Source organism: Atractosteus spatula, chromosome 13 (genome assembly GCF_055471065.1).
Source record: "Atractosteus spatula isolate fAtrSpa1 chromosome 13, fAtrSpa1.hap1, whole genome shotgun sequence".
In the NCBI taxonomy this organism is placed as follows: Eukaryota; Metazoa; Chordata; class Actinopteri; order Semionotiformes; family Lepisosteidae; genus Atractosteus; species Atractosteus spatula.
Genome location: NC_142718.1, coordinates 22328161 through 22472339, shown reverse-complemented (window position 1 = coordinate 22472339; position 144179 = coordinate 22328161). Strand labels below are relative to the sequence as shown.

The 144179-nt window shown below is 36.5% G+C and overlaps 5 protein-coding genes across 8 annotated transcripts; 2 read left to right on the top strand and 3 right to left on the bottom strand.

Moving 5' to 3' along the window:
- Positions 1–74649: 74649 nt before the first annotated feature.
- Positions 74650–84684, top strand: zswim2 (zinc finger, SWIM-type containing 2). The gene is made up of 9 exons (XM_088930646.1): positions 74650–74799; positions 75829–75905; positions 76453–76493; positions 77314–77533; positions 78506–78757; positions 80591–80675; positions 83024–83094; positions 83395–83563; positions 83872–84684. The coding sequence occupies exons 1-9, from the start codon at positions 74650–74652 to the stop codon at positions 84682–84684; spliced, it is 1878 nt and encodes a 625-aa protein (XP_088786772.1).
- Positions 84656–88642, bottom strand: LOC148821907 (uncharacterized). 3 transcript variants are annotated; one of them, XM_088930647.1, is made up of 6 exons: positions 88566–88642; positions 87853–88156; positions 86796–86942; positions 86408–86584; positions 86188–86229; positions 84656–85845 (listed from the first exon to the last, which is right to left on the bottom strand). In XM_088930647.1, exons 2-6 carry the CDS (start codon positions 88139–88141, stop codon positions 85586–85588), a joined length of 915 nt encoding a protein of 304 aa, XP_088786773.1. In that variant the 5' UTR covers positions 88142–88156; positions 88566–88642; the 3' UTR covers positions 84656–85585. The 3 variants fall into 3 exon arrangements, with proteins under 3 accessions (XP_088786773.1, XP_088786776.1, XP_088786775.1); XM_088930650.1 differs by lacking the exon at positions 86796–86942; XM_088930649.1 differs by lacking the exon at positions 86796–86942 and having other exon boundaries at positions 87853–88626.
- Positions 88643–89689: 1047 nt separating this feature from the next.
- fam171b (family with sequence similarity 171 member B) lies at positions 89690–110249 on the bottom strand. The gene is made up of 8 exons (XM_088930645.1): positions 109868–110249; positions 98632–98865; positions 97540–97632; positions 97108–97266; positions 96420–96590; positions 94804–94920; positions 94534–94657; positions 89690–94200 (listed from the first exon to the last, which is right to left on the bottom strand). Exons 1-8 carry the CDS (start codon positions 110163–110165, stop codon positions 92898–92900), a joined length of 2499 nt encoding a protein of 832 aa, XP_088786771.1. The 5' UTR covers positions 110166–110249; the 3' UTR covers positions 89690–92897.
- A 2769-nt stretch (positions 110250–113018) lies between these two features.
- Positions 113019–131422, top strand: wdr75 (WD repeat domain 75). Its single transcript, XM_088930642.1, has 21 exons — positions 113019–113136; positions 113880–114009; positions 117437–117502; positions 117596–117695; positions 120085–120209; positions 120547–120617; positions 120931–121047; positions 123077–123165; positions 123293–123451; positions 123792–123851; positions 123945–124060; positions 124470–124645; positions 125759–125901; positions 126137–126317; positions 127872–127966; positions 128056–128151; positions 128496–128665; positions 129873–129932; positions 130289–130435; positions 130696–130787; positions 131029–131422. Exons 1-21 carry the CDS (start codon positions 113051–113053, stop codon positions 131246–131248), a joined length of 2499 nt encoding a protein of 832 aa, XP_088786768.1. The 5' UTR covers positions 113019–113050; the 3' UTR covers positions 131249–131422.
- A 907-nt stretch (positions 131423–132329) lies between these two features.
- slc40a1 (solute carrier family 40 member 1) lies at positions 132330–143894 on the bottom strand. 2 transcript variants are annotated; one of them, XM_088930644.1, is made up of 8 exons: positions 143595–143894; positions 143395–143462; positions 140801–140960; positions 140092–140207; positions 138038–138164; positions 137010–137255; positions 135814–136455; positions 132330–135174 (listed from the first exon to the last, which is right to left on the bottom strand). In XM_088930644.1, exons 1-8 carry the CDS (start codon positions 143626–143628, stop codon positions 134855–134857), a joined length of 1713 nt encoding a protein of 570 aa, XP_088786770.1. In that variant the 5' UTR covers positions 143629–143894; the 3' UTR covers positions 132330–134854. The 2 variants fall into 2 exon arrangements, with proteins under 2 accessions (XP_088786770.1, XP_088786769.1); XM_088930643.1 differs by having other exon boundaries at positions 135814–136458; positions 143595–143877.
- Between the last annotated feature and the right edge of the window lie 285 nt (positions 143895–144179).

Here is a 144179-nt window from a genome sequence, read left to right as displayed (position 1 = left end):
TTTTCTAATAATACTAACCATAACCCTAGCTAAGGGTTTGGGACGTTAGGGTTAGGGTTCAGATTTTCTTCAATGCAACCTAACACTCATTTAAGCAGAAAATATAACTCAGGGCATCAAAATATTGGTCTGAAAAGACTTAGCAGCCTTGACACACCACGCAAAATGTATCAACTGTGGTACAATTTCATTTTTTGACAAGAATTCTGGTATTGGAAATTTTGTGTCGAATCCTGCCCTCCATGACCATGGTATCAGCGTTTAAGAGGTTAACAATCAGGAAAACCCAATAAATGTTAGCTACACCTGTTAAAATGCCAGTGCATTCAATGCCAAAAGCAACAGATTGAGACATTTAACCACTTTCTTTCAGTCTTTTGCTTTTCGGGGATTTGGACAACATTCCCATTTAGGGCAATGCAGTACATAGAGCCATATATGCAAGAAAAAAAGTGAAGAGAACATTAAACTAACACTTTTCCTCAACTTCACTTCTGTCCTAAAACACAGCCATGCCATCAAACATCCTCTATGTTTTCTAATAACAATAACCCTAACCCTAGCTAAGGGTTTGGGACGTTAGGGTTAGGGTTCAGATTTTCTTCAATGCAACCTAACACTCATTTAAGCAGAAAATATAACTCAGGACATCAAAATATTGGTCTGAAAAAGACTAAGCAGCCTTGCCACACCAAGCAAAATGTATCAACTGTGGTACAATTTCATTTTTTCACAAGAATTCTGGTATTGGAAATTTTGTGTCGAATCCTGCCCTCCATGACCATGGTATCAGCGTTAAAGAGGTTAAGAGTCAGCAAAACCCAATAAATGTTAGCTACACCTGTTAAAATGCCAGTGCATTCAATGCCAAATGCAACAGATTCAGACATTTAACCACTTTCTTTCAGTCTTTTGCTTTTCGGGGATTTGGACAACATTCCCATTTAGGGCAATGCAGTACATAGAGCCATATATGCAAGAAAAAAAGTGCAGAGAACATTAAACTAACACTTTTCCTCAACTTCACTTCTATCCTAAAACACAGCCATGCCATCAAACATGCTCTATGTTTTCTAATAACACTAACCCTAACCCTAGCTAAGGGTTTGGGATGTTAGGGTTAGGGTTCAGATTTTCTTCAATGCAACCTAACACTCATTTAAGCAGAAAATATAACTCAGGACATCAAAATATTGGTCTGAAAAGACTAAGCAGCCTTGCCACACCAAGCAAAATGTATCAACTGTGGTACAATTTCATTTTTTGACAAGAAATCTGGTATTGGAAATTTTGTGTCGAATCCTGCACTCCATGACCATGGTATCAGCGTTTAAGAGGTTAAGAATCAGGAAAACCCAATAAATGTTAGCTACACCTGTTAAAATGCCAGTGCATTCAATGCCAAATGCAACAGATTCAGACATTTAACCACTTTCTTTCAGTCTTTTGCTTTTCGGGGATTTGGACAACATTCCCATTTAGGGCAATGCAGTACATAGAGCCATATATGCAAGAAGAAAAAAAGTGAAGAGAACATTAAACTACCACTTTTCCTCAACTTCACTTCTATCCTAAAACACAGCCATGCCATCAAACATCCTCTATGTTTTCTAATAATACTAACCCTAACCCTAGCTAAGGGTTTGGGACGTTAGGGTTAGGGTTCAGAACTTCTTCAATGCAACCTAACACTCATTTAAGCAGAAAATATAACTCAGGGCATCAAAATATTGGTCTGAAAAGACTTAGCAGCCTTGACACACCAAGCAAAATGTATCAACTGTGCTACAATTTCATTTTTTGACAAGAATTCTGGTATTGGAAATTTTGTGTCGAATCCTGCCCTCCATGACCATGGTATCAGCGTTAAAGAGGTTAAGAGTCAGCAAAACCCAATAAATGTTAGCTACACCTGTTAAAATGCCAGTGCATTCAATGCCAAATGCAACAGATTGAGACATTTAACCACTTTCTTTCAGACTTTTGCTTTTCGGGGATTTGGACAACATTCCCATTTAGGGCAATGCAGTACATAGAGCCATATATGCAAGAAAAAAAGTGAAGAGAACATTAAACTAACACTTTTCCTCAACTTCACTTCTGTCCTAAAACACAGCCATGCCATCAAACATCCTCTATGTTTTCTAATAACAATAACCCTAACCCTAGCTAAGGGTTTGGGATGTTAGGGTTAGGGTTCAGATTTTCTTCAATGCAACCTAACACTCATTTAGGCAGAAAATATAACTCAGGGCATCAAAATATTAGTCTGAAAAGACTAAGCAGCCTTGCCACACCAAGCAAAATGTATGAACTGTGGTACAATTTCATTTTTTGACAAGAAATCTGGTATTGGAAATTTTGTGTCGAATCCTGCACTCCATGACCATGGTATCAGCGTTTAAGAGGTTAAGAATCAGGAAAACCCTATAAATGTTAGCTACACCTGTTAAAATGCCAGTGCATTCAATCCCAAATGCAACAGTTTGAGACATTTAACCACTTTCTTTCAGTCTTTTGCTTTTCGGGGATTTGGACAACATTCCCATTTAGGGCAATGCAGTACATAGAGCCATATATGCAAGAAAAAAAAAGTGAAGAGAACATTAAACTAACACTTTTCCTCAACTTCACTTCTGTCCTAAAACACAGCCATGCCATCAAACATCCTCTATGTTTTCTAATAATACTAACCCTAACCCTAGCTAAGGGTTTGGGACGTTAGGGTTAGGGTTCAGATTTTCTTCAATGCAACCTAACACTCATTTAAGCAGAAAATATAACTCAGGGCATCAAAATATTGGTCTGAAAAGACTTAGCAGCCTTGACACACCACGCAAAATGTATCAACTGTGGTACAATTTCATTTTTTGACAAGAATTCTGGTATTGGAAATTTTGTGTCGAATCCTGCCCTCCATGACCATGGTATCAGCGTTTAAGAGGTTAAGAATCAGGAAAACCCAATAAATGTTAGCTACACCTGTTAAAATCCAAGTGCATTCAATGCCAAATGCAACAGATTGAGACATTTAACCACTTTCTTTCAGTCTTTTGCTTTTCGGGGATTTGGACAACATTCCCATTTAGGGCAATGCAGTACATAGAGCCATATATGCAAGAAGAAAAAAAGTGCAGAGAACATTAAACTAACACTTTTCCTCAACTTCACTTCTGTCCTAAAACACAGCCATGCCATCAAACATCCTCTATGTTTTCTAATAATACTAACCCTAACCCTAGCTAAGGGTTTGGGACGTTAGGGTTAGGGTTCAGAACTTCTTCAATGCAACCTAACACTCATTTAAGCAGAAAATATAACTCAGGGCATCAAAATATTGGTCTGAAAAGACTTAGCAGCCTTGACACACCAAGCAAAATGTATCAACTGTGGTACAATTTCATTTTTTGACAAGAATTCTGGTATTGGAAATTTTGTGTCGAATCCTGCCCTCCATGACCATGGTATCAGCGTTTAAGAGGTTAAGAATCAGGAAAACCCAATAAATGTTAGCTACACCTGTTAAAATGCCAGTGCATTCAATGCCAAATGCAACAGATTGAGACATTTAACCACTTTCTTTCAGTCTTTTGCTTTTCGGGGATTTGGACAACATTCCCATTTAGGGCAATGCAGTACATAGAGCCATATATGCAAGAAGAAAAAAAGTGCAGAGAACATTAAACTAACACTTTTCCTCAACTTCACTTCTGTCCTAAAACACAGCCATGCCATCAAACATCCTCTATGTTTTCTAATAATACTAACCCTAACCCTAGCTAAGGGTTTGGGACGTTAGGGTTAGGGTTCAGAACTTCTTCAATGCAACCTAACACTCATTTAAGCAGAAAATATAACTCAGGGCATCAAAATATTGGTCTGAAAAGACTTAGCAGCCTTGACACACCAAGCAAAATGTATCAACTGTGGTACAATTTCATTTTTTGACAAGAATTCTGGTATTGGAAATTTTGTGTCGAATCCTGCCCTCCATGACCATGGTATCAGCGTTTAAGAGGTTAAGAATCAGGAAAACCCAATAAATGTTAGCTACACCTTTTAAAATGCCAGTGCATTCAATGCCAAATGCAACAGATTCAGACATTTAACCACTTTCTTTCAGTCTTTTGCTTTTCGGGGATTTGGACAACATTCCCATTTAGGGCAATGCAGAACATAGAGCCATATATGCAAAAAAAAAATGCAGAGAACATTAAAATAACAATTTTCCTCAATTTCACTTCTGTCCTAAAACACAGCCATGCCATCAAACATCCTCTATGTTTTCTAATAATACTAACCCTAACCCTAGCTAAGGGTTTGGGACGTTAGGGTTAGGGTTCAGATTTTCTTCAATGCAACCTAACACTCATTTAAGCAGAAAATATAACTCAGGACATCAAAATATTGGTCTGAAAAGACTAAGCAGCCTTGACACACCACGCAAAATGTATCAACTGTGCTACAATTTCATTTTTTGACAAGAATTCTGGTATTGGAAATTTTGTGTCGAATCCTGCCCTCCATGACCATGGTATCAGCGTTTAAGAGGTTAAGAATCAGGAAAACCCAATAAATGTTAGCTACACCTGTTAAAATGCCAGTGCATTCAATGCCAAATGCAACAGATTCAGACATTTAACCACTTTCTTTCAGTCTTTTGCTTTTCGGGGATTTGGACAACATTCCCATTTAGGGCAATGCAGTACATAGAGCCATATATGCAAGAAAAAAAATGCAGAGAACATTAAAATAACAATTTTCCTCAATTTCACTTCTGTCCTAAAACACAGCCATGCCATCAAACATCCTCTATGTTTTCTAATAATACTAACCCTAACCCTAGTTAAGGGTTTGGGACGTTAGGGTTAGGGTTCAGATTTTCTTCAATGCAACCTAACACTCATTTAAGCAGAAAATATAACTCAGGACATCAAAATATTGGTCTGAAAAGACTAAGCAGCCTTGCCACACCAAGCAAAATGTATCAACTGTGCTACAATTTCATTTTTTGACAAGAATTCTGGTATTGGAAATTTTGTGTCGAATCCTGCCCTCCATGACCATGGTATCAGCGTTAAAGAGGTTAAGAGTCAGCAAAACCCAATAAATGTTAGCTACACCTGTTAAAATGCCAGTGCATTCAATGCCAAATGCAACAGATTCAGACATTTAACCACTTTCTTTCAGTCTTTTGCTTTTCGGGGATTTGGACAACATTCCCATTTAGGGCAATGCAGTACATAGAGCCATATATGCAAGAAAAAAAGTGAAGAGAACATTAAACTAACACTTTTCCTCAACTTCACTTCTGTCCTAAAACACAGCCATGCCATCAAACATCCTCTATGTTTTCTAATAACAATAACCCTAACCCTAGCTAAGGGTTTGGGATGTTAGGGTTAGGGTTCAGATTTTCTTCAATGCAACCTAACACTCATTTAGGCAGAAAATATAACTCAGGGCATCAAAATATTAGTCTGAAAAGACTAAGCAGCCTTGCCACACCAAGCAAAATGTATGAACTGTGGTACAATTTCATTTTTTGACAAGAAATCTGGTATTGGAAATTTTGTGTCGAATCCTGCACTCCATGACCATGGTATCAGCGTTTAAGAGGTTAAGAATCAGGAAAACCCTATAAATGTTAGCTACACCTGTTAAAATGCCAGTGCATTCAATCCCAAATGCAACAGTTTGAGACATTTAACCACTTTCTTTCAGTCTTTTGCTTTTCGGGGATTTGGACAACATTCCCATTTAGGGCAATGCAGTACATAGAGCCATATATGCAAGAAAAAAAAAGTGAAGAGAACATTAAACTAACACTTTTCCTCAACTTCACTTCTGTCCTAAAACACAGCCATGCCATCAAACATCCTCTATGTTTTCTAATAATACTAACCCTAACCCTAGCTAAGGGTTTGGGACGTTAGGGTTAGGGTTCAGATTTTCTTCAATGCAACCTAACACTCATTTAAGCAGAAAATATAACTCAGGGCATCAAAATATTGGTCTGAAAAGACTTAGCAGCCTTGACACACCACGCAAAATGTATCAACTGTGGTACAATTTCATTTTTTGACAAGAATTCTGGTATTGGAAGTTTTGTGTCGAATCCTGCCCTCCATGACCATGGTATCAGCGTTTAAGAGGTTAAGAATCAGGAAAACCCAATAAATGTTAGCTACACCTGTTAAAATCCAAGTGCATTCAATGCCAAATGCAACAGATTGAGACATTTAACCACTTTCTTTCAGTCTTTTGCTTTTCGGGGATTTGGACAACATTCCCATTTAGGGCAATGCAGTACATAGAGCCATATATGCAAGAAGAAAAAAAGTGCAGAGAACATTAAACTAACACTTTTCCTCAACTTCACTTCTGTCCTAAAACACAGCCATGCCATCAAACATCCTCTATGTTTTCTAATAATACTAACCCTAACCCTAGCTAAGGGTTTGGGACGTTAGGGTTAGGGTTCAGAACTTCTTCAATGCAACCTAACACTCATTTAAGCAGAAAATATAACTCAGGGCATCAAAATATTGGTCTGAAAAGACTTAGCAGCCTTGACACACCAAGCAAAATGTATCAACTGTGGTACAATTTCATTTTTTGACAAGAATTCTGGTATTGGAAATTTTGTGTCGAATCCTGCCCTCCATGACCATGGTATCAGCGTTTAAGAGGTTAAGAATCAGGAAAACCCAATAAATGTTAGCTACACCTGTTAAAATGCCAGTGCATTCAATGCCAAATGCAACAGATTGAGACATTTAACCACTTTCTTTCAGTCTTTTGCTTTTCGGGGATTTGGACAACATTCCCATTTAGGGCAATGCAGTACATAGAGCCATATATGCAAGAAGAAAAAAAGTGCAGAGAACATTAAACTAACACTTTTCCTCAACTTCACTTCTGTCCTAAAACACAGCCATGCCATCAAACATCCTCTATGTTTTCTAATAATACTAACCCTAACCCTAGCTAAGGGTTTGGGACGTTAGGGTTAGGGTTCAGAACTTCTTCAATGCAACCTAACACTCATTTAAGCAGAAAATATAACTCAGGGCATCAAAATATTGGTCTGAAAAGACTTAGCAGCCTTGACACACCAAGCAAAATGTATCAACTGTGGTACAATTTCATTTTTTGACAAGAATTCTGGTATTGGAAATTTTGTGTCGAATCCTGCCCTCCATGACCATGGTATCAGCGTTTAAGAGGTTAAGAATCAGGAAAACCCAATAAATGTTAGCTACACCTTTTAAAATGCCAGTGCATTCAATGCCAAATGCAACAGATTCAGACATTTAACCACTTTCTTTCAGTCTTTTGCTTTTCGGGGATTTGGACAACATTCCCATTTAGGGCAATGCAGAACATAGAGCCATATATGCAAAAAAAAAATGCAGAGAACATTAAAATAACAATTTTCCTCAATTTCACTTCTGTCCTAAAACACAGCCATGCCATCAAACATCCTCTATGTTTTCTAATAATACTAACCCTAACCCTAGCTAAGGGTTTGGGACGTTAGGGTTAGGGTTCAGATTTTCTTCAATGCAACCTAACACTCATTTAAGCAGAAAATATAACTCAGGACATCAAAATATTGGTCTGAAAAGACTAAGCAGCCTTGACACACCACGCAAAATGTATCAACTGTGCTACAATTTCATTTTTTGACAAGAATTCTGGTATTGGAAATTTTGTGTCGAATCCTGCCCTCCATGACCATGGTATCAGCGTTTAAGAGGTTAAGAATCAGGAAAACCCAATAAATGTTAGCTACACCTGTTAAAATGCCAGTGCATTCAATGCCAAATGCAACAGATTCAGACATTTAACCACTTTCTTTCAGTCTTTTGCTTTTCGGGGATTTGGACAACATTCCCATTTAGGGCAATGCAGTACATAGAGCCATATATGCAAGAAAAAAAATGCAGAGAACATTAAAATAACAATTTTCCTCAATTTCACTTCTGTCCTAAAACACAGCCATGCCATCAAACATCCTCTATGTTTTCTAATAATACTAACCCTAACCCTAGTTAAGGGTTTGGGACGTTAGGGTTAGGGTTCAGATTTTCTTCAATGCAACCTAACACTCATTTAAGCAGAAAATATAACTCAGGACATCAAAATATTGGTCTGAAAAGACTAAGCAGCCTTGCCACACCAAGCAAAATGTATCAACTGTGCTACAATTTCATTTTTTGACAAGAATTCTGGTATTGGAAATTTTGTGTCGAATCCTGCCCTCCATGACCATGGTATCAGCGTTAAAGAGGTTAAGAGTCAGCAAAACCCAATAAATGTTAGCTACACCTGTTAAAATGCCAGTGCATTCAATGCCAAATGCAACAGATTGAGACATTTAACCACTTTCTTTCAGTCTTTTGCTTTTCGGGGATTTGGACAACATTCCCATTTAGGGCAATGCAGTACATAGAGCCATATATGCAAGAAAAAAAAAGTGCAGAGAACATTAAACTAACACTTTTCCTCAACTTCACTTCTGTCCTAAAACACAGCCATGCCATCAAACATCCTCTATGTTTTCTAATAATACTAACCCTAACCCTAGCTAAGGGTTTGGGACGTTAGGGTTAGGGTTCAGATTTTCTTCAATGCAACCTAACACTCATTTAAGCAGAAAATATAACTCAGGGCATCAAAATATTGGTCTGAAAAGACTTAGCAGCCTTGACACACCACGCAAAATGTATCAACTGTGGTACAATTTCATTTTTTGACAAGAATTCTGGTATTGGAAATTTTGTGTCGAATCCTGCCCTCCATGACCATGGTATCAGCATTAAAGAGGTTAAGAGTCAGCAAAACCCAATAAATGTTAGCTACACCTGTTAAAATGCCAGTGCATTCAATGCCAAATGCAACAGATTCAGACATTTAACCACTTTCTTTCAGTCTTTTGCTTTTCGGGGATTTGGACAACATTCCCATTTAGGGCAATGCAGTACATAGAGCCATATATGCAAAAAAAAAATGCAGAGAACATTAAAATAACAATTTTCCTCAATTTCACTTCTGTCCTAAAACACAGCCATGCCATCAAACATCCTCTATGTTTTCTAATAATACTAACCCTAACCCTAGCTAAGGGTTTGGGACGTTAGGGTTAGGGTTCAGATTTTCTTCAATGCAACCTAACACTCATTTAAGCAGAAAATATAACTCAGGACATCAAAATATTGGTCTGAAAAGACTAAGCAGCCTTGACACACCACGCAAAATGTATCAACTGTGCTACAATTTCATTTTTTGACAAGAATTCTGGTATTGGAAATTTTGTGTCGAATCCTGCCCTCCATGACCATGGTATCAGCGTTTAAGAGGTTAAGAATCAGGAAAACCCAATAAATGTTAGCTACACCTGTTAAAATGCTAGTGCATTCAATGCCAAATGCAACAGATTCAGACATTTAACCACTTTCTTTCAGTCTTTTGCTTTTCGGGGATTTGGACAACATTCCCATTTAGGGCAATGCAGTACATAGAGCCATATATGCAAGAAAAAAAGTGAAGAGAACATTAAACTAACACTTTTCCTCAACTTCACTTCTGTCCTAAAACACAGCCATGCCATCAAACATCCTCTATGTTTTCTAATAACAATAACCCTAACCCTAGCTAAGGGTTTGGGACGTTAGGGTTAGGGTTCAGATTTTCTTCAATGCAACCTAACACTCATTTAAGCAGAAAATATAACTCAGGACATCAAAATATTGGTCTGAAAAAGACTAAGCAGCCTTGCCACACCAAGCAAAATGTATCAACTGTGGTACAATTTCATTTTTTCACAAGAATTCTGGTATTGGAAATTTTGTGTCGAATCCTGCCCTCCATGACCATGGTATCAGCGTTAAAGAGGTTAAGAGTCAGCAAAACCCAATAAATGTTAGCTACACCTGTTAAAATGCCAGTGCATTCAATGCCAAATGCAACAGATTCAGACATTTAACCACTTTCTTTCAGTCTTTTGCTTTTCGGGGATTTGGACAACATTCCCATTTAGGGCAATGCAGTACATAGAGCCATATATGCAAGAAAAAAAGTGCAGAGAACATTAAACTAACACTTTTCCTCAACTTCACTTCTATCCTAAAACACAGCCATGCCATCAAACATGCTCTATGTTTTCTAATAACACTAACCCTAACCCTAGCTAAGGGTTTGGGATGTTAGGGTTAGGGTTCAGATTTTCTTCAATGCAACCTAACACTCATTTAAGCAGAAAATATAACTCAGGACATCAAAATATTGGTCTGAAAAGACTAAGCAGCCTTGCCACACCAAGCAAAATGTATCAACTGTGGTACAATTTCATTTTTTGACAAGAAATCTGGTATTGGAAATTTTGTGTCGAATCCTGCACTCCATGACCATGGTATCAGCGTTTAAGAGGTTAAGAATCAGGAAAACCCAATAAATGTTAGCTACACCTGTTAAAATGCCAGTGCATTCAATGCCAAATGCAACAGATTCAGACATTTAACCACTTTCTTTCAGTCTTTTGCTTTTCGGGGATTTGGACAACATTCCCATTTAGGGCAATGCAGTACATAGAGCCATATATGCAAGAAGAAAAAAAGTGATGAGAACATTAAACTACCACTTTTCCTCAACTTCACTTCTATCCTAAAACACAGCCATGCCATCAAACATCCTCTATGTTTTCTAATAATACTAACCCTAACCCTAGCTAAGGGTTTGGGACGTTAGGGTTAGGGTTCAGAACTTCTTCAATGCAACCTAACACTCATTTAAGCAGAAAATATAACTCAGGGCATCAAAATATTGGTCTGAAAAGACTTAGCAGCCTTGACACACCAAGCAAAATGTATCAACTGTGCTACAATTTCATTTTTTGACAAGAATTCTGGTATTGGAAATTTTGTGTCGAATCCTGCCCTCCATGACCATGGTATCAGCGTTAAAGAGGTTAAGAGTCAGCAAAACCCAATAAATGTTAGCTACACCTGTTAAAATGCCAGTGCATTCAATGCCAAATGCAACAGATTGAGACATTTAACCACTTTCTTTCAGACTTTTGCTTTTCGGGGATTTGGACAACATTCCCATTTAGGGCAATGCAGTACATAGAGCCATATATGCAAGAAAAAAAGTGAAGAGAACATTAAACTAACACTTTTCCTCAACTTCACTTCTGTCCTAAAACACAGCCATGCCATCAAACATCCTCTATGTTTTCTAATAACAATAACCCTAACCCTAGCTAAGGGTTTGGGATGTTAGGGTTAGGGTTCAGATTTTCTTCAATGCAACCTAACACTCATTTAGGCAGAAAATATAACTCAGGGCATCAAAATATTAGTCTGAAAAGACTAAGCAGCCTTGCCACACCAAGCAAAATGTATGAACTGTGGTACAATTTCATTTTTTGACAAGAAATCTGGTATTGGAAATTTTGTGTCGAATCCTGCACTCCATGACCATGGTATCAGCGTTTAAGAGGTTAAGAATCAGGAAAACCCTATAAATGTTAGCTACACCTGTTAAAATGCCAGTGCATTCAATCCCAAATGCAACAGTTTGAGACATTTAACCACTTTCTTTCAGTCTTTTGCTTTTCGGGGATTTGGACAACATTCCCATTTAGGGCAATGCAGTACATAGAGCCATATATGCAAGAAAAAAAAAGTGAAGAGAACATTAAACTAACACTTTTCCTCAACTTCACTTCTGTCCTAAAACACAGCCATGCCATCAAACATCCTCTATGTTTTCTAATAATACTAACCCTAACCCTAGCTAAGGGTTTGGGACGTTAGGGTTAGGGTTCAGATTTTCTTCAATGCAACCTAACACTCATTTAAGCAGAAAATATAACTCAGGGCATCAAAATATTGGTCTGAAAAGACTTAGCAGCCTTGACACACCACGCAAAATGTATCAACTGTGGTACAATTTCATTTTTTGACAAGAATTCTGGTATTGGAAATTTTGTGTCGAATCCTGCCCTCCATGACCATGGTATCAGCGTTTAAGAGGTTAAGAATCAGGAAAACCCAATAAATGTTAGCTACACCTGTTAAAATCCAAGTGCATTCAATGCCAAATGCAACAGATTCAGACATTTAACCACTTTCTTTCAGTCTTTTGCTTTTCGGGGATTTGGACAACATTCCCATTTAGGGCAATGCAGTACATAGAGCCATATATGCAAGAAGAAAAAAAGTGCAGAGAACATTAAACTAACACTTTTCCTCAACTTCACTTCTGTCCTAAAACACAGCCATGCCATCAAACATCCTCTATGTTTTCTAATAATACTAACCCTAACCCTAGCTAAGGGTTTGGGACGTTAGGGTTAGGGTTCAGAACTTCTTCAATGCAACCTAACACTCATTTAAGCAGAAAATATAACTCAGGGCATCAAAATATTGGTCTGAAAAGACTTAGCAGCCTTGACACACCAAGCAAAATGTATCAACTGTGGTACAATTTCATTTTTTGACAAGAATTCTGGTATTGGAAATTTTGTGTCGAATCCTGCCCTCCATGACCATGGTATCAGCGTTTAAGAGGTTAAGAATCAGGAAAACCCAATAAATGTTAGCTACACCTTTTAAAATGCCAGTGCATTCAATGCCAAATGCAACAGATTCAGACATTTAACCACTTTCTTTCAGTCTTTTGCTTTTCGGGGATTTGGACAACATTCCCATTTAGGGCAATGCAGTACATAGAGCCATATATGCAAAAAAAAAATGCAGAGAACATTAAAATAACAATTTTCCTCAATTTCACTTCTGTCCTAAAACACAGCCATGCCATCAAACATCCTCTATGTTTTCTAATAATACTAACCCTAACCCTAGCTAAGGGTTTGGGACGTTAGGGTTAGGGTTCAGATTTTCTTCAATGCAACCTAACACTCATTTAAGCAGAAAATATAACTCAGGACATCAAAATATTGGTCTGAAAAGACTAAGCAGCCTTGACACACCACGCAAAATGTATCAACTGTGCTACAATTTCATTTTTTGACAAGAATTCTGGTATTGGAAATTTTGTGTCGAATCCTGCCCTCCATGACCATGGTATCAGCGTTTAAGAGGTTAAGAATCAGGAAAACCCAATAAATGTTAGCTACACCTGTTAAAATGCCAGTGCATTCAATGCCAAATGCAACAGATTCAGACATTTAACCACTTTCTTTCAGTCTTTTGCTTTTCGGGGATTTGGACAACATTCCCATTTAGGGCAATGCAGTACATAGAGCCATATATGCAAGAAAAAAAATGCAGAGAACATTAAAATAACAATTTTCCTCAATTTCACTTCTGTCCTAAAACACAGCCATGCCATCAAACATCCTCTATGTTTTCTAATAATACTAACCCTAACCCTAGTTAAGGGTTTGGGACGTTAGGGTTAGGGTTCAGATTTTCTTCAATGCAACCTAACACTCATTTAAGCAGAAAATATAACTCAGGACATCAAAATATTGGTCTGAAAAGACTAAGCAGCCTTGCCACACCAAGCAAAATGTATCAACTGTGCTACAATTTCATTTTTTGACAAGAATTCTGGTATTGGAAATTTTGTGTCGAATCCTGCCCTCCATGACCATGGTATCAGCGTTAAAGAGGTTAAGAGTCAGCAAAACCCAATAAATGTTAGCTACACCTGTTAAAATGCCAGTGCATTCAATGCCAAATGCAACAGATTCAGACATTTAACCACTTTCTTTCAGTCTTTTGCTTTTCGGGGATTTGGACAACATTCCCATTTAGGGCAATGCAGTACATAGAGCCATATATGCAAGAAAAAAAAAGTGCAGAGAACATTAAACTAACACTTTTCCTCAACTTCACTTCTGTCCTAAAACACAGCCATGCCATCAAACATCCTCTATGTTTTCTAATAATACTAACCCTAACCCTAGCTAAGGGTTTGGGACGTTAGGGTTAGGGTTCAGATTTTCTTCAATGCAACCTAACACTCATTTAAGCAGAAAATATAACTCAGGGCATCAAAATATTGGTCTGAAAAGACTTAGCAGCCTTGACACACCACGCAAAATGTATCAACTGTGGTACAATTTCATTTTTTGACAAGAATTCTGGTATTGGAAATTTTGTGTCGAATCCTGCCCTCCATGACCATGGTATCAGCATTAAAGAGGTTAAGAGTCAGCAAAACCCAATAAATGTTAGCTACACCTGTTAAAATGCTAGTGCATTCAATGCCAAATGCAACAGATTCAGACATTTAACCACTTTCTTTCAGTCTTTTGCTTTTCGGGGATTTGGACAACATTCCCATTTAGGGCAATGCAGTACATAGAGCCATATATGCAAAAAAAAAAATGCAGAGAACATTAAAATAACAATTTTCCTCAATTTCACTTCTGTCCTAAAACACAGCCATGCCATCAAACATCCTCTATGTTTTCTAATAATACTAACCCTAACCCTAGCTAAGGGTTTGGGACGTTAGGGTTAGGGTTCAGATTTTCTTCAATGCAACCTAACACTCATTTAAGCAGAAAATATAACTCAGGACATCAAAATATTGGTCTGAAAAGACTAAGCAGCCTTGCCACACCAAGCAAAATGTATGAACTGTGGTACAATTTCATTTTTTGACAAGAATTCTGGTATTGGAAATTTTGTGTCGAATCCTGCACTCCATGACCATGGTATCAGCGTTTAAGAGGTTAAGAATCAGGAAAACCCAATAAATGTTAGCTACACCTGTTAAAATGCCAGTGCATTCAATGCCAAATGCAACAGATTCAGACATTTAACCACTTTCTTTCAGTCTTTTGCTTTTCGGGGATTTGGACAACATTCCCATTTAGGGCAATGCAGTACATAGAGCCATATATGCAAGAAGAAAAAAAGTGCAGAGAACATTAAACTAACACTTTTCCTCAACTTCACTTCTGTCCTAAAACACAGCCATGCCATCAAACATCCTCTATGTTTTCTAATAATACTAACCCTAACCCTAGCTAAGGGTTTGGGACGTTAGGGTTAGGGTTCAGAACTTCTTCAATGCAACCTAACACTCATTTAAGCAGAAAATATAACTCAGGGCATCAAAATATTGGTCTGAAAAGACTTAGCAGCCTTGACACACCAAGCAAAATGTATCAACTGTGGTACAATTTCATTTTTTGACAAGAATTCTGGTATTGGAAATTTTGTGTCGAATCCTGCCCTCCATGACCATGGTATCAGCGTTTAAGAGGTTAAGAATCAGGAAAACCCAATAAATGTTAGCTACACCTGTTAAAATGCCAGTGCATTCAATGCCAAATGCAACAGATTGAGACATTTAACCACTTTCTTTCAGTCTTTTGCTTTTCGGGGATTTGGACAACATTCCCATTTAGGGCAATGCAGTACATAGAGCCATATATGGAAGAAGAAAAAAAGTGCAGAGAACATTAAACTAACACTTTTCCTCAACTTCACTTCTGTCCTAAAACACAGCCATGCCATCAAACATCCTCTATGTTTTCTAATAATACTAACCCTAACCCTAGCTAAGGGTTTGGGACGTTAGGGTTAGGGTTCAGAACTTCTTCAATGCAACCTAACACTCATTTAAGCAGAAAATATAACTCAGGGCATCAAAATATTGGTCTGAAAAGACTTAGCAGCCTTGACACACCAAGCAAAATGTATCAACTGTGGTACAATTTCATTTTTTGACAAGAATTCTGGTATTGGAAATTTTGTGTCGAATCCTGCCCTCCATGACCATGGTATCAGCGTTTAAGAGGTTAAGAATCAGGAAAACCCAATAAATGTTAGCTACACCTGTTAAAATGCCAGTGCATTCAATGCCAAATGCAACAGATTCAGACATTTAACCACTTTCTTTCAGTCTTTTGCTTTTCGGGGATTTGGACAACATTCCCATTTAGGGCAATGCAGTACATAGAGCCATATATGCAAAAAAAAAATGCAGAGAACATTAAAATAACAATTTTCCTCAATTTCACTTCTGTCCTAAAACACAGCCATGCCATCAAACATCCTCTATGTTTTCTAATAATACTAACCCTAACCCTAGCTAAGGGTTTGGGACGTTAGGGTTAGGGTTCAGATTTTCTTCAATGCAACCTAACACTCATTTAAGCAGAAAATATAACTCAGGACATCAAAATATTGGTCTGAAAAGACTAAGCAGCCTTGACACACCACGCAAAATGTATCAACTGTGGTACAATTTCATTTTTTGACAAGAATTCTGGTATTGGAAATTTTGTGTCGAATCCTGCCCTCCATGACCATGGTATCAGCGTTTAAGAGGTTAAGAATCAGGAAAACCCAATAAATGTTAGCTACACCTGTTAAAATGCCAGTGCATTCAATGCCAAATGCAACAGATTCAGACATTTAACCACTTTCTTTCAGTCTTTTGCTTTTCGGGGATTTGGACAACATTCCCATTTAGGGCAATGCAGTACATAGAGCCATATATGCAAAAAAAAAAATGCAGAGAACATTAAAATAACAATTTTCCTCAATTTCACTTCTGTCCTAAAACACAGCCATGCCATCAAACATCCTCTATGTTTTCTAATAATACTAACCCTAACCCTAGCTAAGGGTTTGGGACGTTAGGGTTAGGGTTCAGATTTTCTTCAATGCAACCTAACACTCATTTAAGCAGAAAATATAACTCAGGACATCAAAATATTGGTCTGAAAAGACTAAGCAGCCTTGACACACCAAGCAAAATGTATCAACTGTGCTACAATTTCATTTTTTGACAAGAATTCTGGTATTGGAAATTTTGTGTCGAATCCTGCCCTCCATGACCATGGTATCAGCGTTAAAGAGGTTAAGAGTCAGCAAAACCCAATAAATGTTAGCTACACCTGTTAAAATGCCAGTGCATTCAATGCCAAATGCAACAGATTGAGACATTTAACCACTTTCTTTCAGTCTTTTGCTTTTCGGGGATTTGGACAACATTCCCATTTAGGGCAATGCAGTACATAGAGCCATATATGCAAGAAAAAAAAAGTGCAGAGAACATTAAACTAACACTTTTCCTCAACTTCACTTCTGTCCTAAAACACAGCCATGCCATCAAACATCCTCTATGTTTTCTAATAATACTAACCCTAACCCTAGCTAAGGGTTTGGGACGTTAGGGTTAGGGTTCAGATTTTCTTCAATGCAACCTAACACTCATTTAAGCAGAAAATATAACTCAGGGCATCAAAATATTGGTCTGAAAAGACTTAGCAGCCTTGACACACCACGCAAAATGTATCAACTGTGGTACAATTTCATTTTTTGACAAGAATTCTGGTATTGGAAATTTTGTGTCGAATCCTGCCCTCCATGACCATGGTATCAGCATTAAAGAGGTTAAGAGTCAGCAAAACCCAATAAATGTTAGCTACACCTGTTAAAATGCCAGTGCATTCAATGCCAAATGCAACAGATTCAGACATTTAACCACTTTCTTTCAGTCTTTTGCTTTTCGGGGATTTGGACAACATTCCCATTTAGGGCAATGCAGTACATAGAGCCATATATGCAAGAAAAAAAAAGTGCAGAGAACATTAAACTAACACTTTTCCTCAACTTCACTTCTGTCCTAAAACACAGCCATGCCATCAAACATCCTCTATGTTTTCTAATAATACTAACCCTAACCCTAGCTAAGGGTTTGGGACGTTAGGGTTAGGGTTCAGATTTTCTTCAATGCAACCTAACACTCATTTAAGCAGAAAATATAACTCAGGGCATCAAAATATTGGTCTGAAAAGACTTAGCAGCCTTGACACACCACGCAAAATGTATCAACTGTGGTACAATTTCATTTTTTGACAAGAATTCTGGTATTGGAAATTTTGTGTCGAATCCTGCCCTCCATGACCATGGTATCAGCATTAAAGAGGTTAAGAGTCAGCAAAACCCAATAAATGTAAGCTACACCTGTTAAAATGCCAGTGCATTCAATGCCAAATGCAACAGATTCAGACATTTAACCACTTTCTTTCAGTCTTTTGCTTTTCGGGGATTTGGACAACATTCCCATTTAGGGCAATGCAGTACATAGAGCCATATATGCAAAAAAAAAATGCAGAGAACATTAAAATAACAATTTTCCTCAATTTCACTTCTGTCCTAAAACACAGCCATGCCATCAAACATCCTCTATGTTTTCTAATAATACTAACCCTAACCCTAGCTAAGGGTTTGGGACGTTAGGGTTAGGGTTCAGATTTTCTTCAATGCAACCTAACACTCATTTAAGCAGAAAATATAACTCAGGACATCAAAATATTGGTCTGAAAAGACTAAGCAGCCTTGACACACCACGCAAAATGTATCAACTGTGCTACAATTTCATTTTTTGACAAGAATTCTGGTATTGGAAATTTTGTGTCGAATCCTGCCCTCCATGACCATGTTATCAGCGTTTAAGAGGTTAAGAATCAGGAAAACCCAATAAATGTTAGCTACACCTGTTAAAATGCCAGTGCATTCAATGCCAAATGCAACAGATTCAGACATTTAACCACTTTCTTTCAGTCTTTTGCTTTTCGGGGATTTGGACAACATTCCCATTTAGGGCAATGCAGTACATAGAGCCATATATGCAAAAAAAAAATGCAGAGAACATTAAAATAACAATTTTCCTCAATTTCACTTCTGTCCTAAAACACAGCCATGCCATCAAACATCCTCTATGTTTTCTAATAATACTAACCCTAACCCTAGCTAAGGGTTTGGGACGTTAGGGTTAGGGTTCAGATTTTCTTCAATGCAACCTAACACTCATTTAAGCAGAAAATATAACTCAGGACATCAAAATATTGGTCTGAAAAGACTAAGCAGCCTTGCCACACCAAGCAAAATGTATGAACTGTGGTACAATTTCATTTTTTGACAAGAAATCTGGTATTGGAAATTTTGTGTCGAATCCTGCACTCCATGACCATGGTATCAGCGTTTAAGAGGTTAAGAATCAGGAAAACCCAATAAATGTTAGCTACACCTGTTAAAATGCCAGTGCATTCAATGCCAAATGCAACAGATTCAGACATTTAACCACTTTCTTTCAGTCTTTTGCTTTTCGGGGATTTGGACAACATTCCCATTTAGGGCAATGCAGTACATAGAGCCATATATGCAAAAAGAAAAAAAGTGAAGAGAACATTAAACTACCACTTTTCCTCAACTTCACTTCTATCCTAAAACACAGCCATGCCATCAAACATCCTCTATGTTTTCTAATAATACTAACCCTAACCCTAGCTAAGGGTTTGGGACGTTAGGGTTAGGGTTCAGAACTTCTTCAATGCAACCTAACACTCATTTAAGCAGAAAATATAACTCAGGGCATCAAAATATTGGTCTGAAAAGACTTAGCAGCCTTGACACACCAAGCAAAATGTATCAACTGTGGTACAATTTCATTTTTTGACAAGAATTCTGGTATTGGAAATTTTGTGTCGAATCCTGCCCTCCATGACCATGGTATCAGCGTTAAAGAGGTTAAGAGTCAGCAAAACCCAATAAATGTTAGCTACACCTGTTAAAATGCCAGTGCATTCAATGCCAAATGCAACAGATTGAGACATTTAACCACTTTCTTTCAGACTTTTGCTTTTCGGGGATTTGGACAACATTCCCATTTAGGGCAATGCAGTACATAGAGCCATATATGCAAGAAAAAAAGTGAAGAGAACATTAAACTAACACTTTTCCTCAACTTCACTTCTGTCCTAAAACACAGCCATGCCATCAAACATCCTCTATGTTTTCTAATAACAATAACCCTAACCCTAGCTAAGGGTTTGGGATGTTAGGGTTAGGGTTCAGATTTTCTTCAATGCAACCTAACACTCATTTAGGCAGAAAATATAACTCAGGGCATCAAAATATTAGTCTGAAAAGACTAAGCAGCCTTGCCACACCAAGCAAAATGTATGAACTGTGGTACAATTTCATTTTTTGACAAGAAATCTGGTATTGGAAATTTTGTGTCGAATCCTGCACTCCATGACCATGGTATCAGCGTTTAAGAGGTTAAGAATCAGGAAAACCCTATAAATGTTAGCTACACCTGTTAAAATGCCAGTGCATTCAATACCAAATGCAACAGATTCAGACATTTAACCACTTTCTTTCAGTCTTTTGCTTTTCGGGGATTTGGACAACATTCCCATTTAGGGCAATGCAGTACATAGAGCCATATATGCAAAAAAAAAATGCAGAGAACATTAAAATAACAATTTTCCTCAATTTCACTTCTGTCCTAAAACACAGCCATGCCATCAAACATCCTCTATGTTTTCTAATAATACTAACCCTAACCCTAGCTAAGGGTTTGGGACGTTAGGGTTAGGGTTCAGATTTTCTTCAATGCAACCTAACACTCATTTAAGCAGAAAATATAACTCAGGACATCAAAATATTGGTCTGAAAAGACTAAGCAGCCTTGACACACCACGCAAAATGTATCAACTGTGCTACAATTTCATTTTTTGACAAGAATTCTGGTATTGGAAATTTTGTGTCGAATCCTGCCCTCCATGACCATGGTATCAGCGTTTAAGAGGTTAAGAATCAGGAAAACCCAATAAATGTTAGCTACACCTGTTAAAATGCCAGCGCATTCAATGCCAAATGCAACAGATTGAGACATTTAACCACTTTCTTTCAGTCTTTTGCTTTTCGGGGATTTGGACAACATTCCCATTTAGGGCAATGCAGTACATAGAGCCATATATGCAAGAAAAAAAAGTGCAGAGAACATTAAACTAACACTTTTCCTCAACTTCACTTCTGTCCTAAAAGACAGCCATGCCATCAAACATCCTCTATGTTTTCTAATAATACTAACCCTAACCCTAGCTAAGGGTTTGGGACGTTAGGGTTAGGGTTCAGATTTTCTTCAATGCAACCTAACACTCATTTAAGCAGAAAATATAACTCAGGGCATCAAAATATTGGTCTGAAAAGACTTAGCAGCCTTGACACACCACGCAAAATGTATCAACTGTGGTACAATTTCATTTTTTGACAAGAATTCTGGTATTGGAAATTTTGTGTCGAATCCTGCCCTCCATGACCATGGTATCAGCGTTTAAGAGGTTAAGAATCAGGAAAACCCAATAAATGTTAGCTACACCTGTTAAAATGCCAGTGCATTCAATGCCAAATGCAACAGATTCAGACATTTAACCACTTTCTTTCAGTCTTTTGCTTTTCGGGGATTTGGACAACATTCCCATTTAGGGCAATGCAGTACATAGAGCCATATATGCAAGAAAAAAAAAAGTGCAGAGAACATTAAAATAACACTTTTCCTCAATTTCACTTCTGTCCTAAAACAGAGCCATGCCATCAAACATCCTCTATGTTTTCTAATAATACTAACCCTAACCCTAGCTAAGGGTTTGGGACGTTAGGGTTAGGGTTCAGATTTTCTTCAATGCAACCTAACACTCATTTAAGCAGAAAATATAACTCAGGACATCAAAATATTGGTCTGAAAAGACTAAGCAGCCTTGGCACACAAAGCAAAATGTATCAACTGTGGTACAATTTCATTTTTTGACAAGAATTCTGGTATTGGAAATTTTGTGTCGAATCCTGCCCTCCATGACCATGGTATCAGCGTTTAAGAGGTTAAGAATCAGGAAAACCCAATAAATGTTAGCTACACCTGTTAAAATGCCAGCGCATTCAATGCCAAATGCAACAGATTGAGACATTTAACCACTTTCTTTCAGTCTTTTGCTTTTCGGGGATTTGGACAACATTCCCATTTAGGGCAATGCAGTACATAGAGCCATATATGCAAGAAAAAAAAGTGCAGAGAACATTAAACTAACACTTTTCCTCAACTTCACTTCTGTCCTAAAACACAGCCATGCCATCAAACATCCTCTATGTTTTCTAATAATACTAACCCTAACCCTAGCTAAGGGTTTGGGACGTTAGGGTTAGGGTTCAGATTTTCTTCAATGCAACCTAACACTCATTTAAGCAGAAAATATAACTCAGGGCATCAAAATATTGGTCTGAAAAGACTTAGCAGCCTTGACACACCACGCAAAATGTATCAACTGTGGTACAATTTCATTTTTTGACAAGAATTCTGGTATTGGAAATTTTGTGTCGAATCCTGCCCTCCATGACCATGGTATCAGCGTTTAAGAGGTTAAGAATCAGGAAAACCCAATAAATGTTAGCTACACCTGTTAAAATGCCAGTGCATTCAATGCCAAATGCAACAGATTCAGAAATTTAACCACTTTCTTTCAGTCTTTTGCTTTTCGGGGATTTGGACAACATTCCCATTTAGGGCAATGCAGTACATAGAGCCATATATGCAAGAAAAAAAAAAGTGCAGAGAACATTAAACTAACACTTTTCCTCAATTTCACATCTGTCCTAAAACACAGCCATGCCATCAAACATCCTCTATGTTTTCTAATAATACTAACCCTAACCCTAGCTAAGGGTTTGGGACGTTAGGGTTCCGATTTTCTTCAATGCAACCTAACACTCATTTAAGCAGAAAATATAACTCAGAGCATCAAAATATTAGTCTGAAAAGACTTAGCAGCCTTGCCACACCACGCAAAATGTATCAAGTGTGGTACAATTACATTTTTTGACAAGAATTCTGGTATTGGAAATTTTGTGTCGAATCCTGCCCTCCATGACCATAGTATCAGCGTTCAAGAGGTTAAGAGTCAGGAAAACCCAATATATGTTAGCTACACCTGTTAAAATGCCAATGTATTCAATGCCAAATGCAACAGGTTGAGACATTTAACCACTTTCTTTCAATCTTTTGCTTTTCGGGGATTTGGACAACATTCCCATTTAGGGCAATGCAGTACATAGAGCCATATATGCAAGAAAAAAAAGGGCAGAGAACATTAAACTAACACTTTTCCTCAATTTCACTTCTGTCCTAAAACACAGCCATGCCATCAAACATCCTCTATTTTTTCTAATAATACTAACCCTAACCCTAGCTAAGGGTTTGGGACGTTAGGGTTAGGGTTCAGATTTTCTTCAATGCAACCTAACACTCATTTAAGCAGAAAATATAACTCAGGGCATCAAAATATTATTCTAAAAAGACTTAGCAACCTTGCCACGCCACGCAAAATGTATCAACTGTGGTACAATTTCATTTTTTGACAAGAACTCTGGTATTGGAAATTTTGTGTCGAATCCTGCCCTCCATGACCATGGAATCAGCGTTAAAGAGGTAAAGAGTCAGGAAAACCCAATAAATGTTAGCTACACCTGTTAAAATGCCAATGCATTAAATGCCAAATGCAACAGATTGAGACATTTAACCACTTTCTTTCAATCTTTTGCTTTTCGGGGATTTGGACAACATTCCCATTTAGGGCAATGCAGTACATAGAGCCATATATGCAAGAAAGAAAAAGTGCAGAGAACATTAAACTAACACTTTTCCTCAATTTCACTTCTGTCCTAAAACACAGCCATGCCATCAAACATCCTCTATGTTTTCTAATAACACTAACCCTAACCCTAGCTAAGGGTTTGGGACGTTAGGGTTAGGGTTCCGATTTTCTTCAATGCTACCTAACACTCATTTAAGCAGAAAATATAACTCAGGGCATCAAAATATTAGTCTGAAAAGACTTAGCAGCCTTGCCACACCACGCAAAATGTATCAACTGTGGTACAATTTCATTTTTTGACAAGAATTCTGGTATTGGAAATTTTGTGTCGAATCCTGCCCTCCATGACCATGGTATCAGCGTTAAAGAGGTTAAGAATCAGGAAAACCCAATAAATGTTAGCTACACCTGGTAAAATGCCAGTGCATTCAATGCCAAATGCAACAGATTCAGACATTTAAACACTTTCTTTCAGTCTTTTGCTTTTCGGGGATTTGGACAACATTCCCATTTAGGGCAATGCAGTACAAAGAGCCATATATGCAAGAAAAAATAAGTGCAGAGAACATTAAACTAACACTTATCCTCAATTTCACTCCTGTCCTAAAACACAGCCATGCCATCAAACATTCTCTATGTTTTCTAATAACACTAACCCTAACCCTATCTAAGGGTTTGGGACGTTAGGGTTAGGGTTCCGATTTTCTTCAATGCTACCTAACACTCATTTAAGCAGAAAATATAACTCAGGGCATCAAAATATTAGTCTGAAAAGACTTAGCAGTCTTGCCACACCACGCAAAATGTATCAACTGAGGTACAATTTCATTTTTTGACAAGAATTCTGGTATTGGAAATTTTGTGTCGAATCCTGCCCTCCATGACCATGGAATCAGCGTTAAAGAGGTTAAGAATCAGGAAAACCCAATAAATGTTAGCTACACCTGTTAAAATACCAATGTATTCAATGCCAAATGCAACAGGTTGAGACATTTAACCACTTTCTTTCAATCTTTTGCTTTTCGGGGATTTGGACAACATTCCCATTTTGGGCAATGCAGTACACAGAGCCATATATGCAAGAAAAAAAAAGTGCAGAGAACATTAAACTAACACTTTTCCTCAATTTCACTTCTGTCCTAAACCACAGCCATGCCATCAAACATCCTCTATGTTTTCTAATAATACTAACCCTAACCCTAGCTAAGGGTTTGGGACGTTAGGGTTAGGGTTCAGATTTTCTTCAATGCTACCTAACACTCATTTAAGCAGAAAATATAACTCAGGGCATCAAAATATTGGTCTGAAAAGACTAAGCAGCCTTGCCACACAAAGCAAAATGTATCAAGTGTGGTACAATTTCATTTTTTGACAAGAATTCTGGTATTGGAAATATTGTGTCGAATCCTGCCCTCCATGACCATGGTATCAGCGTTAAAGAGGTTAAGAGTCAGGAAAACCCAATAAATGTTAGCTACACCTGTTAAAATGCCAGTGCATTCAATGCCAAATGCAACAGATTCAGACATTTAAACACTTTCTTTCAGTCTTTTGCTTTTCGGGGATTTGGACAACATTCCCATTTAGGGCAATGCAGTACATAGAGCCATATATGCAAGAAAAAAAAAGTGCAGAGAACATTAAACTAACACTTATCCTCAATTTCACTCCTGTCCTAAAACACAGCCATGCCATCAAACATTCTCTATGTTTTCTAATAACACTAACCCTAACCCTAGCTAAGGGTTTGGGACGTTAGGGTTAGGGTTCAGATTTTCTTCAATGCAACCTAACACTCATTTAAGCAGAAAATATAACTCAGGGCATCAAAATATTAGTCTAAAAAGACTTAGCAACCTTGCCACGCCACGCAAAATGTATCAAGTGTGGTACAATTTCATTTTTTGACAAGAACTCTGGTATTGGAAATTTTGTGTCGAATCCTGCCCTCCATGACCATAGTATCAGCGTTAAAGAGGTTAAGAGTCAGGAAAACCCAATAAATGTTAGCTACACCTGTTAAAATGCCAATGTATTAAATGCCAAATGCAACAGGTTGAGACATTTAACCACTTTCTTTCAATCTTTTGCTTTTCGGGGATTTGGACAACATTCCCATTTTGGGCAATGCAGTACACAGAGCCATATATGCAAGAAAAAAAAAGTGCAGAGAACATTAAACTAACACTTTTCCTAAATTTCACTTCTGTCCTAAAACACAGCCATGCCATCAAACATCCTCTATGTTTTCTAATAATACTAACCCTAACCCTAGCTAAGGGTTTGGGACGTTAGGGTTAGGGTTCAGATTTTCTTCAATGCAACCTAACACTCATTTAAGCAGAAAATATAACTCAGGGCATCAAAATATTAGTCTAAAAAGACTTAGCAACCTTGCCACGCCACGCAAAATGTATCATCAACTGTGGTACAATTTCATTTTTTGACAAGAATTCTGGTATTGGAAATTTTGTGTCGAATCCTGCCCTCCATGACCATGGTATCAGCGTTAAAGAGGTTAAGAATCAGGAAAACCCAATAAATGTTAGCTACACCTGTTAAAATGCCAATGCATTCAATGCCAAATGCAACAGATTGAGACATTTAACCACTTTCTTTCAATCTTTTGCTTTTCGGGGATTTGGACAACATTCCCATTTAGGGCAATGCAGTACAAAGAGCCATATATGCAAGAAAAAAAAAGTGCAGAGAACATTAAACTAACACTTTTCCTCAATTTCACTTCTGTCCTAAAACACAGCCATGCCATCAAACATCCTCTATTTTTTCTAATAATACTAACCCTAACCCTAGCTAAGGGTTTGGGACGTTAGGGTTAGGGTTCAGATTTTATTCAATGCTACCTAACACTCATTTAAGCAGAAAATATAACTCTGGACATCAAAATATTGGTCTGAAAAGACTAAGCAGCCTTGCCACACAAAGCAAAATGTATCAAGTGTGGTACAATTTCATTTTTTGACAAGAATTCTGGTATTGGAAATTTTGTGTTGAATCCTGCCCTCCATGACCATGGAATCAGCGTTAAAGAGGTTAAGAGTCAGGAAAACCCAATAAATGTTAGCTACACCTGTTAAAATGTCAATGTATTCAATGCCAAATGCAACAGGTTGAGACATTTAACCACTTTCTTTCAATCTTTTGCTTTTCGGGGATTTGGACAACATTCCCATTTAGGGCAATGCAGTACATAGAGCCATATATGCAAGAAAAACAAGTGCAGAGAACATTAAACTAACACTTTTCCTCAATTTCACTTCTGTCCTAAAACACACCCATGCCATCAAACATCCTCTATGTTTTCTAATAATACTAACCCTAACCCTAGCTAAGGGTTTGGGACGTTAGGGTTAGGGTTCCGATTTTCTTCAATGCAACCTAACACTCATTAAAGCAGAAAATATAACTCAGGGCATCAAAATATTAGTCTGAAAAGACTTAGCAGCCATGCCACACCACGCAAAATGTATCAAGTGTGGTACAATTTCATTTTTTGACAAGAATTCTGGTATTGGAAATTTTGTGTCGAATTCTTCCTCCATGACCATGGTATCAGCGTTAAAGAGGTTAAGAGTCAGGAAAACCAAATAAATGTTAGCAACACCTCTTAAAATGCCAGTGCATTCAATGCCAAATGCAACAGATTGAGACATTTAACCACTTTCTTTCAGTCTTTTGCTTTTCAGGGATTTGGACAACATTCCCATTTAGGGCAATGCATTACATAGAGCCATATATGCAAGAAAAAAAAAGTGCAGAGAACATTAAACTAACACTTTTCCTCAATTTCACATCTGTCCTAAAACACAGCCATGCCATCAAACATCCTCTATGTTTTCTAATAATACTAACCCTAACCCTAGCTAAGGGTTTGGGACGTTAGGGTTCCGATTTTCTTCAATGCAACCTAACACTCATTTAAGCAGAAAATATAAATCAGGGCATCAAAATATTAGTCTGAAAAGACTTAGCAGCCTTGCCACACCACGCAAAATGTATCAAGTGTGGTACAATTTCATTTTTTGACAAGAATTCTGGTATTGGAAATTTTGTGTCGAATCCTGCCCTCCATGACCATAGTATCAGCGTTCAAGAGGTTAAGAGTCAGGAAAACCCAATATATGTTAGCTACACCTGTTAAAATGCCAATGTATTCAATGCCAAATGCAACAGGTTGAGACATTTAACCACTTTCTTTCAATCTTTTGCTTTTCGGGGATTTGGACAACATTCCCATTTAGGGCAATGCAGTACATAGAGCCATATATGCAAGAAAAAAAAGGGCAGAGAACATTAAACTAACACTTTTCCTCAATTTCACTTCTGTCCTAAAACACACCAATGCCATCAAACATCCTCTATGTTTTCTAATAATACTAACCCTAACCCTAGCTAAGGGTTTGGGACTTTAGGGTTAGGGTTCTGATTTTCTTCAATGCAACCTAACACTCATTTAAGCAGAAAATATAACTCAGGGCATCAATATATTAGTCTGAAAACACTTAGCAGCCTTGCCACACCACGCAAACTGTATCAACTGTGGTACAATTTCATTTTTTTAAAAGAATTCTGGTATTGGAAATTTTGTGTCGAATTCTGCCCTCCATGACCATGGTATCAGCGTTAAAGAGGTTAAGAGTCAGGAAAACCCAATAAAGGTTAGCTACACCTGTTAAAATGCCAATGCATTAAATGCCAAATGCAACAGATTGAGACATTTAACCACTTTCTTTCAATCTTTTGCTTTTCGGGGATTTGGACAGCATTCCCATTTAGGGCAATGCAGTACATAGAGCCATATACACAAGAAAGAAAAAGTGCAGAGAACATTAAACTAACACTTTTCCTCAATTTCACTTATGTCCTAAAAGACAGCCATGCCATCAAACATCCTCTATGTTTTCTAATAATACTAACCCTAACCCTAGCTAAAGGTGTGGGACGTTAGGGTTAGGGTTCAGATTTTCTTCAATGCAACCTAACACTCATTTAAGCAGAAAATATAACTCAGGGCATCAAAATATTAGTCTGAAAAGACTTAGCAGCCCTGCCACGTCACGCAAAATGTATGTACTGTGGTACAATTTCATTTTTTGACAAGAATTCTGGTTTTTGAAATTTTGTGTCGAATCCTGCCCTCCATGACCATGGTATCAGCGTTAAAGAGGTTAAGAATCTGGAAAACCCAATAAATGTTAGCTACACATGTTAAAATGCCAGTGTATTCAATGCCAACTGCAACAGATTGAGACATTTAACCACTTTCTTTCAGTCTTTTGCTTTTCGGGGATTTGGACAGCATTCCCATTTAGGGCAATGCAGTACATGGAGCCATATATGCAAGAAAAAAAAGTGCAGAGAACATTAAACTAACACTTTTCCTCAATATCACTTCTGTCCTAAAAGACAGCCATGCCATCAAACATCCTCTATGTTTTCTAATAATTCTAACCCTAACCCTAGCTAAGGGTTTGGGACGTTAGGGTTACGGTTCAGATTTTCTTCAATGCTACCTAACACTCATTTAAGCAGAAAATATAACTGAGGACATCAAAATATTGGTCTAAAAAGACTTAGCAGCCTTGCAACACCAAGCAAGATATATCAACTGTGGTACAATTTCATTTTTTGACAAGAATTCTGGTATTGGAAATTTTGTGTCGAATCGTGCCCTCCATGACAATGGTATCAGCGTTAAAGAGGTTAAGAGTCAGGAAAACCCAATAAATGTTAGCTACACCTGTTAAAATGCCAATGTATTCAATGCCAAATGCAACAGGTTGAGACATTTAACCACTTTCTTTCAGTCTTTTGCTTTTCGGGGATTTGGACAACATTCCCATTTAGGGCAATGCAGTACATAGAGCCATATATGCAAAAAAAAAAAAAGTGCAGAGAACATTAAACTAACACTTTTCCTCAATTTCACTTCTGTCCTAAAACACAGCCATGCCATCAAACATCCTCTATGTTTTCTAATAATACTAACCCTAACCCTAGCTAAGGGTTTGGGACGTTAGGGTTAGGGTTCAGATTTTCTTCAATGCAACCTAACACTCATTTAAGCAGAAAATATAACTCAGGGCATCAAAATATTAGTCTAAAAAGACTTAGCAACCTTGCCACGCCACGCAAAATGTATCAACTGTGGTACAATTTCATTTTTTGACAAGAACTCTGGTATTGGAAATTTTGTGTCGAATCCTGCCCTCCATGACCATGGAATCAGCGTTAAAGAGGTTAAGAGTCAGGAAAACCCAATAAATGTTAGCTACACCTGTTAAAATGCCAATGTATTCAATGCCAAATGCAACAGGTTGAGACATTTAACCACTTTCTTTCAATCTTTTGCTTTTCGGGGATTTGGACAACATTCCCATTTTGGGCAATGCAGTACACAGAGCCATATATGCAAGAAAAAAAAAGTGCAGAGAACATTAAACTAACACTTTTCCTCAATTTCACTTCTGTCCTAAAACACAGCCATGCCATCAAACATCCTCTATGTTTTCTAATAATACTAACCCTAACCCTAGCTAAGGGTTTGGGACGTTAGGGTTAGGGTTCAGATTTTCTTCAATGCAACCTAACACTCATTTAAGCAGAAAATATAACTTTGGACATCAAAATATTGGTCTGAAAAGACTAAGCAGCCTTGCCACGCCACGCAAAATGTATCAAGTGTGGTACAATTTCATTTTTTGACAAGAATTCTGGTATTGGAAATTTTGTGTCGAATCCTGCCCTCCATGACCATAGTATCAGCGTTCAAGAGGTTAAGAGTCAGGAAAACCCAATATATGTTAGCTACACCTGTTAAAATGTCAATGTATTCAATGCCAAATGCAACAGGTTGAGACATTTAACCACTTTCTTTCAATCTTTTGCTTTTCGGGGATTTGGACAACATTCCCATTTAGGGCAATGCAGTACATAGAGCCATATATGCAAGAAAAACAAGTGCAGAGAACATTAAACTAACACTTTTCCTCAATTTCACTTCTGTCCTAAAACACACCCATGCCATCAAACATCCTCTATGTTTTCTAATAATACTAACCCTAACCCTAGCTAAGGGTTTGGGACGTTAGGGTTAGGGTTCCGATTTTCTTCAATGCAACCTAACACTCATTTAAGCAGAAAATATAACTCAGGGCATCAAAATATTACTCTGAAAAGACTTAGCAGCCTGGCCACACCACGCAAAATGTATCAAGTGTGGTACAATTTCATTTTTTGACAAGAATTCTGGTATTGGAAATTTTGTGTCGAATTCTTCCCTCCATGACCATGGTATCAGCGTTAAAGAGGTTAAGAGTCAGGAAAACCAAATAAATGTTAGCTACACCTCTTAAAATGCCAGTGCATTCAATGCCAAATGCAACAGATTGAGACATTTAACCACTTTCTTTCAGTCTTTTGCTTTTCAGGGATTTGGACAACATTCCCATTTAGGGCAATGCATTACATAGAGCCATATATGCAAGAAAAAAAAAGTGCAGAGAACATTAAACTAACACTTTTCCTCAATTTCACATCTGTCCTAAAACACAGCCATGCCATCAAACATCCTCTATGTTTTCTAATAATACTAACCCTAACCCTAGCTAAGGGTTTGGGACGTTAGGGTTCCGATTTTCTTCAATGCAACCTAACACTCATTTAAGCAGAAAATATAACTCAGGGCATCAAAATATTAGTCTGAAAAGACTTAGCAGCCTTGCCACACCACGCAAAATGTATCATCAACTGTGGTACAATTTCATTTTTTGACAAGAATTCTGGTATTGGAAATTTTGTGTCGAATCCTGCCCTCCATGACCATGGTATCAGGGTTAAAGAGGTTAAGAATCAGGAAAACCCAATAAATGTTAGCTACACCTGTTAAAATGCCAATGCATTCAATGCCAAATGCAACAGATTGAGACATTTAACCACTTTCTTTCAATCTTTTGCTTTTCGGGGATTTGGACAACATTCCCATTTAGGACAATGCAGTACAAAGAGCCATATATGCAAGAAAAAAAAAGTGCAGAGAACATTAAACTAACACTTTTCCTCAATTTCACTTCTGTCCTAAAACACAGCCATGCCATCAAACATCCTCTATTTTTTCTAATAATACTAACCCTAACCCTAGCTAAGGGTTTGGGACGTTAGGGTTAGGGTTCAGATTTTCTTCAATGCTACCTAACACTCATTTAAGCAGAAAATATAACTCTGGACATCAAAATATTGGTCTGAAAAGACTAAGCAGCCTTGCCACACAAAGCAAAATGTATCAAGTGTGGTACAATTTCATTTTTTGACAAGAATTCTGGTATTGGAAATTTTGTGTCGAATCCTGCCCTCCATGACCATGGAATCAGCGTTAAAGAGGTTAAGAGTCAGGAAAACCCAATAAATGTTAGCTACACCTGTTAAAATGCCAGTGCATTCAATGCCAACTGCAACAGATTGAGACATTTAACCACTTTCTTTCAATCTTTTGCTTTTCGGGGATTTGGACAACATTCCCATTTAGGGCAATGCAGTACATAGAGCCATATATGCAAGAAAAAAAAGGGCAGAGAACATTAAACTAACACTTTTCCTCAATTTCACTTCTGTCCTAAAACACACCCATGCCATCAAACATCCTCTATGTTTTCTAATAATACTAACCCTAACCCTAGCTAAGGGTCTGGGACTTTAGGGTTAGGGTTCCGATTTTCTTCAATGCAACCTAACACTCATTTCAGCAGAAAATATAACTCAGGGCATCAAAATATTAGTCTGAAAAGACTTAGCAGCCTTGCCACACCACGCAAAATGTATCAACTGTGGTACAATTTCATTTTTTTACAAGAATTCTGGTACTGGAAATTTTGTGTCGAATTCTGCCCTCCATGACCATGGTATCAGCGTTAAAGAGGTTAAGAGTCAGGAAAACCAAATAAATGTTAGCTGCACCTGTTAAAATGCCAATGCATTAAATGCCAAATTCAACAGATTGAGACATTTAACCACTTTCTTTCAATCTTTTGCTTTTCGGGGATTTGGACAACATTCCCATTTAGGGCAATGCATTACATAGAGCCATATATGCAAGAAAAAAAAAGTGCAGAGAACATTAAACTAACACTTTTCCTCAATTTCACATCTGTCCTAAAACACAGCCATGTCATCAAACATCCTCTATGTTTTCTAATAATACTAACCCTAACCCTAGCTAAGGGTTTGGGACGTTAGGGTTAGGGTTCCGATTTTCTTCAATGCTACCTAACACTCATTTAAGCAGAAAATATAACTCAGGGCATCAAAATATTAGTCTTAAAAGACTTAGCAGCCTTGCCACACCACGCAAAATGTATCAACTGTGGTACAATTTCATTTTTTGACAAGAATTCTGGTATTGGAAATTTTGTGTCGAATCCTGCCCTCCATGACCATGGTATCAGCGTTAAAGAGGTTAAGAATCAGGAAAACCCAATAAAGGTTAGCTACACCTGTTAAAATGCCAATGCATTAAATGCCAAATGCAACAGATTGAGACATTTAACCACTTTCTTTCAAACTTTTGCTTTTCGGGGATTTGGACAGCATTCCCATTTAGGGCAATGCAGTACATAGAGCCATATACACAAGAAAGAAAAAGTGCAGAGAACATTAAACTAACACTTTTCCTCAATTTCACTTCTGTCCTAAAAGACAGCCATGCCATCAAACATCCTCTATGTTTTCTAATAATACTAACCCTAACCCTAGCTAAGGGTTTGGGACGTTAGGGTTAGGGTTCAGATTTTCTTCAATGCAGCCTAACACTCATTTAAGCAGTTAATATTACTCAGGACATCAAAATATTGGTCTAAAAAGACTTAGCAGCCTTGCAACACCAAGCAAGATATATCACCTGTGGTGCAATTTCATTTTTTGACAAGAATTCTGGTATTGGAAATTTTGTGTCGAATCGTGCCCTCCATGACAATGGTATCAGCGTTAAAGAGGTTAAGAGTCAGGAAAACCCAATAAATGTTAGGTACACATGTCAAAATGCCAGTGCATTCAATGCCAACTGCAACACGTTGAGACATTTAACCACTTTCTTTCAGTCTTTTGCTTTACGGGGATTTGGACAACATTCCCATTTAGGGCAATGCTGCACATAGAGCCATATATGCAAGAAAAAAAAAGTGCGGAGAACATTAAACTAACACTTTTCCTCAATTTCACTTCTGTCCAAAAACACAGCCATGCCATCAAAGATCCTCTATGTTTTCTAATAATACTAACCCTAACCCTAGCTAAGGGTTTGGGACGTTAGGGTTAGGTTTCAGATTTTCTTCAATGCAACCTAACACTCATTTAAGCAGAAAATATAACTAAGGATATCAAAATATTGGTCTGAAAAGACTGAGCAGCCTTGCCACACCAAGCAAAATGTATCAACCGTGGTACAATTTCATTTTTTGACAAGAATTCTTGTATTGGAAATTTTGTGTCAAATCCTGCCCTCCATGACCATGGTATCAGCGTTAAAGAGGTTAAGAGTCAGGAAAACCCAATAAATGCTAGCTACACCTGTTAAAATGCCAGTGCATTCAATGCCAACTGCAACAGATTGAGACATTTAACCACTTTTTCAGTCTTTTGCTTTTCGGGGATTTGGACAGCATTCCCATTTAGGGCAATGCAGTACATAGAGCCATATATGCAAGAAAAAAAAAGTGCAGAGAACATTAAACTAATACTTTTCCTCAACTTCACTTCTATCTAAAAACACAGCCATGCCATCAAACATCCTCTATGATTTCTAATAATACTAACCCTAACCCTAGCTAAGGGTTTGGGACGTTAGGGTTAGGGTTCAGATTTTCTTCAATGCAACCTAACACTCATTTAAGCAGAAAATATAACTCAGGGCATCAAAATTTTAGTCTGAAAAGACTTAGCAGCCTTGCCACACCACGCAAAATGTACCAACTGTGGTACAATTTTATTTTTTGACAAGAATTCTGGTATTGGAAATTTTGTGTCGAATCATGCCCTCCATGACCATGGTATCAGCGTTAAAGAGGTTAAGAGTCAGGAAAACCCAATAAATGTTAGGTACACATGTCAAAATGCCAGTGCATTCAATGCCAACTGCAACAGATTGAGAAATTTAACCACTTTCTTTCAGTCTTTTGCTTTTCGGGGATTTGGACAGCATTCCCATTTAGGGCAATGCAGTACATACAGCCATATATGCAAGAAAAAAAAGTGCAGAGAACATTAAACTAACACTTTTCCTCAATTTCACTTCTGTCCTAAAAGACAGCCATGCCATCAAACATCCTCTATGTTTTCTAATAATACTAACCCTAACCCTAGCTAAGGGTTTGGGACGTTAGGGTTAGGGTTCAGATTTTCTTCAATGCTACCTAACACTCATTTAAGCAGAAAATATAACTGAGGACATCAAAATATTAGTCTGAAAAGACTTAGCAGCCTTACAACACCAAGCAAGATATATCAACTGTGGTACAATTTCATTTTTTGACAAGAAGTCTGGTATTGGAAATTTTGTGTCAAATCCTGCCCTCCATGACCATGGTATCAGCGTTAAAGAGGTTAAGAGTCAGGAAAACCCAATAAATGTTAGTTACACCTGTTAAAATGCCAGTGCATTCAATGCCAACTGCAACAGATTGAGACATTTAACCACTTTCTTTCAGTCTTTTGCTTTTCGGGGATTTGGACAGCATTCCCATTTAGGGCAATGCAGTACATAGAGCCATATATGCAAGAAAAAAAAAGTGCAGAGAACATTAAACTAATACTTTTCCTCAACTTCACTTCTATCTAAAAACACAGCCATGCCATCAAACATCCTCTATGTTTTCTAATAATACTAACCCTAAACCTAGCTAAGGGTTTGGGACGTTAGGGTTACGGTTCAGATTTTCTTCAATGCTACCTAACACTCATTTAAGCAGAAAATATAGCTCAGGACATCAAAATATTAGTCTGAAAAGACATAGCAGCCTTGCCACAGCACGCAAAATGTATCAACTGTGGTACAATTTTATTTTTTGACAAGAATTCTGGTATTGGAAATTTTGTGTCGAATCATGCCCTCCATGACCATGGTATCCCATGCTATCAGCGTTAAAGAGGTTAAGAGTCAGGAAAACCCAATAAATGTTAGGTACACATGTCAAAATGCCAGTGCATTCAATGCCAAATGCAACAGATTGAGACATTTAACCACTTTCTTTCAATCTTTTGCTTTTCGGGGATTTGGACAACATTCCCATTTAGGGCAATGCTGCACATAGAGCCATATATGCAAGAAAAAAAAAGTGCGGAGAACATTAAACTAACACTTTTCCTCAATTTCACTTCTGTCCAAAAACACAGCCATGCCATCAAACATCCTCTATGTTTTCTAATAATACTAACCCTAACCCTAGCTAAGGGTTTGGGACATTAGGGTTAGGGTTCAGATTTTCTTCAATGCAACCTAACACTCATTTAAGCAGAAAATATAACTCAGGACATCAAAATATTGTTCTGAAAAGACTGAGCAGCCTTGCCACACCAAGCAAAATGTATCAATTGTGGTACAATTTCATTTTTTGACAAGAATTCTGGTATTGGAAATTTTGTGTCGAATCCTGCCCTCCATGACCATGGTATCAGCGTTAAAGAGGTTAAGAATCAGGAAAACCCAATAAATGTTAGCTACACCTGTTAAAATGCCAGTGCATTCAATGCCAAATGCAACAGATTGAGACATTTAACCACTTTCTTTCAATCTTTTGCTTTTCGGGGATTTGGACAACATTCCCATTTAGGGCAATGCAGTACATAGAGCCATATATGCAAGAAAAAAAAAGTGCAGAGAACATTAAACTAACACTTTTCCTCAATTTCACTTCTGTCCAAAAACACAGCCATGCCATCAAACATCCTCTATGTTTTCTAATAATACTAACCCTAACCCTAGCTAAGGGTTTGGGACGTTAGGGTTAGGGTTCAGATTTTCTTTAATGCAACCTAACACTCATTTAAGCAGAAAATATAACTCAGAACATCAAATAATTGGTCTGAAAAGACTTAGCAGCCTTGCCACACCAAGCAAAATATATGAAATGTGGTACAAATTCATTTTTTGACAAGAATTCTGGTATTGGAAATTTTGTGTCGAATCCTGCCCTCCATGACCATGGTATCAGCGTTAAAGAGGTTAAGAGTCAGGAAAACCCAATAAATGTTAGCTGCACCTGTTAAAATGCCAATGCATTGAATGCCAAATGCAACAGGTTGAGACATTTAACCACTTTCTTTCAATCTTTTGCTTTTCGGGGATTTGGACAACATTCCCATTTAGGGCAATGCAGTACATAGAGCCATATATGCAAGAAAAAAAAAGTGCAGAGAACATTAAACTAACACTTTTCCTCAATTTCACTTATGTCCTAAAACACAACCATGCCATCAAACATCATCTATGTTTTCTAATAATACTAACCCTAACCCTAGCTAAGGGTTTGGGACGTTAGGGTTAGGGTTCAGATTTTCTTCAATGCAACCTAACACTCATTTAAGCAGAAAATATACAGATGCAGCCATTCAAAGTGCGCGGCACAGACACCGCGGTACAGATACCGCAGGTATGATGACACGGGATACCGCGGTGCGTGATTGGTTGACCGACAGGGGCACTCGTGGTCCGTTGGTCTGTCGTAGAAAGACTTACTGTAAACGTCTTTACTGTGCCCGTTGTAGATATTGAATTTTACCACTGAAGGGAAATCTTAGTAGCTGAGCATAAAAAGAATAGGAGCATACTGTAACGCGTGTGAAGGCCATAAACGATATTAATTTTGGAACGTAAACATACAGTATATAGCTGGTATTGGTACTTTAAAGAAAAAAATACACACCGGTATTCCATTTCTCCCTAAACATTGTAAGCTTCGAAGTCTTTAACTAACGTGATACCGGAGTCAACAAGCATACTTTTAGAATTTGATTAAAAGGGAATATAATATGGAATCGCGTATCTAAAGAATTTAATAACGGTATGATTATATCCGTGTACTGCGGCAGGGCTGTGTAGGGCTGTTTCGCCTGCCTGATCATGTGAGCTCTCTTGTAGCCTACTGGTCTAGGTGCGTGACTACCAACTGGCAGGTTGTGTGTTCGAATCCAGCTGGTGCTGAACTTTTATTTTAACAAACATTTCTTCGAAAAAATAGGTAAGCGATATTATGGATATTATGTGTGTGTGCGCAACAGTAAATTTTTATAGAGAAATGGAGGCTGGACAGTATGCGTTACAATATAAACATTTATATTGATTTAAATCGTGTTCTGATTTAAATCGCAAACGCGTGTTTAATTATGTGTTTTTAATCATAATCAGGCTAATGCATTTCTACATTTTCTGTATGAACCAGCTTAGAGGTTCATACAGAAAGACAGCTTGTGTTTAAATTGAGTGTAAGGTAATTTATGCTTCTAAAGTCATGGTCAGTATTATTGTACTGTGCTGTACTGTGTCACATTATTTTATAGCGTTTTTATTGCGTTATTAAATCCGGTGGCGCTGTGTTAGTTTCCTGACTCACATTATTTAAGCTACCACACTGATCATTCATCTCTAAATAAACTTTATTTTATATAGCGTTTTAAGCGATTAGGTAATTAGATTGCTCATAAACCTAATCGCTTTTTCTACATAAACACAGCGTGATTGCTCTCTGAAAATGCTTTTCCTTTATTTTTAAAGTAGGCTCAGATTTCAACTATAGATCGTATTATTATAAACTTTCTTGGAAAAATGTATTTTATGTAAACCATGTTTGCTATTAATTCATTTAGGGCTAAAATACGTTCATTGTCTTCCAATCGAGTCGAGTTGACATTGGAAGCCTGCCACACCCGGACTGTTAAACCAACGCATTAGCACGTCAAAGCCCATTGAGCCAGTATTGGCTTTAGTATCCCCCCCTTCTCCCCTCAATTCAATTCAATTCAAGGTGTTTTATTTGCATGACAGATGGGTACAAGCAGTGTTGGGTATGTATATTGTAACGCTTACGGCAGACAGGCACTGTGTAAGAGCCGGCGCACCAGAGCAGCGCACCGAGGGAGTGTCTGCATTTCTAACTTAGTTTTTAAAATTAGTCAAGCAATATGAAGCATCTCCTTTTACTTAGTGCCTGAGCATAAAAAGAATAGGAGCATACTGCAACGCGTGTGAAGGCCATAAACGATATTAATTTTGGAACATAAACATACAGTATATGGCTGGTCTTGGTACTTTAAAGAAAAAAATACACACCAGTATTCCATTTCTCCCTAAACATTTTAAGCATCGAAGTCTTTAACTAACACGATACCGGAGTCAACAAGCATACTTTTAGAATTTGATTAAAAGGGAATATAATATGGAATCGCGTATCTCAAGAAATTAATAACGATATAATTATATTCATGTTGCAAAAGAACTGCAACGGACATAAAAACTCCCTTGCTTTTAACAGAGCGTTCCATAATTTCTAACTACGAAAATGCCAGGTGAAAGGATTTGTAAACATATTTTGTTAAAGCAAGTCAGTTTTTTCCACAACACATAAAAGACATTTTTCCAAGAAAGTTTAGCCTTTGTCACTAATGAAACCACTAAATAAAGACATAAATATAGAAATCTTAAGATTTGTTCTATTTAATGTTGGTAGCAGGATGAACTGTCAGAGTGTATATTTTGTCGCAGAGTTGCTGCAAGATGTTAACAGTGAAAAAGGTATTTAGAAATGAGTTATTTCAAGATGAAAATTTTCAGAATAATTGCAAATCTAGCAGGATAGAGAAAGCACAGAAAACTGGCAGTTAGATTGATCAGATTAGTATGAAAAGTCATTTAGCAAAGGGAATTAGAAGAGTGACAAACTAGTATACTTTAGATCTTTTTTTCTGAACCAGGGACAATCTGATCATGTTTCCCTATAACAATAATAAAAAACTTTATTTGATATATCACCATTAAAGGTGGCATCTCAAAGCAATACAGTAGATGTAAAAACAGATAAAAGGACCACAGATTACAAAGTAAATGCATATAAGAAAGACAAGCAGTTAGAGGTGCTACCAAAATTAGAAAATGAAGCAGATACAGACACTCAGTCTTCTGAAAAGAAAGGTTCTGAGGTTAGATTTAAGCTGGCCTTGGTGTGTGTGTGTTTGTGTCTGTCTGTCCTGTGATGGACTGGCGCTATGTCCAGGGTGTATTCTGCCTTGTGTCCGTCGCTTACTGGGATAGGCTCCAAATCCTCTGTACTGGATAAAGAGATTAGAAATGGATGGAAGTAAAGGCACTGTGTGGATGGAACTATACACAGTGTTAGAAACCCACTATGAAATGGCAGCATCTGGCTTAAGGAAACAGCCTTTCCACCTCTCTTGCACATCAGTATCCATACCTAGTTATTTAAACAAATTGCCTCTAATTATAAACATCTTAATATGCTGGCTCTGTGGATCCGCATCAGCTATGTTTGCCCATTCCTTCAATTCATGTGCATCCAACACACAGTTCAACGCTAGCAACTACACAAAATCTAAAATATGAGCTCTACTTGCCACTTACAGTACCAACAGTACCAGCTAACTTTAGTAGTGACATTTTCATGGATCTTTTTAACAATAAAATTTACAACATCAGACTTCAGACACAATTAAACAGGCCTCAAAAAAGTCTGGTACAAACATTTTCAGCATGGAATAAACCGTTACTTTAATGGTATAAACCTTAAATGGATTCATATTCTCAATAAGATTTGGTGCTCAGTAACATGACTTAGAAAATGACAGAAGACATACGTATCATGCTTATCCTTCTATTTTTCATAATCGTAAACTCCTTAAGGCAGTTACATTTTCTCTGTTCTGACCTGGAGTTACAGAGAAATTTAAATTCTAATAAGAGATTTGTAATGAGGAAAGTCATACCAATCACTCATACAGTACCAGGATTTGCAATTACAATACAAATACTTTCTTTCTGTATGTGTTTATTTTGCAGTTTGAGTCTATGGCATTCCTTTGGGGGTCTATAATCCAAGGCATGACTTTTTTTTATGTATAAACATCAGTATTTACTGCTATTAATTACTGTACGATTTATAGTTGAAATCTGAGCCTAGATATAAAGTTAGATATAAAGTTAAAATCTCGACAAAGCAATGTAGGAAATACAGAGAAAATAAATCCTTTCTGACATCTAAAATCAGTTTCGATCAAGGTCTCTAAAACGAACAAGAAAAAGAAGATTTTCGGAGGGCAATTACGCTGTGTTTATATAGAATAAGTGATTTATGAGCAATCTAATTTCTTGTTCGTTTAAAACAGTGAAATGTCAGCTGTAAAAGATTGCACCAGAAACAGCACTCTCTCTGCCTGTCATAGACGTTCAGGAAAGGCTGAATGAAGTCATGTCAAGTACAATAATTCGGAGATCAATAATAACAGTTGTAGGACAGTATATAAGGAGGATAAGGATTTTGAAATTGACTCGAAATCTGATAGGTAACCAGTGCAAGGACTTGAAAACAGGTGTAATGCATCCCTGATAGGATTCTTGCTGTCATATTCTGAACATATTGAAGATTGCTCAGTGTGGATTTAATTTCCTCAGTGAACAGGATGTGCATTTATTAATTCTAGAAAAAAACTAGATTTCTCTAGTTCTTAGTTTCTCTAGTTCCCTTTAAAATAAACTATTATTCCACAATGCAGAGTATTACATGGCCAGTATTTACACATGATATTTGTGATTTAAAGAAAGTAACACAAGCAGCTTTTGGAGATTTAAGTGTTGGCTGAGTTATTGCAGGATAAAAGACTAGAGATGTTGGCAAGAAGAAGATAGTTTGGGGAAAGCTGAGGAATACACTTATAACAAGAACACTTCCTAATGGGGTTAGGCATACTTTTGATGAAGATGATGAAGTTAACAGACTATATGTTTACATAGATACTGAAATAAGGATTGTATTTTAGATTATGTGTAGTTGCTGGCATTGAACTGTGTGTTGGATGCACATGAATTGAAGGAATGGGTAAACATAGCTGATGCGGATCCACAGAGCCAGCATATTAAGATGTTTATAATTAGAGGCAAGTTGTTTAAATAACTAGGTATGGATACTGATGTGCAAGAGAGGTGGAAAGGCTGTTTCCTTAAGCCAGCAGTATAAAATATTTTATTCTCAGTGAGATGCTGCCATTTCATAGTGGGTTTCTAACACTGTGTATAGTTCCATCCACACAGTGCCTTTACTTCCATTTCTAATCTCTTTATCCAGTACAGAGGATTTGGAGCCTATCCCAGTAAGCAACGGACACAAGGCAGAATACACCCTGGACATAGCGCCAGTCCATCACAGGACAGACAGACACAAACACACACACACCAGGGCCAGTTTTCCCATAAACCAATTAACTTACCAGTATGTTTTGGAGTGCGAGAGGGAGTCATATCACACATATGGAGAAAAACCATGTAACCCAGAGAGAACATGTAAACCCCACACACACAGGATGGCAGGAATTGAACCTAGGACCCCAGTGCTGCAAGATAGCAATGCTAACCACTTTGCCACCATTATAAATGGATGGATATCTTAGTTATCTTTCTAGTTCACAGGTTTGCATGCATAATTTAATTTTGAAAGCCACTGAGACATCAGGTACTACTGTTGTATTTATGAAAAAGAAACAAAACAAAAAACATACTAACAACTGTGCCATCCTACTCCTTAGCTAATACATTTTATTATTCATAAACAGTTAACATTGTTAGCAAAATATTTTGAATTATATTTAACCCTATTTTTTCTTTAGTTTTGTATTTAACTTATTATATGATAGTCAGACTTTATGTATATTTGAACAATGAAAATATATTTTTACAAGATTTTACATTAAGCACTTAAAATTAATATGGTTAATAATAGTAAACTGTAACATGCTGTAACAAGATCGGTTAAACTGCGAAGAAAATGCTTTCAGAGAAAATGTTTCAGGTGTGAAGAACATAGATCTCCAATGCAATTTCAACCAAACCTGTTCCCACACACCCTGCCCCCACTACCATTAGAATATACACAAAGCACTCAAATCTTTCGAGCTAATGATCAGGTGACCCGAGAGAGAGCGAGAGAAACACCAAGGGGTGCGGAACCAGGGAACTATTTACATGGAAAACGGGCGATCTCCCCAGACTGTCCGCCCGTTTCACTGTTACCTGGATACCTCTTTATTTAGAACTCACAAACACTGATTTTTAGTTTAGAAGGATTCAAGTAGGGTTTTAGATGAAAGGCAGCGACCTTAATCAAGCCCAAATCACAATTGAACCCATTCAGAGCCTACATTACATTTTAGCGTTTCATTCTGAGCAGAAGACCCTCACACCTGAAGAAGGGGGAGGTGTTTTTCGCTGGAAATCTCGCCTGCTTCTACTTTACAACCGGAGTGCTGGCTGTGACGAATTAAACCGGTTTTACAAGTTTCAATCACAGACGATGTGACATGGGAGTCAGGAAACTCCACCGGATTTGATAACGCTATAAAAACGCTATAAAATAATGTGACTTGGCACAGAACAAGTTTACAGCACAGTTCAATAATAAATGCTGACCATGACTTTAGAAGCATAAATTGCCTTACACTCAATTTAAACACAAGCTGTCTTTAGCCCTCTAAGCTGGTTCATACAGAAATGTAGAGATCCAGGCTCAGAACACACAGCTTCATTAGCGAATACATATGCAGGACAACTAGAGAAGACGTTTTACAGAGGATGGATTTTTAGAAACATCCCATCAGTGACATCACTGAAGTCAACTCCTAGGTACTGTAACTGTCGTGTGGATAGTTTCACAAGAATCAGACAAAGGTTTAAGCATCGCTTGTTCTAGATAAAACTGCATAAAAAAAACAACAACCCATAATGTACTTCTTTGCGGCTCTGTTTGCCCAAATCATATATTCACAACGTGAAATCTAGAAAATAATATTACGTAACCAAAATCCGCAATATGGAAACAGAACCTGTGTAATTGTTGATAGATGATGTACTCGTAACATTTTTCCAAGACGAACTACAACATTTAAAAAATGACTTGTATGTACTTGATATCTCTAATCAATCCACGGGTCCCAGCATGAAACGAAACTAAAACGCATACCGTTTCGCGCTTCTTATTAGTTGCTCAAAAGTAATTTGACCTTATGAAATGCATAATATAAACCTAGAAACATATACGTGAGCAGTACTTAAGCACTGTAGTATCGGTGTTAAGACATACCTCTCAAATACTGTAAATCAAGTTAAAAATATCTCAAGACAGATTCTGGTCATAATGAAACCATGTTTCGTGTATGTTTTCTTTAAAGTACCGAGACCAGCCATATACTGTATGTTTATGTTCCAAAATTAATATCGTTTATGGCCTTCACACGCGTTGCAGTATGCTCCTATTCTTTTTATGCTCAGCTACTAAGATTTCCCTTCAGTGGTAAAATTAGATATGAATAGTCAATACTTAAACGGGCACAGTTAAGACATTAAATATACATATACATACTGTATACAGTACAGTTTGCATACGGTAATATGTTTATGTTCCTAAATCAATCTCTTTTATGAGCATGTGAAAGGCATGGTGAATCACAGTACTTTGCATGATTGGAAACAAATGCGTGATTGCGAAATGCTGTGGTGTTACTTTTACAAAGATGGTCAATGAAAAAAAGAATGTTGACCAGGGCAATACTTTGAGTTTACACTTACAGCTTGTCCAAGGTCATTCATTATTAATACTATTAGTAATATCTTCGTTAAAGACTTTGATGGCCACAGCTCAAACATGAGAGGTTGAGCTTTATTAGCTCCACCTTGCGGAAATTCCGGATACTATTATTTTGCTTGTCGTATTATAGGAGAATTTACGGTAACTCGCGGTATTTACCGGTAGCTTGCGGTAGACTGCGTACAGCGTACCGCAAAATAATGCGGTATCGCCCGCGCATTTTGAATGGCTGCATCTGTAACTCAGGACATCAAAATATTGGTCTGAAAAGACTAAGCAGCCTTGCCACACCAAGCAAAATGTATCAACTGTGGTACAATTTCATTTTTTGACAAGAATTCTGGTATTGGAAATTTTGTGTCGAATCCTGCCCTCCATGACCATGGTATCAGCGTTAAAGAGGTTAAGAGTCAGGAAAACCCAATAAATGTTAGCTACACCTGTTCAAATGCCAGTGCATTCAATGCCAACTGCAACAGATTGAGACATTTAACCACTTTCGTTCAATCTTTTGCTTTTCGGGGATTTGGACAGCATTCCCATTAGGGGAATGCAGTACATAGAGCCATATATGCAAAAAAAAAAAGTGCAGAGAACATTAAAAGAACACTTTTCCTCAATTTCACTTTTGTCCTAAAACACAGCCATGCCATCCAACATCCTCTATGTTTTCTAATAATACTAACCCTAACCCTAGCTAAGGGTTTGGGACGTTAGGGTTAGGGTTCAGATTTTCTTCAATGCAACCTAACACTCATTTAAGCAGAAAATTTAACTCAGGACATCAAAATATTGGTCTTAAAAGACTAAGCAGCCTTGCCACACCAAGCAAAATGTATCAATTGTGGTACAATTTCATTTTTTGACAAGAATTCTGGTATTGGAAATTTTGTGTCGAATCCTGCCCTGCATGACCATGGTATCAGCGTTAAAGAGGTTAAGAGTCAGGAAAACCCAATAAATGTTAGCTACACCTGTTCAAATGCCAGTGCATTCAATGCCAAATGCAACACATTGAGACATTTGTAAGAAAACTGGCTCAGGGACACGAAATATGTAAATGTAGTGGCTCTCTGAAGGCACCAGTTCTGTAGGGTTTGGGCATTTACTGTGACAATTATTTATTGTAGCAGTAAATCACAAAATTGATTCTTGCGATGGCTTTAGAATCCAACCATGCGACATAACTCAAACAACGCACACACACAGGTACTAATACACGAGGATACATTTATTAATACATAGAATATGCATATAAACCTAACAGATCTTATCATGAGGGTTATCAGAATACAAAAGGTATATATTCAATCAGTTACGAAGAGTTACACATATCAAGAGGACATACGTTCAGTATATCATTCATTTAGACCGTTTCATAAATGAACTTGGTTATAACTTCTACATTAGATACTTGAAACAAGTACATAACTCTTAGGAATTAAACTGATATCAACTGGTTGGGATAATTGAATTCTCGAGCTGTAATGCATTGAAGTTGAATACTCATCCAATCTCTGGGGATTCAGATCTCCTGCAGGCACAAACAATCAGCTGCAGGCTTGTTGCTGTCCAATCCGCCCTCTCTGGCTCCGTGCCAGGCTGTGCTGTGCGGCTTGCGACGGTGCGCTGCAGATGCTCACTGGCCGGCTAGTTAGTGTTGGCTTTAACTAGCAAAGTTTGTGCACAGGAGAAAAGATGACTGTGGATCCCAGCAAGTCAGGAAGAGGACCGGTTCGTTCCTGATGAAGCGCTAGTTCTGAATAGTGATTCAGCTGTCCACAGTTCCGACCTGTTCATGAGGCCTGCTGCTGGTTACTCTCTGGCAACCTCCACTCTAGACTCTTAGAACAAAGGAAAGTTCTGGCACTCGGACACACTGGCCGTTCCGTGGTTGTCCGGGCTGAGTCTCAGGATGGTCAGGAGGCGCGCTGCGAGAATGTCCTGCCCTTGGGAGCCTTCTGTTCCTGGGCCGTCCTGCCCTGGAATTCTCCTTTGAATTCCCTTTAGAACAGTCCACAGAATTCTCCCTGAATCTTACTGAATCTCTCAGGCTCTCTGTGTTGCCTGTTTTTACCTGGAGGAACTTCAGCTCGTCGATTGGCTGAAAGTTCCATGGGCATCAGAGTCCCACGTGGGTTACTCGGCCCTACCAGTCCCTGATTGGTTGATCAAGCTGAGATATGAGTCACTTACTCTTGACACTTAGGAATGCAGTCCAGATGTCCATTCGGCACTCCCTAGACAGATAGGCGCCAATGGATGACCATTGATCGTGATAGCCAGGCTTAGCTAATTGCATCCCCGTCTGGGAGCTTGCTTCTTATCAAAAGAAAACATCTTAAATCAGCCTGCATGAATTCTTTCTCTGTGGCTGCACCACAGAGATGGAGGATGAGATGGGGCTTCCTTTAGGACAGCATACCAACGCTTAATTCTGTCTTATTAACAAGCATTGCCGCTACACATTTAACCACTTTCGTTCAGTCTTTTGCTTCTCGGGGATTTGGAAAACATTCCATTAAGGGCAATGCAGTACATAGAGCCATATATGCAAGAAAAAAAAAGTGCAGAGAATATTAAACTAATACTTTTCCTCAATTTCACTTCTCTCCTAAAACACAGCCATGCCATCAAACATTCTCTATGTTTTCTAATAACAATAACCCTAACCCTAGCTAAGGGTTTGGGACGTTAGGGTTAGGGTTCAGATTTTCTTCAATGCTACATAACACTCATTTAAGCAGAAAATGTAACTCGGGGCATAAAAATATTGGTCTGAAAAGACTTAGCAGCCTTGCCACACCATGCAAAATATATCAACTGTGGTACAATTTCATTTTTTGACAACAATTCTGGTATTGGAAATTTTGTGTCGAATCGTGCTCTCCATGAGCATGAGATCAGCATTAAAGAGGTTAAGAGTCAGGAAAACCCAATAAATGTTAGCTACACCTGTTAAAATGCCAATGCATTAAATGCCAAATGCAACAGATTGAGACATTTAACCACTTTCTTTCAATCTTTTGCTTTTCGGGGATTTGGACAACATTCCCATTTAGGGCAATTCAGTACAGAGAGCCATATATGCAAGAAAAAAAATTGCAGAGAACATTAAACTAACACTTTTCCTCAATTTCACTTCTGTCCTAAAACACAGCCATGCCATCAAACATTCTCTATGTTTTCTAATAATACTAACCCTAACCCTAGCTAAGGGTTTGGGTAGTTAGGGTTAGGGTTCAGATTTTCTTCAATGCAACCTAACACTCATTTAAGCAGAAAATATAACTCAGGGCATCAGAATATTAGTCTGAAAAGACTTTGCAGCCTTGCCACAACAAGCAAAATGTATCAACTGTGGTACAATTTCATTTTTTGACAAGAATTCTACTACTGGAAATTTTGTGTGGAATGGTACTCTCCATGAGCATGGTATCAGCGTTAAATAGGTTAAGAGTCTGGAAAAGCCAATAATGGTTACCTACTGTATATGTCAGGAAAAAATGTTCAAATAACATTGATATCACTTTTCCTAAATATCATTTTTGTCGTAAAACACAGCAATACCATCAAACATTGTCTACGTTTTGCGGAAGTCCTAACCCTAACTACGGATTTGTGTTAGGGTTCAGACTTTCAACAATCTTCCACTCATTGAAGTGGAAAATATTTTTCCCTCCATCAAAATATTAATCTGAAGTGACAACATATCCAAGCCAAAAGGAAGAGATCATGTAAAAAATGGCAGTATTTTCTTTTTGGACAAGTATTATCTTTTTTGGATCCTTTGTGTTGAATGGTGTGTTCGATGTGCTTGCTATCTGGTATAGCTACTGTAACAGGCAGGAATACCTAATCAAGTTTGGTTTTATTTTTTAAAATACCCGTAAATTCAACGCAATATGCAAGAGTTTGATAAGGTGTCAGTTTCTTCCAAACTATTCATTTCAGGGCAATTTGGACAACTTTACCCTTCAGGAAAATGCACTGTATATGGCCATATATGTCAGGAAAAAATGTTTAGATAACATTGATATCACCGTTCCTAAATATCATTTTTGTCCTAAATCACAGCAATACCATCAACAATTGTCTATGTTTTGTGCAAGTCCTAACCCTAGCCAAATGGAACATGTACTTCACTCAATCAAAATAAGTCTGAAGCGAGTATGCATCCAAGCCAAACAGAGAATTCTCAATTTGATTTCCCAAACGGTAATATTTTACACATATTCGTATCAATCCTTTCCTACATTTTTCAGACAGGTCTCTGCCAGAAAATGAAGGGGAAAAAATTGCTACCACAAGACACATACCCTTCCTCTAAATTGGAGCAACCTCTGTGACTGAACCACCACCAGTCTCCCTGAAACTGTACATGTTTTTTTTTATGTTTCTAAAAGGATATTTTTAACAGAAATAACGCCCTTGTAATTAGTTTATCAAAGAACATCAAAATAAAGCTTGTGGTTACAGAAACGTTTATATTTCTTTGTATAAGTTAATGGAAAACAGAAATGTTTGATTTTGAAAAAAAAAGAAATAGCCATAGCTTTAGAGGTTTTTGCTTATAGGCATCACATTAGTCTGATCAGCCCATCAGGCATGGTTTACAAGTTTTGCTAATCACTAATTCCAAGAGACTGTATACCTTACTTTTCAGACCTGCAGTTTACCTATTGGTATACAGCACATATACATACATCCATGCATTTGTAAAGGCAATACTTTCATCAGAAACTGATTTGACATTTTAGATCATGTAAATTATTTCATATTTAAAAGTTATGACTTGATCCTAAGGTCTAGTAAATCAAAGTATTTTATATCTTTGTTACTACTCAATTGTCAAAATAAGAGCAGTATTGAAAGCACATGATAATATGCCATTTTAACTTAATACAGTATTTAACAAGATAAAATGTGTTACTATTGTGCACAGCACAGCAAAGTTTAAGGCAAGGTAAGTCTTTTGACCAGTGGCCTTTTTAAGTGCCTTCTATCACTTCAAGTTTTACAGCCAGGAGAAATGTTTTCCTTGTTGTTTGCTTTTGTAACACCTTGAAATACTGTCATCAGGTTGTGACACTAACAAAAAAAGGAAAAAAGCAATAAAAACACTGTGACGAGGTCATAAGAAAAGTGGCTAAGTAGGGAAGCACCTTTGCTGTAGCAAAAATGGCTTTGTTCAGCAAAACGTGTATTAAAATGCATGATTTGATCAGCAAAAATTATAAATAGAACATTTTTATAGCAATGGATCAGTGTAAATACAGTAGTTTATTTCCAGCAGTTATGAAATAAGATCATATCCTGATCATTTTTTAACAGCACAGAGATTTGTACAGTACAATAATCACAACTGATATTTTAACACAGTTCATTCCCAACACAGTTGCAGTTTGAAGAATAAAAATAAAATGACAGTCATCTTAGTTGAAACTGAAGCCTCTTTTCCAGATATGTTAAATTATATCACTAGAATGATACAGTACCTAGAGAATTTTGAGTTAATTGGCTAATCAGTTTATAGCACATTTATGAAAGAGTGGATTGTGGTGTACTATACATATCAACAAGAGAACAAAATTAAACAATACATGAACAGGACAAAAGGGAACAATATTTTGTTTCATAATTGTTTACCTGTTGTTGATTTTTAACTGAGTCCTCTGCCATTCTCATGCCAGGACAGCAATGAATAAAGCACCATGCAATTATGCTGTAGAACAGAGCTTTTCTTTTAGCCTCCTTTCAGAACATCCCTTTTTATTAAATTGAGTCTTATATGGCCCTCCATGACAATGTAGAACAAAGATTCAATTTTATACACAGTATCTCCTATTTATAGTTTAGACCATGTTACTATATCATTAGCACATTAAGAACTCTGTTGTTTTGGGAAAACAAATCACCACTGGAGAGATCACAGAAGTCCTCAAAAGATCGCCTTTATTTACACATTAGCAACGGAGAGTAACCTATTCCCTAAACAGCAATTCCAAACGCACTAAACTCTCACCTAATCCATAGCAGGTTGTTCCCCTTCAGAGTGAGTTTTACAATATCCCTTTATTCTGTCCAAAAAATACAATTGCATCAGAGTTTCGCTGGGATAAAACCAATACTCCTTAGCATACCAGAAATGTAACCACAAGGTTGTTGCAAAGCAACCTTTTGAATAAAACATGGCAATTGCAAAAATAACTCCGAGTGGAAAAATATTCTGCTACATCCTTTGTTAGCACAGATGATTTAACTATTGGACGTTTATTGAAAACAAAACGATTTACCACTTCAGTTATCTGAAGGCGAGTGTAACTTAATGTAACTAAAATAAACTGTTCTGGTCAAATCATTGTCATTTGATTTTGATTTGTGTTTTCCATTTTTGTGTTTTGATTCCAAAAGTTTTTGTAGACCTTAGTCATTTAGCATTGTAATAAGTAAATGTCATCACCACATTTACTTATTACACCTTGTGTACAGTCAATACACATTCATTTATACTAATGAAATAAATCAGCTCATAGGACTGCAGACTCCTTTGCCTTTAGTGTTACCTACACAAAGGCTTTTTCATTTCATGTACAGCAGAACTACCGTTATTTATCATTTTTCCAACAGTTTGAGGGGTTTTTGCAAACACTGAATAACTGATATTAATTTGGGCCATAGATAAAGTGTGTTACAGGCAGGGTTAGGGACCAGAGTCAAGACTTATAGCGAAAATTTATAAAGGGGATTTTTTCCCCCATAAGAACAATATAAATATGGAGGGTTTGGGACCGTAAGAGCATAAACGTGACACATGACAGTTGTTAGATTGAATGTGTATTCCACTTGTAGCTAAATATAGTATTGAGGAACCCGATATAACTATAGGTTACATTCCTAATAATGCAACTCATAGAGAAATCACTTAGAATGGGGAATTGATATCGATAAGGAATAATGTAGCCTGCTAGCACAGAGATAGTAAAGCACTCAGAAAATGTATGGATGGAAGGAATAATGTAATTAACTTGAGATATATACACAACATACAATTTAGAGGCATGTACTGTATATACAGTATATTTAATGTACCCATAACCCATAAAACAAGAAAATAGTGTCAACTCCTTTCTAACTGTGGTGTCATCAAAATCAAAGTCAGCTAAATGTTAATAAACATGAGTACTATATTTTAACTGGACTTACATTCCATGTTATTTATTCTGGCTTCTGAAAGGTTTTCATTATCATTTTCATTTATCATTTTCATTATCATGTACAGATGTAACAGCTTTGTTATGACTGCAGAGAGGCTTCATGTTGGACTCTATGAGAAAGTGCTGTATCTTGCCCATAAATAATTAGTGTTTGCAGGATAGCACACTGATCATTTAATGATTCCATAATGAAAAGTGAATATAAATATACTGTGCCCCTTCTCAGCCTCCTCCTATTACAGTGTTCCCAAGTACCCCCTGAAAGTTCCACAGTGATGTGAACCTCTACCTTCAACTGGAAGACATTGTGTGCACATACATAATAATGTGTGAGATTAGGATAGTACAAGCGGAAATGAGGAAATGCATTTTTTTAGTCTGAAAATAAATATTGAGAACACCAGAGAATCCTTTTATGAAGCTAGTACTGTATATACTGTACAATATCACCGATAGTTATTTACACTATATCCCTTGTTCAAGCAATCATAAATTAATGTATTGTACAAAGTTAAAATTCTACTCAGTGCTGTCTTGTAATTAATAGGTTAATTTAATTTTATCTCTAAATTATTCATTTAAAAATATAACATTTTGCCAGGGCAGAAGAAAAAGAATGTGGATTTAGAAACAGCCTTAGCCATTACGAGAAAAATGCTAACAAATCCCATGAAAACAACAGTTGAACAAAGATCTCAGCAGGGAGTCTGTGGTTAGTTCACATTATTTGAACAGCTGAGATCAAGTGGCAAAGTGCAAAGTTTTTTTTTTTATTGCTTGTGTGAACTAAATGATGGAAAGTTTTCCATACCATGAGAAAGTCAGGCACCAGTGATTGACACTGTGGCCTGACTGAAGTCATGCTTGCAAATTTGACCATACCTCAGAATTAAAGTATTCAAGTTCCAGAACAGCGCTGAAACCAGTGTTTTCTGAATCATTTATTTCTCTTTTTACTTTAATAGGAGACAACTGAACACCATTTTGTGAAATTAAACTAAGAAATAAAGGTTACAAGTGAGTTCAAGCCAGTTAATAATAATGCCAGACAAGCAAGATAGAATATATAATTTTAGTGGCATTAAATAATAATTAAATGCAATAGGAGGTTATTGAATAAAAAATACTTACATTTTTGTTACATTTTACATTTCCTTAATTTACATTCTTGGTGGATTTGTTTTCCAATTTAAAACAAATAAGTAAAATTAGGCTAAACTTGTATTTCATTGCAGCATTAAATAAAACAAGCTGAAAAGTTACAGAAAGAATAATTTTGTTTCATGTTTTGATTTATATTTATTTTGATTCTAATATGAAAAAGAGTTCATTTAAAGATGAACCTCAAGATGTATTCTTACGGAAAAGCGTATTAACGCCACAGAGAAAAAATCTTGTTTATACAAGATAGATTCTAGTAGAAAATGTACTGCATTTCAATAGAAGAAACTTAGAGCATACAGTATACCAAAATATATTACAATCTAAAAGAAAGTGAAATATGTCAGCAAAAAGCTCTGTCTATTCTGTTTTTACATTAAATGAAAATGTTGCCTTTTTCATTTGTACTCCTGCACCATGAAAAAAGCAAAAGTACAAGTTTTATATTATAGAATAATTGGGGACATGAATAACGCATTTTATATCAATATGGTTGGTTGATTGCATAGTATTTTTTTATTAGGATAACAGATTACTCAGCTCAAATCTTGAAATTAAAATTGTCAGATGTTCAATTACAGTAATCTTACAACCATTATTCTTGTGACTGGTGAACCTGTTGTCACCTGGTTGTTAACATTACGGACAGTTGCCTGTCTGCAAAATAAGTTGTCTAGAGACTTATATGCTCTACTTCAATAATCAGCAAACAAATCCAAATGAACCAGGAAACCACCATACCAACTCAGGACCATAAAATCCATCTGATCCATCTGCAAAATCATTTTAAGACTACAGGGAGTACAGTACAAGCTTCTCTATTCTAGGAAGAAATAACCAGGACATCTGACTGATCTCACTGTCAGCATGTAAATGATCTACATGGCCACTTCAGGAATAGTGTACCCTCCTGAGAGACAGAGGTCTCATCTTCTCTTGGTCAGAGAACATCTGAGATGATAGAGGGAGTGGTTAAGTGCTTTTTTCACCAATGAATGTTGTTTTGCCCTTTACATGCCTGACGGAAGACAAAGTGTGTAGAGATGTTCTGATGAGCACTTATGACTGTTGAGCTGTTCAAGCTAAGAAAAAGCAGTGGAAGTGCCACGGTGTGGAGAGGACGTTTTTTCTAGGCTGTTAGCAGAACATTAATTTGGCATCAGCTCGACCAAATCACAAAAGCATCAAAAGGAGACAAAATTGACAAGCCAGTTTGCTGTAGGTTAACAGGGAGTGTGACAACAAGTCTCAGTAGTCACACAGATTGATCAGGACTGTGTATCAACAGTGCCAAGATTGTGTTAATGTTCAGGTAGGTCATACTCTATATTTAAAAGGTTTTAACTTTGATAGTGTATCACATTTCATACTGAAATCTTGTCATGATTGTCTGATCCAAATTTAATTGAAATTTTCCATTCTTTACATATAAATCTGTTTGAAAACATTGATTAAATCTGCATCTTTCATGCAATTATTTCATGCATTAATATACAGTATAATATACTAATAAGCACATAATGTACTATAAGATTGTTTAACATGCAGCGAAATTAGTTTATTCAATTTCCCACTTGTTGGTTTCTACAACAATCCTCACAGTAATTGTCAAGTAGGCACAAGAATTTAAAACAATGCACCTGGAGAAGAAAAAGATCTTAGCCAAGTCCCCTAAGCATTTTAATTTAGCAGGTTAAACCACACAGTGCTAGAATATAAATGTAAAAGACATGAAAAGAAAACCTTCTTAAGCAGCTCTGCTTAAGCTTTCATTCAAGGGTCCAGTCACAGGAGAAGCAAAAAGTTACTCTGGACAAAAAAAAAAATTGTTCTCAAAGATGAAGGTCTAAGAACCTTTCACTTCCAATTACACCAGTAGTTGTGTCTCTGCAAGCAATATCAAGGAAAAAAGCAGAGTCATTATGCAATCTTTAAGGGTTGAATTCCAAAGAAAAAAACAACTCTGACTCTTAGACATCCTAGTTTGGTGCAGTTTATACAGTATAATCTTTATTGCAGTTAGTTTGGATCTTAATCAAAAAGGACAGCTAGAGTATATCACAGCTTCTTTTTATATACAGTACATAGTTTAATAAAACAAGTACTAAGATGAAGCTAAGCATAATACTAAACATAAAAATAGGTTTTAATACTTGGGCTTTCTCTTCATTAGGTGTAATTCTCTTCATTAAGTTCTGAACTCATCCAGATGGTTATTTTGTGTCACTGTGAAACTTTGTGTAAACCACAATACCAATGCCTTTTCATTTTTGTTTTCCATTTTCCTTAACCTTACCACAAAACAATGTTAGTTGATAACAGCATGGTAATCAATATTCAATAATCAGCAACATTGTGTCAAAACAAATTAATATTCAGAGATTCGCTTGTCAGTGCCCGTTTTCAGAATAGTGAAAATCATAGAATTCCATATTAAAGAAAAAATATTTACTACTTGATATGTCAATACTTAACAGGATTAAAATGTCAAGATTTCCATTTGTGAATTTTCTGTACAGTTTTTTCAACACTAAAATGAAGCCAAACATCTTAATGGATAATGCTAAGAAAAACAAAGATTTTAAGCTCATCTATTTTTAGAATTAGCTTTCTCATTTAAAAAAAGATTTGACCCTTTAAGCTAATGTTTATGTACCCAATCTGTGATTTAATCCATAAGGATAATGTCTGTAATTTTGTAAGTTTCCCTTCACTGTGCTGGCCTTATTTTTCATGTTACTGTATATTGTTGTATACATATGATTCAAACATGCATTTTAAGTGGAGAATGATTTCAGTTATGAAAACTAACAATCATAATCACTCGACAAAGGAATGGTCCTTCATCCATCCATTTTCCAACCGCTTTATCCAGTACAAAGTTGCAGGGTTTCCAGGTCTGTCTAACCTATCAAGAAACGGCAGCAAAGCAGGAACTCAAACCATCACGGGGATCACAAACATACACACTCACACCAGGGTCAGTTTTCCCAGCAGCCAACGAGCCTACCAGTATGTCTTCAGACTGTGGTAGGAAACCAGAGCACCCACAGGAAACCCACACGAACACAGGGACATAGGGAGGAACATAAACTCCACACAGATAGCACCCCAGGAATTGCACCCAGGGTCGCAGCTCTGTGAGACAGCAATGCTAACCACTGTCACTCTGCCACCCAGAAACAGTACTTTTTCAGGAAAACAAAATCACCATCCACAATACTGATTAAGTTTTGACAGACCCCTGGATTTGGTTGATAGAAAATAGTTTGTCAGAGGTTCATTAAAAAGCAACCAAGACTAAGTTGCAAATTTCTCCTTTATTAAGATACCTTTGTAACAGTGAGAATTATTGCAACACTTAGTTTTATGATATACTGTACTTGACATGATGCATCTTTAGCTTGGTCTTAAAACCTCCAGCTAGAAGACTATTTCCACAGCATCCCTTAACTCCTACAGACAAAGACAATGACCTCTGTCCCACTCCCTTCACTAAAGAAAGCAGCACCAGAGTGAAGGAACTGTATTAGGTGATGTACAGAAGAGTGTGCCAGGATGGGACTTCCATCTTTTCTCTTAGAATTAGTGTACTGTACTAGTAGTTATCTGTGTCTCAAATACTCATGTAATGGCTGATTGTTGGGTTTTTTTTTTGCAGTGTTTGATTTTTTAAAACTATTTTATTAATATTTTTTCCTCACACAAAATGTCTTTTTGCTAAAATATCCCCCCACCCCCTCAGGTTTTTTGAAACACTACATTGAAGCAGTGGAACAGTTAAATCAAAGACTAACAGAGCAATTCATATCAAAGTGAATACGATTTCGTGGGATTTTCCTCTGCAATTAGGAGATATCCCATGATGCGTCTTGCATTTCCATGTTCCCAGCAGACAGAAAATTGTTTCAGTCTGGATAAAAAGGCTGCAGGACACATGCAAGTATTTTGACAAGGCTCAAATCTGGATTAAACCAAATGATCGGTGCTGTATATGAGCTTAATGATCCCAGGTGGGATTTATCATTGGAAGGAATTCAGAACTTAATATAACTGAAACATTTCAGACGAGACTAGGAAGCAATGTGTTTTGCTTTCCTTACAAAATATTTATAAAGTACATTGGTTGAAATTTCATTTTTTTTTAAATGCCATGCCTTTCATGCTTTGTTCAGACTATTTTCATTTAATGCTTCATTATACAATTCCATGCTCTCATCTTACTGCATTTTCTTACACATTTTATTCACCCTGGTATATCACAGTAAACACTTCTTAAAGCAATTTCATTATGATGTAGTTTACTATGGCTACAGCTTAGAAAAGAACTTTTACAAAAAGAAGGAAAACACATTCCCAGTGCTATAAATTGACTATGCAAAACAGAAACAACTTTTCTAGTGAAAGGCGGTCTGTGGAAAAAAAAAGCAGTTTAAATTTGATGGGGAAAAGAAATGTTGAGCCTTGATACACGAATGTCCACAGCTTGTTAACTGCCTTCCAAATAGGATCTCACAAGGGGACCTCTGTCACCTGTAATTAGGAGCACTGAGTGGTATTTTAATTAGATCATTGGTGATGGCTTAAAAGTGCACATTTTCACAGGGGTGTTATGACTGATGTTAGGATATAAAGGGCCTCACAGGGATAGTTGGGGGTTGGGTTTGGTAGCTTAGGCTGCTTAGAGTATTTTGTTGGTAGTCTATGAAAACCACAAAAAAGTCCAATACATTGTGAGTTTTTATGTTCTTGGATCCCTGGACGCTTTGCGTGCCATTACAGTAAACCATTTTAAAATGTAGTTCAGGTGGGTAGCTGCATCAGCATGCGTAGGCTGCAAAGGAACAACTAATATGTTTATTCCATGCTTAAAAGAGAAGAACGAAAACACAACGTTTCGGCCGTGGAGCCTTCTTCAGGTCTGAGTTCAAAATTAATTTGTACCTCAAACTAGTAATAAAATGAAAAACATGTATAACAGAACATTGTTTCAAGAACCCAAAAATGTTTCCTATAACACCCAAACCTCACATTAATATAGCACAGAATAGTCCCTAATTATGAAAAAAATAATATTCCTGATTAATTTGTGTAACAAGTCATTTGCTCTGGCATAAACAATAGCTAGCAAAACAATAATACTCCAGCTCATTTAAAGTACAGTAGTTACCACATAAGCAAATGCATAAACAGTGTATACATTTACTTAACATACTTTACTAAAAAAAATGTAATGAAAATCAAGAGTAAATTTCTCATCTGAGAAGATGAGTGAAAAGAATCTTGGCAATGTTTTAAGAGAGCCTCCCCCAGCTAACTTGTAAGAGTTAAAATCTTGTTAAAAAACAGGATATATATACAAAACTATTATATACACAGTATAGCAATTGCTCATATAGCATGGTATTACTGTACTATGTTCTTATGTCTTTCGCCCTGTAGATGCTTGGGGGCTATGAGCAGTGGAGAGGTATTCAGCAAAGTTAATAAAAAGCAATTTTCCCTAAAATACAAAATAGAGTAATGAAACTTTTAAAAGACAGTATTATCCGTAAATGAAAGCCCTTCTACCTGCCATAAATGATCAAATAAGCAAAATGATACCAAAAAAAATGCAATTGGTGTCCAAAATCTTCACAATTTATTTTTTTGAAAACACACATACAGTAGATATTGATAGGCTTATTTCAATTCAATTCAAGGTTTTTTGTCCCATTTGGAGAAATTCATTTTACTGCACACTCCCAACATCACAAGACAATGACAGACAAACTCTTACCAACTAAGAAGTCAATGCAATTGCGTTGCAGCAAGATAAGGGAGAAGATAGTTACAATGCATTGCTTGAATGAGATATTGCAGTGGGGGTGAAAGATTTTCTGTGTCTATTAGTATTATACCTGGGGACACAGAGGCATCTCCCAGACAGGAGAAGTGTGAACTCAAACTGGAGGAAGTGAGAGACAATCTATAATACAGTTTGCTTTCTTTGTAGTTGATTTAAGGCAATTTGATTTTCCCCAATTAATTTGAAACTTATTTTGACTAATTTTCACAGCCTATTACAACCAATGGTACTGATGGTACAAAACCAGCAATTGAGACAATGTGTATATTGATACTCTGTAACAAACATTAAGAATTTCCAAAATTTAAAATAAATCTACAACACTCAGCATGTAAATGGCATTTTTCCCCCCCATACAGCCCAACTTTATTTTTTCTGAATAATAAATGTTTGTTAATTTCTGCTGTATTTTTTTCCCTCAATTATCTTGTCATGACTCAACAGCTGCTGCAATGTAACAATCTAATCACACTAAAACATTACACAATGAAAAGCATTTATGTAGGTTTTAGACCTACATATGGATACTCAATTTGACCCGATTCCTGAAAATTGTTTAATGTATTTACACGTTTTTGTTATATAAGCAAAATTGATAATGTTTTAGCACCATTTAGGAAAAAAGTGCACTCACAGTATCACAGTACGTATTACTCTCTATTAGGGAAATACTATAGGTAAGGAATGAACCCTATGCAGATCCAGGGAACTCCAGAGTTGGAAAACAGAGGTAAACAGGAAGTCCAAACAAGCAGTAGGTCAATAGCCAGAAATACCTGAGGGAGAATCCAAAAGTCATGGTCAAAAGCAAGACTAGAATCCAGAGGCCAAAAAGGGGAAGAAAAGGATGTTTCAAGGTAAGCAGAAGTAATAACTCACAGTAAAAACCTAATACTGCGCAGGGAAGGGACAGAGCTGGGCTTAAGTAGGCCGGGAAGGGTAGGCGTGGTGGGGAAAAGTGCTAAGATTGGTAGTCTGAATCTTTCCTGAGTAACTGAGGTAGGTGCTGTGGGTTCAGAGCCCCCTGGTGGTTGGATGATGATGAAAACAGTATCAAAACATCTAAACAACTAAACAGTGATTTGGGGATAAAGAATGCCATAATAGTTAATAACATAGAAGTTAATAGTCCTTAAATGCCAAAAATAAAGAGTAAAAAGTCAGATTTCTTTGCCTATGACCTAATAAGCTTTCACAAGTGTTATGGTGAAACATTATGTCCTTGTATAGCATAAACATTTACTAGTTTAGTCACATGGTTTCCAGGTATTAGGAAGGTAAATGACAATAATATCTATCCGAGAGGATAATAACTGTATTGAATAGCTTGAATAAACTGAAATTACTGAATGTATTTCTAATGTAATTTTGAATGGAACTCAGTCTTCTGCACCTAAAAAGTAGGTTTCTCTTCAATTTTCAGCTAGATTTGAGTTCTCCAATAAAAAAGGTGGAATTAGTTCTCAGCCTAATATTCTCTTAATTAAATACATGGTTCTTACTGCTTCATTATTTATTACAACAGACATTTTTGAGATACTATGCCTTCTTGGCAACAGATCTTTTTGTCAGGTTCACAGCTGAATGGCCTTAGGTAAAGTGAGTTGCACTACAGTATGTCAAATATTAAAAATACTAGTTGAGCTGACTTTTGAAACCATCTTCTTCAGTTTCTCTATCTCCTGCTGTTTCAAAGTAAAACTCATTACTCAGCTATATCAGGAGCCAGAATTCCATGAAAAAAAATAAGTATGATAGACTTGTTTAACTTGGAAAACATTCAGCATTAAAATTCAGATCTGTCAACTTTGAAGATAAGATAAGTCTTCAGTAATGGTTCAAGTTAATATCTTGGTAATGGTAATATCTTAAGCCATTTGAGGACATATTTTGAATAGTCTTATTAATAATGTAATGGTTTCCATAAGGCTTGCTTGAGGTAAAAGGATGCAGGGTTTTAAAATAAATTGCAGAACACTAAGTACGATGTTAAATTGTCCTGGGATTTAAATAAACATGCCCCAGTAAAATACTTAAAATCTTTAAACACTCAGAAACAAGCTGTTTTTCTTCTAAAGTGCAACTACTATTCATTCTTGTACAATATTTCCAATGCTTTCTTCTTCATTTCCCCATAAAATGTAAAAAGTACAATAAAGCTACAAATTTTATCGTTTTAAATTCTAAAGCAAATAAGTACACCCTTTTGTGAATGACTATATTGTACAGTGCATCTTACATTTTACTGTATAAGTTTCATTATAGACATGTACTGCAGTGCTGCATAATAATGCCATGTTTATTTTATAAATGCCCATTTTAAAAGTCTCAGACCTAAATATGCTCTTTTATTGCCAGACTTTAGCATTGAAAAAATATGTTTCAGAACATTAAAGGAAAAAACATCTAACCAAGTGAAATGAATGCTGATATTCCTTGATTCCTCACTAACTAAAGACTCTAAAGGGTTGAACTGTACTTACTAAGGAAAGTCACAAAATATATTTGCACCTTAAATAGTTCTCATTGCTGTAGTGACAATGTACTAGAATTCTTACTGTCAAATGAATAAAAAAAAACAGCTCACTACAGTAGTTTTGCACCTAAAACACTTAATGGCAGCTTTGCATTGTAGCCATTTTCCTAACGTTTTTAACCTTTTTGGAGAATGTGATTTTTCAGTTGTTTCCCAGCAGTATATACAGATTACTTGTCAAGTTAACCATTCAAATTCAATCTTTCTGAGAAAGTGATTAAAGTGTACAGAGAATGGGAACATGGATTTTGAGGTCTAGGATTTTTTTAACTAAATGTCAGTGCTCTGGTTTGAGAACCCTGGGATATGGGCAATGTGAATTGTAAAAAAACTACCCTGGAGAGGCATACTGATTGAGGAGATGGGAAACAAAAGCGCTGTGAGATAATATTTGTAGCGTAATTTAAGTGATCGAGTGAAGAGAAATCTCTTGTAGGAGGGCAAGAGATAAAAGGTGGAAAGGATTTTTGTGATGGCACCGAATTTGGGTTGTGGTAGTATGCAGAAAGAGTTGAGAATGATCCCCAAACATTCCATAGACATATCAGATTGTAATGCTTTCTGAACTTTGAAACACGTCGATTTGAGTAGCACCTGAGAGTGGGATCAACTGAAGTTTTTTTTTCCTTGTACTCCACAAAAATATCAAAATCAAATCATGGGCATAACTATAAAAGTATTAAGTAATGATGGCTTTTGCAACCGGTGGCATATGAGGGATTCATGACTGTTTCCAAAAGCCACTGCTGTAAAGGACCAGCGATTGGGGCATCTGTATTCAATTGGGTTGACATTGATGAACAAAATGGACATAGTGGGGGAAACAATAACAGTGAAAGACAGTTGCAAGTAGTAGTAATAATAATAATAATAATAATAATAATAATTGCTTACACTTATATAGCGGTTTTCTGGACGCTCCACTCAAAGCACTTTACAGGTAATGGGGACTCCCCTCCACCACCACCACCAATGTGCAAATCCACACATCAGCTATCAGTGGGGAGGAGAGCAGAGCAATGAAGCCAATTCATAGATGGGGATTATTAGGAGGCCATGATTGATAATGAGGCCAATGGGAAATTTGGCCAAGACGCCAGGGTTACACCCCTACTCTTTTCGAGAAATGCCCTGGGATTTTTAATGACCACAGAGTCAGGACCTCGGTTTTACGTCTCATCCGAAGGACGGCTCCTGTTTACGGTATAGTGTCCCCGTCACTATACTGGGGCATTAGGACCCACATGGACCGCAGGGTGAGCGCCCCCTACTGGCCCCACTGACACCTCTTCCAGCAGCAACCTTAGTTTTCCCAGGAGGTCTCCCATCAAGGTACTGACCAGGCTCTCACCTGCTTAGCTTCAGTGGGTTGCCAGTTGTGAGTTACAGAGTGATATGGCTGCTGGCGTAGATAGCAGATTGGAGAGAGCAATTAACAAGAAGCCCACAACTAATGAAGAGTTTGGGTGTGTGTTTGCATCGGAAGGAAGGAATCACTGATGCCAAGTAGGAGTCTGGAGTACCTGAGAAGGCTTAATTCCCATGAGCCTAGACTACCAGGGCTGCTGGGGTAAGAGTGGAAGGGAGGGGTGAGTCGAGGGTTGACACCATGCCAAGTGAACACCATATTTGGAAAGGGGTAAAGGAGGGGGAGTGACGGACCTGTTAAAATAAGGAAGCCCAAACCTAGGGCAGAATGATACAGTGTGCTCACACCCATGGGCCAGAGTGCACATCAGAAACCAGGGGGAGAGATGAAACACCTTATGGTATATAGGCTGTGGCCGTAGGTGTGGTGAATTGGATACTTGACCAGAAAAGTGGGAGAGGATCAGAGCGAGCAGAGATTTCAGAAGGGTGGGAGGGGGAAATCAGATTTCAGAAGTGAGAGAGAGGAGAGGAAAGTAGAGGAAGGGAGGAAGCAGCAGTTGTTGATCCACAGTACCGGTTAATGGCGACATCGGGAGAGCTGGAAGAAAGAGAAAACACTGGTGGTCTCAAAGCTGGTTGCTTTCTACGGAGAAGCCGAGGTCCAATAATTGCTTTTATTTGACAGATCATCCTATCTCCGTTTGAAGGAGGCGAATGATGGTCGCATCACAGAATCTAGGTCTGTTAGGAAATGCAACCACTAGAGGGGAAAGTGGAACCAAGCAAGCAGCAGCAGAGAGTCATAGGAGCAGCTAAAGATAAGCTTTAGCAACATGGAGGGTGAGAGAGTTGTCTGTCTCTGACCACAGCACACTTCAGCTCCAAATGAAAGACTCTTAACCGTGCAGTGGTTACACATAGCACATTAAAGATATTATAGTGTTTTTGTGTTGGTGCTCTGTAGTCAACTTTGATGTCTGGAAATTGAACATGAATCCAAATTGAGTTTCTAAACAAACACCTTTACTAATTAAGACCTTTGAACCCTTGTTTTTAAAACACAAAACTTCCATTATTATGATCAAAGTCCAGAAAAGCAATCTATGTTCCATCTGTGCTGTTTGTTTGCTTGTACATAATCTTTAATTTACCATCACAAGCAAAACTGTAATACTGAGCCATTAAGTAATGATAGCAAAAACAGGAAGAAAAAAATGTTCTAGATGGCCTCCGTGACATAAGCTATTAACCTCTTTTTAAAAGTGACTTATCCAAGTCCAACAAAAACATGTTTGGGCAACAGAATATGTTATTTATAGAGTGCACTCTAAAGTATCTAAAAATCAAGGGAAATTGCCTTACAAGACTTTTCTTTGATCTTTTAAAGTTTTTACAAGTAAGACATTTTTAAAAGGTTGCCGACTTTGTAAATCAAAATAATGAGATTGATTCTAGATATGAATGCATGATTATTGCCTTTATGTAATTATGTCAAATAGTTTATAAATTAAAAAACATTTAATTGTTGTATAGGAAATGTGTTAATAAATGCTTGGGCACACAGATTAAACCTGAAACTCCGAGCATCACTCATCTGGAAAAGAGCATAAACACACAAATTGTACTACAATGCATTTTTGTGTTAAATCTAGTCTTTCGCTTGCTCCATCAAACAATAATGCACAAAAAAACTGAAATCATATGCAATTAGCAGACAAAAGATGATGAATACTTGTATTAATTAAATAACTTTCAAAAACTCTTATATTCTACCATCACACAACGACTCTCACTATAATCATAATTACACATACCTACAGTAAATAAAAGTTTCCTCAATTATGTTTTCAGAATTCAATTGCTACTGCTGTTTGCCGATATCATGAGCCTATCAAAACTGAAAACCAAACAGCTTTATTTTAAAAGACAGATTTTGAAAAATGTGAGACTTCCTCGTCTTACACAGATATAAAGTATGCTGAGGGATGTAAACACTGTGGGTTTAATGGCTATTCAAACAAAGATTGTTCCTGAAAGGCTTTGAAGGGATTACTTTCCCTCTAAACTGATCCTTTTATGATCTGTTAAAATATGTTATTGTATTAATAAACAGTATGCTATGCGTCACAGCAGTGGGCTTTGAGGGCATTTTCCTTCCCTCTCCATATACCCTTCCATATTTTCCCCATAGAGAGTGGTGACACTGACATCTGTGAAGCATATTATTTCAAGGACTTTTCAACAGCTGAAATCAAATATCACCAACCACACCACTTCAGGGAATGCAAAATGTTAACACTGTGTTCAAAAAACATAATACATTTTGACAACCACTCTCTTTCTTTAGTCAAGACCTAAAAAGCACATGCTTATATTCAGTGGTGCTGTACATGTTGATACTTCTCCATTTTGACTCTGAATGATTTTATGGGAAGAGATTTTTATATGCTTGTTTTTTTCTGTTTTCATTTTTGGCCTTTTGTATATATTCCATTGTTGCTTTTTTCATTTACATCAGTTTTCTTTGTTCATTATCTATTCCAGCAAAAAACATTTTTAATATCAAAATGATAATGGGAAAATATCTTAGCTTTCAACTAGCCAAACATCTTTGTGTTCTATTTGATAACTCAGTCTTTCGGTGACTTTAATTTATTAAGGGGCAATCACATTTAAAGAGTTCTTTTTAGTAGCTTTCCTTAAAAATTGTAAGAATGCATGACATGATCAAGGGATAAGTTCAATGTGAAACCTAATAGCATATGGAATGTCTGTGAACTTAAATAAAAAGAATACATCTCTCGGATTTATCTATCACCAATTTATTTCTTCTGTATGTTTTATTATAAACACAATTCCTACAAATATCATTGTAATTGGCATTACAAAGAGCCATAGTACTTTAACTGTTAACCAAATGTGTCTGTACATAAATTTGATCTTTAAAATAAAGTAAAAATCTCGTCCTTTAGATGCAATAGCATGTTCTGTGATAGCCTGTCCCTACATACAGTAAACATCTTTTCTGTTACTCCAAAAATTAATTGTACACTCCACAAAATACTCTTAGTTAGCAAAACCATTTAAGCTCTGGGTTTAAAAAATGAATCATTTACAAGTATTTCTCAAAATACTTTCAATGTTATAAATCTCCTGGCTAAAAAACTCTTCTCAATCTTGTCAAGTGAATGCAACAATTTATCAAAATAAGCACTTGTAACAGCATCATTATTTATAGAGACGGTCACTTGAGAGCTGCTTCACAAGCCAGTCTATATTTACGAAACGAGAAAAAAAAAGTTTGCCATTATATTCCCATGGATCTGAGCTGTCTTGGTTCATAGACTGAAATAAATTAAATGATGCAAACCAGTTGCCCCACCCATTGAGCAAATTATCATCAGAAACCCGCTTATCCCTGTTAGGGTCATAGCAACACAGAGTCTATCCCAGACACACACAGCTCAAGGCAGTTGGCAGGCAGATGAAATGTTTAAGCAAGGTCCTGACTACTTGAGTGTTAAAGATCCCATGGCACTATTTGACAGCAAAGGAATGTTAACCCTTTTCTCCTGGCTAACTTCCACTGTGAGCCAGAAAAAAAGTGACCTACAAAAATGTACCCCTTAATTCAAATGGAGAAGTAGTTTCACCAGAATGAGTCCCCTGTACAAGTGAGAAACAGCAAGAAAATGTATCCACACAGAAACAGTGCTTGAAGTAGACTGATAGTGTTGAATATGCAGTACCAGCATATCTGTTTTTTATTTTTGGTTTCTGGCACTTGTTGAGTCTGTTCAAACCTTTCAAGGACCTATATACATTCATTAAATAAATGCATGTTCAAATTGAAACATCTGTTTATAACTATTGATTTTAATCACGTCTGGTGAGTCCTTGCTTCTACACTACCATTCCCAGATTACAAGAGGGGCACATGATGTTGCAAAAGATGCAGCAAAAATATGAGACTGGTGGCAACTTTAAAGAAACCAGTATTAACTAGAATTTCAAACTAGTGCACGGCTAAATGGTAGAAAAGGAAAGAACTACAGATTCAACATGTTTGCAAAGGAATGATGTGGAAACAACAACTGCATTGTCTGTATCTCAGACTACTAGTTGCTTTTCCTCAGTATCAGATCACAGTACCAGATTGCTGGGCAAAAGAACAGAGAGTAGATTTCTGCCAAACCAGTGAATGTCTGGTTGTTAAGAAGAAAAAGTTAAGACTCTAAACTTGTAAAGCATCAAGTCACTGTGAGAGCATACAGCACAAGGCCTGAAGGTGTCAAAGGAGTTTTGCGAGTACTCTATTACTTGGGAGAGACAGATCTCAGCAACGAACATCTTTATGTAAGAAAATGACCAATCACAAAATTAAATTGCTCACTTGCAAACCCATGGATAAAAGTATGGAAAATCAGAACTCATTCATATGTAAAATGGAGCCTGAAACAACATATTGTTACAGCTATAGGTAACAGGAAGTGTCTCTAAGAGTTTAGATAAAGTGTGTAACACCTGGCAGAACAGGGAGATAGGTTTCCATTTATTTTGTGTGATTTACTGTAACTGGAGGTTGTACTGCATTCTGTTTTATCTAGAAGACAGCTTATCTCTTATTTTGGCCTCTGTAGGCATTATTCAAGAGTTTCATACTTGGTAGTAGTCCAGTGTTAACTGGGTGATTAGGACTAAGTGATTAAGACTTTTTGCATAATGTTGTCACGATCGTAATCCCTTCTCTTAAGGGTGCTCCGGCCCTTTCACATTTTTGATGATTTCATGCACCTACCTCCAATCCTGCCCCTCCTTATTTAAGCCGGGCGCTCTCGCTACTCTGGGCTCTGCATTGAAAGACAGATGCCCGGAGGCCTGCCTACCACCAAGTCACTCTACGTCTGCGGCTTGAGGGTATAGGCCTCCTATCAGCGTCCTGACCCAGCTGTGTCCGGGGTTCAGAGCGCCTGGCCTCATCATCCTGTTTTTATTCCCCGTCCCTGTACCGGATCCAGTTCCGGTTTTTAACACTGTTTTGTTACGTCTTGGCTGGATCACCCCATTTGGACTTTTGGACTTCGCCCCGGATTTCCCCCCTGGACTCCTTGGACTTGTTCGCCCTGGCTACACCCCTGAGCACCAGTTCACTATTGTCACACCCCCCTGTCTGTCAACCCCTCCCGATCCTTACCGTCTCCTCCCTGTCGTCCTTTTCCACTTACTTCCGGATTATACTGTGTGCATAGGGTCCAGAACTATGCTTCATAACAAATTTAGTGTTTCATGTGTCTTTAGCCATAACAACTACCCAGGTATATTCTGGTGAAGTTATTTCAAGCTGTGGGTTGTGAGTAATTATTTTACTTATTGAAATGAAATAAAATTAATCAAATTTAATTGCATGGACAGTTCCAGATTTTCACCATTTTCTTAACTCCCCTTACGTAATATGGAACGATCTGTACTACCTACAGGATTAGAGAATGCACCCCATCCCAGAATCAAACAATAACTATCATTCCACTTTGCTACCCATAATGTAAAACAGTAGATTCAAAACAAACTACATATACCACAGTGAATTTTATGGGAAGACCTTCATTGGTAAGGAAGGAACATAAAGTATATCGGCTTTCTAAACTATCATTTATCTTTTAGTCAAATGTTCCTTACCAACAATTACTACCAAATCATTTGCATTTTGCAGCTGATACTGAGGTCAAGGTTATGCTATCAGTAATACTGTACATTAATGTACATTAGTGTAGAAAAGCAGGGGTTGGAAACACGGGTGAATTCCCCAGGGATGTGGTCATCTCATTTAGGAGCATTTCAATCTTCAGATTCTCATGGGAAAATCACTGAATTGGCTGCACCTGGAGACTAACTCCCTATAAAAGCAGTTCCTAGGACAGTCAGCTTGCCTTTTCACAGACCCTTGTGGTTTAGCAAGACAGTGAGTATTTAAAAAGACAATTCAGAGATAAATGTTTTTGTTAAGCACTACAAACCAGAGAAGACTTATAGCAGGATAAAACCGGTAGCAGGCTTGTTAGTTTTCCAGGTCAGGGCGCCAATAAGTAAGAAGATGGTTAATGAACGCACCTGGCTGACCAAAGGAGGTTATTGCCACTGCTAACAGGGGAAGATACAATTATGGTTCATGTGGAGATCCCCTGCCACACTACCAAGAAGAGGGATCTTTCACAATACATTTGTCACACAGTGAGAAGACCAGGTTAACAATTATTGTATAAGCATATATTAATATTTTAGCCGATTTCCTTCCCTTGTGAATTGAAGAAGATATATTTTGCTTTTTCAGTTCTTCAGACATCATTTCATTGTATACATACAGTAATGTGGCATTTCCTTTGGCTGTCTGTCTTAAAAGTAGTCAGCTGAACATAGTTCAGTGTGTGAATTTTAATAAGACTAAACAGTTCCCCGTGTAATATGAAATACAGTATCTGCTACCAGCAATAGCAGCCTAGATTAAAGCAAAACCTCAACCTTTATCAAAAGTTATGCATGCAGTACTTTGAAGCTACAGATAAACAAAAGGTTCATTATCAAGTACTGGGTTTGCAATTTGTGATTGTGCATGTAACTTTCATTCATACAGGTCAAACCAGGAAGCTGCAAATGAATAAATAGAAGTTAATCGGGAAAGCAGAAAGAAACAGGAAAAAGTACAGTACATTTCATTTGTTTGTCACACATTAATGGAACATTCTAAAGTACTTTGTTCTCCTAGTTGTTCTTTTCTTTGACCTTTAGAAAGGTTTCAAGTTCAAGAGACATGGTGGCAACAGTTAAAACAACTGTTAAGGTGGCCAAGGGCATCCTGACAAAAACCCAATAAAAAAGTTCTTTAGGAAAGATAATGAATGTTTAAGAGCCAGCTGGTAACGTCTGTCTTTTCAGTACAAGCAAACCTTGGTCTACAGCTATTTTCATGTTCAACCAAAGCAGCTGAATTGCACAGTCAATGAACTTCAATTACTCTGCTGGCAAGAGATAAAGACATCTTGACCCTTTTTGTATACACTTTATACTGCATATGTTTATGACCTCCCACAGCAAGAGCCTAATATGAAACAGCAGACACCAAAACATTAGCCAGTACACAATATCCAAACCACTGAAGCCTGGAACTGATTCATTAAGTTATATTTGATGATGAAAGTGTATTGCTTTCAGTATGGGTTAACTTTCAAAAGCACAAAAGGGGTTTGTTGCAATCATCTGCTAAAGCTAAACAATGTTTATCTGCTTTATATTATCCAAATCATTATTTCTTCCAAAAAAATAAGAATGTAGATATTTACATCAAGTTTTTAACTTTTCCCATTTTCTGTGCATTAGGACCATGTTAGAAGAGTAGACCATCCTGAAGCATCATGGTAGATCTTTTAAACAGTGAGACTGGACCCCTGAGGCTGGAGCACTTTCGAATCAATGGATGATACACATTTAAAACCATGCATTTAAATTACTCCTGACCCACTTACAGGAGCTGAAGGCCAGTGGAATCAATATCCACATGGTGAAGTTTTATCACAGATTAATCAGCTCAGACATGCTGCTTCACCATATAGGCATTTTCTGAAGCTGAAGTATCATACATCATTTTCAAGGCAATTATCTTTTAATGATAAAATAAAAATGATAAGGCATTTTCTACCAGGTGTGAAAGTAGTGGATATTTGATCTGATTTACATAGCAGACAGAACACAAGACAAAAGGAATGCCCTGGGATGTACAGTTCCAAGAAAACATTTGTGAACCCCAATACAATAAGGGAATTACACCAATTCCAAAACTAAAAACTAATATTTTCTTAAATAACCCCAAAAAATTATTTACCAATTCAATGCGTTTTGAGATAAATTGTGAATGAAGTAGAAAACATTGAATAATTAAGAATATGTGAATGTGAACTAACAAGTGAACCCACATTTGACTTAACACAATTAAGAGGGTAAATAGAACCAGGTTGTAATTAATGGATAACAGTTAATGAGTTTGGGTAACCCTGTCATATATAATGGTCAGAAACTATGGGATTATGGAATTTACCATACAAGTTAGTGTAAAAATACCTGATCATGATCAAAAGAGATTTCAGAGAACCTTAAAAAAAGCAAGTGAGGAACATCTGTCTAGAGTAGGCCACAAAACCATTTCTAAACATTTGCCAGCTCCGTCCACAGTTAAAAAGCTACAAATGTAAAATATTCAAGACCATATTGCCTCTACCTAGAACTAGTCTCCCTAAGAGGAAAATTATCCAGGAAGTAAAAAACTTTAACAGAGTACCATCTGAGGAACACAAGGGCTTTTTCACTATGGCTAATATCAACGTTCATGCTTTCCTCCTCAGTTTTTGACCATGAGAAATGTTTTGGATTGTAAAAACAAAACACTGCATTCCAATATAAAAAAAAACCTCATCCCAGACTTCCAGCATGTTGGTTAGAGTGTCATGATTTGGAGCTACTTTGCTACCCAAGCACACAGAAGGCATCATCATTAACAGAACTGTGAATTGGGTGTTCTGTCAGCAAATTCTGGAGTTTAATGTCTGGCCATCCATTTATCTTCTGAAGCTGAGCTAAAAGTGAGCCATGCAGAGAACAATGATCCTAAACAAACAATTGTTTAAACTAGTGTGTACTGAGTAGCTAAAGAAGAAGAAATTTTATTTCTGCATTTGCCAAGTAAAAGTCCAGACATAAACCCCACTGAAATGTTATGGTAGCACCTGAAGCAGAGAGTTTGTGCAGGGAAACCCTCAAATGTCAGTGACTTGAAGTGGCTCTGTAAGAAAGAATGGGCCTAAATTCTTAAAAGCTGATGCAAGAGACTGATAATCAGTTACAGTAAAAGGTTTTGCTGAAGTCAATTCTGCTCAAGAAGGTGCCACCAGATACTGAATCTAAGAGATCACATACAGTACTTAATTACACAAAGATATAATTAAACTTGGATCATTCATTAATTAAATAATCCAAATATATCTTTTATATTTGGATTGCTATATTTTATATCTTTGTCTTACACATTTAATCAAGTTATATTCATCTTTAATTAACCTTCATAAAGTTCTAATTAGGTATAAATGTATATACATATGAGAATATGGACCTGGGGGTTCATAGACTTTTCATCATAGTATAGGTTGAAATGAATGCTTACTTTAAGAGTTAGTTATAAAATATGTAATAAGATCAGATGTCTCTTCCACAAAATAGAGTTAACATACTTTCATAATCTGGAGGTCTAACACAGATTTATGTTTCCAAAGCTTACAAAATGAACTCTGCAGCTATTGTTCATCTTCAGCACATCTATTCATTAGTGCCACAGTGTAATGAGTTATTTAATGAAGTTTTCCAAATATCCTGTGGCACACCTGTAGTAGCTTTTATTAAGGGGAAAACACATGAATAATAAAATAAATTGAGTCTGGATTGAGCCGCATTCGAAAAACCACACTATGAGTATCCCACTCATATCATGGTATATAGTCTACCCATGACAGATTATAAATAACCTACAGTAAACTCATGGATTGATTTGGTTCAGGTCACAAGCAAGCCATCCATCTTAACGACTTTAAACAGTCTATTTCTGGTCTGACCCACAGCATAGAGCATTTAATAAAATTTCATTTTCCTAACCGCTTAATCATCTTGTTCCTTCATGGCTTTGTATTGAAGAAGGCTGTGTTAAATAAGCCATGATTAATAACTTCACGGTTATGGCTGATGGAAAGCTTGTGTAAAATTCTCATAACTGTTTCATGCTTGCGGGCAAAGACAAAATACATTAAACAACAGCATCCTCTAGTGGTAATTCAGTTTCTGGTTTTGGATTTGTATTTGTTTCTGTAAGATAAAAACTGTTCTGTTCAGCAGTACAATCTAAGATCTTTTCAAATAAAATAATGAGTACTTTAAGATTCTTAAAACCTTTTCTATTTTGGCCCATGAACAAAAAATGTTTTAATTTTCTTGTTCGTTACAGTAGGCAAAACCTGCAATATCCATCCATCCATTTTCTGACAGCTTCATCCAATTCATGGTTGTGGGGTAGATCCAATCACTTTTATTAGCCATATACAATTTCTTGCATTAGTCATTTGTCTTTTCACATACTCCAGCTTGCTCTCTATGAGACACACAGGTACACAGACAGGGAGAGAGAAGCTTCGGGTCAGAGCGCAGGGTCAGCCATTTATATGGCACCCATGGAGCAGCTGGGGTTAAGGGCCTTGCTCAGGGGCCCAACAGAGTAGGATTCCTCTGCCGGCTGTAGGATGAGAACCGGCAACCTTCCAGCCACAGGTACAGACCCTTAGCCACAGTGCCACCCCTCTGCCCTAGCCGAAGCCTGTCCCAGCAAGCAAGGGGCACAAGAAAGGATACACTCTGGATGGGACACCAGTCTATTGCAGGACACATACTGACACAAACGCAGATATGCGTACACTCAAACCGGGGGCCATTTTTCTAGAAGCCAATTAACCTGCCCGTATGTCTTTAGACTGTGGGAGTAAACAGGTGCATCCAGAGAAAACGCATGCAAACATGGGGAGAATATACAAACTCCATTAAGACAGCACCCCAATTCCTTATTTGAACCCAGGGCAAGACAGCAATGCTAGCCACTGCACCGCCACACCACCGCAAAATCTATTATATATATTTTCTCTAATTGATCAAGGGTGCAGATACTGAACAACTTCAAGAAACTCATATAATCCTTACCAAGTATTGATTTGTAACTATGTATTTATAGTGTGTCCATTTAGCGCTTGAAGCAATCTGGGACAACAGTACCTCAGGATAGTCAGGAATAGTGCCAACATGAATGGATGTTTTCTCTCTCAAAGATGTCAAAACTGACTTTAACATTCCTTCTTGTCCTGATCTCTGAGCAAGAGTGATGAATCATGACCAATTGTGTGCTGGTTTCTATTTTAGTTTGACGGAAACTAATGATTAAAAAAAACACAGTATTTAACTGGATAAAGTTACTATTGGATTACTTTCATTTTATTCATATCCTAACCAGGGACTGATTCTCCAATCTTTGATTGTCAAATTCCTCATAATTTACAGGTACTTGAATGTGCAACAAATAAAAAAAAAGTGTTTTGACCAATTATCCGAATAGTTAACTCCATTAAAGACCTGAGACAGAATGAAATTCAATGGCCTACAAGGCCTAGTGTTGATCATCAGTTATTATGTGTATTGTGACTGTATAAGCAAAATGTATTCACTCGAATTGAAGTTCTGACGTTTTTTTTCTTCTTTAACGTTAACAGTGCTATAGAATATATATTTCTACCAAAACAAGACATTTTCTGCTAAGCCTTAAATCGTCTAGTTTTATCCCAAACAAACGAATTATGTTTTCTTAGTTGTTTGACAGGAATAGAGATCAATTATACGCTGAAAATTAAGATCAGAGTTTCGGTAGTGGAGCTTTCGTCTGGTATTAATCGTTTGAGAAGCATTTAGCTATCCTCAGATAATTACACTATACAAAAAAAATTCTGTTGTGGCTGTTATTAGAAAGGAATACGTTCTGGCAAGTTTTCCCAGACTGGAACCGTTACCATGGTAACCGTAAACAAGCATTCACGTGTTACTTGCTGAGTCTCTATTATCGCTTAAGTAACTTGAAAACAGAGAAAATAAATACATTATGTAAGTAACAAAGTTACCATCAATAGAGCCTGTCCTTTCTTATTTTATTTTCTTTGCACAAGATGTTAACTGCGATTCAAGTTTATTTTCAAATTTAATCATCGCAAGCAGGAAAGGTAACGAAAGGTAAGTTCGCTTCCTGACCCTTAATGTTCTGGAAACTAGGTCATTTTTTACTGTATTATCCATCGAACTAATGATTTAGAATCGTCTACGGCACGCCAATGAAAGGCGGTATACAAGTAACACTGTTCTTGACGCAAAGTTTAATTTCCTTCTTAAAAATTAATTTAGAAACTTCTTAAGAAAGTTAATGAAGACTTGCGTTTATAGGGGAAAAAAATAAAGTAATGTTATAAAGAAACCTGTTTGCTAATGCGTTTGATTATTATGTTGTTTGACAAAATACGATATCCGTTGAAAACCTATACCTATTCACTGTATTTTGTTCTTTTTTTGCTAGGGACAGAGGCACACCTCTCATTATGTTCCGAAACAGCACTTGGAGAAAGAGTGTGAATGATTTGGTTAGCTGGCATCAAGACCAGGCTTTAAATACAACAATATTTATTCTTCGAGAGTTTGGGCCTACTGGATTTCTTTTGAAAGAGGAAGGGGAAACAAAGAATTTTAAAGTAAAGTACAAAACTATATGAAAAAGCTTTCATAATTACTTGTATTTGTACTCGATTCAGAGTGTTTAGTTACAAGCTGATAAATACTGAAATAGAGGTTTCCTCCGCTAAACATTAAACAAAACTGTTACTCCCTTCATTTCCTTTTGCCTTTGGGGTAAATTAAACAGGACAGGTATTCAGTCAGCTGAAGCATACTTTAAACTACACAGAAAACAATTCATTGTGAAACTAGTGCATACCCTAAGCCATATTTTTAGATAAGCTATGAGTTAGTTAACGAGTGAGATTTGCAAAATGATAAAAGCAAGTATTACTGGCACAAAACACTAAGTCAAGTGTGCAAACTCAAAAACATTTTTAAATGTTGCTCTAAACCACAGCCTAGAACACTTTTTATAATCATTCATGTGCCTATTAATTGGTCTTGTTGAAAAAAATGTTTTATTTTTACATTTGTTGTATGTGAGAAAAAGTTTTAGTTGCTTATTTTTTGTAAATTTGACTTTTCTATTAACAGTGTGCTAGAAAGCCTTAATTTAAGGCAGTGCAACCTGGAGAGAGATAGAGTAGTGTCTTTTGGATTTCAATGCAGCTAAGCTCTGAATGACTCAGCTTTAATGACCTAAGAAAAAAAATGTATTTTTTATTGGCATAATAACAGCTTAAAAACTTTTCCCAGCTCTTCTTGTGCTGATGCTTTGAAGACAACTACAGTAGAAAACCTGTAGATACACCAACTGTAATGGGCCAGGATTGGGCACCCCTGTTAAATAAAACCCAATATGACTATCTGTCCTTAAAGATATTTCTGATAATTACAGATTGAATAACCTACTTCCTACCTAATAACCTAACTCCCCTTTCCTCACTTAAAATAGTAGCACATTGAAATGAAAATTATCTTAGAACCTCATTTTCAAGCATCTTAGCTTTTCAGGAAAATTAAACCTTACATGCAAATACAAATTTAGACATTTTTGCAATATCTTAGTATTGTGTAAAGATCTGTAAAATCTTCTTTCAAAGGTATGTTTGGGAGACCCTCATAAGTGTACCTGCTCCGCATTTCTGAAAGAAAAAGACCTTTGCAAACATATCTGCTGGTAAGAGCACATAGTCTTTACTGTTTGAAGCAATTTCTTGATTTTTTTTTTTTACTTGTGTTTCACTATTTCTTTGTTGTGAACAAATTATTTTGTTATTTTCCAAATAGAGCCAAACACAATGCATATAGAAAAATAATATTTCCCTTCTCACAAAACCCTTCATCCATTGAGTTTCTCTCTCAGAATCCTACAGTATCTACATTATGGTCAAACAGCTACTGTACTTACAAAAAGAAAATGACACATTCAGCAGTCCTAAGTTCCATTTAAACAATGTAAAATAGGGCAGGTTTCAGCGATACCAGGAGACAGAATGCCTTTCAACATTGTATATTGCTGTATGTAGTTGATACAGTATATTGTAACAACAATATAACTACATATATTTGCATACAGTGTACAGTTAACAGTAATATGGGTAGAAGAAATAGACCTAGATATTTATATAGGTCTAGACATTTCCATTTCTCATCAACTTTTTACTGTTTTTAATTTATAGTTTACAGACAATATACCTGATCATTTTTTCTAATATTTTTTCAAGGGTTTTATTGAGAAAATTCAGACTACCTCGAGTTCATGAATGTAAGTTTTTTGTTATTGACAAGACAATGCAGAAAATTAGGTTTCCAATTTTGTCTATTTTCAGAACAATGTAAACAAGTTATATTTTAATTGTACAGTCTTTTTAGTTCCCCCCCCCCCCCGAAATAATTACTATAAAACAAAAAATATTGTATCCTTTTAAAAGCATCTGAAATTTTTAGAATTGCCTAGCTGTTCTATATGTTATTACATTAATTTACTTAATGTAAGAGTCCTTTAACCCATTAATACATTTCAATATTAAAATGAAATAAATTAACTGTCCCTGCTGGTCCTATTTTTATGGTAATCATCATTTTAAATATTTTCAAATTATTTTCATTCCTACTGGAATGAAATCATTACTGGAATTTTATTTTGCTTTTGAAATACGAGTTACATATTTCTATGGGTTTAGTTCCTGTAATTTTGACCATATTCATGATTAATTGCTTTTTGAAACAATGCATCAATATGCTAGCAGTGTTCATTTTAATTTATTATGTTGAATTCATTTGGAAGTGGACTACACTTTATTTTCCTCGATTCACTTCAGGGTTGACAAACAAGAAGTGGTTCACTTGTGTTCACCTTCATTAATCATGTGAGCTCATCTCCTATTATACTGTTTTCAGTTCTCCCAGTGGTCACAGTTTGGTTCAGTCCATTTGGTCTGGCAATCACTTTGGATGTTCACATTGTTCCCCAAATTACCTGAAATGAGTCTTAACAAAAGCTCCAGTGTGAAAATGCCCAATAAAAAGGACTGTGGAAAGCAAGACATGTGGTAAGTATTGATTTCTCTTTTTTTTTTTGGCAGACAGTTTCCAACTGGGCCTGGTAGAAAGAACAATAGCACAAATACTTCAGGGAGAGCACAGCGTACAGACTCCTCAGCCAAAAGAGCATTCATCAGAGCAGAAGCAAAGCACAGCTGAGGAAGATGGCTGTGCAAGACAGAAGGAGATTGCCACTGAAGACGTCTGTCCCATTTGCCAGGAAGAACTGTTAAAGAAAAGGCTTCCTGTGTCTTACTGCAGGTGAGAAAACTATCAGCTATGACTGCTAAACAGAAAACTTTATTAAAAGAACATGTTAATGGCCTTTTCTATCATGAAGAGCATTATTTACCACCTTGCATGCAAATCCATTTGTTTTTGTTTTACATCTTAAAGAGGAACTGTAGTCACAATTTCTCAAACAGGTTATTAAATCTCTGTAAGAAAATAAGTTAATTGATGGTATGACAATTTTACAAATTCCAAATTAAACAATTTGGAACTTTGTAAGAGTACTGTACAGTTGCCATGCAGTCTAGAGTTCTTCCTGCAGCTGTAATGACTAATGTACTAATGTAATGTGATGTACGAGCAAATAAGTACTGTTCAGGTTGTGAAGCAGCCATTTCACCGTAGAAATGTTCCAATGCGTTCTTAATACCGAGTTAAGAACAAGTTGTATTTGTCGGCAAAACCATCTCAAAATCAAGAGCAATCCAGTACTTCTACTGGATTGGAAGAGATGTATTCACAATCCTGCTTGTTTACAATGTAATAGAACTGCTTCACCTCACCAGAAGTTATGTGGAGCTTTTTATTTTGTGATGTAAATTGGGGGGTTTTACATATTACAGTGTACAGCTTACATTCATTTTGATTCGAAATGCATTTGATTTGAATTTCATTTTCAAAAGCCGATTCATTCCAACCCCAAAAAATAAAAACAGCTTTACATTTCCCCTTTAAATCTTTCTGACTTGCGTCTCAACAGCTGTCCCACTATGTTCTATCGTTTACTTTGAGTACGTCACTATAAATGACTGAAGCTGTGTTACATGTACACATGGAATTACAAACTAGATTCATAATTTATTCCCCTTTGGTGGCACATTATGCTTTCCCATTTCATTTAGCATTAGTTTTTATTTCCTTCTAATATTTAAGTATGATGGTTTAATTTCTTGCTCAGTCTGGTATTCTTAACCAGTTAAGAAAGTTTGCCTTTTCCTTCAGGTATGGGTGTGGCAATAGCGTTCACATTTCCTGCATGAAAATCTGGGCAGATCACCAAGCCAGATCTGAGACAGACACTATGGTAAAGTGCCCTCTCTGCAGAGAGGATTTTGCGCCCATGAAGTCTCTGCTACAGCAAGTTAAAAATGCTGCTAAACTCATAACTGCAGCAGAGAAGGAACGGCTGGATAGACATCTAGGAATCCCCTGCAACAGCTGCAACATCTACCCCATTAGCGGCAAGTGTTTCAAGTAGGTCTTCATTTCTTTTGAATATTTGTAAAGAATTTTCATTCAAATAGTCATTGTTTGACAAAGTGAGATCTTCCTTGAAATGCAACTACCTTTTACAAACAAAAGTACTGATTTTGCAATTATGATCCCCCAACATTTTTTAATTTTCCCCATGTTAGCATACAGACACTGATTTATGAATCATTAGATATTTGTCTTGATTCTTTAAACACCCTAATATTACAACAGAGTATTGATAAATTATCAAGAAATGTTCGGTGCACCAAGAAAAAGAAGCCATTTTGTAGATTCTTTAACTAGTGGCAGGAAAGTGGCTACCATGCATTATTTAGACATAACTTAACTGAAGAGTGAAGCTTCAGGGATTATTTGACAGAAGTGATAGGTGTAAGGAATTATTACAATAGGGTATAAGAACAAATAGGTTTCTTTGATTAAATTGCCACAAGGGGGTAGTACAGGATTATAAATGGGAAAAAAAACTACAAAAGTTTAGGTGTTCACTTATATTATTGTTAATAAATATAACAAGTAAAAACTCCTTACACTTATATAGCACTTTTCTGGACACTCCACTTAAAGCACTTTACAGGTAATGGGGACTCACCCCCACCACCAATGTGTAGGATCCACCTGGGTGATGTGATGACAGCCATAGTGCAGCAGAAGCTATCGGCAGAGAGGAGAACAGAGTGATGAAGCCAATTCATTGATGGGGATTATTAGGAGGCTATGATAAGGGCCAATGGAAAATTTGTTACACCCCTACTCTTTGAGAAACACCCTTGGATTTTTAATGACCACAGAGAGTCAGGACCTCAGTTTTATGTCTCTTCCGAAGGACCGCATCTTTTTACAGTATAGTGTCCCTGTCACTATACTGTGGCATTATGACCCACACAGACCACAAGCTGAGCACCCCCTGCTGGCCCCACTAACACCTCTTCCAGCAGCAACCTCGGTTTTTCCCCCAGGAGTTCTCCCATCCAGGTACTGACCAGGCTCACACCCGATTAGCTTCAGTGGGTTGCCAGTTGCGAGTTACAGGGCGATATGGCTGCTTGCTATTTTTAATCATCCAGTTTCTATTTTCTACCCATTTCCCCTAGTTCAGAAAATGGCACGAGTCTTTGTGTTTTAGATATGGAAACAAATTCATTAATATTATAATTAATCCCATAAATTAATTTTATAGGAGTAGCACAGTGATGCCGTGGTTAGCATTCCTTACCTCACAGCACTAGGGCTCTGGCTCCATCCAATTTCCACATTGCGATCAGTGTAGAGCTTTTGTTCTTCCAGTGTTGGTGTGGGTTTTCTCCGGGTACTCTAGCTTATGGGGGGAGAAAAAAAAAAAACCAACCCTGGTGTGAGTGAATGCATGTCTGAGTGTGCCCTGTGATGAACTGGTATCCTGTCCAGGGTGTATCCCACCTTGCATCCATTGCTTGCCATTAGGTGCTCTAGCTCCTCCATAACCCTGAATTGGATGAAAAGGTTAGAAAGTAGCTTTTTGTATCTGTACAATGTATATGGGTATGTTTAACTTTTATTTTGGAATTTTAATACAATCTGGTTCAAGGTGATCGATTTAAAACACCTCTATATGAGAGAAGAGTTAAGCAAGCTTGGGACTACATCATGTTTCCAAACATTCCATAATGACCAATATATCCTCTATTTCACCTCAATCACAGACAACTGGCACATTTCAGTACTGTTTCATTAATGAAATTAATTGGGTTTTCACTCACAATGCAACAATTTGAATGCTGATTCTGCTAACCAAGCTTGCAATAGCAGAGTCAAAGATTATTTTTGGCCATGTAGATGCATGGTCTGCAGCAATTACCACCTGTGTGAGGAATGTTTCCAGAAGAAGTATCATCCTCAACACAGCTTCGCTTTTCGTTTGGTAAGTATCATTTGCATTTGTTCCCCCCCCCCCCCAATACTATGAACTGATTTTTGTTTATATACATATACATTTGGGCACTGACCATATTTTAACAAAGAAACAATCACACAGTGACTGTACAAAAAATGCTGTTCTAGTTCTTTTTGACAATGTCATTAAGACAACAGTTTTGTTGTAGAAGAGACTTCTGAATACTTTAACATTTGATTTGTAGACTAACTTTCATTACATGTACAGTAAATATTTACCTCAGTTATCACCGTGTCTGAGAAGACATAAGTGCTGTTGTCTTATTTACTGTATTAAGCCTAAAAAAATGTTTAAATAAATACATTTAGTTGACAATTGGGCATCTACTAGTTTATTGAACACTTTTGTGAATACATAATTCACTTATAAATATATTGCAAAATATAAAATGTATATGAAATATTTTATACATAGTATACCATGTGAAAAAACATTTATTGCACTTTAGAAATTACTGAATTACAAAAACTATTCAGAGCACTGAATAAGATAGAAGATACCATTAATTTAATCTGTGATGGTAAATGTCAGAGACAATTAAGGTAATTCATAAAACTAGATGGTATGGCTATATTGTCCCATTAAGTTACCATAATGACCAATCATCTCATACTGGTATGAGAAAAGTGAAAAACATTACCCAGCAAGTGTCAAACAACCAATAGAAGTTAGTATGTAAAAAGTGTAAGAGTCTGCCAATGTAGTTGTGCTAATGACTTGTGGGAATCAAACTGACATGACAGAAAGGAGTTTGTGAAAAACGCATGTAAAGGAGGGAAACACTTGGCATGATCAGTGCTGAAGTGGTGTGCAACTGGCCATCTGAACATGATTTTCATATTCAAGTTCCATAAATATGCTTGTTCACTGAATGAACATAGAAGAGTTGTGCCCTGCTCACGACTGGTATCCTCTCTGAAATGAGCCCTTTGCTTGCTGGGGTAGGCTTTGACTTATGATGAAAGAAAAAAAGGCACGATTTTTAAGTTTGGAACAGCAGAGTGGAGAACTGGCTAGAGTGCTGGACTGAAAGGTTGCAGGCGAGATGCTGTTGTACACTTTAGCAAGATACTTGCTCACAATTACTCCAGTAACTATCCTCCTGTATCATTACTCTCCAGGTTGTCATTCAATTGATAAATGAGAATGTTTTTAATTGACTTACCAGGTTTAAAAAAAAACATTTAGAAAGTTTCAATTCTAGAGCATATTTCAAAACCAACCACTATGATAATTAGTGATCATTACATCAGTAAGACAACAGACACTTGTAAACAAAGGCTGAAAGCAAAGTGAAATCGATACTCCAACAATAGGTTTATCCAAAAATACTGTATAATTCTGAAGATTTTTGTAATTATACTATAGTATAGGAATTAGAGGTAATTCATCAACAATTACTGTATACAAGGTTTTGAAACTTGTATAATTAGAGGTTTGTTTCCCTAATTCAGCTCCTCAAAAGATTTAAATGTTTTTTTTCCCCCCCTTTTGAACTGAAGCATTTGTCTTGTGCTTATGCTACCACATAGAGAAACCACCACTTCTCAGGGTAGAGGCCAAGAAATTAAAAGACATCAATTCCTTTTCTTCTGAAAAGGACCTTAATATTATTTATCACTATTTGAAATATACTTCACCATCAGAACTGAAAATACTTACGAGATTCCACTACAGTACTTCTGTAGCGCAACATGTTGTGATGGTGTCGATTGTGTTAGGAAGCTGTCCGAGCACCGGCAGAGCGCATATTGTCTTCCGTGCGGCGTGCCGGTGTGTATTCGTCTGCAGAGGTTTCGGTTCTCTGGTACAGGAGAGAAATCTTTCTCTGATCGGAGAAATTAGTTTGTGCCACTGATGAGGGGAACACATTCGGTTCTGCCACGAACGCCGTCTGTGGCCGCGTGGGGATCTTTAAGCGAGCCCTGATTAGCGTCAGGTGTGGAAGTGGGAGGTGTGTTCCACTGTCACAATGTTTATTAATTAAATTAACCTTAACAAAAAGAATGTCTGACATGACATCAATCACACCAAAATAGAATATAACAGCAGTACGTTTGGCCACTCAAGTCTTTCCATCCCTGTAAAAATCATTTCTACATATAGTAATCAATTCCTTTCAGAAGCACTTTTGTCAAGTGCAAAAATGGCTTTTCGATCACACTAATAATATAACTACATGCCTGTTTATGAAATGGGAAGAGATGCATCAAGGAAGTAACTGCTTCTGCTGCTATTTTAAAGCAAATTATAGATTTCATGAATAACCCCCAAGGAGTTTCATCATTGCTTGTGATTTTAATTGTATTTTCTAGAGAAGAACCCAAAAGTGGCAAGCAGTGGAACATTTTTATGACCAGCCTGTACTTCGGAGAAACCAAGAAAGGCAAGTTAAGAATTCAATCATTTTAATATCCACTGTACTAAAACAGTAATCATTATTTATGCCCTTACCTGCAGTCACTTTGACAGTTATTTTTAAATCATACTGACATTTTTAGAGGTTTGCATTTTAGGTTTTTGTCATGTTTATTGCTTTTACAATTTTAGACATTAACTGCAGTTGGGTCACGGTTATTCTAATGACTTGACTTCTACATAAATTAGTTTTATATACGTTTTTAATAAGTTTTGAAAACAACAAAATATTATAACAGAATAATGTAGTACTTTATTTTTCAATTAGTATTTTTACAGTCCAGACTGAAGTGATCCCTGAGCACATTGTGAAAATGTTGCCATCTGTGAAGGTGAGACAGAGCAGCACACTGCTGGAGCCTGGGCAACAGTGTAGACTCTGCTTGAAGAGCTTTAGCTTGGGGCAACTTGTAAGACAGCTGCCTTGCAATCATAAGGTAAAGATAAATGCATTCCTTCTATATTCTGTTGAGTTGAATTGATTCTAATAAACATTCTAATAATTGAGTGGTACATGCTTTTTATCTTGAAGGCATAAAAAAGCATTGTGAACCAAAGATATTTTTTTGATTATTTCATATTGTTTAATTTCCTTTGCATGTTTAGCTAGTATTGGTGTATTCTTCTATCAATCCATTTTTTAAATACAGTATTGTAAATTACTTCTGTACGAGTTATGTATAACACTGAAAAAGTCCCTCACTTTAAGGTTGCACATATATTATATCAGCTTTTTTCTCTTCAGTTCCATAAAGCCTGCGCTGATAAGTGGCTTCTGCAAGAAAGCAATTCCTGCCCAATAGATGGTCAAGTCATCTACAACCCCATAACATGGAATAAAACAACAAGTACAGACAAAACTACAGTGACCTCACCATCACAGTTTCAGACTCAAATGATGGGACAACTCCAACAAGAACTGTTTGTTCCGGGGATAGGACTGTCGCTTAAAACAGAAGGCAGCAAGGGGCCTTATAAACCAAGGAATGCAGATGAGTGCACTTCACCACCAGTTACAATTCAACAGGATAGTGTTCAGAATGGCCTTCAATGTCTTCATTTAAATAATTTACCCACTGGTGGGCATGGAACAAAACCAGGCTTTTTAGGGCAAGCAAAACAAAAAATGCAACCAAAACGAAATTTAAGACCCTTCCATCAAAGGAAGTGTTATTCCTCTGAACCTGGAAGAAGTGAGGAGGATAGCAGCAGGCACGCGGTATCTGCAAATAAAATCATGAGCTCAACTATTAGAACTCCAGGATTAAGGCATGAAGATGATTTATTGAATGCTGAACGTGTGGAGTTATCTGCTGTTAAGAGAATAACTGATAAAAAACATGAAGGGTTGTTTGTCGGGGTGAATCCTGTTAGATTGGACAGTGCTTTACAGTGCAGAGCTAGCAATCATCCAAAAAGAAAAATGTCACAAACGAGACCATTGTATAGAAGACCCACAGATAATATTGAGACTGTGGTAGGTATAGACCCAACTCTCAAAATGGATGGAATCTCAATGAATAATCCAATTCAAGGAAACAAAACAACAAAACTGTAGGATTTATTATTATAAATTTGTTATATAAATTATTATTACAATATAATGGTAACTCAACTAAGTAATATTATAAAAGCTTTTCTTAATCTCAGTACATTATATGCTAATATTTGTGAAATAAAGAATGAACATTTACAAAGCTTTACTTAGAAAAAAATAATATTACCAGAGCTGAAGTCTGTTAAATGGTGAGTGATATTCAAAATGATTAAAAGAAACTGAACTATTGACTTTTAGGTCCAAATGTTCCCTTCAGGTGAATTAAAAGGGGACAACCTGCTGGGGCAATAAGTGTAAATTAGAATGAACATTTTGTCTGTAGGCACTGTGTAACAATGAGTTCATAAAATGTAAATATCTGAATCATACAGAGAATTTCTTAAAAATATACTTTAAATACAAAAGCTCTTTTCACATTTCACCAAAACATTTCATAGAATTATCACAGAACTGTAAACCAAAGAACAATAATTAATAAGTACAGTGTGGTGACAAAGTAAGTACCTCACAGAGTTGCAGCAGTTTTGTAAGGAGCGGTGGGCCAGACTTCCTCCCAGGTGATGTGAGAAACTATTAAAGGAAATGTTTAATTCAACTTACTGCTGCTAAATGGGGTGCACTTACTTTTTCACACGATATTGAATGCTGGCTGATTTTGTGTTATACATTATGACAAGGTAGAATTTGGTGTGTTATTTATCAAATGAGGTTAGATGTATCCACTGTGAGGACGTGGTGAGGACTAGGTGAAGGTCAAATATATCCAAATATGTTGTAAACCATAAAATCATAAGGGAGTGTACTTGCTCAGCACACTGTAACTACTGTAAATACCTACCTGTCATTAGTCTACTTTCAAGAAAACACATCTGTTTCATACTTTTATGAACCAGTCCTCCACTTATTCACCATAAGTGGTCAATATGTCCTCCATCACATGTGGTTCATGTTCCAGAAGTGCCTTGAACACCTCCTCAGCTTGCTTTTTACTCTGTGTGTGCTCCAGGATTTTTCTCATCTTGTCTTGTGGCGTCCACTGCGTACGGATAATTGTAACTGTTTCAGGATGCAAGACGTTGCTTATCTGGTCAGTAATGGGATTCACATTTTTAACTTTCTGAACTAAGTCATATTGGTGGGTCTTTAGGAACTTGCCTTTATCTTTTAAGTTGGAAACAAGAAAAAAAAACCAATGTCAATATTTATGATACTTGCATACTTTCATTAAAATCATCATAGAAAACAAATTAAGTGAAAACATTATTTTGAAAATAGTGGCTACCCTACAGGTTAAGACAGCAGCTCAATAGATCAGGCTAATCTGAACCTCATATAGCAATATGTAAAGCATGGTATTTTTACTATTTGAAACCTGAACTGCAACTACATGAAATGAGAGCTGTATACTGTAGTTCAAATATCTGCTTTATTTAAAAAATAAATAAAGAAGTGTGTGATATATTGCTGTGTATGTCTTGATCACTAAAATAGAATACTTCTGACCTTCAATTGATAAGGCAGGTCCTTTCTGAAAACCCAAGGGAACTGAAAAAGACAAATTATAACTTTTTAAAGTGATTTATATTAGATGAGTTTACCATAATTTATTTAAAAGTATATGGAAATTATTTTTCCAATATGTATATCATACAAAGTGTTTTACTTTTTTTTGTCTTAGAAATACAGTCGTTAGAAGAGAACTACTACAACCATTGCTGATTACCTGATAATATTGGCTGGCAACTGTTAGTTCTTGTTTGGTTAATGGTTATGGGCATGTTCACCATTCCAGTTATCTCTGAGCCGTGTATAATTGGGGCTACCACATAACTTCCATCAGAGGCCGCTATAGTTGAGTAAACTTCATGTTTTCCAGAGTAGTAAGGTTTAGCACTATTACCTGTTGAAAAAATAATAATGAATTACTTTATCACTATTAAATTTGCAATGTATAAAATCTCATGTTTGATTCTAAAAGCATTAACAACCAAATACCAGATACTTTTAGCTGCCCTTTACCTCATGAAGCATGAAGTGAGAAAACTAAGTATTGTAGGTGTGGTGCAGGTTTTGGCTGTAGCATAAAAGCTTCTGTTGATAACTGTACTTACAAGATGGAGAATTTCTCTTGCCATAGTTGCTGGGAAGTTTAGTTTGTATGTTTATAGCCATGTTAGTCCCTTGCATTTTAGAAGACATAATACAAGGGGCAATAACATTACTTCCTCCTTCAGCCTGCACAGACTGATAAAATGACACTGTAAAGACAAGTTTTAAATTCAATTACAGTATCATGCATTTACTGTACATGTGTAAATGCATATTATGCTGGATCTTGAGTGCACCAAGACACATAGCGTATTAATGAAGAGGAGGCATATATTTATTGAGTTCAATTATTTCACTTTGTGTTATTTGTACGAACAGATTGACATAAAATATTGAAATATTAGTATATCTAATCAAGCAATCAAGATAAATTTGCCATTGAATTGGTTATTTATTTAAAAAACATTAAAAAACTAAACAACATATTCTCATCATTACAGTTAAGATGATGTAATAACTTGTGTTTAATATGGTCCTTGATCTAGCTCTGCATATGTTCTGGCTGATTTGAAATGATATTCAATTAACAATTTCAGTGTCATTTATTTCAATGCACAGAGAAAGGAGTACATTCATTAAAAAAAACATCAGTGGCAATTATATCACATTTGTTATTATTTTTAAGCTTTCCATTGGCTGCCCTGTAAGAAGAATATCATGTCATGCTCACAGACACAATTATGAGTTATAGATGTGTTATCAGATAGCACAATTCTATTTAAAATTAAGATAAAATAAGTAATACAAAAGTCTATAACATCAATTCATAGAAATTTTTTTAGGAAATTAAGTTACATGAGTTTCGGAGTACAAAGGTACAAAAAAGTCTGATTTATTAAGAGTAAAACAAATAAGATATGCACAGTTTGTGTTATCTCCGTAAATTGCATGGAATCTGTTAGAATTAGTGTTACATCACAGTCAATGCAATTGTATGAAATTCATTTTACATTGGAAACGATCTGCGAAAATGAAATAAGGTTGAAGTTTTTCCGTCAAAAATCAGATTAGCAGCGTGCAATTTTGAAACAGATTAATATTTAACACAAAGATAGGTACCTGATCGTGGTTCCTCCGCCTTGCGTTCCCATTCTTTTAATTGAGGATAGGTTGCTTTTACATTTTCTATTTTGAGGATATCTAAAAATTGATTACATAATTCCTCCGTTTTGCCCATAATAAGGTCAAGAAGATCAATCACTTTTTGCACTGGTCTTGATACATGCTTTAGTTCATTGTACTCTTGGTCGGTTAGGATACTTTTACTATGTGCGTGCTGCAAAATGTAGTCAGGCTGTGCACTAAGCCAATCAATAAGGTCTACTTTGTTTCTTTTAATAACGTTCATTATTGCTTTGTAAATCTGCAAAGGTAAAATAGCATGATATAATTAAAACCGAAAAAACATTTTTTTCTGTGTGTTTTCAAAAATATCAGTTTGGTAATTAAATAAAATAACGATTAATTCAGTAGTAATTACACGTTCAATAATATACTGTAGTCCACTACTGTAAAATTTCAAAATACTTTTTTCACAAACAAAATGGCAAATAAGTATGTGATATTTCAATTGCATAAAGTAACACGCTTTGCACTACGTTTTAAACAGGCATTTCCTGTCACAGAAGAGATGTTTCTAGTGTGGTAAAACAAGTTTAGAAATAAAGAGTGTAATTGGGTTATGGGATTCTTCAAAAATTGAAATATCTTTTCCAACTAATTTGGATTTTTTTTAAACCGTTGATTTAATAAAAACAAATAAAAACGATTACCACATTTGATTCGGTTTCACTTCCTTTCTTAACTCGCTGTTGCTTACATTATCGCGATTTTACAATCCGGATGTTCTTGGGCGGAGATTAAAATGTGTAATCTTCTAAACACGTTTACTGACTTGGTCTTTCGTGGTTTTTAGCCGTATTATACATTAGCAAACAGTGCATCTTATTAACTGTATTGCAGACAACGGAAATGTAATATAGTATCTAAGACAGCAATTACAAGAAAAAATACACCAAAATATCTACAAAATGGTTCTTTATGGTGTTACTATACGCTTCATGTATTAACCTACATGTAAGGAGTTAGGTGTCACAGGGATAAATGCTATATAAATATAGAGAGATATTAGTGACGTATTCAAGCACAAGGTTTACAGGTTTATCAGTGCAAGTTAGCTGGTGGTTTCACTATCTAAAAAGGTCTTGATTTAAGACCCATCAATTAAGGTTAGTCCAGGTTCAAGTCCAAGGTGCACCTCTGTATGAGCTGTAAAACGTTAAGTATGATCAAAATGTTATATTGATATTTTCAAAGTCATTTACAAAAAGATTGGATTCAAACAGCAGCAACCAGATTATATCATACAAGCCTGTCAAAAAGGAAGAGAATCTTAATTATCATTTAACTTTAACAATTGCTTAAGGAGTGAAATACACATACATGTATACCAGTAATATATTATAGTAATTACCTCTTTTTTGAAACTCTCAGTGGAGGCACAAGTGACTGAAGCACTTGGAAAATACCTAAACCTTCAAGTATTTCCCTCTTCGTCGCTTGCACATGTTTGTATTACCTACATCTTCAGAAATTAGTTTTTATTCTTCATAATGGGGCACACTTGTATTAAAATTATACTTTAGTGAAGTAATCCAGCAAAGCATCGGGACTTGGGGGTTCTAATTTACTGCAGAAAAATGAAAAACTGGTCATTGATAAGTAATATGCAAAATACATTTATGCGGCACAACATAAATGTTGTGTCTTTTAAATCTAAATGCAAAATAAGCCAAGTATGCTCCTCTGTCATTTATAACCTATAGCAGTGGCACTTCAACAACTTCTCCTTGTACTTTAGGTTACAGCCACTAAAATAAAAAGATAAATTACCAAATTTTGGCAAGAAATTTTATTTATAGTACAGTTTCAAACAATACACAAAAAGGCAGACCATGAGATTTTTGGTAAAAAACACTGAACATAAAGAAAAACTTCCTTCTCATGAAACTCTGGTGAATACACATGATAGACATGCATTCATGCACCCTCAAATACAACATTTTTCACTTTGTGGAAATTCGTTAGAGACAAATGTAGCTGTTTAAATACATAAATATGCTAGTTTCCCCCTTAAGATGCTTAATTTTAAATATATAATTAATAATTCCTAGAATGTACAAAAGGACTTCTCAGATTAAGACAGATTTGATTCATAGGTGGTTCTTTATTTTCAAAGACTATACATTTTCTGAATCTCCCTTTTAAATTGCTAAACTGACTAATAACGCATAACAGACTATGCTTGTGCGAAACACATGAACAACATTCTAAAATGTAATTGGCAAAAAGATTTGAAAAAATATCAATTTTTAAAACCCTCTGTTTAAAAGAATGTTCAGAAGGGTTATGCTGCAGTTAATTGGTACAGCATTTGAGATCATTTTGAGATATATGCTTTTACCCATTTGTCTTTGAACCCGTTTCTCCTTTTTACTAAGTGGAAATATGACAAGTAATACCTAAGTAGTACAAAGGCTGTATTTGAACCATATTTTTTACAATAGAGTTTGATCCATTTTTTATCTTAACTATTTGGAAAATAATTCATTTTGTAGATTATTCCAAAGTGGAACAGAGTGGACATTAATCCCACAAACATCACAAATATATTACAATTTGAATAAGTGTAGGGTAAAGATAGAAAGTAAAAGTCCAATTTAAATCAAGAAGAAAAAAAACATCTAAACAATCTCAACAATTAACAGCATTTGGGTAATAGCTAGGTCCGCATAAAGTGAACAAAATCTTCCAAATTATGTGAAGGTAAATTTTCAAAACAGTGAAAATATTTTGCTTAGTAAACTCCATTTGCTAGAAAATAAGTTTACTTATATAGTGCATATTATAATTTGGTTCTTTTATATATTTTTTTACATGTTCCATGATTTTATAGTATGTATTTGTAGTGGACTCACTTTCCTAAAAAGTAACAAATTTGGTGTGACAATTATATGTAATACAATTATATATATGTACAGTATGTGTAATTTTAAAACTTTGGGTAAAATGACTGTATTATACCTCCATTTCTTTTTCTTTCTATTCAACTGTAGTATTATTTTACAAAACCAGACAGTAAAAGGACATTGTTAAATGAGTTACTAATCCTTGGGGAACAGTGACCATTGGTGCATCTCGGTATCACAAAGTGTGGTGGCTGACAAGATTTAGTTAAAGCACAGTGACACAAAAGAAATGACAGCACGGAGAAGCATAATGTTTTTTAAATTGCTTATACTGTATATACTGAATACACTGCCAGCATTGGAAACATATTAAGACATACACAGAAATCCACTATTAATGGCATTTGATTTAATCATTTAAGTGCTTAGTTTAGATTTACACAACCTACAGTAAATCAGTTTTCAGTTTCTAAACCTGTTTCTGGCAAGGGATTTAATACACATTGATCACAGAACTGCAAGCGTTTTTCCCTTTTTACTAAAAATGCTTAATAATGGCTGCTGTAATACCTGTTTTAGTTGAGAAAATACCCTGAAGAGGTGCACAAATCTATCATTTACCCATTGTGTGAAAGTCTGAAAGTCATTTTAATGTATATTAAACACTTTTCTTGAGAAACAAAGGAAAACAAAGACATGGGCCCTGTGTCCAGAGCTTAAAGAGAACAGGTTTGGTATTTTAGTGATACAGAGAGGACCTCAGAACATAACTAGTAATTTTGTTTAAAAAATCCACCCACCATAAAGCAATGTTGACACAATAAGGTACAAAATAAAAATAAGAAAGAAAATGTCTCATTCATAATTGAGTTGTTTTGTTTTCTCTTGTCCATTATTATTTATTTCATGAACTGCTTGTTGGATTCACAAATTTGGAATCACCAAAGGAAGGTTTGGAAACAAAAATTCAATTACAATAACATTTTCAAATCCATAAATGCTGTAGATCTCAAACTGTGTATCATGACAACAGACACCGAAATGTGCTACTTATCACTTGTGCTTGCATGATTTTCTTAATATAAGCTAATTGAGAAACCTGTAGTTGTAAAGAGCAACATTTTTTGTTGCCTTATGTGCTTTAGAAATGTGTAAGAAATTGCTTTAGAGTTTTCATGACATGTGACATGGCAAATCTCTAAAGGGATATTTTACAACAGCTTTTGAAAGCCTCTTCCTTCTTGAAATAAAACTCAATCTGAATAGGACTACTCAATTTTTACCATAATTTCTCCCTCTTTGAAGTGCAGTACACTTTTTTAAAAAGGTGAACTTCTAAGACATATTTTCAATCCGTACCAGACATAACAGTTTGTTTGTACTCTTATATAACTGATTGCCAAAAGCAAGATAAGAAGATTTGTGTTTTTCAAGTGTGCTTTTTCGAATTACAAGGTAGCAACAACAAATGAAGATCACTCATATCTGTACAGGTAAAATGTACAATCAAATTTACAATTAGTAGGACTTTGTCATTTTACAATGTCACATAAGTTTAATGTAAAAAAGCCTAATATATCAAGATGTGGGTTTTTTAGATAAAACCGCTTCAATGTATTGATTCAGACAAGTTATGGATCAGTTAACATTTTCTGTAGAAACCTATTTGAAATGTATTTAATCTCCATTTAGATCACTGCATTATTTTTTGCTGTATTTGTAAAGCCCCACAAGAAGCTTGTTCATTTTAATGAAATCAGGCAATAAAATAGCCTGGGAGTAGTTATTCATCAGTGTGTCATAATGATGTGTTTACACTCCTGGCCAATGATTTCAGTCTATCTGGTGTGGGCGGAAAAGAATAACCTCTAGGACGATCAGCACATTTACAAACTAGGACTAGTATCACACCTGTATCACACCTCCTTTTCCAGAAATATGCTCTACAGCTCAAAACTGTTGAATCAGACCCACTGAAGCACTGTAAACATGTAGGCTTAAAATCCTAGATAGAATTGGAACATTGCCTTTAGTCACACTTTCTTGGACATTAACAACTGAAACAGATGATAAACTGTGCCCTAAACCTTAATGTGCCTTTGCCATTTGTTTGTGGTATCCTCAGAAGATTTGGTACTAATTTAAAGACATCAGTGGCCTTTCCTCTCTTATCTGCCAAGTGCTCTTTTTGCTGTCTGATTTCCCCTTGTCCCTGACTTTCCTTAGACGTCGTGGGGGTGGTGTGGAGCGTGTCTCGCTCTCATCCTGAACGCTTGGCACCTCAGTCTGTTCTTTCTCTGCCTGGGACTCGCCAATTGTCCCACTCCCACTGTCAAGAATGTTCCTCAGAGCTGGATCCTCAGGAGTGCAGGCAGCTGTGGTCCCACTCTCACTGCTGCTGAGGTCCAGGTCTTCTGTGTACAGGATTTTGCTGTGAGGCATGCTCTTGATAAAGGTCTTCTCCCTTTCAAATTTTTTATTGGATTGATGCTCGTTCATGTCCACTCCGGAGTCCAGGCTAGTGTCGTTGCTATCAGCAGGTTTTCTCTTCTTCTGGAGGTCAATGAAGGAGTGGCGCACCTGGGCTACAGGTTTGCCTTCCAGAGAAACAAACCATGCCCTAGGATGTGGGGAGGGTTTGCCCTTTGACAGCTCCAGCAGTGTTTGCTCTGAAATCCCTTGGAGTTCACTGCAGAATGGGCCCATCCCCACAGCTTCATTCAGTGTCCCTGGAACTGAAACCGATTCCAGCAGGCTACTGTATCTCCCCCAGGTCCCTGGGTTAGACGCTGAACTCTGAGGACCTTCAAGGACCTGCTGTTCCTCACTGGGCTCCTGTTGTAGATGAGAGAGCAGGGGCATTTTGGGCAATGTTTGTGTGTAGCTATCTTTACTCATTGGTTCCATCATTGTGTCATAAACTACCTGACCCTTTCTGGGCAAAGTGGCAGACTTACAAGCTGCTAAGTGTTCTGGTGTGTGAAAAAGCTCCGGGGCCTGCAGAATAGTCACTGGCTGGTTATAAATGTGGACCAATCTTTCTGGGAAAAACATGTTTTCGCTTAAAGCAAGGTGTACTCTCTTGTGTTCTGCCATCTCTTTAGACCTCACAGCCTCAGGGCTGTTAACATAGATGGGTTGCTGTGGATGTCTGCTAGATTCTGAGCCTGAATTTCCTACATTTTCGAATTGCTTGCCAGATGGAAGCCCAACATCCTCAACATAGATGTTAAAGCTCCCCTTTTGCTTGGAGGCAGCAGAGTCTTCTCTTTGAGAGCCAGTCCTGGGTGTCAGAGAATGCGACTTGTCATCTTGTCGGCCAGATGCCTTAAAGTAAACATCACGGTTTCCATTGTTAGTGGAAGTGGTCTGGTCCTTTTTTAAAACCTCCATTTTAGTGATGTTCCTTTTCTTCTTCGGGGGCTCATAACTACTGCCTCTGAAAAAAACAGAAACATTTATCAGCATATCAGATTTTATGAAACTTACAACATTCTGTTTAGACCAGTAATTAAATAGCCCCACACAGCCAAAACAATTCAATTTTGAAATGCACAGTTCTTAATTTTCATTTAATTATTTCTATTGTTTACACACTTTCTTAAAAAAAATGCAAAAGCTTGACAAAATGTCTTTAAAACCTAGTTATTTGTCACAGACATTTTGCTCAAAATCTTTATGTCTGTAAGACAGAACTCTAGAATGCATGCTCAAATGAACAATAAATGTTGAAAAGGGTATTAGTTTTTAATGTAGCAAAACAATCTCTTACCTACAGTAACACAACAGCACAGTTAAAAATCCAAAAACAATAACTAGGGTTCCTCCCAGAATGGCCATGAGCAGGTAAGTATGATATGAGATGAAGTCCATAGTAGTTGCATGTCCAATAAAACCTAGATTTGCACAAACAGAAATCTGGTTATTGGTGAATTTCAACGCTTTTGCATGAAAGGAAAAGAAAACATTTTTAAACCATGATTTAAATTAGGTGAATAATACAGACTTGACATTATCTATTGGAGAACAGCTGTATTCACACCTCTTGCTGCAGGTAAAGGTGCAGCTATCCAGTAGCCTAGGTGAGGAGCCACATACGTCCAGACAAGGCGATTGTCTTCTTTTTTTACAAGGCCCAAACCTCTGTTAACCCAGGCACCTGAGAAGGAAAAGGGAATGACTATGGCTGGCGTAAAGAAAGAAGAAGGACCACACATCAGGTAAAATGTTTTTTTTTCTTTTTTACAAATGCATAGACTATCAAGGATAGATGGATGCATGAAAAAATACTAAAGATTTGGAATCCTCAAATACATTTTCTTTTGGAAGCACCACTGGCATCTGGGGACTGCAAAACAGCACTGCTTCTCATATTGCTTTATTCATATTGTCAAGGATATTGGAAGTGGCCGTTAAGGTATCTCAGGAATCTAGGGGCAAAAGTCAAACATCTAGCTAGTGTCAACATTTGTAGCTCTCAGGTGCTCCAAAGCAAGAAATAAAATTGGGTGATTGCTGAGCAGAAGAGGGTCTGAGATATACTTATCAAAGGAATACTCTGGTTTACCTTGGGTAATTAAATTCTGGGTAAACGATTAAAATTCATCAACAGTTGAGGAACAGAGGATAAAAACAGGCAAGCAGCCACAGAAAGGACAAGATTGAGAACAGAAGGAGCAGAGAGAGAGGACAGGAAAGAGGACAAGAGACAGTGAAGGCACAAAGTCAAGTCAAGCATTTGAACCTTGTTAAGAGACCTTGCCATTCAATTGTTTTTAGGAAACTCTGATTTCCTGTATAGAGATTCCATAAGTTGAAAATGGCCTCTCATGTTTATTAATGTAAATATGATGCTAGGTTTCCTATTCATTTTGTAGCGTCTGGATTTATATAGGGATTTTAGTATAAGTTATATTCTCTTTTAGTTTAGAAGGTAAATTCATCTCCCTTGTTGGCCTGTTAGCTGTTATATAGAATTCTTGATAGCAGTAGTTGTTTTTTTTGGTTGGTCAGAGAGTAGTGTAGGCCTTCAAGACGTCTTGTTTGTTAATAGAGTACCTTGTATGTTGTATGTTTATGTTGTGTGTGGTTTAGTGTGTTATTGTCATTGTTAATAAATATTAATGTTAATGATATTTTCCTGATAATTATAACAATATCAGTGATGCATTTCATTTTTTGTTAACTTTTTATTATATACCGACATATTAAATAAACAGTTACAAAGTCGTATTAAGTAATAATTCACCTTCATGCGGTAAATTACAATTTTAGTACAATTACAATTTTTGTATTTTTTCATTCTAACTAGGGCAAAATAAAATATCAGTTACATCACTAAGATAATATTTAATATTATGATAACAATTCCGTTTGGGAAGGTAATCCCCAATACTGTCATTGTTTTATTGTAATTACAGCTGTAGCAATATAACTGTACAGCTCATACAAGTCTCCCAGCCAGAACAGCATGGAAACTTCCTGCTGTTGATATCAATGGAGCCTTTTATTTATTCACCCACAAGTCAATGAACTTTTTCTTACATGTACGGGTGTTTTACCTAAAAGACAAAGACATATATTGTAATGTATATATGTATATATATATACATATAAATATATGTAACATATATTTTGGCAGGTAAATTAGGCACCTACCAGTTTTCATGTCAAATGCCCACGCAGGTACAGCATCTAAAGGCCTCATGCGGTTGCTGTCTGGTAAAGGCAGTGTTATCTGGATGGGACCAGTGACCTGTATTTCTTTCCCAGTGGAGAAAAGCTGGATACTAATTGCAGCCAAGGGGTTCAGCTCGATGTTCTTGTACCCTGAAATGAATCAATTAAAAAAATTAAAAATAAAAAAATAAAAAAAAAACTTGCAGCGATATTTAAAAGATTTTTATGTCATATGATGCGTCCATCTATTTCCTGACTGCTTCATCTTATTCAGGGTCTCTGGGAAGCCAGAGTCTATCATGGCAAGCAACAGGCACAATGCAGGATATGTAGGGTCACAGGGTACGCACAGACATAGGCACACACACATTCACACCAGTGCCAATTTTCCCAGAATCCAATTCACCTATCAGTTTGTCTTTGGTGAAAACCCACGCAAACACAGCGAGAACATGCAAACTTCACGCAAATACCACCCCAGGTCCGGCAGCAATGCCAACCACTGCTTCACCATGCCACCCCATATTATATTATAATGTACTGTATGCTATTTCTATCAAATATAAAAGAAAAATGCATTGTTGCCATTCAGGTTAAAACATGAATATTATATGGGTTTTTCAATGCCATTTTTTCTCTCTCATGTGCAGAAAAGACCTTCGCCCACCAGATTTGTTGATGAGGATCCCTACAGTGTACAGAAAGCAGTCCTTTTCGGATGGCAGTTGAGGCACTGTCAGATATGCGGTCACAGTAGAGATGTTGCTGTTTCCTGGCAGTTTTAGTACATTTTTTGGAAACTGAACATTAGGCTGCGACATAGTATCTACAAACAGAGAAAAAAAACAAGCACCCAAAATGTTGGTAGTTTCCTATATAAGCAAGTTAACTTGTTAACTTTTAGAATAATATTTCAGATTTTTTATTTAGGATTCATTTATGCATCTGTAGGTATCACTGGTAAAGAATGACAGTGTACCTGTTTATGTAACACATGATATATTAATAATAATATTAAACTACAATTATTTAGCAAAGGAAATGTGGTCTGGAAAATGGAGTGCTGATTTTTAGAACAAAAAGTACAATGTTTACCTACCAGACAGTTTTCCAGTAATCAGCACAGAATCTTCAAAGAGCCAGATGTTACCTTGGCTTTGTGGGAACAGCGACAGTGTCACAGAGGAGAATACTGGAAACAACATGAATTGCTATTAGTACATAACTCAAAAGCACAAAAACTTGTCCTCAGGATACTGGGAAATTCTGTTAGTTTTACGTAACACATCATTGCACTGTTTTCATTTGCATATAATTGTTGCACTTAATGGAATCCGTTCAAACTCCAAAAAAACTTAAATCCACTGCACATACAGTGACATTATCTCACAATACAACTCAGAGCATGATTAGATGATAAAAAATAGGTGTGTAATAACACTAGCTGAAGCCTAGATGGCAGTCTTGTAGTATTCCTCTACACAGCACCAGCTACAAGAAACACAAGCTAAGGAGTGTGCTGGCACTCTGTAGTAAACCCTGCACAGCCAGATACTACTTTCCAATATTCCCCTATCAACAGTACTGGTGTTTTTAAGACAAAGCGATTTCATGCAGCTGAACTACTCTAATAAACACACGATTTCTTAACAGCATGACATCTGGGCAAGCTCCAAGAACACTCAAAATATGGTGAACTTTCAAAGCCAGAGTACACCTGATTACACAAAAAGGAAAAAATACACCACTGAGCTATTGCATGAGTCAATTATTTCAAGCAGGCAGAAAGACCAGCAACACTGTGCCTGTTAACACTTGCAGTTTGATGAGCTGTAACCTACTTCATGGACAAAGACATAGACATGGTGAAGCAAAAGATAGTTTTTGTCTGTGTTAAATTATTTTTATAAACAGATCTACAGCTTGATTTCCTTCCTTAGTACAATTCTAAGTGCTTACCTGTGAGAAGCCAAAGGAACTGGCAGTACTTACAACTAAAACAGACTGCTTAGAAAGCACTGTTGGCATGTCTCTCAAACATTGAGAACAATCTGTCTGAGCAGTCATTCTCAAAGCAGAGTATTGAATATTTCAGCAGGTTTTCTTTATGATTTATACCAGGTTCTTCTTTCAATAATGTTGAAGCATAATAAAAGAACAAACGTGTTGTGTCATTTCAGAGGGTGCTCACCTGGCATTTTTGTAGTTTTCCAAGGCAGCGGTGTTAGAATATAGCCATCCATGCTAGCCACAATAGTTAGAGTCTGACCCAGCTTGTAAGGAACTTTGAGCAGCACCACTCCATTCTCCTCTGTGATTGCAGAGTTGGTTCGTGTATGGTTTACAAACACCTCAACGCCTGCTTGACTTAGGTACTGCCGACTCACAATGTCATTGACTTGCACTTTCAGCATAAAACTGGACACTGTAAAGAAGCCACAATTCATATTTTAGTACATTCTTTAAGAGGCATGTGTTGAGTAAAATGCAATTGCTTTCATGTCATGTAACCACTCCATGTCAACTTTATAGCCTAACCACAGTGAGGGTTCAATGAAAAATACATCTGCAGAAATGTGTTTCTTATTGTGCTAGAAATTCACAAAGAGGCAGAAAGCTCAATGATGCTCCTTTTCAGAAAACTGCACTTACACTGGAGCTTCCTTATACACACACAGAAAACCTATACACACAGGAGCCCTACTTACCTGGGTGATGAATATATTGTATGTATTGATATGTAATGTCAATGGGAAGGATAGGTAAGAATGTAGATAAACTATCCCGCACCTTGGTCCTATGACATTAAGCAAAGCAAAGGGAGGAAATCAAGTGCTAGGGTGAAATAATTAAGTATGGCATAACTGCGGCTCACAACTCTCTTTACTTCCTATAATATTCACCCAAACAAAATGGTATAGTTCATCCGGAAGATTTTGTCTACACAAAATATTCTGTTGAGACTCTTCAAAAGAAGGGGTTGCAAAGAACATAATTAGACTGTTAAGAAAGCATTTTAGCTGTCGAGAACCTTCATTCTTTTCAGTGCTCCAGATCAAATGGATTTACTCCTCAATTACTTAACGAAAGGACTCCCGTTTGCCTTAGCAGTATCTTATTGGACTCTTCGTTGAGATCTGTGTACAGACGGCCTTACCATTCATGTATGGTAAAACTAAGTCCACCTAAATACAAACCTTCACCTGCAGCCTGTAAAAGAAACTCTGATGCCTCACATGGCTGTTCTGTTTCCACATAACTAAAGTGAACAGATCTGCCTTTCTGCACAACACAAAGGGAACTTAGAAGCAATGTCATTTTAACAACACAGGTTGACAAAAACCAAAAGAACAATCTGCACTGGTAAAACAGGCTTTCACTTTTTTTTTCAGAACCGTTCTGTTACGTTTTATACTGTCGGAATAACAGTTGGAGTATTGTCCTAGACTACAATGAGAAACAATATACACAGATCTTTTTAAGCATAAAATGTAGTAGTGCAAGCAATTTTAACATGAAAGGAAATAAAATAAAAAGTCTGCTGTTGCTATGGATAACGCAATATGAGTGGAAGTCCAAGCAAATTCTAATTTCTTAACTTTCATATATTCTTATGAATGACAATAAAAGAGTTTCCTTTTTCCAGCTTATCTGTCATGCAGATATCCTGTAGGCAAATTCTATACTGAATGACTTCCTCTCGTTTTGCAGTCTTTCTTTATCACTATGTGTGGGTTAACAGATTGGGCAAATTCCCTCCACAGTTCACTGCTAACTACTTGAGCATTATCAGACTGGCTGCATGATAATGCATCTTGAAGGGGAGAAAGATATATACAAGAATTTGGCCTCATTAAATAGGATTCCTAACTATCAAATTCCCTTGGCCAGGTTTTTGATTAAAGAGAACAGCAAGAGTGGTGCTTCTGTTCAGTTGTGGAATTGCAATTTTCAGGACCTGTTAGCTAAAAGTAGTTTAGCTGAAGAGAGAGAAAGTATCTGTCTTCAGGAAACATGACCATAACCATTGTGTGACTGAGATATAAATTCCTGTTTAGAATAGTTGCTGTAAAAAGTTATGTATCTATAATATTAACAAAATCTCCACTGTCACTGTCCTGGGGGAGACATTTGAATTTTTATGTTTTTTATTTATTTAAAAACAACTATTTTTAGCTGACTCATCATTTATATTGTCTCTATGGTACACACAAAACAGTCAAGTCTTTGAAATGCTACACATCATACTTAATTCACCTCTGCAGCTTTCCTAAACAAACAGTACGTACAGTACGGACCTGTTATTTAACTTGGGACAACCTATTAATTAATATTTGAAAGAGGATAAGCTACCAAAGTTCTTCCATTTTGGAAGCAATACCAGATGAGGGATGTATATTCAGGAATGTTCATTTGTTGCTTCCAAAACTTAAACTTGTAGTCTTTTAAACTGTTCTGTGTCCCTAATTATAGTAAATACAATACCTTAATGTAACGCTTTTTCAAAAAAGTTTTCAAATAAGTAACCAACATATCTAAATTCAGTAATTTAATTTACAATGTCGGATACCCATACTATCACGTATGGTACAGGACTTTGTAAGGTCATTTAATAAGCACACTAGGTGTTGAATTATGTAGAGCACCATCAGTTTGTTAATTTGCATTTTGATGGTGCTAGGGAAAAATGTGTTTCAAGAAAAAATAACTATAAAAATCTCTAGAGATGACAAGATATGCAAAAGAACAGCCAAGTTGACAAGTGGTTTTGTTTGTTTTTCCATGGTTAATAAGGATGGAAATAAATGGCTGCTTCCTGCTGTATGTGCTGCGTTGGCAGAAAAATGAAGACATTCCCTAGACGCCTCATGCTCATGCTGAAACAAATCTAGACAAATCCTGTTAAAACTGAAGGAAACTTTTTTTAAGTTATACTGTCTTTTTAGCCATCCATGCATCCAAGGATTCTTTGAATCTTTTGTGGTTTGAGAGCCCACAGTATGAAAGGTAACAGTAGCTACATATATTTTGCAGCGTTGCATCTGAAAGACTCGCGAGAACAAAGCAGCACAGCAGAAATTTCCATAACCGCAGAGGAAAACTCCCCTTAAGAAGCCTAGCCTCTGACCTTATCTACAAAATTGCAGTCAGACATGAAAACACTACAACCCGTGAATAGAAAACCTCAGCAAAGAAACAGACACAACATTTTAAAAAATCCCTTCTGCCTGATACATTTTAGAGTTATATTTTATCAATAGAAATTTACATGAAGGAAGAAATCTGTATTTACAATAAAACAGGGGCTGATCTAATGTTATGATTCGATATGTGTCTAAATATTAGTAATAAACTATATACAGTAAGCCCCTTTAATAACAGGTGTATCTTGTGTTGTGTTCTGTTCCCTAATGTTGGTTATGAATTGGGTTTGTCAGTATTCTGGGCTGCAGATTCATTATTTTGTGATCTGAGTATGACCAGAACTTGCCACAGGAAAACAGGTTCTTATCCTTGTTTTCTTACAAATTTGCTATGTTATTTCTTGAAACAAATGTAAAGAATGAAATGTGACCATCTAAGTGTTTGAAAAGATTGTACTAAGATATGAAAGTGTGAGTTTTAAGCAAAAAAATAATTAAAACAGAAGTTTTTTATTAGAATAAACTATATGTATTTATATTTTAGATATATATTATAGAATTTATAATCAATCAAAGTTGCATTACACAATCTTGTGTTTGTTATTCACAAAAGTGAACGTTTCTCTTTTTTAGCAGATACAGTATGTGTTTACATATGCAACTACATGTACTATCAAAATATATAGTAATTGAGATAAAGCACAGGAAAGAAAAGATTGGATATCATTGCTGGAAATAATGGATGCTGGCCATCTGGAAGTTTATCAACCAAAGGACATGCATTGGTAGTCTAAATGTGTAAATATATAATGGGTTTTCTAGCCTTCTAGTGAGATGATATTTTAAACTGTTATTTTAAACTAGTTTTAAACTTCTATAACACAGAAACAGGCTTAGGGTAAGACGCTTCAACTATAGTCAAAATCCTGGTCTTTGAATAAAAGCCAAATAGTCACTAGCAGATGGCAGCATATGTTGCCTGTTATTTAATCAGGATGATAGACCTATAACTTAACTTATTAACTACACCTACACCTTTTTTAAACAATAAATGACAAAGGTGTTGATCTTTTATTTGCAGTGGACATTAATTCTAAAATAATATAAAGCTACCATGAAACCTAATTCAAGCAATTTCACAGGTTTATAAATTCTCATCGTATTAAGAATGTAACGTTATGCAATGTGGTGTTTTTTTTTAATTAATGTATTCATGATTCATGATGCTGAATCCAACTCACTCTGAATAGGGACACATTAAAAGTGTGATATTTTTACTGCTGTGGCATAACTGAAATTAAACACTCCAGGAAACGTTGTCCTGACAGAATGACTAAGAAATCTGTAGTGATGTTGAGTAATAGGAAATTACAGTAAGCCTCTTGTTAAGAAAATTGTATCAGTCACAGGGCAATTCAGCATTTGGCAGCAGATTTTTAATACCATGCTCAGATGTCTAAATGTGACAGTGTTTCAAGTCAACATTTCAATAGGGACTATTTATTTTTTTCTGCAAGAAACTACAATATCTCTCTCCAATGTTTTATTGCACATACATGTATAATGTACATATAATGTCTTAATGGCATGGCATCAGCTCAGTTAAAGAAACGGTATATTATAACTCAAATATGAGAAGGGAGTGACTGTCAGTTGAGCTCTAAATCTGCCATTGGGTAAAACCTGATGTAGAACTGGATCCCACTAGTGTTTCATACTTATGAAGTAATGCAAGATAACTGCTCTTGAGCCTCCATTGGGTGCAGTAACTGTTAATTTAGCTGAACTTGATTCCTAATCAGATTCTTTGTGCACCACTGTGTAGCGTAGCAGAATTGAAGGCGAGATATGGATTACTTTTCCTGCTGTATTTGCAAGCCCAGCAGTTTATGGATATGCAGCCTGTCCCACTGCAAGATCTCAGCATCAATCAAAATGGAAAATCAGCAACAACAGAAAAATGTGAAGACTAACCTGCAGAATTCTGAGCTAACCGGTTTCACTACTCCTTATTTTAGGAGGCTTCTTTGAGAAGACAGTCGAGAAAGCTTAGAAAATGATTTGTGTTGCCACTGCTTACAATATGCAAGGTTATTCTACAAAGAAAATCCCCCCCCTCCCCCACCCCCCTGTATAAGTACTGATCACAATAATGAAAATGCAGTGACCTAGAAAGTTAAACCAGACACTATCGTCTCAGCAGGACTCCCTGCATTGGTAGGAAGCATGTTTACAAATTAGATCTGTACAGAAACCTTTCTTGGCATAAGACAGTAAAATGAGACTTAGAAAGATAGGAACAAAAGGTTATGCATTACAGAACCAGTCAGCTCTTGAACACCACATGTCCAGATGGGCACAATGTGATCTGGGTTTTTACAGTCCTGCACACAGCAAGCAGATTAGTCACATGCAGCATAGTGAAAAAACTGCTGATAAATCCATACATCCTTACATCCCTACATGCACTCCAAATGGACCAGAAATATAGCAATTATTTGTCAACAGATTGGAGATGAGATTTAAAATTAAGTTCTTCTCTTATTAAAGGCACTGTGGCTGGTGTATTATTCTTTTACAAACAACATGCAGTAAACACAAAACACCTTCATTCTGATTGGTAATATGCTACTTTGGTCATTTTTATTTATTATTGCAGTTTGCACAGCAGTATGACCATGAAAACATTTTAAAATGTAAATTTAATTAATGGTTAAGGGGCACATTTTGAAAACATGATCACCTGGTAATTTTGAAAAAAGTGCTATGAACACTAAAATCAATTAATTGTGTCTATATTTAACAATGTGATTCTGAAACTAAACATGCTTTTCATTTTGTCATCATTGTCATCTTCCTATGATACCCAATGACCTAGAAAATGTGAGTGGTGAAAAGTACAGGGATAAGCACTTTCACTGACTGAAATGTTAAATAAATCATTGCCAGCAGTACAGCAGAAACATAATTACACTTTCTGCAATTGTGGTTGCTTGGAACATGTTAATAAGGTGATCCTTGTTTGTAAAGGGTTATTGAGCTGTCATAATTCTTTGAGACATGTTTCAGTTTATAAACCAGGTCAAAAAAGGTCAAATCTTGAAAAACTGTGCTGGCAGAACTATAAGAAATATATCTGCACTTTCACCAAATCATGTTTTGTACCCTATACTAATAAAATACAAACATCAGAGATTACAAAGAGATTTGAAGCAGGTAAATTGAAATCTTAAAATAAATCACAAAATGTGCCAAATGGTTATATGCACATCATCAATGAAGTAAGAGATCACAGAAACAAGTGGAAATTAAGAGGCCATAATTACAGCATTTAAAACAGGTGGCTTTTTTGGACACAAAGAGTGCTGGTGCATGAATGAAACTACTAAAACCCTAATGACAACTTTCAGAAATTGGCCAGATCTGCTTATTTGATACAAAAAAAACAATCTACTGACATAAAAACCAGTAAAATGTTTTTGTGCTGGAGGTATCCATTCACTCAGTGTGAGAGAGTGAATATTCCAGATTTAGAGTCCTGGTATTGCCTACACTTCAGTTGTTCTAAATAGTGAAGAATGGTGAGTGGCACATTGTGGTCCAGAGTAGAGTACATTGGAATTCTTAATCACACTGATCTCTCGGGACATTCACAGTACAACAGACAACACCACACAATGTAGACAGTACAATACAAACATAATAAATAATAACAACAGGAACAATAAATATGTTGTGGGACAATAAATATGTAGTAGTGAGAAAGAAACAACATGGTAGACCATGCAAAAAGTGCATAGTGCAGATGTGTATTGAGTCTGAGGAACCATGATGCTGAGCTTGCCGTATTCCTGTACAGCAACCTGTACTTCTCAGCTTCCCAATTAGACCAGGCACATACATATATCCAGTTCAGATATGTCTGTGCTTAAGAGCTCATCAGCCTGGTATCATTCATCATGGGGAAGAAGATGTAAGCTAAACAGTAAACTACATCTGTACTGCTACATCTGGCTTTCAAGTTTACAACCGTTTGTGTGCAATATATTCCAGGGACTTGTGCAATACATTTATATTTATATTTATATTTATATTGTGCAATACAACTTTTGTGTACTGTTCTGGTTTGTTCTTTGTATGTTCTGGACTGTGAGTAACTCTTCTTAGTGCACTTCTCACTGACTGTACTGATTGTATTGTATGTATTGTATTATTATCGTATCATTCGTTACACTGTGCTATGTTGACTATGTTAAGATGCTGTTGCAATGCAATTTCCCTCACGGGATCAATGAAGTATCTATCTATTTGAACAGGCAGTGAGACAGGAGAGCATTCTACAGTATCCCCATCTACAGTACATGATGGGAACGAAACAGTATGATAGTAAATTTGTGCACTTGTTTTTTAAACAGCACAACATCCATCTGTCCATTATCATAAAACAGCTCACCCCTACTGAGAATGGTGGCAATCCAGAGCCATACAGTACATCATGAAAGCATAGGGCACAAGGCTGGAGTACAGTTTGAAACTAAACATGTGGTTGTACTCAGTCATAAAGATATATCTTGTGATTTGGAGGACATTTTGCACAAAGTTTAATCTGTACCAGACTCAATGCAATCAAAATGATGGTAAAGCTCTCTCAGCAAGCCCCGGTGAGGAAAGAGGCCTGTGAAACTCATACATCTAAACTAGGTCTGGAGACAGCAGTAGCAGATGCACAATCAGCATTGACTTCTTGTACTAACCACTTGGCATGACACTAGTACTACTTCCAGACATCATTACAAATGTCTTCAATTTCATACCTGTTTCCTTCTCTGTCACTGCCAACTGCACTTGTCTACCAAACCATGACAGGACTAAAACAAACTGCACCTTCAGACTTCAGACTTCAAAGGTCTGCACAGCATACCCATTTAGTTCAGCGTGAAGCTTGATCTCTGTCTTCACTGTGTTTCTCCATCAGTGAAGGTAAATCCTGTAGGCTGTTGCTACAGGGTTATAATTACTGAATTCCCAAGTGCCAGCCTTTATAATAAGCCTGTGCTATCACGTAATGTGCATCACGTTAAATGTTAAGTGGAAAAAGGGTTTGGCAAATTGAAAATAAGTATATTAAGATCAATTCTTGAATGCAGGAACCTATAGAGGATGCAATAGCTGCCATATGCAAATAATAGCCATTTGGTTTGGGCTTGACATTCCTTTCCCCATACCCGACAACGACACCTTACAAGCTTTGTTCCATGCTCAGCTATACATGATGTTAAAGTAGATTATTCTGTGTTCTCATCAAGACAGTGTGGGAAAGCACCTTGGATATATAGGGATATAGTGACCAATTTTATGGAATTAAAGAGGTTATGCTAAAGCTTTGCAAGGTACTAGTAAGGCCTCACTTAGGATATAGTGTTCAGCTTTGGTCACTATACCACAAATAGATATTTTAGCCTTGGAAACAAAAAAAACAGTAATAATAATGATTCCTGGTTATTCCTTGGGATATACAGTATGGGCATGTTAAAGTAGGTAAATCTCTTTGAGGTTGAACAAAGGGTATAGGCTTCGAGTATATAAGATCCTAAAGGTCTGGATAAAGTTAATCCAGGGGACTGTTCCACATTTAGCAATGAATCAGAGATACAAATCTAGAATATCTGGAACAGGTTTCCCTGCCAGGTGGCTGAGGGGTGCTTTCTTAATTAAATACTGGATGGACGAAATTTTTTCGTTTCACTTTGCTTTGTTAACCAACAAATGAGCACTAACAAATGGACCAAATACAGTGTAGCTTCCTGTTGTGTGGATCTTTTATGGAAATCTTATGTTCTTTCTACCTTTTTACGATGTGAACATGTACAATAGGCAAATGAGGAAATACCATGGAACACGGAAAGCTGAAACAGAATTTAAAGATTATGTGAAGTAAGATGCTAGCTCATGACATCCTTAGAGGAAATGAATTATAGAGTACATTGTGTAAATTAAAAGACTTTGGCAAAAAGCAATTTTTCTAACCTTGTGCTCGTGTGATAAGAAGAGACACGTTTGCAAATTAAAACCCTTGAGGATATTCAGGTGAAGAACCTCACTGACTGATTCATAAGAAATCCCAGCATATTTTAAAAATATGGATAATCCTTCTTAATCCTGTCACCTTTAATTTATGACAGTTAATCCCATAGCCAGTGATATTTAGGATTGCTGTGATTCAAAACTCACTGAAATGGAAATGTCCTATAGTTTATATTGTTTTATTAGTTACCTGGGAACACATCTGAGGACATATACAGTATATTAAGCATTATACGGGGCAATATATACTGTATACAGTGCAAAAGCTGTATTATGTGATTGGCTTCTAAGACAATAAATACCAAGACACAGCCTGATTAATCTAGAATGTTGGTCTTTCACCTTTTTTTATTTTTAAACATGCACAATGGCTGCAAAGTTATACATTGCATAACAGTGAAAGCACTATAGTTCAAAGGTCATTAAAACTAATCTTCCTCAAGAATCTTACTTCCAAGAAACGCTCAAGGCCCTAAACCAATGAAATGATATTTTTCATTCCTTTACAAGGGAAAAAGGGAAAATGTCAGTTGATTTTTTATGCATTTAAAAAATGACAGGCATTTCTGCAACAAATGCAATGAATTGGTGGAGATTCACAATACTTTTTTTTTAATTATTCAAGTAAGAAATTTTATATTGTCTTTTTACATTCATTCTTGCATTGCAAGGAATCATAAGTTCCAGGAAGAGCCAGAAACTGAATCTAACCACTCACCACTCACATTCTTTCAGCCCACAATGTAAGATTCCTAAGGGAAATCTTGTATGTGGAAATGTAATACAGTACCATACATAGAATGTAGACTTATATTAGGCCCCATTCGGCTACTAGAAACTTCAGACAAATATTGATCATTATTCTGAGAAATACTACCTCCAGTTCAAAACATGAGGCTTTTTGTAACGTTAAACAGAGAAAAAAAAACACTTTATGCCATTCAAACACAGGTTCCACATTTTTCTACAAAAGCTGTTCTGACAAGTTGCAGTAGCAACGGCTCTGCCACTAGAGGCCGTAACAAGGACTCTGATTTGTTGCAGATAGCCATACTAAGAGGGATTTTTGCAGGCACTAAAGCCTCTCTGACCTCACTTCTCTGGACAATTGTGAATTTAGTGTGTGCAGACCCTTGTGACTGCCCTACGTGAGGACAGGGTCTGTTACAGCTATCATCCTGACAAAGCACAGCCAGTGTAGAATGTTAACTTTTTATTTTATTTCATACATAACCTTCCTCTTAATGTGAAATGTACCTTTTTTTCTCTGCATGATAGTATTAGTAACACATTTTTTTTCAGAGTCTAACATTTTCTCTTCATGACTGACTGGGCCAGACTGAATAAATATACTGTAGTCTGCAGACATCAGGAGTACACTATATAGGATATAAATAACCACTCTCTGGAGCCTAAGAAATAATATTAATTCACCAAATAACTAAAGAAGAATGCGGTGGACTTGTAAGTGGACAGTTGGATGGAATAATCCATCAATAAAATTAGATTATTTCCATTAGGCACCCAGTAAGTGCTATAGTACACGTTTCTGCTACTGTCAGGTGTTGAGCTACATTACATATACAATCAATACATTCCCGAAATTCAGCATGGTAAACTAGCTGTAAGTAATTTGATATAAAAATAATAACATCTGAAATAACATCACACGGCAAGATGAGATGATTTGTATTTTTCGCGTTCTCTTAATAATTATTATATCAAAACAGCTCGTTAGATAATGTTGTAGATGAATCAGAAATTGTATCAGCGTGTCCTATTGCTGACATTGTAGAATAGGATATGAGGTAGAAACCCTTTAATCACCGATCTTCACGCAGTGTTGACACAAAACGCTACCTCAGATGTAAACATGTAACAAGCTTAAAATATACAACGCTGATGTAAGACCCGAGGAAACCACTTTGAAAATAAAGCGACGTGAAATTATCTCTCCTTCAAAAACCTGAAATAGTATAGGGTAATCGTTTGCTGAAATATTATGCATGGTAGTTATATTTCATAACAAATCGCTTCAATGTGCTATACTGCCAATTACCCGCAACAGAAATGCGACATTAAACAGGATACACAACACTTTTTTTATCATAACCATTTTCGCAATTTTATTCCATTCAATTATTTCAGTCCACATTAACAGCTGTAAGAAATAACATAAATTACAAAGACCATGACTACCTGATTTCGAAACTGATGCCATTTGCACTTGATGTTGGTGCTGATGATGGCGTTGCTCGTTGCTGGACGCCTCCTGGATGATGGAGTTGACATTGTCGTCCACCAGCTCCGCAGGACCACCAGCGGTCCTGGCACCCTCCACCCTCTCCATCAACCCATCCTTGGAGAAAATCAACAGCGCTGACAAGAACAGGTAAGCAGGGAGCTCAGACATGGCGAAAGAAAGCAGAGAAAACGAGACATAACTGCTGAAGTAAAATGGAGCTTGAAGAACCGAGTCCCACCTCTCCCTTCTCATGGATGCGCCATGGTAACAGGAGGGATAGGTGGCAGAATTCCAGCGTCGATTAAACGAGCTGGGATGGCGATGCGGCTCTGGATTAAAAATACAGTTATCTCGAAACGGATGGAAAAAGGAAGGGGGGTGGATTGAAACGCTCTCCAATATCGCCCTCTGGTGGCAAGATTAGTTAAAACATAACAGAGACCTACCAACACTTGATGCAATCTACATTAAATTTCTGCAAAGCAGTCATGCGGTTTTTTATCACAGTCGAAAACGCAAAATCCATTGTTGTTTTCAAAGAGGAATGGAAGAAAATCCTGATTAATTTTAAAAACTGCCTTGCAGTTTCAAAAATGATTCTTGGGAAGAGTTCTACGAGGGCAATACCTTATTATAATATTGTATTATAGACAATAAAACAGAAAACAACTGCTAGTGATATGTCAATCCAATTAATATTTAATTAAATACTTCTTCATCTTAGCCAATTTGTAGGACCGCCTACAGGGGGGGATGCTTAGATCTTGTCCTTTCAAAGAAATAAGACTGAGTGAGACAAACAGAGGTGAGAGAACCAGCAGAGAACCTTTGGTGTATTTTGAAGTAGTTTTGAAATTATACACAGAAAACAGCAAATGTATCTCAGTAGTTATCAAGGGTTGAAAATAGAATCTCAAATGGATCAACAAAACAAATAGGAAAAATTAGAAAAAGAAAGTGCTTCATAAATAACATGATAAAAAAGAACAACATCCAATTAAACAAAATGAGTACAATGGATTGCAAGCACAGTTTAAAAAGATATTAGAACAAGTGAGAAATGAAAAGGAATATGGCAAAGAGTGCTAAAATTAATAATAAAAAACCTTTCTGTATTACTATAATAAAAGCACCACCAAGAATGAATTAAAATGTAGACAGAAGTGTTTAAGAGCGCAGAAGAATATTAGAAGCACTCAAGATGAATATATCTCCATTGCCTAATGTTATCTTACTAATTGTCAATTAATTAATCTTAATAAGTAGTCAAGGAAATTAGATATTATTCATAAGCCATTAACACCACTCGTCCATCAGCTGCTCAAGACAGAGGTAGTACCCAGGGACTGGAGAATTGCTAATGTACTACCCATTCATAAGAAATGATATGATTTCGAAACTGTAATAAATGCTGTAATAAATGGAGTACCACAGGGATCGCTACTCTTCCTAATGTTTATCAGTGATCTAGATTTTGGTATAATAAATAAACTGGACAAGTTTTCTGACGATACCAAATTATGATTTTCAAACAGAAACAGTCAATGCAATTCAAAAAGATTTAGGTACAATTCAAGACTGGGCACACACTTGATTTTCAAGTAGGTAGCTGCGTCAGCATGCGTAGGCTGCTAAGGAACAGGTAAAGGTTTATTAATAAACCTTTACTTGGCAAATGGTCTCTGATTAAGACAGCTGTAGGGTTTGACGTGCAGGTAGCAAAAACAAAATTTAAATACAAAATAGGTACCTCTGAGCTAGAAGAGGCTATTTAGGAAAAAGTATTAGGTGTTTATGTTGACAAATCATTTACATCTTCTAGACAATATGGAGAAGTAATAAAAGGGCAAAAAGTTAGGATATAGTCAAAATTTACATCTAGGGATGTTATGTTAAAATGAGGCCAACAGGCAGGCCTCATTTAGAATACCATTTACAATTGTGGTCACAATATTATAAGAAAGATACATTTGCTCTGGAATCCATCCAGAGAAGAGTAACTAGATACATTCCAGGGCTTTAGAAAATGCCCTATAGTACACTAACAGACTGAAGTACCTGAACCTTTATGTCTTAAACAAGATTACGAGGAAACATAAGACAAGTTAAAATCCTCAAAAGTCTTGCTGACAAAGTATAGGAGAAAAAGAACCTGTACTGGAGTTGTCAATGGCTTTGAGGATTTGAAATCTTGTCTCTAATTCCCTTGTTATTTTCTCTGATGAAAACTGAAAGGGCATACTGTACTAAATCACCAAAAATATCAAAAGTCTGAAATATCAAAAGGTCTGGAAATAATGCAGCAATTCCTAGAATTTTACTGTATCCTACCCTACCCAAATAAAATAAGGTATAACAAGGTCTTTTAAAAATGCAACACCCAGTGTGTTGCCTTGCAAGGTTATTTCTAGAGTGTTTCACTCACATAAACCTATAGAAAAATGTGAAGAGCTGGAAGGTAAGATTTAAAGGTTTACCAGAACAATGGATTATCTTCTCACCTTTAGGTTAAACCACAAGTGTTTAAAATATCGTGATGAAAGTAATAAAACATGTAAATGCTTATACTAATTAATGTCAGCAATAAACAATTTCATTCGGAAAGACAGTTTATTAGTAATCGTCTACACTAACCAAAAAAATCAACGATAGCACTGTGAATGTTCTACGGATTTATTATAAAATAAAGTGATGAAAGAATATCATCAACAACATTGGTATGCATTATCTTTAAAGGTTTTCAGTTCCATAAGAAAACAGTCCACAAGTTAAGGCTTATTTTGCTTCCTTGTACAGTTAAATAAATCGAAAACGTATATATACTATATACAATACTGTCTCACAGCAGCAGAAATACTACTTGCTGTATCTCAAAATTCTTAGCAGCAGCTTATCAAGCAAAAAAATAGCTAAACAAATCATATTTCACGGAACGTTTGGTACACCATGAAGAAAGCAATACCCAAATTTAATATCGTAGTTAAATTACAGAACTGTTTAAAGACGAATAAATAGTACATCACACTTTAGGAAAAGACTCTACTAAGGAAACCTAACCACGCGTAACTGCACTTCCTGTTTTTGTGGCGATGGCTGGGTTAGAGTGCAGAGGTTAGAGTTCAGACATTGGAAAGAAGATGGTGGAGCCCGGAGAAATCCGCGTGGTTCGGAGTGGTGGTAGCAAAATAAACTTCAGAAAACCTGTTTTCACGCTAGATTCAAAGTAAGTGTTGACATGTTTTTATAAAAAGAGATGAAGAGTGCTTTAGTAAATCTGATGAGTGTATTTTTGACTTATAAAAATTTTGGCATCTGCGAAACATGCTGCATTTACGTATACTTGAATGGCTATCTTCTACTTGTACAAAAATATTAACGAAGCATTATTTTGCATGGGAATCGCTGGTTGGTATAATCGTTGGAAGACCGTAATAGGTTATGAGGTGGTAATAAAAATATGTTATAAGTTATGTTTGTGGGTATTAATATATGAACAATGTTTTATGTAAACGTGGAGCTTTTATTCCTCATTAACGTCATCGGTAGTATCCCAGAGCCCAAACTCTTTGTAATACAAGTTGCATTGCGCTTGTTGAAATTCGAAGCCATATAGATTGAATAATAGAAGGCGTTTTTATGGCGTTAAATATATAGTTTTGCTTGGTAAAAGCAGTAATCTTTGTTTCCTGGAAATACAGTTTCGATTTGTATTTTTTCTCAAAGTAGAAATTATCATTGTATAGAACAATTTTCGTATACGGGGTTTCTGGAGCAAAAATTGAAATATTATTTAAGAGATGGCACGCTTGCCTGCACAGATGTGGATAGTATTACTAAATACAAAGGGTCTATCTGAGGAGTCCAATCCCAGCTCTTCAGGTGACACGTTGACCTTCCACGGCCAGAAGTGTTTGTGAATGGAACATTAGCATATTTATTGCATAACTATAAACGTTCATGTTCCAGGTTCTTACTTTGCTCGTCAGGGGATTCGGTGAAAGTCTACAGCACCGCGACAGAAGAATGTGTCCGCATCCTACACGGACACTCGGACCTTGTTACTGGCATTGCCTTAAACCCATCAAACCACCTCCAGGTCTGTTTGCCTCCAGGCATTTTAGTGTACATCGAGTGTATAGGAATCTGCACCACTTCATCTAACAATTGACGTCTCGTGGTCGTCTGTGTTTCTACCCAATTACACACTTGTCATTTTCTTTTCACTTTTCTTTTTTGCACTAAAAGTGTACATAATTAATTTATTAATCTCAGTTCCTTTACTGACTACCTTATGATTGTTGATCTCGGGGAGCCTTTTGGGATATACAGTGGTGTGAAAAAGTGTTTGCCCCCTTCCTGATTTCTTATTTTTTTGCATGTTTGTCACACTGAAATGTTTCAAACAAATTGAAATATTAGACAAAGATAACACAAGTAAACACAAAATGCAGTTTTTAAATGAAGCTTTTTATTATTAAGGGAAAAAAAAAATCCAAACCTACATGGCCCTGTGTGAAAAAGTGATTGCCCCCCCTGTTAAAACATAAATCAACTGTGGTTTATCACATCTTTGGAAAGCTGAGTTCAGTTTCTCTAGCCACACCCAGGCCTGATTACTGCCACACTTGTTCTCAATCAAGAAATCACTTAAATAGGACCTGCCTGACAAAGTGAAGTAGACCAAAAGATCCTCAAAAGCTAGACATCATGCTGCGATCCAAAGAAATTCAGGAACAAATGAGAAACAGAGTAATTGAGATTTATCAGTCTGGAAAAGGTTATAAAGCCATGTCTAAAGCTTTGGGACTCCAGCAAACCACAGTGAGAGCCATTATCCACAAATGGCGAAAACATGGAACAGTGGTGAACCTTCCCAGGAGTGGCCGGCCGACCAAAATTACCCCAAGAGCGCAGCGACAACTCATCCAAGAGGTCAGAAAAAGCCCCACAACAACATCCAAAGAACTGCAGGCTTCACTTGCCTCAGTTAAGGTCAGTGTTCATGACTCCACCATAAGAAAGAGACTGGGCAAAAATGGCCTGCATGGCAGAGTTCCAAGACGAAAACCACTGCTGAGCAAAAAGAACATAAAGACTCGTCTCAGTTTTGCCAGAAAACATCTTGATGATCCCCAAGACTTTTGGGAAAATACTCTGTTGACTGACGAGACAAAAGTTGAACTTTTTGGAGGGTGTGTGTCCCATTACATCTGGCGTAAAAGTAACACAGCATTTCAGAAAAGGAACATCATACCAACAGTAAAATATGATGGTGGTAGTGTGATGGTCTGGGGCTGTTTTGCTGCTTCAGGACCTGGAAGACTTGCTGTGGTAAATGGAACCATGAATTCTGCTGTCTACCAAAAAATCCTGAAGGAGAATGTCCGGCAATCTGTTCGTGACCTCAAGCTGAAGCGCACTTGGGTTCTGCAGCAGGACAATGATCCAAAACACACCAGCAAGTCCACCTCTGAATGGCTTAAGAAAAACAAAATGAAGACTTTGGAGTGGCCTAGTCAAAGTCCTGACCTGAATCCAATTGAGATGTTGTGGCATGACCTTAAAAAAGCGGTTAAGGCTCGAAAACCCTCCAATGTGGCTGAATTACAACAATTCTGCAAAGATGAGTGGGCCAAAATTCCTCCACAGCGCTGTAAAAGACTCATTGCCAGTTATCGCAAACGCTTGATTGCTGTTGTTGCTGCTAAGGGTGGCCCAACCAGTTATTAGGTTTAGGGGGCAATCACTTTTTCACACAGGGCCATGTAGGTTTGGATTTTTTTTTTCCCTTAATAATAAAAGCCTTCATTTAAAAACTGCATTTTGTGTTTACTTGTGTTATCTTTGTCTAATATTTCAATTTGTTTGATGATCTGAAACATTTCAGTGTGACAAACATGCAAAAAAATAAGAGATCAGGAAGGGGGCAAACACTTTTTCACACCACTGTATAGTGCCTTGCCAAAGTATTCAAACCCTTGACCAATTCTCTCATTTTATTGAATTCCAAATCCTACATTGAAATTTAGTTCTCTGTGATATTTTTATTTCTAAGCACTGTGAGGTTTTTATCCAGAAAATGTGGCGGTTATTTTAATGTTTCACAGGTAGGGGCCAATTGTAAGGCAGTTGTGTCCTCGTTAGGGCAATTGTTTTTGACCTGTGTAAACTTAGAGCTTCTGCAACACGGGGATTGAATACGTATGCAAACAGCATATTTCAGTTTTTTATTTTTCTTAAGAATATTTTCTAATAAAACAGTGTCATAGAAAAATAATTAATTTTGAGTTTCAGTGCTTTGAAATAAAAATATCACAGAGGACAAAATTTGAATGTAGGGTTTGTAATTCAGTAAAATGAGAGAATTGGTCAAGGGTCTGATTAGTTTTGCAAGGCACTGTATTGTCAAGAAAAAGTCCAGGCCCTCCTTGTAGATATTGGGACTACCTAGTTTGGTCCTAGATCTCCACACATCTGCTGGATTTCTTTCCAACTGAGTTCTTTTACATAATTAAACCTCAAAAGTTCAAATTACTAGGTGTACTACACTACCGATTATCTTTAATTATGGCATTTCATAACTTAAAATCTGTTGAAAGAGTCTTGACAAATTTCCAGTCAAATTAATGTAATACTATGGTAAAGAGCTCATATGGAGATAAAAGATGCAAGAGTATGGATTCAAAGTGTGCTTGTGTTTTTATAAAACAAGAAGAGGAGTGCCTTAGTAAATTATTATAGGTCAGGACGATCAGAGTAAAAGTCTGGAGCATGAGAGCTTGAATTAGAAATGGTCAGCTCTGGGCATTAAATGCAACAAGATGCTGGTATTTTAATTCGAAATGATCCCTAAACTATTGTGTTGACCAACTCTCCTGCTTAAGCAAAGAAAACAATTTGTCTCAATGTTTCATAATTGATATAGCTAATAAAAACTACCAGATTGTGGGTCTCCAGAACCATGATTGACCATCCATGTTACACGTAATGTGTCTTTTTATAATGATATGGTGAGAGGTGTAATGGTGAGACTGTTTTTGCAGTCTACAGTACCTGTAAGTTGTTATTGAAAACTGGTGCATAGCTTGTCCATTCCAAAATGATCTACACTGCTAGTTTTGCTGCTACAGGCAACATACCAGCTGATATTTCAGCAGAAACAAATCACAATTGTGATGGGAAAATTCCCTGAGAGAGGATCAATTGAATTATCCATTTCTAAATATGATTTGTCATTGTGTTCTATAAAGTTGTAAATACAGCATTAAATAAAGATCACGAAGAAGTATCAATATTTAAGAACTAAATGTGGTTCGTATTTGTGACAGCAGTAACTGCAGTGTTAAAATTTTTTTCATTAAGCTGTACTTCAAGAAGACTCAAATGAATTCTTGTGTCTTCCACTTGAGAGTACGTGATTGGGGCACTCCCTAGGACGGGTAAAATAAGACCTTGTGTCCTTTTGTGCATCCTTTCTATGTTTAGGTATTTTAACAGGAGATTTTTAACCCTTCTATTTGCAGGTTTATTCCTGCTCTGTAGATGGCACTGTTAAGCTGTGGGACTTCACTGATGGCATTCTGATTAAGGTAATGCATTGTTCCACACTTCACACTTATTTAAATTCATTACTTTCCTTGTGCAGTATGCATATGTTTAATTGTATTTTGTTATTTCTTTAGACGTTTGTAATTGGCTACAAACTCTTAGCCCTGTATGTCTCACCTGACCATGAAGGAACAGTTTTTCTCATCATCCCCATGGAAAGCAACAAAGAATCAGGTAAAATTTAAAGCCAGTTCTGGCTTCATTTTTCTATTAAAAACATTGATGTCCTAATAATGGATTCAGGATAATTTGCTTGTTGATTGGTCATTTCTACACTGGACTTAATTCTTCACAGTAACCAAATGATGGTTTGATTAATGCAGTACTCCTGCTGGAGTTGTGGATGTTTTTAATCCTATTCCAATCTGGAGCACACATGTTTTTACATTGTACTCCTAAATCAGGATAGAATTGATATGAATAGACACCAAAACACTGTCATTCCCCAACTGTTCCCCAACTTTTTGTTAAAACATGAATGATTATTCATGCAAGTAAATAACTCTTTGATTTCAAGTAACATGCACAGTAACAGTGAAACAAATGACCTACCTTACTACATGTGGTTCAGGTGGGTAGCTGCGTCAGCATGCATAGTCTGCAAAGGAACAAGTAATAGGTTTATTCCATGCTGAAAAGAGAAGAGAGAAAACGCAGTGAGCTCACACCTGAAGATGGCTCCACAGCCGAAACATGTTTTCTCTCTTCTCTTTTCAGCACGGAATTAACCAATTCTTGTACCTTACCTTACTACATGTTTGCTTTAATGTGGTGCAGTTTAATTAAAAGGCACAATGGTAAGAATGCTTTTAGGAAAATTACTATATTCTCTCATTCTCTTATTATTACTGCTTTTTTCTTACTGCTACTTCAGACACTAAGTATGGCACTGTCTGGAGCTGGATGGAAAAAAAAGTGTATAGAATTTCTGCATCAGTAATGATAGAGAAATGCAAAGAATAACAGTTGGGGAGTTCTTGACATTTTGCCTATCGGAGAGCAAGTGTCATTATATCATCAGTGAATGTAACTGAAATCACTGGTCAGGTTTTTCTGTTGTCATGTCTACAGGAAATTCATTAACTGACTTAAACCCACATGCAGTGGTTAATTATTTACTATATTTTCTTCAGTATTGATTTGGTCCTGAAAGGTATTACAAGTATGTGAATATCAGCACTAAGTAACAAGTGCCAGTGCTTTTAGTTTAAACCTTTAGTGCAGCCTCTCTTTGTATTTAAAGGCTTATTTGTATATCCTTTTAGGCAGTATTTTAAAATCTACTGTTTCTGTGGGTGGGACTGACAAAAACACATGCTGACTGCATACCTACTAGTGGCCAGTAATTAACTTTGCATTTATTTGAAAAAACACAAATTTTTATTAATTTTTATTACATTTGAACTGTTGCTGACAGGTGATGTTTAAATCTGCTAGATGTTGCACAAATGTCAAAACACTATATGTGTATCAATTTTTAATTTCAGCCATGCGAGGTACATATAGGTTTAAAGGAACAAGTAATTGTTTATTCCATGCTGAAAAAAAGAAGAAAGAAAACACAACGTTTTGGCCGTGGAGCCTTCTTCAGGTGTGAGAAAGACAAGGCAGTAAGCAAAGGTAATGTAGCGGGAGAACAAATTCTTTGTTCTCTCTTCAGCTACCCACCAGAACCACATGTAGTAAGGCAGGTCCTTTGTTCTCCCGCTACATTACCTTTGCTTACTGCCTTGTCTTTCTCGCACCTGAAGAAGGTTCCACGGCCAAAACATTGTGTTTTCTTTCTTCTTTTTTTCAGCATGGAATAAACCTATTATTTGTTCCTTTGCAGCCTACGCATGCTGACGCAGCTACCCACCTGAACCACATATAGGTTTATATACCAGAGGCATAATGCAGATTCTTTCAGTATCATCTGAAGTCTTTCACAAGTGTAATATTGTCTTCTATGTAATATTTGTAGCAAAAGCATTTTTTTAAAATTTGGCAGCTGTTCAGATTACAGGATAATGTCAACAACTAGACCAAACAGAGTATGTGCTTGGTACAGAAATTCTAAATTGTTTCACATCCATCAATATAATTCTTATTGTAATAAGTTCCTGGTTTTTCTGTTTGCCAGGAGGAGCCCCTTTGTGTCATCACGAGACCCCGGTATTTTAAAATGCTTAATTAAGTCTCCCATGTAGTGTTATATCAAGGGCAGAACTTCAAAAGCATACAAGGGAATAATAACGTGATGTCCTGTGTTAATCATTAGTTTTAAGAACATCCTGTGCTTTAAGGTACACAGGACTTGTGCCAGTGTGTGATGAAATAGTCCTGAATAGGCCTGAAATAGTCCCCATTGATCATGACAATTTTAATACTCCACTGGGATGTCATATTAGGAATCCACCTTAACTTATCCTTCCCAGTGAAGGCTGTGACAAATTAGTTACTGCTATATCCACACATAATAGGTAGATTCCTTCTGAAGTTAATTTGTACCCGATCTGTTGCACTTTTTACTAAGAGGTACTTGCAGATGTTTTTGACATTTGGTTTTGTCTTGTTTTGGCAGAGGCTTTTCAGTTGGTTTCTGTTCAGCTTCCAAAAGTGTCCGACCAGGAGGTAGAAGCCAGAGATGTGTCCATCCTGTTAAGTAATGTCAACCCTGCCCCAAAGGCAACCTCTTTTGGAAGAGGGGTACGAGATGCGCATCGCTTCACATGTTCAAACTCTCTCTTCAGTTGTGAGAATTGACCTTTGGGGTCAACTGAAAAATCATCTCCGTGATGATGCAGCACAGGACTGACAGACCCATTAAAATACAGTGCAATCTATCATTTAAAAAATATTTTAATATAGTTGTAGCTGTTATAAAGTCTGAGCATGTCTAAGAATGACACTTTTTATTCTCCCGTTGAACTGCATTGTGTATGTAATAGTTGGAATGTTTCAAAATGGAATGTGGTTGGACTTATTTTTATTCCTGTATATTTGTACGCGGGTTTAATCTTGTTTTTTTTCTTTTGTTGTACAGGGCACATATATTGCTTCTGTGAAAGGTCTACATATGTCTGTGTACTTTTTCAAGAAACAAAAGACTTACAGGTAATTGTTCCTTTTATCATATAAAGCCTTCCCCACTACAGTTTTTATGACTTTGTGGGAAGTTAGAAAGGAGATCCATTTTATCCAAAAATATACAACATTTTTTAATTTATTTATTCATTTGTGATTACATTAGTTTTACCATAATATTGTAAGAATTGTAGTCATTTCCTGACCTCCAACACTGAGGCATGAGATGACCAAGATTGTCAACTTGATCATCTGTCTTGTTTGTATTATGATTTCTTTTCAGATCAGTGGCTTCTTAAAAAAAAACTAAAATAAAATGTACAACTTGTTTTTTCCCCTTAAGGCTGGCTTTAAAAGCTACTGATAAAAAGGGAGCCAAGAATATGTTCACATGTGTTACCTGTCACCCGAAAGAGGACTGCATAGCCACTGGCCATGAAGATGGGAAGATAAGGCTGTGGTATGTACAGCAATGAAAGTTTTGCTTTGCTGATTTTTCCACAGTAAAGATGCCATATATTCAAGTTTCATGCTGAAAAAAGTATGGGTGTATTAATCAGAAGAGTCATTGTAGTTGTAGCCACCTGGTATTAATCTGAAACGTTTAAGATTGTACACATTTGATTTTTATTGTGTTGTTAAAACAAGTTAATGTTCTTAAAAGTCTGATTGCAACACCATCCTTGGGGGTAAAAACAACACAAAAAAAATGAAATATGAGGTTATTGTATCTTTTAGCAAACCCCCCCAAATTCCTGCTCATTCTGTTGTGCAAAATTGGGTTTTAAATGTTGTCATTGCAACCACTTAAACATTAGCAATTTTATTTGATTAAAGACTGTAGTTTTGCATACCATTTCACAATTTGAGGCTCAGTTTAGATATTTTTCCAATGTGGAAGTTTCTGTTACTAGTTAAGATTGCTTCAACCTGGATATTGCATTATTGTAAACATTGCATCATTGATACTCTACAGTTTGACTTCTTTGGTGGCGGAAAATGACCCACTGGTGCCCCATGAGTGATGAACTAGGATTCTTCATCACTTAAAAATAAGTTTCAGATATAGAAGCATTTAAAACAAAATTGATTTGTGTAATTCACAGTAACAATACCTCTAGATTGACAGCTATTAACCAGTACACATTAGATCTTACTAAACTATAGTGCAGTAGACATATAGGTCAAGGGTAGTGTCCCCAACTGTCTTGGGAGGGATTCTAGAACCCTAGCCATTATTCCACTACTGAAACTTTTGACAGACAGACATTTCAAGCAGAGTATCCACTATAAATATAGACTTCTCAAGAGCAGTAATCACTAATTCTGTGAACAGGGTTTGAAAGGAGAACCCATTTGCCTTTAAAAGTTTCCAAAGGCTGGCACCTTAACTTTTTGACCATCACAACTTTTGAAAATAAGTTTGTTAATCAGTGTCCCATTTTGACCTCTCTAAAATTGAACCCGTTGACTTGTGCTGTCCTGGCATAGTGCCGAAATAAAGTCAAAAGGGTTAGAATGCAATAGGTTTTATTAAGATTATGTATTACTTTAATTGGAAACCTGGAGATCTGATTACATTTGTCTGTCTTACACAGATGGAGGCAGTTTGCAAAGAAGGATTATGTAAAGCAGCAGCCATAAAAGTTAATTTGGTTTAAATCTATCTCTGAATGGAATTATAAAAAAAAAAGTTATTGGCAGTTGCTCTTTGTTTTATAATTTCCCAACATGGATTTTTTTTTTCAACACAGCCACTCCAGTTATCAGCTCAGTCCCACTCTATTCCTGTAGCACTCTGTGCATATGCAACACTGATCATTGACAGGTTCGATTGATGTGCTTTTCTTGGAATATTATTATAATAGTCTTTATTGTCACTTGATTTTGTTTTATTTAAAGAGGTAGGATGTTCATGTTAGCAGTGAGATACTTCATAGTTTCATAGATCTGATGCAGCCAGTGAAGCATGGCTAAAGTTAAGTTGGTTGTGACTTAAATTTTGATTAATTAAAAATGGCTTCAGAAAAAGAACATGGCATCTTAACTGTGAGGGTTGATAAGTTAGTGGTTATTTAGAATATCACCTGGCCACATCTTTTATTGTCCAAAAATTAGGTATGTTTTTTGAGACCAGACAAACATTTTCTGACTTGAAGTGTTTTTATGGTGGGTATTTATTCAAAACAATTCTGTTTGCAGTTCAAATGTAGATATAAATGTCGTCAGGTGTCAGTGTGAAACTCTTTCCTAAACAGAATTACCATCCAGCTTGTTATTTTATATATGTCCAAATACAAAAAATTTAGAATTTCAGCCTTCGGTTTTGAATTATAGGCCATCTGATCTGGTAAAGATTTGTATATGTCTTTCTTTGATATTAAACAGGTTTTAACATCAAATGGGTTTATCACATTTATACTCCATCTGAAAAAAGTGTGAATTATAGTAACTTGTAAATTTGGATAACTTATGTATCTTGTTTACAGGAGAAATTTTAATCAGAAAAAGGAATACACATACTCCACACAGCACTGGCACCATAATATTGTAAAGGATCTGTCTTTTACACCTGCAGGTAAGGTCTTTAAATAACAGTATTTAACAGTGTTGTAGGGTATAAACTTTAACCCAAAGTGAAATTTACTATAATCGTTTTTCTTGCTTACTAACTAAAAACTTTGTTTTTCTGAATGTGTTCCCAGGTACTAATATGCTGAGTGGTGGAATAGAGTCAGTGTTAGTACAGTGGCGCTATGGAGAAGAAACTAGAAAGGATTTCCTGCCTCGTCTGGGAGCTGCTATTGAATATGTCTGTGCATCTCCAGATGGAGTGCTTTACTGCACCTCTCACAGCGACAACAGTGAGGCTTTTGTTCTCTGCTACTTTTAATGTTTAAAGTCTCTTTTCACCTTTCCCTATTGTGCATATTTTCTTCCCATTGAACTCTTGAAATATTGAAGCAGTACTTCAGAACTGTTCTCATCTAAAAAAAAGTCTTTTTTTTATATACCAAGATTTGTGTGGTTTAGAGATCGGCTGCACTTCAAGACTTTTTGCTAAATATAAGTGAAGTGAGCTTTGAGTAAAATGTGCTTTGGCTTTAAAAAAGCTGCTGACATGTTCTTAGCATTCTGGAAATATTGCCTGGTGCTGGATTTTAGTCAGGCTGAAAAAATATTGTTTCTTTTCTTAACCGTCAGAGATCACAATTATCCAGAGTAACCTGAAAGTCATTGGTGTAATCCAAGGCCTGGTTAAAGGTATGTAAATGGAATAATATATATATACAGCATTTGTGTTAAAAAAGTTGATCACCACCAATTAACTTGGAGCTTATGGACTCATTTTTTAAGGAGATAACATCAAGACCAATTTAATGATTGACCCAAGAAGTAAAGCATTAGTGCTAAACGGGAAGCCTGGACATTTGCTCTTTTATTCTCTCCAGCATGACAAGCAGTTGTATAATGTAAGTAGATGTTTTAATTGCACTTCAAAATGACTCTTGCAACCATAAAGCCATGTCTTGCATGACGCATCTAAAATCTTGCTTACCATTTAGACAGAAAAAAAATATTTGCCTCTGTAAGACAACAATTTATGGCACATTGTATGATGCAGTTTGCTGTATACCCGGAAGCTTCTATAATTAATAATGCGATAAAAAATACTGTTTATCTCGCTCCATCAAAGGTGGAAATAATTCAGTATTTACGTTGAAATTACATTAAAATGAGGTTATCAGCAAAAAAAAGAGTATCGAGATTGCGTTATACATCGATTACTTTATAACAATAAATTAGAAGATTGTTAATTTATAAGATTTAGAAAAGATAGATTTTTGTTTCTGATGTTATTTTTGTACATTTTATTAACAGCTTGACATAGTGCAGCAGGAGTATATCCATGAGTCAGGCCTGCAGCAGTTTGAAGTGGTCAAAGCTGCATTTGATGCCCAAGGTTCTTGGTTAGCAACTGTTGAAGAAAGGAAAGACAAGTTGTCTGAATGGGAGGTGATGCTGAAAATGTGGGGCTATGACGAGCAGACACAGAGGTTAGTTTCATACTGCTGATTATGCTGTATTGTATGATGATGGGAGCTTTGCATATTTGTTGCAGTACAGATAACAAGTGTACCCTTTTTCACAGCATGAATTCTGCATCAGTTTTAACAGCGAAATGGAAATGTATCAATTTTACAAATTCCTTTTTTATTGATTTGGATTTTTCTCAAATATGTGACAGAATTGTTCTTTTGGAATATAAAATCAAGACTTATAACCAGTAAGAAGATTTAAAGTGAACATATGTATGATTTAATTATTTGCTTTTCGCGTATGACATGTATTCTGATTGAATAATAAGAATAGCCTCTATTTGTTTGTAATTTTTCAGCACGTCTAGTCCGTTTGGTAGTTTGTTCATTTCTAAGTCTTAACATTTGAAAACATCAGAAAATTCCACAAAACAGAGATTTGAATTTATAGTTCGCAAGTAGGCTTTTTCCATTTCTCTCAGGAAAAAATAAGTGTGACTGAAATGCACCTCCATTTATGTGTTATGATTATGATTTCAACTGTGTCTTGGTGTTACTGTAATGTGCTGCTGAGTGCTTGAAATTTTTTCCACACCTTTTTTACCTTTGGACTTTAAACAAAATGTGGTGTCTCACTATGTGTTGCTGGTGAAAACAAGGTTCATTTCTGAACCTTGATAATACTCACTTCCCTTGCATTTTTACTCTCATGTGGTGATGACCATCTCAGCACTGATCATGCCATGTCCTTCAGCGGAGTCTTTCTAACAAGCCCTGCGCCTAAATGCATCCATTCTATTCTGTAGGGGAAGTGCAGATTTCAAGCACTCAAATTCCTCAAGCCATTGTCACAGCACCCTTTACCATCAGCTCCATCGCCCCACTTGAGCTCTTTCACTTGAATACCAACTCGTTTTGTTTTTTTTTAACCATAACTGTTGTCATGATACATGAACATGGTTATATGTTTAAACCATGTATGAATTACCTCCTTAATGTCTTGTATACAAGGATCAAGATCAATAGATTGAATGCCATGAACTTGGGTACATAACTTTCTTTTTATGACTTCATTATCATGAAGGGGGATTTTAAATGTGCGAAATTAATACTCTTATATTTTTATTTAAGCTTTGTGCTGAATACCACAGTAACATCCCCCCATGAGGGTCAGATCACAGCTCTCTGTTTCTGCAATGCCAACGAAACCAGCATGTTGGTGACAGCAGGAAAGGATGGGCAGTTTAAAGCCTGGCTCTTGGGAGAGAATTCTGGTATGTATCCTAAGTGATCAAAATTGGTTTCACAGCTAAATTTTCATGCATTGCATAACATGAGCGTTTAGTTCCAGAAATATATCACAACCTAAAGATCTATTCCCTTTTTTTTTTGTTTCAGACAGCTTAGTTCAGGATTTAATAGAAAATGTAATAGCTTTCTCAAGAAGAAGACCAAAGAATTATGTGTTAAAGAAAAATGACGTTTAAACACGTTTTTGTTTGCCTCCAGATCAGGAAGCGTGCTGGACTTGTGACTTTGTGGGCAGCTACCACAATCTGAGTGTCACAAACTGTTGCTTCTCTGCGGACGGTTCCTTGCTGGCTGTCAGTTTCCAAGAGATTGTCACCATATGGAACCCTGACTCCTGGGACCTCCTGTGCACATTCTGTCAGCCTCCAGGGAAAATAAGGTCTAAAAATAAAGGCTTTTTTCTTATTCCCAAAAACTGAAACAAAGCAATCCATGGGTTTTTTTTTGCTAAGAGGGAAGACCAGTCTGCTTGATGTTTTATTAAACAAAGAGATAAATTTAAAAAAATACATTCCTGAAAGATTTATAGAACAGTTTATTTCATTCCCCTCCACTGTTCCACCTATTAGCAATTTAAGTAAATTTATTTTGTTAAAAAGTAGTTAAAACTGACCTTCTAGTTTTACAGTCTAAGACGCATAAAACATTGAGAAACATTCAGTAGATCAGGATAGATCTATTCAAAGCAAAATGCTCTCAAGCCAGCTCTGGCTGTCTCTTTCCACTTTGCAAGCATGTCACCTAATTATAAGCATGTGAGTTCCAAAGTCTTGAAACCTGAAATGAACTCTGCTCTAGTTTCTGTTGAGCTTTCTTGCATGGTATTACAGGAGTTTAAAATGCTTATTGTGCAAGATTATAACACGTCTGCTGCTGAGTTGGAAAGCTGGAAAGCCTTTATGTTGTTTTATTTTAATTCTCACCTCTGCTATGTTTCTGGCTCATTAATAATCGGAAAAGAAAATCAGAATTCAAGGAATGCCTTGATTTTACCAAATGGCTTTCATGTATATGTTAAGAAAGCATGTGAAAGTACTAATGTGGTCAAATATGCGAGGTGATAATATATACTCCCTAATCTCTGCACAGTTCTGACTCCAATATATTGTTGCATGGTGTAAAAGTTCAGAGTATTCTGAAACGAATTCACTGATTGGTAAATGTTCAGTTGATTTAGAAAAGTGCCTGTAGTCAGAAAATTAAATGCAGTCTTAAAAGAACAGATCACTATTATATGCTTCCTCTGGATCATATTCAATCAATAAAGGAATACCTAAGGAAGTTGGTATTACAAGGAATTTAGTCAACAATGAATTTACTCATATCTAATGTTGGTTTTCAAGACCAAGCTACATTTTGTAGTGAGAAGTGAAAAGGCTTTGTTTATATTACATCTGCTGCCTGATGTTAAAAAAATATTGAGGCATCTTGCTGTTCCTATTATTTATAAGTGCATCTTTGAATGTAAAATGTTACTAGTGCTGTAATGAGATTCTATATAATATAACCAGCAGTTAAAGCAGTTTTTATGTGTCAAATCAAAATTTAAAAAATGCCTTTCATTGATTGATGTTATTTCTGTGTCTGCTGTGAAGCATGAATCAGCAATATTGCAGATTATTTTTCAGTGTTGTGTGCAGCAGTTAAAATTAAACTTGTTACTGTCAGTTATTCCCTGTGTGCATCCTCAGGACATTGTAGTTAGACTAAAACAGAAATTCAGTTCTAATTTTTAATTTAACTTAAATATTCTAATATGTACTGAAGTAATCTAGTGAAGTATGCATCTCAGATCAAAGTCATGGTTTAATGGCTGTAATCTGTTTAATGCATTAAACCACTTTGTGATTTGTAATTTTGTAATTTGTAACTTTGTAAACCACTTTGTCATGGGCTGAAATAGTTGTTGAAACTGACTCTTTTGATCTTGTAGGAAACTTTGTTTTGGGAGGCTAAGCTGTTCAAAGTACCTCCTTGGTACCACCACTAATAACTTGCTCTGCTGTTGGAACCTGCTGACTTGTAAATGTAAGTGCTCTAAAAACATTTTGTTGTATTGTCATCAATTAAGTTTAGCTGATATTAAAACTTAATGTTTGTTTTTATTTTCCCCCAAGTGGAATGGAGCGCAGATTTAAATGTCATTTGCCTTGAGGCTGATCCTTTATCTGAAAACATTGCTGCATTTTCATTTGCATCTGGAAGCTCTGACTGTGAGTATGAATCCTGTATTCTTTTAGGAATCAATGATTTAGGCTGCTGAAAACGTCTTTCTTAATCCATATTCATTTTGTGCTTTTTTTCAAAGCACCATGCACACTAAACCACCACTGTAGTTCAATTTAATGATTTAAATAAAGCTGAATGAATTCTAAGAGTTATCGCTGTCCTACCTGATTACCTTTTTACCTTACCTTTGCACTTTTAAAATTTTCAAAATGTAAACCTTCAACCTTTAAATATGGGAGAGAGGGTTTTTAAGCTAACATATTTTGACGGTGTGTCACGAAGCAGTGAAAACCACCGTCTGAAATAAACACGCTGCGTTTCCCCTCAGTGTTCGTGTTCAAACCAAGCGAGCCGCGGCCCCTGTATGTCCACAAGGCGGTGTGTCTCGGCCAGGTGCAGCGCGCAGTCTTCGCTCCCCGAGAGATGGCAGAGGACAACTGCTCAGAGAGCAGCCAGTGGTTGAACAGGTCCCGACTCTACTTCCTTTCAGAGCACATGGTAAAAAAAAAACTCTCACCTTTTGATTGTTGCGTAAAGTGGTAGAGCTTACATTTGAAATAATTCATAGTTTCAGGTCCTGGATTGTTAAAACAGGAAGAGCATTTCAGAACACAATTCTGCTTACAGTTGGGATCTTGAGATTTTTGTAGTTTCAGGTCTTTATTTTACATTTGTTAGGTCATTACACAGTTGTTGTATTTCTTATTCTGTTTCACTTCTCTGCCTGATGTGCCAGCATCCTCACTACACAGTACGTTTTGCAACACTTAAGTGGCCCTACTTCAGTAATGCATGAACTGGGTTCCCTCTTACATATGAAGCACTCAGAACCTTTGGGGTGAATATGTAAATGTAGTTATTGTTACTTATTAATAATAGTGATTCTGCCAAAGACTTCCATCTTTCATATAGCTATTTGTAGCATCTTGAAGGATCACCCGTTATATGTAGGTTGTTCTTGAGTTACGTGCTCTTAATTTGCAAACTTTTAGTTTATTGTGCCTCAAGAATGTACACCTCTTGATGAATTAATCTTCTGGCAACTTCACAGAGTATTTTAGACACTGATATACAAACGTAGGCATCAAAGAAAAGGTCGGTGCTAACAAAATCTTTAAAATGCAAGACTGTCAATAAAATATTAATTGAATGATGAACAAAAGATGGTTAGCATTCAATGAGTAAAAGGATTCGATAAAAGTCTACAATAATCACCTAAAATACTCAATAAAGAACACATTTGTAATGTTACTTATGACAATACCAAATGAATGACATTTAAGTTTCACTGTGTTTAAAAGATCAAAGATATATGCAGTCAAGATGCCTTTCACACCCACCACTAACAATCTTTATATTGATTTGATTAGTATTAACATTTAGCTTAAAAATAACTTGTAGTATTTTTAAGTTGTATGGATTATAGTACAACTGCGTGAACCTCTTACATTAACAAATGTGTAATTGTTTATATTTAGCAGTTATATGTTCAGTTATGGAGTAGACCCAGAACGCATTCCTCGTAATTGTGTATTCTTATGGGGAATTAGTTTTAAATTTACAAATTTAATATTCAAGGAATACAGCTGCCACAATCAAGCATGGCACAAATCTCTTTATATCTTATAAATTTATCTTGTTTAAATGTCCTGTGCAGACAGTAAATCACTTTTTTATTGTTTACTTTTATTGTTGTTTTTTTCAGGATCTGATGACATTCGTTACAAAATCAGAAGAAGACCGGATAGTGGCTTCAAGCAAACAGGTATGTTCACTTGCATCTTTGAATGAAAACATAACTTCCCAGATATCAGTCTTCCTATACTGTCATTTCTCCTTCTATTGTACGTATGTTGGCATGTTGGGTTTTTTTATTGGAATTCCTTTTTTTCCTTTTAACTCGAGGTGCTTCTCCAAAAAGACTTTTAATTTGAAGGCATAATGATTATGAAAACTTTTTTTATTTTTTTTTATTATTTTTATTATATTCTCTGCATGGAAATTAAGTTGTATGATTGCCCATAACATTCTTACTTGTCACTGATAGTGCCTACATTAAAGTGCCATAAAGCAGAATTTCTTTTACCGTATTTCTCTTCTAAATGCTCCTTTGTGGTTTAGCTTTCAATAGATGAGAGCACTCCTGTCACTCCATTCTCCCTACTGTTGGGGAGACACAGACAACAGCATCAGACTGATCTGGATAAACAGAAGGACCAGCTAGTGGCTCGGGTTCAGAATCCACAAGGAACAGTTGCAGTTAAAGAGGTGAGCACTCAAATCCAGGCATTCAGTGGCTTCTGAACTGTAGTAATACATTTTGTATTGAAACAGTGGTGCTGAATAAGGATTTGTGTAAGGAAGAGAATGTTACCTGTGTTAACCTGACATACCTGACACAACCAGGTAAAGTAAGCAAGACATACCTCAGTTATTAAGATCTTAAGCATTTTCGTTCTAAAGTAATTGTATAGTTTGAAGTTGTGTTGCATGATGTTAAATGGGAAAATCTGTTCATCTCATTTCAGTTGCTTCAAACTCCAGCCTATGTTTTGCCCTCAGCTTCATTCCTGTGTACAATGTTTGTAAATTCCTTGCTCATCTCCAAGCATGGAAATGGGTAAGTTGGCTTTTCACAAGAGAGGCAGTTTACCAGATCTAAGTATTTTTTAAGTACCCACAAATTGGGTACTGAAGGTCTTGTATTTCTTAAGCTTGTCTGATTCAGTTCTTGAAATCTGATCAAATGTCTTAGACCTGAAACCTTTTGTTGTGAGTAGTACAAGATTCACACACAAACACAGCCCTCCTATTTCTTTAATACAAGTGAGTTGACCTTATTCTTTTTTTTTCTCTTAAAGAGAAGTCACTGAGGAAATAGATGAGGATATGGACAGTGACAAAGAGCAAGATGATGATGATTCAGAAAAGGAAATGGACTCGCTGGATAATCTGCAAGAATTTAAAACAGAGTACCTCTTAGAGGAGCAGGCACCACAGCTTTCAAGGTCTGAGGAAAAGGAATTAAAGAAACTACGAAAAACAGACTACAGTTGGCTTAGCAAACTTCGGGACTATTAGCTATAGGAATTAACCTGAGCCAAAACCCTAACCCTTGGTGCATCATTTTTTACTCTTAATGCAATCCAGTATCTATTTTTTTTTATATTCCAGAAAAGTATACCATGCTGGTTAAAAAACTGTCTATTGCTGGGATTGTTGACATTAACAGAACTTCTGAAAGATCACACTGCAGTATTGAGTGTTCTGTACCTTACTTTTAGCTGTTTCATAACTGTAGTGAAATCCTAAACTTGCATAAAGGATCACGTTTGGAAAATCTGCTCATGCAGCTTTTTAAGGCAAGTCAACAGTGCACACTTCTGTTATACATTTTGCTACTTCTGTTTTCATATAGAAGCTCAAAAATATCTCGAATGACTCAGCATATGTTTATAAAATTCCCAAGAGCAAATGCTTACTCAGTGTACTAGACTTGTTGTTGGTGGTGGATAATATATAGATAACCTCAGTGGAACATTCATGTCCCTTATATATTTTTTGTAATGCAAAATTCCAGGTTACCCTTCCCCTGAATTAATATTGGTCTAAAGTATTCCTCTTTGCTTGCACCAGCAACCTACAACTGTTGCTGAAATTGTGGACAATACAGTAGAAATGAAAACTGGACAGGAAGGAATTATGCATTATTTGATGCCAACAACTTTATGCGTACCTACTAGAACCCATTTTGATAGAAGCTGTCATGACACCAATATGGCATTCAACTGCAATTAAAACTGTATAGCTTATTTACAATGTTCTTATTTGCTGTTAAGCAATACATTTTTCTGAAATCCACATGCTTAAACATGACTCTGAGGTCCTTGCCCAATATTGGTAACTAGTTCCCAGGACATACTTCAGGCTATATTCTTCTGAATGTCAAATGTTGCGTAAAGTCTGTTTCTAGACTTTTTAGTGTCAATCATCTAAACAAAAAGGTAACCCTCAAAAGGAATGTGTATGGTGTGCATCCATTCTGTATTTTATAATTGACATCAAAGACTTCTCTCTTAGCTTTGATTTCTTTCAGCACAATTGCTAAAATCAGCTTAAGAGGTGGGTGTTTTTATGATTTTAATTCACTCATAAGAAACTGTCCACTTATATAAGCCTTTATTTCAGATAATTCATGCAATACAAACAGAGTGTCTCCACTGTTTTAAAGTATGGAGTGTTTCTTGTTAATACAATCATAAAGTAACATTTTTTACAATTATAGATTAGAACAATTGTACTCAAAGTACTGGAAATCTATCAATATAAAAAGACTTGAAACAATCTCAAAAACACATCACAGAGGTTAAGTTACACATATTGCTGGTGGATTTGTTAATGGTGCACAAATTTTACATTCACTTTTAATAGCATCTTGTACATTTTGTGGACTTGTTTCTGATTTTAACAAAAGGCAGCCTTGTGTATGATTATGGTTCATCCTTTCTAATCCCTTTAAACCCCAAAAAGTACTTTTGTATTTTACATTGTTTCTCTCCTTAAAAATGCAGGCATCCCCATACTTCTTTTGCTTTATTATAACATAAATGAAAAAAGTACAAAAGCTACTTTTGCTATAAACTTTAAAAAAACAATTATGAGCTACCTAATAATGTTAAATGGAAAAGTACATCTAAATAACTGAATTCATTTTTTTTTTAGTTTTCGCACAATAACATTAAGTGGCATTCACATTGTTAGATTTCTGTGATCTAAAAATAGCCATTTGCCAGAAGTAGAAGGAAACATTTTTGCTCTTGAAATAAAATACGACCAACAAGTCTATGCCAAACACTTTTAGGAAGGACTCCTAGTGTCAGCACATTTTTAAAGAAACCAGTCTAAGTGGCCCCATGTACTCAGAATATAAATAACCCATCCCGCAAAACAAGATGGGTTTCCTTGTTCTCATCAAGTGGTCAAACTGGATTTGTGTTTTTCTTACAAAAAGTGTTGTACGTGATCTAGTATAAGACAAGATCTCTGAAAGCAGTCATTTTAACATGAACGTTTTTGTGCATATCTTTCATCAGAAAACAATCTTTGAAAAAAATGTTGTATTTCTTTTGATAGTAAGAAGGCCATAGCCGTTCAATTCGAACTGAGAAATAGTACATCTTCATTATGTCTGCTGCAGTTGCATAGCTAATGCACAGACGTTTTATCTTCCAACCATAAAAACTGGATGATGAAAAATAGAGGTACCTTTTAACAAGTTTTAAATCTGGTTTCTGGTCAAATAAAGCAGCATTTCCTTTGGACGTTAAACCAGTCAGGGTTTGTGTATGACCATGTGCAATTTATAAACAGACACAATATGATTTTAAGAAGTGTTTTTAAGGCTCAATCTAAAGTAGTATAATGGGATTCAAATCTTCTCAGTGCCACAGAAAAACAACTAACTGCAAGCTTTGGATGATGTGAGCCTAGAAAACGAACATACTGAGAAAACCCAAAGAGAATGTACAAAAACATAAAAATAAAACAAATGCCACACAGCTGAAAGTGCCAATAGTTTTTCCTAGTGAAAAATGAAATTAAAAAGTGCACGGTGACATGAGAAAATTGGAATTCTGATCAAATTATGTTCTTCGTAACAATTCACAGCATTAGGAATCTGAAGTGCTTTGTAGCCATATGTGTTTCAGTATTCAGTTGCCAAGTTGTCTTTAAAACAAAAATTATATAGTTAGAACAGGATTATTTTCCCCTCACTTCTTGGACTTGTAATAAACACAACTTATTTATAAATCTCTTTGGTAATGGCAAAAACATTTAAAATATAAATTCCTACTTCTTTAGCAAGCTAATACATTAGCACCAACAAGGCAGACACAATACTGAATATTAGTTTAACATACATGTAAGTATATATAGAACCCTTATAAGCCACTGGTAAAGAGGCTATCCCAGTCTTATGAAATAAAATTTACAGTATATAGTTATGTGTATTACATGCATCATGTAATAATATGAACATATTTTAGTAAGTTACAAAGCTAGTCATTGCTAAATAATTATACTAAAACCTAAGAAAAATCTATCCAATATCTGACTGTATGGCTGCCTTACCAATGCGTACTACAATGTTAAGCTTATGTATACATAATAGCATTTTAACAGTTGGGAGTCCTCCACACTGACAGACTTGTATTTCCATTGTTCGGGATAACCAGTGCACTCCTTGGAACAAAGATGTACTTTAACACACACATAATGCACTTCAGAAAGCAGCAATATACTCTCTCTTTCTTTATACTTTTAGACCACTTGCAAGGTCTTTATACCAGTGGAGTATTTCGCTAGACCGAGAAGAGTGATCACTTCAAAAACACTGCTTCATTCTTTTCGAAATCCCTCTCCTAGTTCTACTGACACTTTGTAGTCTGCTCCTTGGAAGAGCTCCTTTCACTGTACAACATTGCTGAATGCTACACATTTGCCGTACTATGTTAAATCCTATACTCAAATTTAACACAATATACAATGACTATAAATACTGTTCTGGGTTAAAGCTACAAAATAGCCAGATAATGCTATAACTGAATGCAAGCATGTTATCTTTACAGTTGCAATAAGCCCCAGAAGGGTGCTGTATAACATTACATAGGAAACTTATTAAACCAATTATACCTTGTTGGAGTCAGGAAGTGAGGAATTTTCCGTTTCAACTTTATGTTCTGGTGAACCACACAAAAAGAGACGATTTCCTAAGCTTTTGTAGGCAAACCTGAAATACATCATGTGCCCCATGGCTACAAAGGAGACAGAGATAATGACCAGTAAACCGAAAGCCTCTGGGTTGGGTGCAAGAATCACCATGATGAAGTGCAGAAGATCGAGGAGGTAATTCATGGAGTTCTGGACACCATTGATGACACCTCTCTCAGATTCAATCACATTTTCTTGGATTAACTGTGTCACGGTTAAATCAAAGGACCAAAGACCTGAAAAAAAAAGAAAAACCAGGAGACCGTCACTGAGATGTAATCCCCACATGGTTATCGCTACAACCGTAAAAGAATTCAGAGAACTTAAGAGCAAGTACCTATTTCAAGGAATCCAGGATTCAAAGGTCAAAGCTTTGAGATATGACAAGAATATCTCATTCTGTACTGTTTTCTGTCCTATGGGCTTTGGCCTGGCATAGTCATCTCGAATCCTTATGGCAATTTTAAAAATCCACGTAAAGTTCTCTAAAGTAACACTGCTCTATTAATTTAAGTGCCAGTTAATGAAGAATAATTAAGATTTCAGAAACAAGAATTCAACATCTCTTCTGAAACAAAACTATTGTCCATGTATGCCGTGTATTGTAAAGTAAAACGTAGGACCTTTTTCCCAGAAATGATCTTGTGTTCTTAATCTGTATATTTTGATTAAATATATCCTGTGGCTGAATCTGGGTTATCAAATGCAAGGACACATATGTTTGTGAAATAAATACTTCATATCCAAAAGGCCCCATGATATGACAGGCTACAAGGCTGGAAACCACAGAAATGAAGAACTAAGTGAGAGTGGCAAAAGCAGTCATTTTGGGATAATCGAAAAGAAATGAAAAGAACAAAACACTCCTTACTTACCCACTCTAGCGGCAATGACTCCTGCGAACAGAAAGCTCACTGATATGTAAGACTGAACCTGAGGTACTAACTCATAGGCTGACGTGGACCCATTCGTTAAGCTGGGCACGTCGGTGGTGAGGGTTGACATCGTAGTGGGGATGGCATTGGGCAAGGCGCTGTCTCCCATTAGGTGGCTGATGATGTCTTTAAAGGGAGACACACTCAGGTCGAAGGGGCTCCCGGGAGTAAAGACTGAGACCACACACAGCAGCAGGCACGAGAGCTGTGCAATTCCTGAGATGAACCCCGTGCGGATCAGGCCACAGCACTTCCTGATCCAGGTGAAGGCCACGGTTCCAAAGATCCCTGAGATGGCTGAGGCCCCCATTAGCAAGCTGAGGATTGAGCCATTGAGACCTTGGGTGTAAGCGTATCCGGTGGTGATGCAGTCGAAACCCAGAACGGTCATGTAGAGGAAAGCCAGAGACATGCCAGCAAAGAAGATAGACTGGTTGTAGTAGGCCACCCAACCGTCTCTGAATGTGCGGAATGGCTCTGCTAACTGATGCCAGCAGCCATGTTTCTTGTCAGCTTGGGTTGCTAAGACGCCTTCATTCATCAACTGAGAGCCTTCAGATAACTTCTGACCTTCTTCCAGTTCTGCTGATAAAGAGAAATCTTATCAACTCAGAACTAATCACAAATTCAGTAGTTCAGCTATACCCTAACTGAAATGCAGGCAGAGGTTTGATGTGGATCAGTTTGTCTTCTTTATAAGAGGGATAAGCCAGGGTGGCAATGGGGAGCACGGAGAGAGGAAAGATGATCATGCATGAGTGTTCTAGAGCTGTGATATTTATATACAGGTTCCTACTTTAACGTTTGTTAAACCTCCATAAAACAATGTTCAGTTATTTTTCCAATAGTCTTCACTTGCAGAGCTTATACCCCAACTGTTCTCAATTTGGAGAACAAGACAACATTCAATACGTTTAAGACTCTACATACAGATTTTAGTTAGTGTTGCAGATCTAATATATTGCAGAATATTCTATTTGTTGACACAACAATTATACTGATCTCCCATAAGTGTACAGTATGTTTAAGTAGAACTCAAAAGATTTAGTTTTGGTATCAATAGCGAGAAAAAATATTTTTTCCAAATGAGGGTAAAATCTGTGATATTTATTTCAGATTTTGTGGATATTCTTTACCTTTCTGAATATTGAGATGTTTCAGTTCCTGGTCTGCCTCCTTCTGCCCTGACTTGAAAGCAAGGGCTGGTGTCTTCTGGTAGACCTTCCAGAGCAGAAAGTACTCCAGACACATGGAGCACAGGTTCCAGCCAGCAATGAATCCACAGCCTACAACTGGAGAGCCAAAGGCCATGATCTGTCCTACTGCCATAGGGGCCAGAATATTGGTCAGTTGATCTATTCTTCTTACTGTAGCATTCATGTCTAAGGAAAACATAAAAAAGTTTTGAAATGAGTAAAGACATTTGCTCCTTTCCTCTTCAGTTTATAAATAAAAGGTTACAAATACCACATCATACATTAAATATACAGCACAGTATATACTATACCATTTTTAATTCATGTACTTTCTCTTATTAGTATGTATTTATTCTACTATGCAAACTAGAAAACTATGAAGTTAACATTAGAACATTTCTGAAAAAGAGGGTAGGTTAATGCATGACTGAGTACGGGACATCTTTCATTAGATCTACCTGACACACCTGTCATTTACAGTCGGTCCAAAAAAATGACAGAAGATTAGTCTTTTTTTTCAAAACCCACAGATGTTTGTTGATTCTTTTCTCAAGACGATTGTCTAAATCCATTTGTGTGAAAGAAGAAAAAAACAAGGTATTCAACAAGATAAAGAATTCTGTACTTGACTAAAAAAAACTTAAACCAATATAGGGCAGCTGCAAGGACATTCATGATCCATTAACCCGCTGGTTGGGAAGCAGTGCATTTTATGGTCCATTACAGACATGTCTGTAATCTAGCTACTTATCTCATGGGAAGCACTAAACACTATTTTCCTGTGCAGTATCGCTTTTATGATTCTCATCTGTCAGGAGAGAAACAATATAACCTTATAAAAGCGCATGAAAAAGAATGTTCCAAGAAGTTCAAGGTACCTGTTTCTAAGACATCAAATCTGCTTACTTCAGCACAAGGGTATAAACCTGAACCGTGATGAGTTTGCTACAGGTCATAAAGGTACTTACTTGCCAGCTTGCTTCTGTCTTCTCCAGCCACTACAACAACCCAGTCTCTCTGAATGGTGATAGACATGGCAGTGCTGGCAAGGTTGGCAATATTGGCAATGGTGATGACCATTACATAACAGGCAGTCTGTGGAAACCAAAAACAGCAACAAGCTTTGGGTGAACAGCTGAATAATACACAATGTATTTCTGAAACACAAATATGGATTGTTAGATAATATAACAGTTCGAATAGAATTAGATCATGTTAAAAGCAACAATATGCTCTATAGGTTTTCAGCAATATACACAAGTTGGACTCTGTGGTGTTTCAAATCAGACAATTCTAGACTCTTCTGCTTATTGACTCTCAGTTACTTGATTCTATTCTCGGCTCATAATTAACTCTCTTGCTTGTATTATTCTTCCTTGAAGATTTTTAACATCTTTATTACATAATGTTTGGGGCTCACACAAAGGAATATCACCATTGATGTTCTAACTTCACCGTAGCTAAATATATTGAATGGTCATTGATTTAAATCAAAGCAATTTATCGCTTGTTACTGGGTGACAGGAAAAGCGTGTGTGAACTTGGAAAACCTGTTTAACTGCGTAAATACAACAAACTCTAGTTGCCAATTACTTTTTACGTGTAATTATTTTCTAAATATCTGTATCTTTTAAACAGAAAGTCATTTTAAATATTTATCTACCCATTACTGATTTTTTTTTGAGCAAGATCCTGACTTGCAACAAAGTACAGTTACCTTATTTAAAAATTAAAATGGACTATTTTTTCCTGCACAAATTAACATTCATACTAATACTGTATGAATAAATGACACTGAATATTTTCATTTGAAAACCAAACAATGCAGCCATATTTCATTATAAGATTAAGCATTGTTCTTTTACCAGAAATACACCCGATAAGTACTAATCGATTTTCCTCAAACAGACCCAACATTAGCAGCAAGCTAAATTTAACCTAGTTCATTGTAACCTTCAAATATTTACCCTTTTCTGGGTACATTTGGACAAGATCGGAATGCAGGAAGGAACAACATTTTGCTCTTCAACAAATCTGCCTGCCTCCTCATCACATGACAAACAGAAACCCTGCTGGCAGTGCACAACTAGCGATTCCACACTTGGTCTCATATTTCACCACCTTCTGAACACAAACATGCCAAGATCACGTGTTCACTTGATCTACTAGAAATCAAGTAAAAAATCTTATAGAAATCTTTAAGGTTTCTACAAATTAATTAACTGTGTAAGATGATCACATGTGCAACACATGAACTTTCAAGTTGACCAGTAATGTGCACATACATCCTAGCCTTTTTAAAAATGATTTTACTGATTTTATTTAACTAAATAGCATCCAACTGTCTCACTTCCTACAGAGTGGGCCACGTTCAATGCATAAATGTGTGTTCTAAATCCACTGAAACTTTAAAAAGATTATAAGAAAATCTCTAGCAAGACTTCTCAGTTTTAACTTCTAGTCTATCAAAATAGATTTTGAATTTTAAAATGCAATCTCGGAAAATACATAACTCCTTAAAATGCTATCAGAGATATAAATGGGAACTTCTAAAGGAAGATATGCATATGTTTTGAATATTATATGATACATATTGTTTACTGGTGCAAATACATATATTTCTTTTTAAATTGACAGTTTACTCCAGAAACATTAGGCATATACAGTAAATATTTCCTTCATTATGGATAAAATGAGTGCATCATGCACAAGGTCACACTGACATGGGAATGTTAAAAATGGTTTTCCCACTTCAGTGAGTTTGCTACATGGAAAAAACAGACAAGTGTGATAGTGATATGAGATAGGTTGTAAATGCCGCTTTAAAAATACATAAAAGACAGAAACTCAACTTTTTAAAACTCAACTTATTTAAACTATTTGCATTTGTCCTCAAATCAGTGTTTGTTATCTAAATATTTAACATAAGGAGTGTGCTGTTTAACTTAAGTCTCAACACTGGTATCTAGTTTCTTTATCAGACATAATAATAGACAATAGACAATAATGCTAAAATACTTACCAGAAGCCAGCCATTGTACAGTCCTGTGAGCTGAACTTTAAACAGGAATACCACCATCAAGAGGATACCACACAAAATGACCGAACAATTTTGGACAATCAATGAAGTCTGTGCAACTATTCAGGATTGAAACATAAGAAAGAAATATATGATTAATTTTAAGGAGGGCACTGGAACAGGTGCAGATCTGCTTTTTCAACAACATCATAAGTACATTATACCTGTACATACATATGGAATGTACACAGTATGTAAAACTTGTCATTTTCTTGAGACATAACAGGTAAAAAACAGATTTTAAGGAATCACTGATGTTCTCATCTGAAATTAATTTGACTTATACTATATACTATACTATAATCAAAAACATTTGCAAACTGCAAAAGTTCCATGTACAAAATGAAAAACACAGAAACACAAGCATCATGGAATGGTAACTCTACAATCTCAACAATTTATGCCAATGCTATACATTTTATTCAAAGCATATATCTCTATGTGTTTGTTTTTCATTTTGATCTCAATTCCTATGTGGAACAATCCCTTAGGAAGTCCACATGTGGTAGTATACATTCCTGAATAGTAGTATTCCTGAATATAGGAATATAAACATGTAATATACTGTATATTACATCCTTGCATTTAAAACACCTCCAGTGCTACATAGACTATAAAGGATGACCATGATAAGGGTCTGCCTCATGCACACCTTTGAGTCTGGAGTTCTTATCCACCCAGTCACCAATAATGGCTCCCAGCAGCAGCACAGACCCGGCCACTACAAGCCCATAGACAGCTGTTAACAGGAGGCTGTTGCCATAGAGCTCCACAAGGAACACCGACACTGCAAAGTTCCACATACGATCACCCTGTGGATGGGAAGGCAGCAGGAGGGAGGAATTAATACATTATATAGGCAAGGAAGACATCACCTTCAGGAATGGTATGCATCTGTAAAATGCAGATAAATAATTAATGTGAAAGAGAAATCCAATAATGTTTTTACTTTATTTCCAGTTTTCCCAAGAACACAGTATAGCACAACAACATTCTAATCCTACTCCCACCAGCTGAGTCATTTTTTGTCAAAAGCACTAGGTGAGAGAGCCAAGAGAATCTGGACATTATCAAAACAAATATAAAATGTAGGGTTTGAGAACTTGCAAGTACACAGACTTTCTGCCAAGTGTTATTAGTGCCAATGGTGGAGGTACTGAATAATGAGTTTCATTTTGTGTTTAACTGGTAGAAAATAAAAAAATGGAAGATGGTTTCTGTGTAGTTTTCACCCATTTTCTTACAATATCTGCTTTTGCTTAGAAGGTAACCCCAGGTAAAAAAGCACCTATTTAGCTCCCTGGTTAGAGTGTTCACAAGAAACTAAGGATCAACTCATAAGATTCGAATGACAGGGACACTATACTGTAAAAATGCGCCGTCCTTCAGATGAGATGTAAAATCGAGGTCCTGATTTAAAATTCTCAGGGCATTTCCCCAAAACAGTAGGGGTGTTGCCCCAGCATCCTGCCCAAATTTCCCATTGGCCTTTCCCAATCATTGCCTGCTAATAATCCCCATCTATGAACTGGCTTCATCACTCTGTTCTCCTCCTCATTGATAGCTGATGTGTGGTAAGTGTACTGGCGCACTATGGCTGCCATTGCATCATCCAGGTGGGACTGCACATTGGTGGTGGTGGAGGAGAGTCCCCATTACCTGTAAAGTGCTTTAAGTGGAGTGTCCAGAAAAGCATTATATAAGAAATGTATTATTATTATTATTATTATTACTATTATTGTTGTTGTTGTTGTTGTTGTAATCTAGCTGAGGTTCAATGTGCTTCATTTCTAATTAAAAAATGCATTCTTAAATTGAAGCAAACCATTGCTGACACAACTGTCTTGACGGCTTTTTTCAAAATGTACTCAATTGTGTTGATGTCAACTTATAGGGGGAAATCAACCAAACCAGCAGATTTTTCGGTGAACCCTGTTACTCCGGAAGAAAACGGGAAAAGCAAACTGAAGACGCCTCACTTCGAGATTGTACCCAATATTTAAGAACTGTTACACTAATCTACACAGCAACGTGCCGGCTCACGTCACATGCAACTGCAGTTAAAAATTAGAATATTCATATCAATCGAACATTGATAATATCTGGGCCATAAACGCTTCAGAATTTATTCCATATTATATTGTGGAATTTCTATCCGTCGGGAAATACGTTACTTTTTTTATTGACGCAGCATATTCTAATCTTATAACACTATCGAATGCCTTCCAAAGTAAAGACAGGAATGATAGACACATTTAAGCAAACAAATCAAAGGTAGAAATTTAGGTATATTAACTAATCGGGAGATTTATTTCGAAAGAGACTCTCCACCAGAAACAAAAGAACAAGTGTCTTAGAAACCTAAGAAATGAATTCATTTCACCGACAGATTAATATGTTGTCAAAAAAGGCTGCAAAAATAAGAAAATTGCGTTGATGTGTAACGTTATGTAATTAATTATACGTCATAAACCGAGTCTGCTAAATACTGCTAAACTTAAATATCATCCCAGGCTATCAGGTAGAAAATAGTAATAAATTAAGTAGGGACTTTCGCAGCATTGCCTGTGAATATTCTAATTAATTGTAACTGTAAACCCCTGCATCACTACGATTCTATACAAACGTCTTGCTGAGTCACAATGACTGTCTTTACGTACAGCTGTGTCATGCCAACAATAAGTGTATCTTTGTCTGAGTCCTGATCGGTTAATAAGCTTACATGTAACATTAATTATTTCACCTGTGTGTCTAATTGTAACGTGTATGTTCCAGAGATTGACGACCCAAGCGGCATTCCATAGCTGAAAACTGACTACACTCGTATTGATTCAAGGCGGAAACATACGGGGTCAATCGGTAGGCTGCAAGTTCAGCACATATTGCAACAAGAATACGAGGTTTTGCATTAGCAACATCGTTACGACATTGTTTTTGCTTTGGTCAGATTTAAACCGAACCAACGTATTAAAATAAGAGTGTTTATACTGTATATTGCCACTGAACAAAACCATATACATGTTGATCGAATTGACATGTACTGTTGCTGGTTTTGGGAGGTCGTTATTAAAACTCTTTGTATTTCGGACATCCTTACGCCACAGCTATGACTTCATTTTTGTCTTCGGTGTCAGGACAAGCAAAACAGCTACATGCATCGCCACAAGAGATAAACACTGAAACGTCACTGTAATGTTTATGAAAACAAAATTGATATCCAGCTTGAAAACATTTTTTCTAACTTACCCATGTTGAAAGAGCATGCCCAAGGTAAATAAGAAACTTCGCAGATGTGAAATAATCGCTGACAGATTCTGCAAATTAATAATGAGAAAATCAATTACAGTACGTGCAACCAACGTTTCATTAGCACCTGCAAATTCATCACAGTTACATTTAGTGCAGCAACATCTACTAAAACATACTGTAACAAAGACATCTCTTACCACAGCAGCTCTTCTTGGATTTCGTATTTTCCATGTTATTTTTTGTCTTGTTCCAGTGAATCGAATTCCTTCGATTATTTATCCTTAATGACGTGCAAACACTGAAATTTGTTTTTCTGCATAGAAAACTATATAGCCTTTCTTCTTCTTTCCAAACTTAGCTATCACTGTAGCTGAAGTTGGAAAGCAATATTTTATCCGAAAAGACTTTTAGTCTAAATGCAAAAAAAAAGAATATCCTGCATGCACAGCCCCTGCTAAGCTTCTCGAATCTGCACTGTCAGAGGTCTTGTTTGGCTCAGTATTTACAGTGCTGTGAGCAGAGGGGTTGTGGCATCTGAGTCACGTGACAAAATGTTCTGCCCGGTCTTGGGAACTCCTCACACCGAAAACAATTTATTTATTTTTTTGTGGTCAAACTATTGAATGTAAGCTATGGCATTTAATAAACAATACATAATTACATGTGCTATTCCTTGGTCAAACTGAATGTTTTTTTTTCACCAGAGAAACCATGTCACTCGAGGAATCCCACACACAATCTCATTATTTCTGTTTTTAGCAAGGAATGTCCTCAATTTGACC

Excerpts from the sequence above, each read along its gene's own strand:
- zswim2 (XM_088930646.1), top strand. The coding sequence starts at position 74,650 with ATGTTCCGAAACAGCACTTGGAGAAAGAGTGTGAATGATTTGGTTAGC. Across the intron at positions 74,800-75,828 it reads GGGAAACAAAGAATTTTAAA|GTATGTTTGGGAGACCCTCA; the intron begins GTAAAGTACAAA and ends CTTCTTTCAAAG. Across the intron at positions 77,534-78,505 it reads CTTCCTGTGTCTTACTGCAG|GTATGGGTGTGGCAATAGCG; the intron begins GTGAGAAAACTA and ends CTTTTCCTTCAG.
- LOC148821907 (XM_088930647.1), bottom strand. The coding sequence starts at position 88,141 with ATGAACGTTATTAAAAGAAACAAAGTAGACCTTATTGATTGGCTTAGT. Across the intron at positions 86,943-87,852 it reads GGCGGAGGAACCACGATCAG|TGTCATTTTATCAGTCTGTG; the intron begins GTACCTATCTTT and ends TTGTCTTTACAG. Across the intron at positions 86,230-86,407 it reads TTGCCAGCCAATATTATCAG|TTCCCTTGGGTTTTCAGAAA; the intron begins GTAATCAGCAAT and ends TGTCTTTTTCAG.
- fam171b (XM_088930645.1), bottom strand. The coding sequence starts at position 110,165 with ATGAGAAGGGAGAGGTGGGACTCGGTTCTTCAAGCTCCATTTTACTTC. Across the intron at positions 98,866-109,867 it reads GGCATCAGTTTCGAAATCAG|TGTCCAGTTTTATGCTGAAA; the intron begins GTAGTCATGGTC and ends GCTTCTTTACAG. Across the intron at positions 96,591-97,107 it reads GATCCTCATCAACAAATCTG|GGTACAAGAACATCGAGCTG; the intron begins GTGGGCGAAGGT and ends GATTCATTTCAG.
- wdr75 (XM_088930642.1), top strand. The coding sequence starts at position 113,051 with ATGGTGGAGCCCGGAGAAATCCGCGTGGTTCGGAGTGGTGGTAGCAAA. Across the intron at positions 120,618-120,930 it reads AAGAAACAAAAGACTTACAG|GCTGGCTTTAAAAGCTACTG; the intron begins GTAATTGTTCCT and ends TTTCCCCTTAAG. Across the intron at positions 127,967-128,055 it reads GAACCTGCTGACTTGTAAAT|TGGAATGGAGCGCAGATTTA; the intron begins GTAAGTGCTCTA and ends TTTTCCCCCAAG.
- slc40a1 (XM_088930643.1), bottom strand. The coding sequence starts at position 143,628 with ATGGAAAATACGAAATCCAAGAAGAGCTGCTGTG. Across the intron at positions 138,165-140,091 it reads TGTACAATGGCTGGCTTCTG|ACTGCCTGTTATGTAATGGT; the intron begins GTAAGTATTTTA and ends TGGTTTCCACAG. Across the intron at positions 135,175-135,813 it reads AGTCATTGCCGCTAGAGTGG|GTCTTTGGTCCTTTGATTTA; the intron begins GTAAGTAAGGAG and ends TTTTTTTTTCAG.